Here is a 121,896-nt window from a genome sequence, read left to right as displayed (position 1 = left end):
CCAGTGCACTAAAACATCTGCTGCAGCCCTGTGTGTGCACCCTGCTGGTCTCGGCTCCGCACTCCGGAGAGATAGACTGTAGCTCAGTAGATTAGCGCACTTGCTGCATAAATGTGTTGGTATTAGGGGAGTAATACTCTCGGTGTATCCGGTGGCGCAGCTTACTTTGCAATATATGGTGAGTGTTATTGTGAGATTTCCCAGCAAGCAATGGAGCGTATACTCAACTGAAAAGGATAGAGGGATAACCTGACACAGGGCAGCTTGAAGACCGGCAGAGTGAAGACTAAATTCCAACCAGGCTTTTAGGAATGCTGAATGGTCCCGTGTAAATGCCACAGAGGAGTGGATTTCTGCAGACAACACTTTGCATTCTGGGACTTGTAGTTTTGCATGTCCAGCAAGGTTGCTGGACATGCAAAACTACAAGTCCCAGCCGTGGCTTTTCAGTAGACAGCACTTTGCTTTCTGGGGCTTGTAGTTTTGCTTTTCCCATAAGGTTGGACCCACACATCTCCAACTGCAAAGTGCTACTGGTTGAAAGACAAAGAATGCCACTTGGCAGCTACTTCTCTACCATTGCCCAGTCCAGGCTGTCAGCAGAGGGGGCAGGGCTGGAAGTCCTGTAGCCACAGCATATGGCCACCTGAGATTTCAGAAACAGGCCTTCGGCTTTGTGTTGCTCATGTGGTGAAAAAAGCGTGCAGTTGCACACAGCATCTGCTTTTAACTTAGGGGCGTGTGAGATGCTGCAGTTATTAACTTTACTTTCCTTCTACAAATTAATCGGTGCTAGGAATTGTGTTTTGAATGTGAGCTGGCATATCACACAGGGAAAGGCACACTGTTGGGGACCTCTTAGACGCTGGCATTTCCCAATAAGCCAACAAACAAAAGAGCACAGCAAGGGACATGAACATGGAAGCCATGGCTATAGGCGACTGAGGCGAGCCATTGAGGCGCTCACACACTCGTGTGTAACAAGCCGGTGTCAGATACAGATCCTACTAGGGTAGATCGGTGGGTCAATGCACCTGCGGCGGAATGGGCGTAGAAGCTGCGACTCACACGTTGGTTTGAATCGCTTTTTATAAAGCATTAGGCGGGGAGCGGGGGGGGGGGTGGGGGTAGGTCAACTAGCGCAGTGTGTTACCCGCTTATCGCCGCAGGGCGGCCAGGAGCGGCAGTCTGGTGTCCAGGTTCCCGCTCCTTGTCGTTTCGCCCGGGCTGCCCCTGCTCCGCTGCCAGCGGGATACATACCTGCATACGAATGCCTCCATCTGGCACCAGCTCGGAGGTGGGGCGGGGGCACCCCGCCCACCCCATTAAAAGTCTGAAGTGGGCTATGTATTTCCTGCCGGCCTATCTGAGGCGCCCTCCCCCAGTGCAGGGCAGTCTGGCCCTTCCTCCTCCCTATTCCAGTGGGTGGCTCCCCCTGTGCCAGGTTGTGGCTCCCTCCCTCCTCCCCTGACCCCTCCTCCTTCCCTCCCTGTCCCTCTGGTGGCGACCCATGGGATGCTGGCTCAGTTGCTCTGGAGGCAGGCTGCGGGCTGCAGCGCACAGCAGGTCCCGGATCCCTCCTTCTCCCCGCTCCAGGCTGCGGCGCACAGCACAGGTCCCGGATCCCTCCTGCCCCCCGCTCCAGGCTGCCATCATGGTGCAATGGTGAGTGAACGGGACCCAGGTCTGTGCCAGGTGGTTTGGGTTGGGTGGCACAGCAGTGACAAGCTGAGTGGAAGACTCTCACCCAGGAGGTCAGGTCACGAGTAGGGGTCTTGGATCTGAGGTTGCCCCCACCCGCCCCCTTCTATAATTACAAATGTGTTCTGGAGCATTCCCTCGCTTAATAACCGGGGGTGCATCGCTGGGTCCCCCACTTGTAAAATTCCTTACTCGCCCCTTCGCTACCTTTCTCATCCCATATCCTTCCTTCCTTCCTTCCTTCCTTCCTTCCTTCCTTCCTTCCCTCCCTCCCTCCCTCCCTCCCTCCCTCCCTCCCTCCCTCCCTCCCTCCCTCCCTCCCTTCCTTCCTTCCTTCCTTCCTTCCTTCCTTCCTTCCTTCCTTCCTTCCTTCCTTCCTTCCTTCCTTCCTTCCTTCCTTCCTTCCTTCCTTCCTTCCTTCCTTCCTTCCTTCCTTCCTTCCTTCCTTCCTTCCTTCCTTCCTTCCTTCCTTCCTTCCTTCCTTCCTTCCTTCCTTCCTTCCTTCCTTCCTTCCTTCCTTCCTCCCTTCCTTCCTTCCTTCTCCGATTTGTCTTTTCCTACTCTGCCCCCTCCCCAGCCCTGTTTCTCTTCCTCTTAAACTGCCTCGCCTTTTCATTTTATTTTCTAATTTTCTCTTGTGGCATCTTAACCAACCCCCCTCCCCATCACTCCAAGTTTCCCTTCATTTTCTTACCCCGTTGCTGCCCTGCCACCCCCTCCCACCCCCCCTTGGCCCACACGTGTGCGTTTGATCTCGTAGTGAGACATTCACACATCACATCTAGAGAGGAGGGCGGGGGAGGGGTGCGCAGGTTCAACCCCGTTTTTATCAGTATAATTCTTCACCGATCGACGCCTTTCTGTATTGCGTTATCATGTATGTCGTTTGTGTGTGAAGCACGCGTGGCTGCCGCGGAAGCACCCCTAGAAGTCCAGCGGGGTGCGGTTGGCACCAGAAAGGCAGTTTTTGGGGGTGGGAGCACCACTTGAGACACGGTCAATGTATACCATCAGACATGAACCTAGGCGATTGCACAGACAATTCAATTTTATGATTTGTACATTTACCTGCCAGAGCACAGACACTTTGCACGGGGGCAAGTGGGCATTTTCACGGCATCAGCACTATTCTTTCACTGTGTTATTGCGCCAGCCAGGGAAAACTTTGCCCCATTGCTGGCACCAAGCCCACTTGGACGTGCACCTGATGCTCACTATTAAAATAAACTGTTCTTATATGGCGATTTTACACTAAGTTTGCTGTGCGAGGGGGTGGGAAACACATCCCAAATCCTTATTTGACAGTATTATTCCTTGTTACCGCGCTTGTCCGGGTCGTTTTGCGCAGTCCGGCGTGTACCGCTTGTTCTGTGTGTTGCGAGCACTTTGCGCCCTGCGCCTAGAGGAGCCCGTGCAACTGGCAAGGCAGAGATGCGCGTCCGGCGCAAGCGGAGAGATCTGCAAATACGGGAATTCAGGAAGGACTGGCCTGGGAGGCCGTGTTAACCCGCCCTAGGAATGAAAGCACCGCATTGCTTTGCAGGGCCTGGGCGGGCGGCAGACCGGAAGCTTTTGCCCGGCAGGGCTGGCACAGGCAGGCTCCCTCTGCCACCATCCTGCCGCCGCAACACTGCCGTGCTTTTACCTGCCACAGCCCTCTCCTACCCTGCTTCCTCCTCAGTTTTTTTATTTAAGACTATTGGGCAAGTCTATGCAAAAAGGAGGAGCATACTCCTCCTTGGGGTTAATATATTGTACCGCATTACAACACCACAAAAACCTTTAACATTATACAGGAACTCATCCAACTTAAAACAAATAAGTTTAAAAAAAAACATTTTAAATCCACCCAAAGTGATCACAGTTTAACCCTTTCAAAGCCGGAGGCAGAGTTATCAATCCCTTTTAGATAGTCACCCAGTTTCATCACTCGCAAAACCAGTCGTTCTCTCACCCAGAAGCACCCACTCCCACCACTCCTCAGCAGATAGGCTGAGTGTAGGGTAGCCCGCTCCATTTAGCCATCTTGATCTTATGGGGGTCAACACTTGACAAGAAGATAGTAAGTGGGGTGAGGTTTCGAGCTTCCCTTCTCCCCCACAGAACCTGCACTGCGAGTCCATTCATGTTCTTGCTAGGTCCACTTCTCTAGTTGTCATGATGTGTAATCTGCATCTAAGCAGAAGACCTCTGCATTCCGGAGAGGCAAACCTTTCTAGATGTGCCGGAGAGGGAACCTTTCTAGATGTGCCGGAGAGGGAACCTTTCTAGATGTGCCGGGGAGGCAAACCTTTCTAGATGTGCCTGAGAGGGAAGGAGAGGGGAAACCTTTCTAGATGTGCCTGAGAGGGAAGGAGAGGGAAATCTTTCTAGATGTGGCTGAGAGGGAAGGAGAGGGAAACCTTTCTAGATGTGCTGGAGAGGCAAACCTTTCTAGATGTGCCTAAGAGGGAAACCTTTCTAGATGTGCCTGAGAGGGAAGCAGAGGGAAACCTTTCTAGATGTGGCTGAGAGGGAAGGAGAGGGAAACCTTTCTAGATGTGCTGGAGAGGCAAACCTTTCTAGATGTGCCTAAGAGGGAAACCTTTCTAGATGTGCCTGAGAGGGAAGCAGAGGGAAACCTTTCTAGATGTGCCTGAGAGGGAAGGAGAGGGAAACCTTTCTAGATGTGCCGGAGAGGGAACCTTTCTAGATGTGCCGGAGAGGGAACCTTTCTAGATGTGCCGGAGAGGCAAACCTTTCTAGATGTGCCTGAGAGGGAAGGAGAGGGGAAACCTTTCTAGATGTGCCTGAGAGGGAAGGAGAGGGAAATCTTTCTAGATGTGGCTGAGAGGGAAGGAGAGGGAAACCTTTCTAGATGTGCTGGAGAGGCAAACCTTTCTAGATGTGCCTAAGAGGGAAACCTTTCTAGATGTGCCTGAGAGGGAAGCAGAGGGAAACCTTTCTAGATGTGGCTGAGAGGGAAGGAGAGGGAAACCTTTCTAGATGTGCTGGAGAGGCAAACCTTTCTAGATGTGCCTAAGAGGGAAACCTTTCTAGATGTGCCTGAGAGGGAAGCAGAGGGAAACCTTTCTAGATGTGCCTGAGAGGGAAGGAGAGGGAAACCTTTCTAGATGTGCCGGAGAGGCAAACCTTTCTAGATGTGCCGGAGAGGCAAACCTTTCTAGATGTGCCTGAGAGGGAAACCTTTCTAGATGTGCTGGAGAGGCAAACCTTTCTAGATGTGCCGGAGAGGCAAACCTTTCTAGATGTGCCGGAGAGGCAAACCTTTCTAGATGTGCCTGAGAGGGAAGGAGAGGAGAAACCTTTCTAGATGTGCCTGAGAGGGAAGGAGAGGGAAACCTTTCTAGATGTGCCTCAGAGGGAAACCTTTCTAGATGTGCCTGAGAGGGAAGGAGAGGGGTAACCTTTCTAGATGTGCCTGCGAGGGAAGGAGAGGGAAACCTTTCTAGATGTGTTGGAGAGGCAAACCTTTCTAGATGTGCCTGAGAGGTAAACCTTTCTAGATGTGCCTGAGAGGGGAAACCTTTCTAGATGTGCCTGAGAGGGAAACAGAGGGAAACCTTTCTAGATGTGCCTGAGAGGGAAGGAGAGGGAAACCTTTCTAGATGTGCTGGAGAGGCAAACCTTTCTAGATGTGCCTGAGAGGGAAACTTTTCTAGATGTGCCTGAGAGGGAAGGAGAGTGGAAACCTTTCTAGATGTGCCAGAGAGGGAACCCTTTCTAGATGTGCCAGAGAGGGAAGGAGAGGGAAACCTTTCTAGATGTGCCTGAGAGGGAAGGAGAGGGAAACCTTTCTAGATGTGCCAGAGAGGGAAACTTTTCTAGATGTCCCGGAGCCGGAAACCTTTCTCAATGTCCTGGAGAGGGAAACCTTTCTAGATGTGCCGGAGAGGGAAGGAGAGAGAGAAACCTTTTTAGATGTGCCAGAAAGGGAAACTTTTCTAGATGTACCAGAGAGGGAAGGGGAGGGAACCCTTTCTAGATGTGCCAGAGAGGGAAGGAGAGGGAAACCTTTCTAGATGTGCCTGAGAGGGAAGGAGAGAGAAACCTTTCTAGATGTAGCGGAGTGGGAAACCTTTCTAGATGTGCCGGAAAGGGAAACCTTTCCAGATGTGCTAGAGAGGAAATCTTTTCTAGATGTCCCGGAGCGGGAAACCTTTCTCGATGTCCTGGAGAGGGAAACCTTTCTAGATGTGCCGGAGAGGGAAGGAGAGAAAGAAACCTTTTTAGATGTGCCAGAGAGGGAAACTTTTCTAGATGTGCCTGAGAGGGAAGGAGAGAGAAACCTTTCTAGATGTAGCGGAGCGGGAAACCTTTGTAGATGTGCCGGAGAGGGGAAACCTTTCTAAATGCGCCTGAGAGGGAAATCTTTCTAGATATGCCGGTACCTGATTCGGGCCCCTTTGCTCCGAGATCAGCATTGACCTGTATCCAGCCCTCTCTGCTCCGCAGTTTCAATCCAGTCTATATTGTGGAGCTTTTTGGGGGGATCTCATAGGGTTTGCAATCAATTTGTCTACTTCTACATTCCCCGGCTTTCCGGCGAGATAGACGTGCTTCAGCAGCACGTGCACAAGCCTCACTTTGAGGGATTGTCATTGGAGCTACCAAGTCGCCAAGAGACATTTTCTGAACAAAGAAAGTGATTGACTTCCATAAAACTATCGAGGCCGAGGTCTGCAGTCTCAACTCATATCTTGTCTCGGGAGGATAGCTGAGGGGCAACGTGCTCGCCTTGGAAGCAAGACGACACAGAGGAACACAGGTTCTCCCGGGGTCCTGCTTAGAAACTTCTGGGTATTAAGAGCGTTATGTATAACCAACCATATCATGTCTGATGGTGGTCACTGGGAGAGAGTTCAGCAGTTTTAAAACTTTACGCCAGAAAATTCCCTCCAAAAGCTGCCAAATTTCCCACGACGGATGTATCGTGGCTTCCGCACCTATGGCAAGATTTGTGCTACTGTTTGCAGATAAAAAGTAATAACCAGGACTTGTGTATAGGCGCGCTATAAATGCCATATCATATCATATCACGGAGACGCCCCCTTCTGTGTGAGGCTGCTCCCGGCACGGATCATTTTTCCACCTCCTCCTCCTCCTCCTCAATGTCATGTCGGGGCTTTTGTCATTTAGATTGTTGTTGATGACCACTCCCAAATAAACCATCCTGTCAACCACCTCCAACAGCTCCTGCCCCACCGCCCCACGAGGATCTCGGTTTTTGTTTCCTGCATGCTGATGTCATGGGCATTATTCGGATGTCCCTCCATCCTCACTAGAGGCGCCCCCCCCCGTATCGGGGTCCCGGGAGGCCAGTCCGCTTCTTCCAGCAAAAAGCACCAGGAGACCCAGAGAATTTGCACCACGAGGGATCGAGGAATGACCTCGTGGGGAGACGCTGAAATTTACTTTGAGGAGGACCCTCGAATGTCCCACGAAAGAAGCAGCTTTGGGGGTGGTCTGCACTGACCCAAGAAATGAACACCCCTGGAACGGGGACCCTTCTAAGCATCCACACTGCCCAACTCTTTCAACTCTTTCAAAGAGACCCCACAACGCCTGCCGCTTCCGAGTTTACGTACCACTTCAAGCTCGAAAAGCGCCTTGAGGTCTCTTAATTCTTCCTTCTTTTATGGTAGCTCCGGAGTGCGAGCGCCCGCCCGGGGGTCTGCCAGTCTGGATCCCGGCGCCACTGATGCCTTTCATCCTCCAGAGGGCCGCAAAGGGCATACCGCTGAGTTAGGTAAATAGCACCTGTTACTTAAGCGCCGAGACACAATCCAGGTTGTACTGGGCGCTATATGCCGACTAAATATTTGTATTCTCTTAGAAACTTGCCTTGCCATCCTTCAGCTCTGAAAAATAGAAGTTCACTGTTTTTCGGGGGGTCTGAAAGGGGGGGGGTGGCAAAAAGGAACATTTCTGAAGTGGAAGGGCCCGTTTCAGAGGGGGTGCCTCTGACCCATGCGTGTGGGACCGCAGGGCTATGGACCAAAACATGGCGCCTGAGACACCATCAACACCTTCTGGGGGCCATGCGTGTTGGCAGCGAGTGACCCTCGTTCCAGAGTGAGTGCCAGTCAGTGAGGCTTCAGCTGCCTACCTTATCAGAGCACACCTCTTCTCTGTTCGTGCACGCCGTGACTCGTGATTCCAGCGTGATCTTGGTTATAGAGTAGTCTTTACACGAGAGTGCTTAGACGCGAGGGTTGCTTTATATGCAAACAGGCAGTCATACCTGGCGGCGTTCTTCTACACAACGGTCTCAAAACAAGAGCCCTTTCATTGGAACACTAGCAGTAGAGGCTAACTGGAGCGGGCTGTACCCCAATATTAGCCAGAGAAGCGGCGTGTGTAGGATCTGGTGCAGAACTGGCACCAGGGAGTCCTAAACACTAACTGTGGCTTCGAAGCTGTCAGAATTGTGTGATCCTGGGCAGATCGCATTGAGCCTTACGTTCTCGGCATTGCAGTGTGGGTAGCTGTGTGTACTCTGTCCCGGCAACACTCAGGTCGGTGGGCTACACTGTCCATTTGTTGCCAGGGGTTTCATTTAAGTGTCTTCCCCTGGCGTCGTAGTATCTTGTTTTCCCTGCCGAACTGGTCTGGGGGAAAAGGCGGATGGGTCTGTCCTGCAGTTAATGCAGGATTGCCACATCAAGCGAGGCACACAAAAGCTTCCCCAAGCGACGTTGTGCCCGCTCGCCCTTTGCAGACCGCAACGGGAAGCAGTTGGACCGGAGCTACTGCATAAAGACCAATAGAACAGGTTTCCTTCGAGCGAGCCTCGCTAGTTTCCAACCTCTCCCGTGTTAGCAGATAAGGAAACGCAGGCTAATGGCGCCATGCACAAGATCACACGGGTTGATTTCACGCTGGAATTAGACTCCGGGGAATCGGGTGCCTCCCCCCACAAACTGTTGTGCCTTCACTTCTTCAAAGCCATGGCCTTTCTTATACCCATATGAAAAGAGCCGTCAGTTCTGCTTCATTTGAAGGGGTCGTGAATCTAGGGGTGAAAGGACTCCCTGCTGCGTGAGGGGGGTCCTTAACATGGAGGTCTGCTGAATCGCTCTTGCCCGGGGGATATCGATATGGGTTCGAACAGGAGGGCGTTCACCTTCCAAAAGTGCATTACCTAAATAAGTGCCAATTCCCCTCAAAACCCTCAAAGACAGAGGCCCCCACACTATTTTCTGTGCTCTGTGTTGTGGAATCAAAGCCCCTGGCTGTCCGTGAAGGGTTAACAGCACGCTATTTGAATTGAATTGATTGTTTATTTGTATATTTGTATAGCGCCTATACACAATGTGTTTCAAAGCGCTTCAAGGAGGGAGGGAACATGGGAGAATACAGTTACATAGTTACATTCTTACAAGTCCTTGAAACAATTCAGCAATGTGTTGTGGAGGCTGGGGGGTCATGGCAATGGGTGTAATTTTGGGGGGCGGGCCAAGGGTGTTTATCACCTCCAACTTTCGTGGTAAAATTTTGGGTACAATGTTGGGGGTGGGGCAAAGGGGCAACTGTCCAGTTACGGGCATGATCATAATTGGACAGGGTGCCCCTTTACCCCACCCCCAACATTTTCAGCAAAGTTCTTCCACTGCTCATGGCTTGCGCCTGTTACCCCGTTATTGGAAAAGTGGATGTTTGTATTTTTGGTGACGTGGGGTTCACGAAGACATTGTTGTGCGGTTGCTGGTTCTCCGACGTCCTCTTTGCAATCTGTTGAGTTGAAGCTCTGGTGGAATCGTGCCTCTATCCTGTGCTGGGGGTCGGGGAGGGAGGGGGGGGCGGTACAGGCCTAGCCTCGGTTTTGGGGGCCAGAAGACCTATATTTTCAATGTGCTCACCCCATGAGTGCCCATTCCTTGGCCGGATATCCCCCGCACATGGCTGTCATAGATCGGCGAGTTGAGCGCCTGCCGCAGAGATATATGTGATAAAAAAAATCTCGTGCTTCACCCTCTTTAGAGCTCTCCCGCGTGAAGTAAATAACATGCTTAAAGGTCACGAGACCTCGGTGTTAGCTACTCAAATAGCGAGACGCTTCTCTCGGATTGAGCAGTAAACCAGAGCCAGCCGCTCGGGATGTTTACTTGTGTTTCACTCAGCATTTCATTACGACCATTTCTATGCAGAGTGCTTGCGGGCGGCTTCATAGCGCTCCAAGGGCCTAATTCATGGAATTTTTAGCGCAGTGCAAAGTGTCTTTGCACACGCTGAATGGGCGGTGCAAAAGAGTACTTTTGCAGTGCAAAGTGATTTTGGGCCGTAAAAATATGCTTTGCACCGCGCTGTGAATCAAAGTGTTTTTTGGCAGTGCAAAGTCACTTTGTACCGCGCAAAAAATTCCATGAATCAGGCCCTGCCACTATTATCCAAAAGTAAGGGAAATAAACATATAGGGCACTGGGTTTCTATCCGAGCTGTCCCGTCTCCAACCCCCACTGAAGGTGAAATATACATATCACGTTTGGTACAAAATCCGCCGAGCTGTCTTACTGGCTCCTCTTCGATGCTGCTTGGTGTGTTTCATGATAATTGCTCTTTTGGTCATTTGCGTGCGTGCGCACACGCTCGCACTCTGATTCATGGAAACGTGCGCATAGTTCCTGCAAAGGCCGCGCGCCAAGAACTACTCTGCACAAGCCTGCCATACGTTTTTCTGCACACCCCACATATTCGTGGAATTGTTCACGCAAAGTAAGCCTATACGCAAGTCATGGCCAGACCGTTGCGACATGCCTCCCCTCCCCTGCAAAGCACAGCCACTAATACCAACCTGTGCGTGGTTCTCAGGCACAAACTCATGCACCCCTGTAATCCTGCATGGGGTCCCCGCAACCAAGCCGGCACCACAGCAACACTGCATAGGGTCCCTCGTAACTATACCCAGCACCCCCACATCATGCGTACCATATAACGTAAAAGTGATAATTTCCTAGTAAATTTGCGTGCGAACCGTGCCTGCACCCCGCTACAGTGCTTACGCTCACCCCAAACTACTGTCATAACCCCGACCGTGCACGTCCTTCTAAATCCAACAAGCAATCTTACCTCTGCGCAGTGATTCCTGTGCGCAAGTGTCTGTACCCCTGCCTTCGGGTGGCGGTTCCATCGAGAGCTTTGAGTGGTCATTTCCCCGATGTGAGGTTACGTGGTCAGGTCCCTGAATACGATTTTATCTTTTTCTGGTTCTTCCTCATTCTGCATGTTCCGCCCCCCACTCTGGTCTATGAGCTGACGACCCCCAAGCTCTGCGAGGTGTCTCTCCCTACTGCGCTCGGAGACGTGCCAAGCCTGCGCGAAGTCCCCGCAAAGTACGAAAAAGTCCTGCACAGTCGATTCCATGAATCGACACACGGGATTTCACGCGCGGTTTGGCGCGCTAAGTCACTATTTACTGCACTGAAACTATTTTCTGGTCGAGTGTCGCTGTCCTGTTTGCATTGGCGCTGCTCGTGCCTCTGCCTGGAACCTGGCGTGACATCTCCTGAAAAAGGAGTGTGGGGGGAGGTGGGTGCAGATGGCTGAGACAGTAGTGCGGGTGGGGGCAGTGCTGGCCCCAGGTCTACTAGCGCCCTGTGCGGCACCGCCAGCTCACACAATGTGATGACACGACACTGTGTGAGCTGGAGGCGCCCTTTGTCAGTCAGTGACTTTGTGTTAGTGAGTGACAGAGGCGCGGGCGCGGGGGGGGGGGGGGGGCAGCCCCTATTCCAGAATCACGTCGTGCCTCTTTCACTCACTAATATAAGGTAATTGACTGACAGTGTCATGTAAAGGGCGCAGCCATCTCACACAATGTAGCGTCATGAGCTGTGGGGCACCTCCGTATGACCAGCACCACTGGATCACCCCTTGAGCCCGTTCTGTGTGGGGGTGGAGGGGTAAGATTGGGTTAATGGCCTACCGACTACCTGCTTCCGGGAGACCTGGGTTGAAATCTTGGTTTTCACCCCTTTGAATAAATCGTGTGATTTGTGGCAAGTCACTTTATGGACAAAGGGCTTAGTTTCCCTCGTTGTCAAATTGGGAGTACCAAAGGGCAATTTGTTCCGACCACAACCCACATATCCAGTGTTCTTCTGGCAGTCGAGGTGCTTACTTGCACATGGAATCACTCTCTGTTGTTGGCTTGTAGTGCTTTGATCTTTGATTCCCACAACCGTTTAGGAACCGGAAATATTTTTATTTTTCCAAACTCCTGCTAAGAGGATCCTTATGTCTGCTGCATCTTCTGGTGAGAAAAGCAATAACAGTACAGGGTCTTGCAACGAACCCCCCCAACCCCTGTTTGCATGCATGAATCCAGGGGGGGGTCCCTTCCTGATTGGGATATAGTGCAACTGAAAGGAGGTGCGTTGTGTGTACGGAAGAGCCCTGTGGGCACATGCGAAGCAGTGTGAGGAGCACACGTGTTAGCTGAAGGTAGGAAAGGAGGAAACGAGCCTGCATTTTATGGTGTGTGAACAGGATATGCGACTCCAATCCGATCCTGATTGACCCATTCATTTCAAGAGCATTACACGGAGTGTGAAGGGAAGGGCGACTTCCCAGAAGGCAGCTGAGTCCTGAGTGCAACACTCCTGTCTGTAGCAAGCCGCCTCCTTCCCCCACTCAGCTGCCTTGGGAAGGGACCAATGTGCCCTTCAACATTAGCCCGATAAGAGTAGCTTTTCTCTAGCATTTATTTTAGGTTATTTAAATAACAGGCTGACTCTCTGGGCCTCATTATGAGTTGGGCGGTGCAGTGAAAATGTGGCTGTAATACCGCTACCGCCGCATCACGTCACCGCCCAAATATGAGTTTGGCGATAAGTTGGAGGCTTCACCCAGGGGTGTTGCTAGGTCTGGAAAAGATCCGGGGCTACACTAATGTCGGGATTGGCGGGACTCTGGGCTGGCTAGCCTTTTGGCTGGAGACCCTGAGATTCTATACAGGTCTGCAACCAAAAGACCTGGGGCTATAGCCCTCTGAGCCCCCCCTAGCAACGCCTCTGGCTTCACCTCTAGCTATGAGCTGGAGGTAAAACCACCACCTTTCTGCCACATTTCTGCAGAATTACTGCTGCAGTTATTCTGCCAAAATCCCCCATGGAGTCTTTTGGACTCCAATTTAATGGGTACTAACACCGCCACCACAACTTGTAATCCGGCGCTACCGCTGGATCAAGTGGCAGTAACGGTATTACAGTCGGTGGTATCTCGGCAGATTTACCGCCGAGGTACCACTGAACTCGTAATGATCCGTTGTGTCTGGCTAACACGGTACTCCAGCTATTTTTTTCCAGCTGGTATTCAGCCACCATAAATTTAATTTTCAGAGTCAGCTGACAATCAGTGACCACCAAATTGGTTTCTTATAATCAAGCTGGCATTGAGCATCAGGGAAACAACTTCAAACTTCGCCTGGCATTCAATGCCTGCAGAATTCAATTTAAAATACTACTGTCCTATCCAGGGGCGCCGAGTACGGGGGCTCCGGCAAAATCAAGTCGGGGTTGAGCTCCCCCCACCCCCCCGACCGGAGAGAAGTGATGCAGCATGGAAGGCCCTTTCCACCGATACTGCAGCACTTCTCTGCGGCCGGGTATAATCGCGAAAATGTGCGATTAAGCCCTCCCCTCTAGGACTCATATTGGTGTATGGTCCTGGAGGGGAGGGTTTAGGCGCAGCGGTATTCAAACTGTGGCGTGCACCCCTCTGGTGGGCCGCATCCTCATGCCCGGGGGGGGGGGGGAAGGGCGCATCCACAGTTGGAAAAAAAAAAGAGGTTAAATGACCAAAGGGTCGGGTTGTTGCTTCATTAACGAGCAGCCGCCCGATCCACGGCCCCTGCCACACATGCTCAGTGCGACAGGGGCCGGGCCTTTGTGAGGTCTCGGGCTCCATTAGGAGCCTATTTATAAAGACAAAAGAAAAAGTACACACCTTTTGCCGCGATGATGGTCAACCTGGCAAAAGAATGTGTGCGCTTTTTTTTGTCTTCATGAATAGACACCTAATGGAGCCTGAGACCTCACAAAGTCCTGGACTCTGTCGCACTATGGGTGGTGGCAGAAGGGTCGGATTGGCCCCTGGCCGGGCCGAAATCGTCCCTGGGGAGTAAGGGCCGGTTTCAGGCCATGCTTGGGCAGGTTTGAAATTTATTGGGGGGGAAAAATCATTTTTTTTCACATTTATTTTTTCATTTTTTATTCTTCAAAAACCTTTCATCCTTCTTGGGTCGATAGGAGTACCAACACAGGCTGGGTGATATTGTATGCATATTTGTTCTATAAAAAAGAGCTTAAGGGTAAGTGCTATATAATACCATATTATCATGTGGCCTTGGACGTCTGCTTGGAGTCACAGTATTTTGACAATATGGATCTATACACAAAGATATTAATGATACGTATGGTGATCCATTCTCGTGTGAAATGTATATTACCTTAGTGAAATCATAACCATATTTTTCGTAGTTTAGTTTACTTAGGAACAATGCTATTTGATGCCACTTCCTATTTTGTCAAGTGTTTCATTGCTTCCCGGGATGTCACTTTGGTGTGGGGTCAAATGACATCACTTCCGGTGATATCATCAGAGGTCAAGTGTCGTGAGGCGAGGGGTGGGCCACTTGTTTGTGTGTGACCGGGCCTATTTCTTGTCCCAGTCCGACCCTGGGTGGCAGCAGTGGTGTGGAACTGCCCAAGTGTCACAGAAGTGCTAGAGCATATTTGGGCACAGACACCTACTGTTTTACAAATTAAGCACTTGGTATACACATGCAGTTGCAATTAAATGTTCATTAAAAAAGTATGCCCTCAAGAGTATGCTATCACAGAGAAACGGGGACCCCAAAGCCAGTTCAACTCCCCACTCCCAGGTGTGCTACTGAACAGGTAGATGTAAGTCGAGAGCCAACCATCCTCTTTCTCCTATCTGTGCTACTGTACCATACAAATGAGGGGGAATCACTCTCCTGCAGCCTCTCTCCCAGTCATCGATTCTTGATAATTTACTGGTGCAGTCACAAAAAAAAGATTTTTTGGGGGTTCATTTTGTTTACAAAAGTAGCGCATTGCTAAAACCCCCTGGCTGCCAGTTCATTGTCCTTGGTGCGTCCCAGGCTTCCTACCCCCTGAGAGCCACCAACCTTGGGTGCTGTTTTATAACAAATGAAAGACGCAGACAGAATAATATCTGTGTGAGTCAACTGAGAGATGAATGCACTCATGCTCCATTCAGAGAGAGGCTTTGAAAATGTAGCTCTGACAAATCAGAGAATCAGGGGGGCAAAGAAGCACTGCACATCTCCGCTCCCTCTTCATGGGTTTACGGTTGCCACCTGAAAGGTTGCCAGCAGCTAACCTGCCATCCTGTCCCTCCTGTGCTATTCCCTGGTCAACCAAACCCTGTGAACTCACAGGATGCATAAGACCCACAGAAGTCTTTTTACTGCCCGTCCTTAACGCTTCTTGCACTAGTACTATTAACGCATGCAGCTCCAAGGTATAATATTAACAACCAGTGTTTGTGGGTAAAGGGCCGGCATAAAGTCTCTATTTCAGAGCCAGAGCCAAATGATAAGGTGCTTGTGGCAGTATGGAGTTCCAGGCCTCTGCTTGGACGCCAGGTTCTGCAACCTTTAGCTCTGCAGATGTGTTGGACTACAATGCTCATCAGCCCCAGCCAGCATAGTCAATGGTGATGGATCATAGGAGTCGTAGTCCAAAACATCTGGAGAGCCACATGTTTAAGACCCCTGGCTTTAAGGAACAGAAAGTAAAATAATCCATGAAAGTAACAGGAGTATGACGTTCCTGGATCTACATGGGTAGAATAAAAGTAGACTAGAAGAACAGCCTGGGGGCATCCAGTTTATGTAGGATGGAATGGTGGGAGTCTGAGTCACCTGAGGAGACAGGGGTATTTTACAGGTCTGAAACCTGGTAATCCACTTTACAATAAAAGACAACATGGAGAGGGGTGCTGTCTCTGTGTGGCCTGTAAATCTGCCGAGATACCACCAAACTGTACTACCATTACTGCCACTTGGTCTGGCGGTATTACTGCCGGATTACAAGTGGTGGTAGGCAGTGTTAGTCCCCATTAATTGGAGTCCATAGGACTCCATGGTGGATTTCAGCGGTATTACTGCTGGTAGTAATTTTGCTGGTGGTAATATCCCAAACTGTTCTATTTTGGGCGGTATGGTGGAGGAAATACCTCCAGCTTCTTGCTGGAGGATTTTCCTCCACCTTTGCCCTCAAACTCATAGTTGGGCGGTGCAATAATGTGGCTCTATACGGTATTACCAGTGTTGTCAGTCAGAACTCATTTACCTCAGCAATGTATTCAGTTCTTTGTTTTTTGTCCTGACTCTTAAAATGTGCGATTTGCATTACAAGCTGTGTGCCGCAGACTGCTTCCACTCTAAGCGGGGGAGAAGTTAGGACTGTGGGGACTGAGACGGCAGGACTTTTCAACCTTTTGACACAAGGGGCCTTCACAGAGTCTTGGGGGGCATCACCTCCCACAGGATATGGTACAGTATAATTACCTCATTGCTTTCTATCACTGGTTCCTCAACATCAGCCTCTTGCTGACATAGAAGGGTTTACAGCTGTTCAGTGGGCATTCAGTGGTTAAGATCTATGCTGGCCTGCCATCTTGTGATAAACGGCAGCTATTAACCTTAAATTTGTCGCCATTGCAAGTCTCACTTCTCCCACAGCAACAGCAGAGCCCACTTGCCAGTGCCTGATAATCCCAAAATTCTCTGTAATTTTATGCAAAGCTGCATTTTATTTTTGTAAGGTTATTTTACTCACTGAATGCTGATCAAGTGTTTTAAGTCTGGTCTTTATTAACTGGGTGCTTGTAATTGCAGCACAAGCACTCTTTACAATCTAAACTAGAGGTGTGTTTACAATGTTGATTGTTCCAAAATACATCTCCTAGTGTGCTGCTTTGGGTCAGGTGGCCCCCTTTAAGCTGTACACAATGATGCATTGTCTGGTTGACATACTATGTGATTTGTGTATTTTATAAAGGAAACTAAGACCACTAGAACTCACCACCCCAGAAACTCCCAATCCCACCTTTGGGGGCATGGGAACACAGAGGAAAGAATGAATAAAAAGTATTTGCCTTCAAGAGGAAGCTAGACCTTTGCAAAAGAACAGTTGGAGCTGGGCAAGCCACCTAGCAACATTAAGGTCCAGCTTTGATGAATACTTCCCTGAAGTAAATGCTGGCATTAATGACTGGGTGATGAAGGCTTTTCTGCCAGAGGAGGTGGTACATCTTCCATTTGATGCCCAGGAAGAGCTGATTGAGGTTCAGTCGGACACTACTCTGCAATCTGAATTTAGGAACATTGCAGTGGGTGAATTTTGACTGAAGGTAATCCTGGAGTATCCTACATTGGCATGGTCTGCTATACAGTCGCTCTTACCCTTTGGGTCTTACTACTTGTGCGAAATATGCTTTTCGGCATTTGGCTTTTTTACTGACTCCTTCATTTTTTGAATAAGGGGTGTTTCAAATGAATGTTGAAAACCCAGAAAGTGGGAGTTTTTAAAACATGGAGACAACCATGGCTACAACATTTAGACGCAAGTGCTTCCATCAGTCCCAAACATCACCTGGGTGCAGGGTGAGCCTGGGTTAACTGCTTTTTTAACATTGTACACTACTTTACCAGAATTTCTGGTAAACTACAATGTTAAAAGCAGCTAACACTCTCTCTCTCCCTCACCCCCCCAAGTCTGAAACCACACTTGATTGCATTATACTTCAGCCAGGATTGCATTATACTTCAGCAGCACATCTGATGTGTCCACTGAAAGGTTTAAGATTAAGCTACATCCCTAACTCTATCTGGCTACCGAGAGGTAACATCTTAGCAAATTTCACTTGTGGCTGGCCAATCTACAGCAGCACTATTTTAAGTTTGAATTGTTGATGTTTTACTGAACTATGGCACCACACACGTCTTGCTTGGTAGTTTTTAATCAGGAAACGTCTTTACTTCTCGTTTCCCTTGAATTGGGAACTTTATTTTGGGTGGTGGTGGTGGTACTCCACCTTGCAGCTGTGCATTCTGTTTAGCAAGCATTTCATTCCCCCATCCTAGTTGTGTTGCTGGACGATTATAGAGCAGTGGAGTAGGGGCAGTGATGTCTTACTGGAATGCAACTCGAAGGCTTAAATCTCCTTCTTTCTTGACTTTAGTATATGCAGTGCATGCTAGCCAATGTTTCCACTGTTCTGCGCGTGCCAACACCCGCCCCCCCGCGCGCCGTTGCACCAAGTTGGCGATTACATGTAAATTTGCGGTCATATAACTGCCAGTGATGTCACTTCCTGTATTTGGGCCCCCACCCCCCGGGAAATTCATAAGTCGGCTCCCCTGCTCCTATCGATCATTGCTACATACATTTTGGGTTTTGAAGATGGTGGGACAGGACCATGTCCCCAAAACCCCTCCCCTCCATCCCCGCCTGTGTGGTCGGACTGAAGCACGCTGTGTAAATATGTTAATGTTAAAGGTCATTTGTACCGCGCACTATCAACACTGGAGTGGTCCCCTGGCGGGTCTGAAAGAGGGAGGGAGGGGTGGGTTAGTGGGTGGAGGCTGGAAAAGTGCAAGATTGCAGTGATGTGCTGTTGGCAGCTTCAGCCCGGTGGTTCCGTCGGCTGGGCCTGGGGTGTATGCGGCCGGTAGTCGTCGTGTGCTGATGTGCGGGTCTATGTGTGTTTTGTTTTGTTGTTGCAGTGTAGTGAAGTTCTTGCGGTTTGCTACGCTAGAGGTTTGTGGTTGTGTTTGATATGGAGTTTGAGAGGTGTATGCAGAGAAGGAAATTGTTAGTGGTATTGGTTAGTTGGTATCTCTATCCTGGATTGAGCCAGTTGGGCTCGTGTAATCTTACACGGCGGGATGCTTGTACGCCCTGTGCCTCAGGAGGTATGTGCCAGTTTTTGCTTTCGAGGCCGTTTGAGGATTTAGCTGTCCCCTCCGCCCGCTCCCTTAATAACTTTGCATGCTCCTCACCCCCCCCCCCTTACATGATTAGCGCAGCTGCTAGTGTCCATACTTCCGATTGTGGGGTGATTGGTGGTATCTCGTCCGTTCCACAGACCTGTGGTACCTAGTTGTGGCTGTACAGGCGGTGGGGGATGGTAAGGGTTGGCTGGAGTTGTTGCCTCCGTCTCCCTGGGTCTCGCGGGTGGACCCCTGTGTCCAGCGTCAGCCCTACTGGTGCTCGGAGTACTTCTGTCGTTCTAGGGGTTTGTCAATGTCCTTTTTTTGAGTCGTTTGTCTTATTGTTGTTTCGGTTTTAGTCTCTGGTGTTGGAAGAGGTAGGTTTTTAGTAATTTTCTGAATTTAAGGTGATCTTTGGTGTTCCTTATTACTTTTGGGATGTTGTTCCAGGTTTTCGCGGCTAAGTGGTAGAAAGCGGTGCCTCCGAGTTTCTTCTTGATGTAAGGTTTTTGTTCCAATCGGATTTCGTTGGTTGATCTGAGCGGTCTCGTTGGCTTGTAGATTGTTATTTTTTTTTGTAGGAATTCTGCTCCTTGTCCGCTGATTGCCCTGTGCGTTATGCACATTGTTTTGAAGATGATACGCTGTTTTACTGGGAGCCAGTGTAGTGTTTTTAGGGCCGGGGTGATGTGGTCTCTTCTGGATAGTTTGAGGAGTAGTCTGGCTGCTGTGTTTTGGATCCGTTGTAACTTCTTCAGTAGGTATTCCGGTATACCGAGGTATACAATATGGATTTGTCGGTCAGGCTAATTATAATAACTGGGCGATGGGTACAATACTATATTTTGCACCGTTTTAGCTGTACTTCAGAAATGGTGCAATGCGTTTAAAAAAAGGCACATTTTCCACATTGTGGGCAGCCTGCTCAATGGAAATTATTTCCTTCATAGTTTTCTATTAGACCCGTATCACTCAGGTGCAGTCAATCTAGTCCTGTGCTTTTATTTGCATTCTGGGAGTTGAAGTCCTGCATGTATAGTAGTAAACCAAGACCACAATGAATATTATGCAGAGAAAATAACAAGATGGGCTCCTCTGCAGCACCCCGGCATGGGTCTGTTTCAGGGGTCTGTTTCCATCATTAATACCAGGCATATTCAACCAATCGGTGCACACAGGAAAGCAAAGGCTAGACCGCGCGTGCACTTCCATAAGGATTAAACATGCATGTTTTTCAAAGATATTTTGTTTGGTCTAATTTCGTTGAGTGTAGCTCCCCCAGGGCAAAGAGATTTGGGGAATTTCAGTGCTAGAGACCCCCAGCCCAGCAAAGAAGGCAAACGTGCAGAAGAGGGGCCTGTGCCTGGCTGTTCTCCAGATGTTTGGTGCAGTGACTCCCATGATCCGCCATCATTTACTAATCAGGTCTGGGCTGATGGGACCTGTAGTCCAAAACATTTGGTGAACCAAAGGTTGCAGAGCCCTTTATGAGGAAGAACAGGAAGTCCTAGTGCCTGGGTACAGCCGAGGAGGGGGGCTGAGGCGAAACTCCTGGACATTATTCCTTTGATTTGTATTTCTTTGCATTTATGTAGCGCCCAAACCCAGGGGTATCATGGCGCTGGTACAGAATACGTAGGTAAATACGGACAATACAGTGAGCAGATTATGCATAGATGTTAAATAGGTAGGTTTTCTGAAGGCAAGGTGCGATGTTCCGTTTCTGATGTGGCCGGGGAGGGCGTTCCGCAGGGTGGGCGCAGTGACGCAGAAGCTAGATCCCCCCGCGTGCGCTTAAGATTGTACCTGGGCTTAAGCAGCTCAAGGCTGGAAGAGGAATGAAGGGGGCGCACCAATGATTTATAGGAAAGGAGGATAGCACAGGGGCAATGTGTTGGTCTTTGAAGCAAGACCACGCAGAGCAACAGAGGTTCGAAACCCGGATCGCGCTTCAAGTTAGGAGGCGACATTCTGGTATAAGCGTCGTGTGTAGACAAACTTTTAAATTCGAGTCTTGCTTTGAAAGCTAGCCAGCGGACCTCTCTTCTCGTGGCAGAAATGGGGGGAGACACATGGCTCGGCTTCAAAAGTGGAGGGCCTCTCCACTTCTGCAAACTGCACAGGCTCTGTCTGACCCTCTGTGGAACTCTGCAGATGGCAGTGGGCGTTCCTGAAGAGTGGGGGCTTTCAGATGCGATTTACAGGTGTTGAGTGAGGGGACCTGGCGGGGCCGGGCATTCCAGGGATGGGGGAGGGTGCAGCAAGGGAGGATGGAGTTGGGCAGGAGGTTCCAGGAGAGAACACACAGGTAAGTCAATGGAAGCTGGACAAAGACACTGGCTACAAGTGACCTGTCCCCTAGGCAGGGGCGTAGACAGGGTAGGGTCAGAGCGGGCAAGGCCCACCCAAAACCTGTAAATGCCCAGTCAGCAGCGTCGTGTGTGCATTTATAGATGTTAATGTCACTGGAGTGGGTACAACTACATTAGCTTCAGGCCCCACTTGTTAGACAATCCTGGAAACGTCTCTAGCACCTGCGCAGCCCCTATTCTGCCCACTTTCCCACACCATCCCTCAGAGGCTCTTAAGGGATTTTGGGGCCCGGGGCAGACACACACATTTGGGGCCCCCACCGAAATCAAAGTAATTGGTTTGTCCATGACTTTCTGTGTGTCCCCCTGCTTTCGTCCAACTCACAACCCATAGCTTGATATCGTGCCCCCGTGGTGATCGAAATAAGCATGTGGCCCCCCTCCGACCCCTTTCCTCCTTGCTGGAATCAGAGCAATAAACAAGCGGCCTTTGAAACAGCCCACGGGAAGGGTGCGTGTGTTGTAGAGTAGATGCAGGATATATATTAACAATGAAAACCGATGATGGAGGCATAGCGGCGACGGGCTGTAGCAGAACTGCAGGACACAGGTCAATAGCCGGGTGAATAAGGCGTACTTTCCCCTATCACACACGCAGAACTCTGATGAGCAGCCTCACAGAACGTTCAGGTGCTCAAACATAGATGCAGAGCAAGATTGGAATCAACAAGGAGGGGGTACACACAGCACAGCCTAGATCAGTGGCCTACAAACTGGGGAGATGGCCCCCCTAGGGGGCCTGAGGGTGGGCCCCAGACTCTTTGAAAAGGGTTTAAGATGACTGTTTTTATTATAAAAAAAGAATTAAGTTGGCTGCTTTAAATAGAAAATATAAGCAATAGAACATCTGCTTATATTTTAAAGAGCCCGAAGCTCTCCTGGACATCCTTTGGGCCCTGTGTGTTGGGGGTTGGTGGGGGGGCAGAAACAATATTTGTACTCAAGGAAGCACGGGGGTTGGGAGGGGGGGGAGGGCTGTATGAAAAAGTTGGAATACCACTGGCGTAGATAGATGGCATGGATTAGAAGTTGCCCAGAAGGAGCACTTATCCCAACACAGACTCTGATTAGAAGAGAGCCGTGGTTTTCAAGGTGTGCTCTCTTGAGCGAACAACGAAACATACGACTTTGTGATGTGCAATATACCAATGGTCACTGTTATTATGCCCAAAGCAATGCCCCAGCTAGTTAAACCATGAGCAAGGCTTCTTTGCAGGGTACTCTGAGAACTAAATCCCTCTTAGGGGGTGACAATTCTGAAATATTTAAGCACAGGCTGTTTGGACAGGTTTGGCTCTATGAGATGAAGCCATTTGATAGGAATCACACGCTTTGATTAAATGGTGAAGCTGGGGTTTGAGTCCAGTGTGCAGTTTCAGCACTTGAACCCACTGTTTCCCGGTTCTTGCCCGCAAGATATTTCTGGATATTTGACATTTTCTGTACTAAAATAATACCATGTTATTGGACTCGACCTGAAAATTACACAGATCACACGATAAAATAACATGACAATATTTGTAGACACATGTTTCGCAAAAGCAGAATGAATCGCCAGTAATTCTGTTTCCTCCTTCATCAGCGCAAATACAAGTGCCAGGATACAACTTGATTAGGACCTGAAAAATATAACACAGATTTAAATAAATTCACACTATGAAATAAATTGTGTGATAAGGTCAGCTGAGTTTAGTCTGAATGTTTGATACAGAGTTGCAGATAGTCATTCGTGTTGTGTACGAAAAGCAAACCTTTTGTGTCAAGTGAGCATGAGTGTTCACCAGAGGCCTACGGCATGTCTTAATCGCTCTCTTCTCTAGAACCTGTTCCAATCAAATGTCTGACATGAAAAGAATGAGCCAGAAAAGGGATAGGCAATGCCACTGGCATGTGTGCAGGCTCTCTTTTTCATAGAAGACAGCACAGTGCTGTGTACGGCACGATAAAATGACGTGCCCAAGATCACAGCATCGCTCGCCTCGACACTTTGCTTCCAAAGTATTCCTTGTAGCCGCCTATTCAGCCCTTCTGAGTAATGCATTATACTCTTTATTGGGGTTGGTTGCTCGGTTTTTACCACCTTTGAAGAAACCAAGCTCTAGACCTGGACTTTACTGATGCTACAAAGTTCTTATAACCAGGGGAGTTGCTAGGTCTGGAAAAGACCCGGGGCTACGCTGATGTCGGAACTGTTGGGACTGGGGGCTAGCTAGTCTTTTGGCTGTAGCTCCTGAGATTCTATCCGGGGCTACAACCAAAAGATCAGGGGCTATAGCCCACTTAGCCCCCCCTAGCAACGCCCCTGCTTATAACTAGGGTTTCCAGTGCATGTTCGATGTGTTCTAGCAGAGGAGATGATCACAACGTTTTTTTTAATGATCCGCAGAAAGAGGAAAGGCTGAGTCTTCCTTGTTGAGATTTGATTCTGTGATCTGACATATGAACACTGATTGCTGTAGCGAGTGCTCAACACATTGAGCTATCCTCTGAACCATCACGTTATTTCAACTTTGGTTATTGCGCATGACCGATATATTCCCCAAAGAAAGGTGCAGGTGGTACACTAGTTGTGCTAATGTGACCGCACAAACTGTATGTACTACAGTGAACACAGAACGCGTTACAGGACTAGTTGATCAGCGCAGGCATTAGTGGTAAACAAGATCTAAGCAGCAGGTTCAGAACCTCAAAAGTGCACTGGCCAATATCCTGTCATTTGTTATTCACAGTTTGTAAAAAATCAGCAGTGACTTATTTCCATGGCACGTGCCCCTTTTGTCCTCCTAGAAAGATGTCTCCGACCATCCCAACTGGCCTGATTCACAAGGATGTATTCTTATTTATTTTTTCATTGTTCATTCATAATGGGCTTAATACCAGCATTGTGGTTTCTAAGCGCGGGATCGGGATTCAAACCTCTGTGGCCCTGCGCTGTCTTGCTTCCAAGGCAAAGGTGTTGCCCCTGAGCTGTCCTTCCTCCAATTTCCAGTAAATGACCCCGAGCCTCTAAAATCAGTTATATGGCCCTCATTATGAGTCTGGCGGTAGCTGTGCTGGTAAGTCAGGCAGGCTTCCCCCGGACTATTAAACAGTTACCAGCACCTGACTTTCCGGTAACACCAGGGTATTATAAACCTGGCTGCAGGCATAGGTGTTGCTGGGGGGGGGGGAGCTGAAGGGGCTATAGCCCCATTTCTTTTGGTTGTGGCCCCGGATAGAAGCTCAGGGGCTACAACCAGAAGGCTGACTAGCCCCGAGTTCCGACAGCCTCAACATTAGCGTAGCCCCAGAGCTTTTACAGACCTAGCAACACCCCTGGCTGCCGGTAAGTCAGGCGCCGGCAACTATATTGTTCTCATTCCCATAGGAATCTATGGGAGTGGGGGCCACTGAAACACCAGCACTGTCAATGACGAGTCAACGGGCAGAAAGGCAACCCGCACGCAGACTGGTAGTTTGCTGGTCCAGAAACAACGTCGCTAGTAAACCTACCGACACCGTTGTTTCCGGACCGGCAAGCTTGTAATGAGCCCCTATGTCTTTTTCCCTCCCAATGGAGGCTGCTCCTTCAAAAGACTGCCCTTTTTGCCCGTCCTTGAGTGGCCTCTAATAGGGTGCATTAGTATGCAGTTGGGGGCTTCACTCCCACCTGAACCCTATCAGCGCTGATCTCATGCCCTGCTGTCCCCTCCTGCCCTGCCTGAAGCAAAAACGCCCTCGTCCCCCAAACCCATACACTTAACAGCTCCTGCGAAATTCTTTCCATCAGTGGGTTACCACCCCAGCTCTTCCTCCAAACCCCACCGCAATAATGTACTCTGCCCGCCCCCCAAGGGATGCGTGCACATGCACACACCCTAAAATTCCCCCCCTCACTTCCTTCTCCTGGACTGCCTCCAATATTCGGTCATTTAGGTGGTATTTCCTGGCGTTCTTTTGAAAGACGAACCACGAAACGCTGCTTAAAGACCAGATACCTTCAAATCTGCACCTGCTACCTGGAAACTGATTCACAAAGCCTGAGGCCCTGATTCGTGGAATGATTTGTGTGTAACACGCAGATTGGAGCACCATTCTGCCCGCAAATCCCCGTTTGACGAATGGCATTAAATCCCCGTTTTACACGCAAATAACTCCATGAATCAGGGCCTAAACCTGGAGCACAGCTAGAGATGCCTGCGGCAGCTGGGAGATGGTGATGTGCAAGTGCGTGGAATTGCCTGATTTGCTCCAGTGCTGCCCCTTGTAAATCATCATCTGTTAGGCATTCGGAGCACATCTAAGAATCTCATAGGGATATCCAGATTTGCTCCAGTGCTGCCCCTTGTGAATCATCATCTGTTAGGCATTCGGAGCACATCTAAGAATCTCGCGGGGATATCTAGATTTGCTCCAATGCTGCCACTTGTGAATCATCATCTGTTAGGCAGCAGGAGCACATCTAAGAATCTCACGGGGATATCTAGATTTGCTCCAATGCTGCCACTTGTGAATCATCATCTGTTAGGCAGTAGGAGCACATCTAAGAATCTTGCGGGGATATCTAGATTTGCTCCAGTGCTGCCCCTTGTGAATCATCATCTGTTAGGCAGTCAGAGCACATCTAAGAATCTCATAGGGATATCCAGATTTGCTCCAGTGCTGCCCCTTGTGAATCATCATCTGTTAGGCAGTAGGAGCACATCTAAGAATCTCGCTGGGATATCTAGATTTTCTCCAGTGCTGCCCCTTGTGAATCATCACCTGTTAGGCAGTCGGAGCACATCTAAGAATCTCGCGGGGATATCTAGATTTGCTCCAGTGCTGCCCCTTGTTAATCATCACCTGTTAGGCAGTAGGAGCACATCTAAGAATCTCGCGGGGATATCTAGATTGTCTCCAGTGCTGCCCCTTGTGAATCATCACCTGTTAGGCAGTCGGAGCACATCTAAGAATCTCGCGGGGATATCTAGATTGTCTCCAGTGCTGCCCCTTGTTAATCATCACCTGTTAGGCAGTCGGAGCACATCTAAGAATCTCACAGGGATCTCCAGATTTGCTCCAGTGCAAATCTCTACATTATTTGGGCACTTTTCCCTTTAACAGCTCCAGTTTTTTTGTTTTGTGTATTATGCACCACCTATAAGCCTACATGATTGCATTGATGTACAGCTGGGAGGGAGAAGGGATGCAAGTAGGAACACAGTTTGATTTTTATCCCTATGGCTATTCCCAGCCACTTCCTGCCCCTCACCACCCAAAATACATCCACCTGGGATTTGATTGAGCCAATTGCAGCTGTAAATGTACTACGGGTATAATAAAAATGTCTTAACCATGTGTGCATTCAGCCACTTGATTTATTTTGGTTCCTTGCACTGAAGTCCTATTAAAAACAAGCACTGGTGAAGCCAACATTTTTGGCTTGAATATATATATTAGATAGGCATTTGCCAGGCACTGATATTTTATACCCAAGAAATTACACCAGTTTCCAGCTGTGGCTATTTTATAGTCAAGTAGTGCCACTATGGCAGTGCCCGGCAAATGCCTGTCCCATACCTACAAAAGAGACAAACTGTTGGCTTTGCCAAAGCTCGTTTTACTTGTCACTTGCTACATGTACATTCCTGTGAAACCGCCCCCAAAGGAAGCAGAACAACGAGGCAAACTCCCCCAGCACATGGCATAGGAGCTACAACATTAGGTTCATGTTACCTTTGTAAATCACCAGTTATATATATTTATCATGCCTTTGCGCAGGCGCAAGACATAGTTAAGGTTAAAACAAAGTCTCTATGGTGTCTCAGGAAAAGTATATATATATGTGTATAAGAGTGGTACTTAGAAAATCAAAGAAGCCCCGGCACTCGTTCTATATAAAGTGCATAACTTTATTTACATCTCATAAATATATTTGAATAAATATGACATGGTCTTAAAAAGAGCCATCGTTCCTCTGGCGGAACATTACTTTCCTCGTGCTCCATCCTTCTGCAGGGACTTTGGCTGTTTACATTTTCATTAATAGCTCTCCTCAATGAAAGCAAACGCTGTTCAAAGATACATGTCATGTGACCAGGGCCATAGCAGCTTCAATATTGTAGGTCATTTTTGGCAGACATCTTGTCAAGGGTTCCATCCCTTCCCATAACATAGTTAAAATGTAGACCTGTGTCTAGACTTCGTAATTCTTAGTGTTCTGTTTATTGGTATGTGGTCTTGTTTTCATAGACTCTCATCAACTGGCTCACCACTTGTTCTCATCTTTGGGCTATTGTACAGGCATCCGGCCTCCAGGGTCTGCAAATGCATTGTTGTAAGTAATTTCGGATCGAAATTGACATGGCTGTTCACCCCCCCAGAGCAGTGGTCGAAGTGTACAAAAATGAACAAGTGGAACTGTGTTCCCTGCTGCCCTGCCCCCGCTCTCCACAAACCCCATTGCCACACCCCCTCACAAGCACAATCCAAACCCCTAAACAAACTGAAGTGCAAGTTTCAACTTCTTCCTACACTTTTATTTTAAAAAGAAACCATTCCGGAACGGTTTCTTTTTTAAATAAAAGTATACAACAGTAAAACTTAAAAAATAAAAGTACAGGAACACCGCTCCCAACCACTCCCGCCCACTTCGACCACTGTCCCAGAGGAACTCTGGGTCCGAGCTCTGTCAATGAAGCATTCCACACTCTGTACGCCAACTCTAAGTTTGTGGGTGACCCCAGCCCCCCGCAAATATAGCATACAGAGTAGAGAGCACTGTTTCATACTTGCCAACCCTACCGATTTAGGCAGTAGGATACTGCTTTTTAAGCAGTCCTACCACCTACCGATTTATTGGCAACAAATACTGATTTTACGTTTTTTTTTTGTTTGGTTTTTGTGGCCACGCCAGCTCGGGGGCATGGGTGGACTGCCCCATAAGTAACTCTGGAGATTTCCCGGTGGGCCTCTGCACCCTGGGCCTCTTTTGTGTGGAATTTTCAAATTTTCCCATAGGAAAAGAGTTGGGCTTGCTGAAAATGTGTAACATGGGGCCACTTTGAAAATTATTTCCAGGGCCTCTTTTGCTTCCCAGTCCACCCCAGCTCGGGGGATTCTTTCAAGGGCTCTCCCAAGCTGGGATAGCGGGAGAAGGCGCAGCATCCAGGCTTTTGATATAAAAGGCGCACGCGGCGGTGGGCTAAATGCGCCCCTACGCCGCGGGTGCCTTTGACAAAAGGGTCCATTAGCCCCCCACCAGGCCAGCTCGGGGGAGTCTTTCAAGGGCTCCCCCAAGCTGGCGTGGTGGCAGAAGGCGTGGCAGGCACCTCATTGTCATTGAATGCACCTGTGGCGGCGGCACGCGCCCTGTTCCTATCATTAATTCCTCGCCTCACTATTTATGAAAATTTAAGATTCCTACATATTTTTGGTCACAGAATGTTGACATGTATGCTGTTTTTGTGCATTGACCAACATTTACTGCCACACCAAGAGTTATAAACCATGTCAATTCGCTATGGTGTCTTGGGAGACCGTGTCACAAGTGGGTGAGCATTAATATCATAGTGCACCAATATTTGGGTGCCAATCTGTGAATTTTTTAATGGTGGTTTGGCCCCCGTTTTATCAACATGTGTTCGGGTGCTGTTATTTCTTAATTTATTTTGAGCGCTTTGTACAGCGGCACATGAAAAAGCAACCGCTTCAGGGAACTTGACATGCTTAAAAAACAGGGCCATAAAGAATGGGTATGGCATGTTATGTTACTCTGAATTTATACTGCACCAAATCACCACCGCAGCATTTTCAGAGCGCCTGATCGTTGTCCGTGGTGTATGCTGAAAATTCCTGAATAGTTCATTGAAATCATTCCAGAGGCACTACACCTAGACACCAGGGGTTTGTATAAACGTTTAACACACATCTGGCTGTTCTTTTGCACTTTTTGGGCATTTCCTACAGGGTTAAGGCAGTTTACTGAAGTCTTATCTGGCTCAGCGGATGGCTTGCACTGCACCACACAGGCCTTCCCATGCATAGAGCGATGCAACACGCCACAACACGAGTAACAACTCCATGAGAATCTAGGCTTCAGTGTTTGTGGTACACAACTTGTTCCTGACACTATGGCATGAGACCTCGGCAAGTCCTCAGGGGGCCTCTGTCTGATTTTGCCCACATGTGTCAGAGTAAAGAATTATAGTTTGTCTAGTAGCCTGAGCCCATTCATGTCCCAAATTGCTTATTTGGCCTCTCCATTGGTGGAGTCGGCGGCCAATCTCTGAGGGATCTCAGAGGACCTGGCTGGAGTCAGTGGCCTATCTCTCAGGGATCACAGAGGACTGGGGCGGAGTCATCAGCCAATCTCGAACAGATCTCAGAGGACAAATTAAAAGGGCGTTCCAGGTGATTACATAAAGCCCCTTAGGAGGAATCTCCACAAACACTAGCTTAAAGTTTTCATTCATTAATGTCGAACATACCTGCTACAATCACATATGCCTGGCCCTCCTTAACATGCCCTTCCCCATATGCCCGGCCCTCCTTAACATGCCCTTCCAGATATGCCTGTATCTCCTCAACGTGCCCTTCCACATATGCCTGGCCCTCCTCAACATGCCCTTCCAGATATGCCTGTATCTCCTCAACGTGCCCTTCCACATATGCCTGGCCCTCCTCAACATGCCCTTCCAGATATGCCTGTATCTCCTCAACATGCCCTTCCACATATGCCCGGCCCTCCTCAACATGCCCTTCCAGATATGCCTGTATCTCCTCAACGTGCCCTTCCACATATGCCTGGCCCTCCTCAACATGCCCTTCCAGATATGCCTGTATCTCCTCAACGTGCCCTTCCACATATGCCTGGCCCTCCTCAACATGCCCTTCCAGATATGCCTGTATCTCCTCAACATGCCCTTCCACATATGCCCGGCCCTCCTCAACATGCCCTTCCAGATATGCCTGTATCTCCTCAACGTGCCCTTCCACATATGCCCGGCCCTCCTCAACATGCCCTTCCAGATATGCCTGTATCTCCTCAACATGCCCTTCCACATATGCCTGGCCCTCCTCAACGTGCCCTTCCACATATGCCCGGCCCTCCTCAACGTGCCCTTCCACATATGCCCGGCCCTCCTCAACGTGCCCTTCCACATATTCCTGTATCTCCTCAACGTGCCCTTCCACATATGCCTGGCCCTCCTCAACGTGCCCTTCCACATATGCCCGGCCCTCCTCAACGTGCCCTTCCACATATGCCTGGCCCTCCTCAACGTGCCCTTCCACATATGCCTGGCCCTCCTCAACGTGCCCTTCCACATATGCCCGGCCCTCCTCAACGTGACCTTCCACATATGCCCGGCCCTCCTCAACATGCCCTTCCACATATGCCCGGCCCTCCTCGACATGCCCTTCCACATATGCCTGGCCCTCCTCGACATGCCCTTCCACATATGCCCGGCCCTCCTCAACGTGCCCTTCCACATATGCCCGGCCCTCCTCAACGTGCCCTTCCACATATGCCTGGCCCTCCTCAATGTGCCCTTCCAGATATGCCCGTATCTCCTCAACGTGCCCTTCCACATATGCCTGGCCCTCCTCAACATGCCCTTCCAGATATGCCTGTATCTCCTCAACATGCCCTTCCACATATGCCCGGCCCTCCTCAACATGCCCTTCCAGATATGCCTGTATCTCCTCAACGTGCCCTTCCACATATGCCCGGCCCTCCTCAACATGCCCTTCCAGATATGCCTGCATCTCCTCAACATGCCCTTCCACATATGCCTGGCCCTCCTCAACGTGCCCTTCCACATATGCCCGGCCCTCCTCAACGTGCCCTTCCACATATGCCCGGCCCTCCTCAACGTGCCCTTCCACATATTCCTGTATCTCCTCAACGTGCCCTTCCACATATGCCTGGCCCTCCTCAACGTGCCCTTCCACATATGCCCGGCCCTCCTCAACATGCCCTTCCACATATGCCCGGCCCTCCTCAACGTGCCCTTCCACATATGCCTGGCCCTCCTCAACGTGCCCTTCCACATATGTCTGGCCCTCCTTAAGGTGCCCTTCCACATATGCCTGGCCCTCCTTAAGGTGCCCTTCCACATATGCCTGGCCCTCCTCAACGTGCCCTTCCACATATGCCCGGCCCTCCTTAACATGCCCTTCCAGATATGCCTGTATCTCCTCAACGTGCCCTTCCACATATGCCTGGCCCTCCTCAACGTGCCCTTCCAGATATGCCTGTATCTCCTCAACATGCCCTTCCAGATATGCCTGTATCTCCTCAACATGCCCTTCCACATATGCCCGGCCCTCCTCAACATGCCCTTCCAGATATGCCTGTATCTCCTCAACATGCCCTTCCACATATGCCTGGCCCTCCTCAACGTGCCCTTCCACATATGCCCGGCCCTCCTCAACGTGCCCTTCCACATATGCCTGGCCCTCCTCAACGTGCCCTTCCACATATGCCTGGCCCTCCTCAACGTGCCCTTCCACATATGCCCGGCCCTCCTCAACGTGCCCTTCTACATATGCCTGGCCCTCCTCAACGTGCCCTTCCAGATATGCCCGTATCTCCTCAACGTGCCCTTCCTTATATGCCCGGGCCTCCTCAACGTGCCCTTCCACATATGCCTGGCCCTCCTTAAAATGCCCTTCCACATATGCCTGTATCTCCTCAACGTGCCCTTCCACATATGCCTGGCCCTTCTCAACGTGCCCCTCCACATATGCCTGGCCCTCCTCAACGTGCCCTTCCACATATGCCTGGCCCTCCTCAACGTGCCCTTCCACATATGCCCGGCCCTCCTCAACATGCCCCTCCACATATGCCTGTATCTCCTCAACGTGCCCTTCCACATATGCCCGGCCCTCCTCAACATGCCCCTCCACATATGCCTGGCCCTCCTCAACGTGCCCTTCCACATGCCCGGCCCTCCTCAACGTGCCCTTCCACATATGCCCGGCCCTCCTCAACAAGCCCTTCCACATATGTCTGTATCTCCTCAACGTGCCCTTCCACATATGCCCGGCCCTCCTCTACATGCCCTTCCAGATATGCCTGTATCTCCTCAACGTGCCCTTCCACATATGCCTGGCCCTCCTCAACATGCCCTTCCCCATATGCCCGGCCCTCCTCAACGTGCCCTTCCACATATGCCCGGCCCTCCTCAACGTGCCCTTCCACATATGCCTGGCCCTCCTCAACGTGCCCTTCCACATATGCCCGGCCCTCCTCAACATGCCCTTCCACATATGCCCGGCCCTCCTTAAGGTGCCCTTCCACATATGCCTGGCCCTCCTTAAGGTGCCCTTCCACATATGCCCGGCCCTTCTCAACATGCCCTTCCTCAACATGTCTGTCTTTGGCTGCAGTCGTCAACCTGTGAAGAAGCTTAGCATTGCTGCTGAGTATAGAAGCAGATGGTGACGGAGCAGCTGGCAGCACACCGTGCCAGCTGTAGACTGCACTCCTATCTTCTTTCAGCACATGCCAACGTTCATTCTTGTGCAGTATCTGTAGTTTCCCCCATTATACATGCAGGACTACGAATACCAGAATGCACTAGGAAATTAGGCAAAAAAACGAACAATGGCTGATTATTTCACATCTGATACGGGACAACTTGAAATCACTGTAAACTGCCCTGTGAGCTATTCCATGTTTAAGTAAAACAGACACAGCCCAGAAGAACCTGTGTGATACAGTCACCTGCATTTACAAAGTGTTGGACACAGAACTTCTTCTGATGCATGATGTAAAAAAAAAAAAAATGTACAGTGCGCACACATAGGGAACCCGTGTTCTGCCTTTAACAAGCAAATACTATGGTCTAGTCATCACTTCGAACTTTAAAATACGGCGTTATGATAGATTCAGTTTACTTTGCAGGAAACAGAATGAAAACCTGGGATTTGAAATACATATGTCGATATCCCTACAAAATTCTGGGGGGGAAACGGAGTATAGGCTTACAGCGCATTTTGCGGTAAGCGAGGAGGTCGAGTCCCTGTTATACCGCACAAAGGGATCAGGGGTTGCGAGGGGGTGTCCCCTGCTCCCCTTTCCCCGGTAAGGGGTTCAGGGCTTGCAGGGGCGCTCCCCACAGTCGCTTGCACTCCTGCACTTTTGAATGCGGAATTTGCGTCGGCAGTATTTGCGGCCGCGCAGTGATGCTGTGGTCCCCATGTGTCTGGATCATAGTGCTACTTACCACTCGGTAGCACTTAAAAGAAGATATCAGGAAAATAGGGTCTCGTCGGCGCACTGATGGAGGTGTCTGTGCCACTCCCTGCGAGGGGTGCTGACGGAGGCTGTAGATCTTGGATCATGGCAAGCTGGTTCTGGCTGGTGCCAGTTCGAGGTTTCTTTGGAGGGATTACGCCCCTCTTAAGTCAGGGGCTGGTGCCAGCCCTGCTTTCATCATTTGTGCCTCCTTTGATTAATCTCTGTGCTCCAGTTAACCACACAAGATGGCGCTAGGGCGGTTGGTAGGAACACTCAGGGCCTGATTCATGGAACTGTGCAAGGCGTATTGTTGCAGCGCAAAGTCAGCACAAAGTCATTTCTGCAGTACACAATGACTTGGCACTGCAAAAAGAATCAGAGCTTGTGCCAGCAGTGCAAAGTCACTTTTCAGCAGTGCAAAGTCACTTCGAACCGTGCAAAACATTCCACGAATTGGGCCCTCAGACTTTATGGATGTCCGTTGTAATATCGTATCCCAAAAGACTGAATAAAAAAAAATCACGGAGCGCATTAGCCCGCATTTTGTAGTTCGGTCTTTTGTGATTTTGGTCGTTTGTCCCCCGCACTGCCTAGAATGTATGCAGGGGGCACCCCTGCAGCCCCCGCAGCCCATAATACCGAACTGAACCCCTGTTCGGTATTATGGGCTTGGATCTTATCTACTATGAGTGCACTCGGCATTTTAGATACGATCTTTTCGTACAATCCCGGCTTTATTACTGCAATGGAATCTGCGTGCGATTGCGGCCCAAATGCCTGACTCATTTACAGACAACACAAAAGCGGCTGGTGAAGCAGCCCAGCGAGATGGGCGCTCACCCCACATACCTGCTTGCGACATGCCAGTCCCAGTTTGGAATCCCACCCGGGCCAGCTCAGTCCTTGGTCCTCCTGAGTGCCATACACTGAGTTCTTGTATAACCACAGCAGGGAGAGGCATCTAGCGTGATGTACGGAATGAAAACTTGACGTTGAGCCCGGCCGCCTCATTTTTGGGACCCCAGTAATGGGGAACGGAAGATGGCATCAACTTCAAGACGCTTTCCCAAAAAGCCCACCCTGCAGCACCGCTGGTTATCTCACCACGGTTCTCGAACAATACCAGCCAGAAAGATGTCCGGTCAGAATTGGTGGTAGAAGTGGCCAGGAGCTGTTAGGATCGGCGCTCCTCTAGTTTTTTTTAAAATTTTTATTAACCTTCACCATTCCTATACTTTAATTTTAAAAAGAAGAAACAGTCCCGAATGGTTTTAAAATAAAAGTGTAAAAAGAAGTTAAAACTTGCACTTCAGTGCACTGCATCTGGGTGGGGGGGGGGTAGATGGGAGAAGTGGCTTTAATCTTTAGCCCCTTAAGAGGTGTGAATGGTGGGTGATTAGAAAGAGGAGAGTGTGTGAAGTTGCATGCCCTGGGGGACAAAGAACAAAGTTAATGTGGGTCGTTTAAAAGGCGTTCAGCATTTTCTTTTAGCCTTGACACAGTGGTGGGGGTGGAATTGAGGAAAGGCGAGACCCTGGTATGAGGTTTGCATTGTGCACGGGGAGGGGGCGATGGGGTTTGTTGGGAGAGGGGGCAGGCCAGCAGGGAACATAGTACACTTCAACCGCTGGTCCAACAGAACCTGCTTGGTAACTGGAAAATCTGGCAGCCGGAAACCAAACATTTAACTGCACAATCTTTTGGTATTTATTTATTTATTGAAAATGACAAGGGCTTTGACAAGAAGTCTTACAGAAAGGGCATGTTGATTGCTGGGTGATTTAAAAGACCTTTACAGAGTCATGATACAGTAGTTAATACATTAAACCAGCCTATTTTAATAATGACATTTGCTATTTTATAAAGGGCATAGCGGAAATTCCAATTTCAGAGCGCTTGGTAACAGATGTTACTAGCTACTAGCTTCATTAACCATATATTAGGTACTCAATTAATGACCACAGAAGGATGAAGGCCTGAGCTGCCCTGGAGGAGTATTGAACCCCGGTCTGAGGGGCAGTGTACGCTATGTGTAGAGCTGTGTGTCCCCCAAAAGCACCTCTTTAATCTCTTTAACACTGTGAGTGGGGAAGTAAACAATAATTCAGGTAAGAACAGGATACGTGATTCCATGCGCAGTAATGCTGCCTCCTCACCAACGTATGGAAGCAGACCTCTGGCTGTCACCTTCCAAGGGCCTGTGACTGTCCCCTTCCATGGGCCTCCGGCTGTCCCCTTCCATGGGCCTCTGGCTGTCCCCTTCCATGGGCCTGTGACTGGCCCCTTCCATGGGCCTGTGACTGTCCCCTTCCATGGGCCTCTGGCTGTCCCCTTCCATGGGCCTCTGGCTGTCCCCTTCCATGGGCCTCTGGCTGTCCCCTTCCATGGGCCTGTGGCTGTCCCCTTCCAAGGGCCTGTGACTGTCCCCTTCCAAGGGCCTCTGGCTGTCCCTTTCCACGGGCCTGTGACTGGCCCCTTCCACGGGCCTCTGGCTGTCCCCTTCCATGGGCCTCTGGCTGTCCCCTTCCATGGGCCTCTGGCTGTCCCCTTCCAAGGGCCTGTGACTGTCCCCTTCCAAGGGCCTCCGGCTGTCCCCTTCCATGGGCCTGTGACTGGCCCCTTCCATGGGCCTGTGACTGTTCCCTTCCAAGGGCCTCTGGCTTTCCCCTTCCATGGGCCTCTGGCTGTCCCCTTCCATGGGCCTCTGGCTGTCCCCTTCCATGGGCCTCTGGCTGTCCCCTTCCATGATTTTCCAGCTGTCGCCTTACATGGGCATGTGAGCGTCCCCTTCCAAGGGCCTGTGACTGTCCCTTTCCTTTTCAATGTTATGTTAACTAAGCAAACAGTACTTCAAAAGTTGTATGTAATAAGTATTACTCTGATTTGAGTGTTGAAACTCAAAGGCCTTGAAATAAATGTATTTGTATTTTTAATATATCTACACCTGACTGGGAGTGATTTCTAAGTGTTCTTTACCCTGTGTGCTCATTGAAGTCTTTCAGTCACCCTCACCCCTCCCGAGAACAAGTCTTGACTCCTGCCAAGCTACCTTGATTGGTCTGGCTTGTCCAGAAGGTTACCCTGTTCCAAGAAACTAGGCTGGCCCCCTGAACCTGTGCCCAACGGGTCAGAACTCAAAAATCCATCTAAACAAATTGAAATAAAAATATCAAAAAATATCAATATCAATATGTTAAGAATGAACCCTTAATTGTTTGAGGACCTGACCTATTAGTTAGTGCCTTGAGAAAGCCCACGGAAGGGTGAAACACACGCACGTGCCTCCTAGCGGAGTTATGTTGGCACCACTTTAAAATTAGACACAACCATGAAAACATTAAGTTAAGGCACCATCTTTTTAATCGGGCACAAACTTGGAAGTACCGAGTTAAATTGCAAAACAACAACATACATTTGTAACGCAATATGTCTAAGGAACTGAATAAACGACAAACGTATTATTAAGTAATATGTTTGAATGGACTCATTGGCAAGACAAACCGGTACGGAGTGTAATACAAGCGCACAGGCAGACATAGAACCCTCAATTTGTACTTTAAAACAGAGGTATGTTGGTGCTTAAATGTCCCTTTATACCACTATCAAGCAATGCCCGGGCACTGAGAATGAGACGGGCATTGGCAAGGCAGAGGGAGATGCCGCAAGCCGTAAAGCGGACCTAGGTCAGGATCAACACAGTGCTGTACAGGTCAAAGAGCAAAACATTGGTAGCGGGCATTCAATGTACTGGCATACGTTATACCTAAAGCAGCTCTGACTTTCACTGCATTGTTTGTAAAGCACCCAGTGGCAAACTGCGCTCTTTCCCAGGAGCACTTCATGCTTGCTTTAGTGTACAAATCAAACTCTTGCTTTGCAAACCCAACCATTTCCGTTGCAGGGCTCTTAATTTGCGGGAATAGAACATCTTAATTACAAAGGGGCCAATTCAAAAAGAGGCTACTCTGACTTACCCTTGACTTTAACCAGGAGAGGGGCATTCGATTCACAGAGAAGATACTCTAAGTAACTCTGACTTACTCCTGACTTACTACATGTAGCATTCGCAAAGAAGTTTCTCTGATTTACCTGTGACTGTAACCAAGAGAGGGCCATTCGATTCACAGGGAAGTTACTCGGAGTAACTCTGACTTACTCCTGACTTACTACATGTAGCATTCACAAAGAAGTTACTCTGACTTACCCGCGACTTTAACCAGGAGTGGGCCATTTGATTCACAGAGAAGTTACTCTGACTCACTACATGAAGCATTCACAAAGAAGTTACTCTGACTTACCCGTGACTTTAACCAGGAGAGGGCCATTTGATTCACAGAGAAGTTACTCTGACTCACTACATGAAGCATTCACAAAGAAGTTACTCTGACTTACCCGTGACTTTAACCAGGAGAGGGCTATTCGATTCACAGGGAAATTACTTGGAGTAACTCTGACTTACTCCTGACTTACTACATGTAGCATTCACAAAGAAGTTACTCTGACTTACCCGCGACTTTAACCAGGAGAGGGCCGTTTGATTCACAGAGAAGTTACTCTGAGTAACTCTGACTCACTACATGAAGCATTCACAAAGAAGTTACTCTGACTTACCCGTGACTTTAACCAGGAGAGGGCTATTCGATTCACAGGGAAATTACTTGGAGTAACTCTGACTTACTCCTGACTTACTACATGTAGCATTCACAAAGAAGTTACACTGACTTGCCGTTGACTGGGATATTCGATTCACTGAGAAGTTACTCTAACTCTGACTAACATGGAGTAAGGCAGAGTTACTCAGAGTAACGTCTGTAAGTCGGGAGTTAGTGTTATTCAGAGTAACTTCTCGGGGAACAGGCCCCCAAAGACTATCTGCAATATCAATTCACAAAGGTCTCTGCAGCACTTGCTCAACCAGCCGAGCAATGTTCTGTGCATCCAGGGAATCTCGTTCAGGGGTGGTGGTAGGGGGAGGAAGAAGCCGATGGAAAAGAGGTTTCTTTTGCAGGCAGCTGCTGTGGTTTCCAGGTCCCTGGATAAGGCGACGCGCGCCGGCTGGTTGCTGCACAAGCCGGGCTGTGTTCTCGCGGGGCGCCCGCTTACTAGGTTCTGTGAGAGGCCAGGCTCAGCTCTCCTCGCCGAAGCAGGCACGAAAACAAGACATTCAGTACACTCCTTATTCCATCGGGCACGGGGGCGATAAAAAAAGCACAGCTCAGTTTGGTTTCTAAGGAAAAAAAGGTGCTGCTGGTGATCGGTGCCAGCATTCATGTGAAAATATAGATTGGTTTCCATGGGAACGTCTTTGGAAGCATTCCAGCCATGGGACATTAGCCGGGTCAGATGCATGTGTAGGCCAGGGTCTAAGGCGGTGGCAGTAAGTATGAGACACTACCCCCTACCTTACTTTCCATGAGGGCTGCCTCGTATATATTGCACCTGGCTTGCTGCCTCATGTCTATTGCGCTTGGCTTGCTGCCTCATGTACGTTGCACCTTCGGGGTCTCCTCATGTCTATTGCGTCTTGGTTGCTGCCTCATACACGTTGCACCTTGAGGGTCGCCTCATGTCTACTGCAGCTGGCTTGCTGCCTCATGTACGTTGCGCCTTGAGGGTCTCCTCATGTCTAATGCGCATTGCTTGCTGCCTCATACACGTTGCACCTTGAGGGTCGCCTCATGTCTACTGCAGCTGGCTTCGCGCCTCATGTACGTTGCAACTTGGGGGTCGCCTCATGTATATTGCACCCTGCCAGCTGCCTCATGTATGTTGCACCTCGCTAGCTGCCTCATGCATGTTGCACCTTGAGGTTCGCCTCATGTCTATCGCTCCGAAGCAGAAGAACATTTCGAAAATAAAATACAGAATGCGTCACGTGTTTTCTACACATTCGGCATTGGAAAAAATGACGAATTTCCATAATGTCGAAGCAGGGGAGCAGGGGTTTCAGGGGGTGGCCCCCGCTCCCCTTGTTCGACAATATGGGAATTCTTGAGTTGCAAGGGTCTCCCCCACTTCCATACCTGCCTGGTCTCCGGTTTACCCCAGAGACTCCAGGTTTTTACGCTCTTCTCCGGGTCTCTGGGGAAGAGCGTGGAGATTCTGGGGTTTCCCGCAATCTAAAGAAATCCGCTCACTCTTCCATGTGATTGTATACACACACACACACACCGTCTGTGGCCAATCAGATCGAGATGTGGCGGAAACTAAGGATCTGCGACAGATCTGAAGAGAGGCGCCCAGGTAGCAGCGTCTCCTGCGCTGATGTGAGGAGTGAGACCCGCGCACACACGCAAACAAACAAGAAAGAGAGACTGCTCTTTTTCTTTTGTTTGCATGTCTCTCAGTCGTTTTCTTTTTAAAGTGGTTGAGTCAGGTGGGAGGGGTCGTGGGGAAGGGGCGGGGCATTGGTGACGTTATTCCCCAGGTTTTTCTTTTGGAAATGTAGTCAAGTGTGAAAGCGAGGGAAACCGAAAGTAAAAAAAAAAAGTACAAAAACAGCTGCAGATATGCAAAGTTTTACACTTGGCGCTTTTCGGCCCCACCTATTTCAGGCAGATCCCATTGCACTTTCCTTGCAGCCTCAAGTACATTGCACCTTGAGCGCTCCCTCTTATGTATTGCACCTTGCTTGCTGTGGTATGCTCATTGCACCTTGACGGCTGTCTCATGTACATTGCACCTTGAGCGCTCCCTCTTATATATTGGACCTTGCTTGCTGTGGTATGCTCATTGCACCTTGATGGCTGTCTCATGTACATTGCACCTTCAGCGCTCCCTCTTATATATTGCACCTTGCTTGCTGTGGTATGCTCATTGCACCTTGATGGCTGTCTCATGTACACTGCACCTTGAGCGCTCCCTCTTATATATTGCACATTGCTTGCTGTCATATGCTCATTGCACCTTGATGGCTGTGTCATGTAAGTTGCACCCTGAGAGAGGCGTTGGATAAATTGCACTTGATGGCTGTCTCATGTATACTGCACCTTGAGCGCTCCCTCTTATATATTGCACATTGCTTGCTGTCATATGCTCATTGCACCTTGATGGCTGTGTCATGTAAGTTGCACCCTGAGAGAGGCGTTGGATATATTGCACTTGATGGCTGTCTCATGTACACTGCACCTTGAGCGCTCCCTCTTATATATTGCACATTGCTTGCTGTCATATGCTCATTGCACCTTGATGGCTGTGTCATGTAAGTTGCACCCTGAGAGAGGCGTTGGATATATTGCACTTGATTGCTGTCTCATGTACATTGCATCTTGAGGGCTGCTGCCTATATATTGCACCTTGCTAGCTCTCTTACGTACATCGCACCTTGCTTGCTCTCTTACGTACATTGCACCTTGATTGCTGTCTCATGTACATTGCATCTTGAGGGCTGCTGCCTATATATTGCACCTTGCTAGCTCTCTTACGTACATCGCACCTTGCTTGCTCTCTTACGTACATTGCACCTTGATTGCTGTCTCATGTACATTGCATCTTGAGGGCTGCTTCCTATATATTGCACCTTGCTAGCTCTCTTACGTACATCGCACCTTGCTTGCTGTCTCATGTACATTGTATGTTGAGGGCTGCTGCCTATATATTGCACCTTGTTAGCTCTCTTACGTACATTGCACCTTGATTGCTGTCTCATGTACATTGTATGTTGAGGGCTGCTGCCTATATATTGCACCTTGCTAGCTCTCTTACGTACATCGCACCTTGCTTGCTCTCTTACGTACATTGCACCTTGATTGCTGTCTCATGTACATTGTATGTTGAGGGCTGCTGCCTATATATTGCACCTTGCTAGCTCTCTTACGTACATTGCACCTTGATTGCTGTCTCATGTACATTGTATGTTGAGGGCTGCTGCCTATATATTGCACCTTGCTTGCTCTCTTACGTACATCGCACCTTGCTTGCTCTCTTACGTACATTGCACCTTGATTGCTGTCTCGTGTACATTGCACTTTCAGGGCTGCTGCCAATATAGTGCACCTTGCTTGCTGTCTTATGTACATCGCACCTTGAGGGCTGCTTCATTGTTTCTTAGTTGCCTGCTGTCTCTTCCTGCAAATGGCTGCTTCACAGTAGTCTCATATTAAGTGTCTCTGGGTCAGCTGCAGCTTTATACACACACCAGGCTCCTTGGTTGGCTGTTCCTTCATGTAGGTGACTGACTGACTGACTGACTGACTGATTGCCTGCTCACTCACCCGCTCACCATTCTACTCTTCACCTCGAAGTGTACGAAAAGAAGTAATGGAACTATGTTCCCTGCTGGCCTGCCCCTGCTCCCCACAAACCCCATCGCCACAACCCCTCCCACACACAATACGTCACCACCCAAAAACACTTTCAGCGTTTAGGAGAAAGTTAAGTGCAGTGCACTGACGGGCATGTTTCAACTTCTTCCTACACTTTTATTTGAAAAGGAAACCATTCTGGAACGGTTCCTTTTTAAAATAAAAGTATAGGAACAGTAAAACAATTAAAAAAAGTAGAGGAGCACCACTCCCAACTGATCCCGCCCACTTTGAGCACTGCTTACACTGCACACATTGACTAGCCACTCACACACTGCAGGTGAACACCAGCTAGTGCCCCTCTACTTTACCACATTAGGGCCATGCGTTTAACAGACTAGGCCACCACACAAACTCACTCCTGATACCGAACACATGACGAGTTTGTCGGTATTCTGGTGGTAAATCCGCCAGAAAACCGGCATACGGAATGAATGATACCGCCACTTGGTCAGGCGGTAATACCACTGGCGGTAAGGGGCTCAGGAACCAGGAAAGGATGGTCCTGGGAGTCGGATGATGATACATACCGGTCCAAACATCCCGCCAGGCCCACTTGCACCGGGCCCACTTGTGGAAAAGCTCCTCTCTGTCCTGCAAACCCCCTGAGCAGGCTAACTGTGTGAATCTTAGACAATAGTGTGGGGCGGGGGGTTTGGAGGGTGGGGGGTTGCAGATTTGGCGTTCTTTAGCATCACCCAATTTATGGTCCTCAGAAGGATGATGGGGTGCGTCAGCCGAGCCGGGATTGCACATTTCTAAGTGTGGTGTTGTCCCCTGTAAGAGGGGAGCACTTAACCCCTGAACCATCCACCTAGAGTTGGGAAAGAACGGATCTACGGACTACATCGGGATTGGATCATGGATGGACACAGAGACAAGAGAGAGCGAGAGTGTGCATGTCTGCATGCCATGAGATGAGGAGAGCAGAAAAGGTGTGCTGTGTGTACAATGAGACCAGGGAGCATAGAAAGGCCTGGTGTGTGTATGTTGACATCAGGGGAGCAAAGATATGATATGACGTGGCATGTATAATGCGCCTGTACACAAGTGTTTCTAGGTGCCAAAGACAAGAAGGATGTGCGCTGATAAGATCATGGGAGCAGAGAGCTGTCTGTTGCTTGTATGATGAGATCAGGAGAGCAGATACATGACTGATGTGTGTATGATGAGATCAGGAGAGCAGGGACATGGCTGATGTGCGTATCATGAGATCAGGAGAACAGATACATGACTGATGTGCGCATGATGAGATCAGGAGAGCAGGGACATGGCTGATGTGCGTATCATGAGATCAGGAGAACAGATACATGACTGATGTGTGTATGATGTGATCAGGGGAGCAGAGAGCTGTCTGTTGCTTGTATGATGAGATCAGGAGAGCAGATACATGACTGATGTGTGTATGATGAGATCAGGAGAACAGATACATGACTGATGTGCGCATGATGAGATCAGGAAAGTAGAGACATGGCTGGTGTGTGGATGATGAGATCAGGAGAGCAGGGACATGGCTGATGTGCGTATCATGAGATCAGGAGAGCAGAGACACGACTGTTGTGCGTATGTTGACATCAGGGCTGCAGAGACATGGCTGGTGTGTGTATGATGTGATCAGGAGAGCAGATACACGACTGATGTGTGTATGATGTGATCAGGAGAGCAGAGACATGACTGTTGTGCGTATGTTCACATCAGGGGTGCAGAGACATGGCTGATGTGTGTATGATGTGATCAGGAGAGCAGAGACACGACTGTTTTGCGTATGTTGACATCAGGGCTGCAGAGACATGGCTGATGTGTGTATGATGTGATCAGGAGAGCAGATACACGACTGATGTGTGTATGATGTGATCAGGAGAGCAGAGACATGACTGTTGTGCGTATGTTCACATCAGGGGTGCAGAGACATGGCTGATGTGTGTATGATGTGATCAGGAGAGCAGAGACACGACTGTTTTGCGTATGTTGACATCAGGGGTGCAAAGACATGGCTGAAGTGTGTATGATGCGATGAGGGGAGCAGAGGAATAACTGATGTGTGCATTGGGAGATCAGGAGAGCAGAGAAAGGCTAATGGCTGTGTGATAGAAACAGCCAGGCGGGCAGACCGAGGCCTGTTGTTGACCTGTTGAGGGCATGGAGCGCAGATGACGGTCAGGGTGATGTTATGGGAACAGGATGACGCCTGGACATTAAACCACTTTATTTAACTAAAACAAAAGCCGGAAATTGTATTCAGGGGACATGAAAAAGAAAGGAAGTTGAGTGTCGGGGATTACAGCTTCGCGGCGCTGCTATGAGACCTGTATCGATGGGGCAGGCGCCAAGTCACGCCCACCCCATTACTAGGCGCACAGTCAATATTAAGAGCTGCCGCGCATTGTGATTGTTCGTGAACGGAACGGAGGACGTTTGCCTTTCAGCGCAGGGGCGTTCGTGATCGTGCTGGCGGCACTGGGTACAGCGCACGCCCTGCTGCCCAACGGTGGACCTGTCTCTTCCATAGTTCCGGAAGGAAGCCACGGGAGGGGAGGGGAGGGGACGGGACCCGGAGGGCACTGATTTCCCCTCTGCCCGGGTATCACGGCATGCAGCTCATACCGGTAGCATGTCTGCCCATCTCAGGTCCCTCCCATGTATCTGAAACTCATATTGCCCTGTGTGGCAGTAATGCCTAACCCCTCCCACCCCCCAGATCCAGCTACAATTCCTCCACACCAGTTCACTGGCAACTTTGTCCACCCGAATTCCCACTGTAGTGTTATTTCCCTTTTTTATATATTAATAAAGAAATAATAATGTGTTATTTATATAGCGCTTTTATCCTGCAAAGAACAGTTTTATATACAATTATTATAACTCTCAACATTTTCTGTCGCCAAGGCGGGTGAAAACACCCCTTATTGTTTTTGGCGGGTGAGAGCTCATTGGCGGGTGAACTGAATGGGTGATCTGGGGGCTTGGCAGGTGAGTCAGCTGTTTATAAGGCAGGTGATCATGTGAATTGAGAGATTTGAATTATTATTACCCAATTGAAATTGGTACTTTTTTTTTTAAATCGATCTTGGATGGATGAATCGACCTTGCTGGGATTTGAATCTGCGGCCTGCAGATCACAGCAGTGAGCGCTTAACCCACTCAGCTGTCTTAACACCATAAATATGGCTCTAGAAATGACAGAATGGCAAAGTGGTGTGATCTTAAAAGCCAGCACAAGCTGATCAGATTACACCTCACAAGGAACAACGAGACCTTCTGTGATAAAGTTAATTGTTCTTAGTCATTTTTTCAAATACATGCTACTATGCATGATGACATTACATCGGCAGTACAACATAACACATATGGTTTACGGGTCAAACATGCAGACATAATGGAAATGGAATAAAGGATTTTGACTAGCTCATCATTTTGATTGTGCTTTTGTTTTTTGTATATGCAGGCAAATGTTGAGCAGCAAACTGGGGCTGTGAGGGTTTAAACATTTGACCCTCACATTTGCAGATATCAAACGCGGATCAAAATAAATAATGGCATTCAGCTAAGCAATTGCCACCTTCTATCGAATCCTGCTGAGGAACACAGCTCCACAGGTTTGCACTTAAATGGGACGCTGCACCGCCCTCCCTCTAAGGGGGGCAGAGTCCGCTCTCTAAAACTAGCAGGGGGGACACTGTCCTCTCGTGTGTAATGTAGCATCGACTTGTACCCTGAATCTGCCCTACATTCTTCACAATACTTCTACCAACCTACCTGCAAGAATTCCTCCCAACATCTTGCACTCCTCCCCATCTGCTCTCCAGACGTGCCCCTTACCTTATTGGCTGTTCTCAGTCCCCTCACCTATGCACGTATGAGCACTCCATTAGCAGCTTTCATAGTATATTCGGACAATCCTATGCCTCTCACTGCCAACCTCCCTATTCCCCCCACAATGCAGACATTCTCATTCCGCCATTGCTGGACTTCCAAGCTCTCGCATTGCTGATATTCCTATCCCCCTCATTGCAGACGACCCTACCCCTCTCTTTGCTGACCTTCATATACCCCTCATTGCTGACCTTGCTATCCTCCCATTGCCGACCTTCCTATCCCCCTCGTTGCTGACCACCCTACCCCTCTGATTGCTGACTTTCATATCTCCTCAATGCTGGTTTTCCTGGCTGCCTCATTGCTAGCTTTCCTAGCTTCCTCATTGTTGACTTTCTTATCCCCCTCATTACTGGCCTTCCTACCTACTCTTAAATGACCTTCCTATCCCCCTCATTGCTGACCAGCCTACCCCTCTCATTGCTGACCTTCATATGTCCTCAATGCTGGTTTTCCTGGTCGGCTCATTGCTGACTTTCGTAGCCACCTCACTGTTGACTCACCCTCATTACTAGCCTTCCGACCTACTCTTTGATGACCTTCCTATCGCCCTCATTGTTGACTTTCCTATCTGTCTCATTGCTAACTTTCCAGACCTAGCCCATAGCTGGCCTTCCTACCCCACTCATTGCTGGCATTCCTACCCTACCCATCAATGACCTTCCTACCCCATCCATTGATGACCTCCATAACGCACTCATTGCTCACCTTCCTACCCCACTCGTTGCTGGCATGCCTATCATACCCATCGATGATCTTCCTACTCCATCTATTGATGGCCTTCCTAACCCATCCTAACCCCCTAATTGCTCACCTTCTTACCCCACCCATCTCTGGCCTTCCTACTTCACTCATTGCTGGCATTCCTACCCCATCCATTGATGACCTTCTTTCCCCATCCATTGATGACCTTCCTACCCCATCCATTGATGAACTTCCTAAACCACTAATTGCTCACCTTCCTACCCCACTCATTCCTGGCATTCCTACCCTACCCATCAATGACCTTCCTACCCCATCCATTGATGACCTCCCTAAACCACTAATTGCTCACCTTCTTACCCCACCCATTGCAGGCCTTCCTACCCCACTCATTGCTGGCATGCCTACCCTACCCATCAATGACCTTCCTACTCCATCTATTGATGGCCATCCTAACCCATCCTAACAGCCTAATTGCTCACCGTCTTACCCCACCCATTTCTGACCTTCCTACCCCACTCATTGGTGGCATTCCTACCCTACCCATTGATGACCTTCCTACCCCATCAATTGATGAACTTCCTAAACCACTAATTGCTCACCTTCCTACCCCATTCATTCCTGGCATTCCTACCTTACCCATCGATGACCGTCCTACCCCATCCATTGATGACCTCCCTAACCCACTCATTGCTCACCTTCTGTCCCCACCCATTGCTGGTCTTCTCACCCCACTCATTGCTGGCATTCCTACCCTACCCATCGATGACCTTCCTACCCCGCCCATTGATTTCCTTTCTACCCCACTAATTGCTGACCTACCCATCCCCCTCCTTGCTCACCTTCTAGCCCTCTTCATTGGTATCTCCCTCACATTCTCCCCAGCACCGACTGATTAGAAAATAGATGCATTCTGAACTCTGGTGACCCTTTGATTCTGCGTTTTGCAGAAATGTCCCTAGTTTTTCCTTCCCTGGGGCCGGCTTGAAGCTTTCACATGTTTGCCAGGCATCTGAATGCAGCCTGTGAAACGTAGATTAGACTTGTGCTATATCTGTTCCTTATCCAGTATGTGTTGCGCACCAACACTTGCCACCCTGTGCAAGGTGCTATGCCTTGGTCCTTCGACTCCATCTTATGCAATCTCATAACAGGCTTAGAGCAGTCTGTTACACGTGTGGCCTGTCATTGGGGTAAATTAGCTCCTTCCACCTAATCTCCCAGCCAAGAGGACACACTTTTCTGTCTGTATTATTGACACTACTGTACAGCCAACACCCCATGGGGTGTATATGTAGAGCACACCTGCCATAGACAGATGTTTGTTGTCACCCAACTCCATGGTACTCATTTTTATCAACTTTCAACCCACAACTGTGAAGTCAAACACAGCTCCTTGTAGTGGAGGCATTAATCCACTGATCCACAGACCCAGGCAAATCGTGTGTATCAATAGGTCAACATATGTCGTGGCCTGCAGTTAGACCATGGCCAATAAAGAATACACTGCAGTCCCACCTTAGCCCACAGAGAGCACTCAGATGTATGGCCTTTCCATGCTCTATGCAGTTGGATATAAAAGATTGCTCTGCCGCAGGGCTTTGGACAAAAACAGTACTCGCTGCTGTATGGCATTGGCCAGACCCTCACCAAAGAAAAAAGGCGCGTCCAAAAAAGAACACTTTGTTGTACAGCGTTGGACACAAAAGAATGCTCTGATATGCAGGCCTTAAAAACAAGCTTTGGCAATGCCAACAGTTTGGGCTTTTGGTTAGCCACAGGAAAGGCACTTGCCAGGCATTGCCACAGTTGTATTTACTGGCCATTGATAGTAGCAGATGCAAAATGGTGCGAGTAACTGGGCCTCTAATAGCAATGCCTGCAAATGCCTAATACCTTTATACACAAGCCAAAACGCTTTGCCAATGCTTGTTTTTAACAGGACTTCAGCGAAGGACACGGATACTGTTCATACATTGAGTGGTTGAAGGCAGACCTGGTGAAGACATTTTATTACACCAGTGACATGTTTACAGCTCCAATTAATTCATGAACTCTCAGAAGACCTGTTTGAAAAATCACTGGCAGTCACTCCGAATGGAAATTTTGATGGTAAGGCTTAATAAAGCTAGATCAAAGAGATTCTAGGAGGATGTGTTTTCGGTGGGGAGACGCAGGAAATTAGTGGGAATGGCCATAGGGATTAGCATGGAAATGGGCAGTCATTGGGTGGTCAAATAACAAAGAAAGCACATACGAGCTGTGTCACACCCCTATTTGTACTCTAATGCAATAGTTGTGTGCCATCTAACAGCCCAGACTAAAAAGGACAGTCTTCTGTATGGAAATGGCCAACAAAGAATACACTGATGCATGCACCGAATAGGATTGCTCTGTTGTGTATGGCTGTGGCCAAAATAAAGACTGGTCTGCAGCACAGACTAGACCAAAAACCGAATGCTGTCTGGTACGGCTTTTGTCAAGATTGAACACTCTGCTGTATACTGCTGGCTATCACGGAGCACTCTGCTGAATGTGTGGTCCAAAAAAAGACTGTCCTGCTCTAAGGCACTGGCTAAAAAAGAATGCTCTGCAGTTTGGAGTTGGCCACAAAAACATAACACAAAGCTATATTTGTAGTTGAAAAAAAGAACACTAAACCTCACAAGCTCCACTTGCGCTCAGACAGATCAGCAACTCCCAAGGTCCTCCACCTTCGATTTTGGCTATAATTTGTGGCCACCCTGCACAAATCATGTGACCCATTTATGAAGGTGCGATAGCCTTGCCTTCTGATCTTAGTGATCAATCGAGGGGTGTAAAGGTTTTATGGTCTGTGGTCTGGCTTTGGATGGTCCTGTGGCATGCAGGGGTCTCAAGATAAAAGTATTGCAAATCTGTATTTCTTGTGGGGGAACATTGGGGGCAGGTGGGCCTTGCTATCTGTTCCGTGGGATGGTACTGCAAGAGGTGCTCTGCTCCCTTCTCATGACCTTGCAGGGTGCATTCTTCCCAGGGCGCGAGGGCCTGTACCTTCAAGGACAATGGAGGATTTCTTAGACTCTGCGAGACCTGGCTGGGGTAGGGTTAGTGTTCGGGCTCATGCATAAGATCTAATACTTACACACAAAAGACTGTTTGCTGCGCTTGGGCCTAGCTTCTAAGATGGCTGCCATTCGCCAAGATGGTGTTCACACCTAGATCTACCATATAGCTTGTAATGCATGCACTAAGGTGATCGCACACCCTCCTCTATACGCACTCCCCTCCCCCCAGCTCCCTGGAGGTACTCTAGTAGCATTTGGTTCTCATTCGGTATCGCCTAGGAGCTTGGGAAGACCCTGGGGGTCATTACATGGTGAGCGGTAAGGGATGCCGGGCACCGGTAAGGAGACCGGTGCTGGTAATTCCCTACCGCCCTATTCCAAGGTCCCTTAGCGGGAACCGTAAAGGACGTGTGCTCTGACCAACCGTCCCTTACAGGTCCCGCTAAGGGACCAGGGCGCTAATAACAGGATTGCAAGTCACAAGCCTGTTATTAGCGCCTTCCCCATTCCCACTGAGCCCTATGGGGGCTCAAATGGGAATGGGGAATGGCATGTTCAATGGGGATTTACCGGTCCCGCCAGGGTCGGACTACACCGGTAAGTCCCCATTGAACTACACCGGTGCCGGAACCATTATTGGTGGTAGTCATGGCGCAAATAGCGCCATGACTACCACCAATCTCGGAATGAGGCCCCCTGTCTCCCTGCCAGCACTGGCTAAAAAAGAATTTTCTGTTTTATGATGTTGGCAAAAAATTAACGTTCTGTTGTACGGCTTTGGCTGATAAAAGAACTGCCTGCTGTATGATCTTGGCCAAAAAACAACACTCAGCTGTATGGAATCAAAAACAAAGAATGTTCTACTGGATGGCATTAAACAAAAGGTTTCCACTGCACCCTGCTGTATGGTGTAGGCTGAAAAACGATGACTTGCTGTACGCCTTGGTAAAAAAAACCAATGCTGTACATCATTTGCACACAAAAACACCAAACCATTCAGCAATTCAACATTGGCCAAAATCTCTTCATTTAGGCCCAAAAAAAGGATGCTTTGAAATTCAACCTTGACCAAAGAAAGCCCTGGAGTTCGACCGTGGGCAACAAAGAGAGAACTCTCAACTCACCCACTTTTGGTTAATGTCACCCACCATGAAATGTGTTCACTCCCCTGCCCAGCCCCTTCCTCACCCATTTAATTCAAGGGGTCATCCCCCGCCAAAATAGATATTTTCTGTTTCACCTGCCCTCAGCACAGAAAAGGTTGAGTTTACCCAAAGTACCTTCTGCGGTTTGATTTTTGATTTTATTTTATTTATAAAGCGCAAAAAACCAGGCCCAGGGGCAACCGGGCGCATACTCTTAAACATGTTACAAAAAGCAGTAGTTACAGAAGTTACAAAAATATACAGCATATATACATGTACATTAATAATTATTTAAAAAAATGACCCTTCCAGAGTTGATATTTGTAAGGGGGTGGGGAGCGGGCAGTCCGGCTTCCACCGTGATGTAGGTGCCGTGGGAGGCAAGGTGGGATGCTTGGTACCTTGTGGCAGTGCGGTGCAGAGACGTAATGATGAGACCTCCGAGATGGAGTTGGGATGCAACTGACGAACAGGAGCACGCTTGTCGCTTTTATTCATTGTGTCACATGGTCCTGCACCATGTGACACTGCACAAGTCTTGTGGCACGGGGCTTACGTTACAGCATCCAATGCCAAGGGTATGAAACAAAACAACGACTGCAAAAATGAACATTATATCAATAGTTGGTTCATTTGGGAACCGTGGGGCAAAGCAATAACCACAGACTGGGGCAATTACAGACATTAAAGAATACACCGGCCACTCCTAGTAGTATGCCGGATCACCCCTCCCACATACATTTTTACTGATTCCACTTTAAGCCTACTAGGCAGGCGGGAATGCAGCTTTCCATGTACATCAGTCCATTGACAATATTGGGAAACTGCGCATTTGGGGCACACTTTATTAGTGCATTGTCACAGGTGAATGACACACCACCCGCTGGCAGGCAAAGCCGCACACGGGTACACCAGCGGGGCCCACAGCTGCTGCCTAGGTGTCCTTGAGATAAATGTCCAAACGGTGGGCCGGGCCGAGCCACACATAGACTCCCCCAAGGCGGGAGGTAATCCACTTGATTTGTCATGGACGCCGCACCCTCTCTCCCCCAGGCAGGAGGTGAACACACTGACCCGGCGACGGAGGCCCCGCCGCGTTCTCTCGCTCTCCCAGGCGGGAGGTAATTCAACTTGATGCAACGGCAGCAAAAGCCGCGCCACGTGCCTTTCTATTTGTCCCCCTGGGGAAAGGTACTTGTGACAATGCGACAACGGAGGCCGCATTCTTTCTCTCCTCTGGGCGAGGGGGTGACTTTGGTGGAGGGGGTTTCAGGCAGCGTCCCACAGCTCCCCCAGTCAAGAGTGTGGGCTCTCGCAGTGCGGAGCAATCATTGTGTGGCAGATGGAGCAGACTGCAGGCCACGGTCAGGGGCCACGCCAACTTCAGCAGTGCCGGATTAAACCCTGTGGAGGCTCTTAGGCAGTCGTAATGTTGCCCTCCCCCGGATGATCTCCTAATATGTTTTTAATTTTCTGCACCGCTTTATTTTAATTCATTGTCGCAGGCCCCTAAAAGGAGTGGGGCCCATAGGCCGGTGCCTACTTGGCCTAATGGATAATCCAGCACTGCACTTCTGGCTCCCTGCGCTGGGATTCGTCAATGTCCTCTACGGTCGATACCAATGCCGCCATCCGGCTCCTGCCCATGAAGCACAGGTCCTCGTCGAGGGGGTGGGGGTGACGGTTGCCGGCACACCGGGGAAAGGCCAAATGCTGTGAGAGCTCTGCAGCTCGTGCCTGTGAGGCACAGGGCCTCGTCGGGGAGGGCTCTGGGTGCCGCTCCGGCAGGAGCGGGCTTCTCCAGGTGCCAGGGAGGCCAGTATCATGGCAGGGGGCAAGGATGCATCCCATTTGGCCGCATGCCGGCTGCATGACAAGGGCAGGCAAAGCCCCTTAATGCGTGGGACCGGCGGGGACTGATCCCATTCACGTTGCCAGTGGTTAGGGGGGGCTGACCAGTCCGATCCCCACTGTTATGAGGGTGCCCTGGGAGGCAGGGTGGCATGCCTGGAACATTGCATGTGCTGCGGTGCACAGTCGCAATGAGATCTCGCACATGGAGTTGGGAGGCAACTGACGAGCAGGTGACTGCGTGTCGCTTTTATTCATTCTGACACATGGTTCTGCACTGTGTGCCACTGCACGGGGCTTACGTTACAACAACCTTTGGCCAGAATACACCCATTGGCACCTCAATTTTGGGCAAAACAGAGCCCAGCTTTATTAATCTTGACTAAAGTAGTTCTCTAGGCACTTTGGCTACGATATGATATGAAGGGTTATTTATAACGCACTTAATACCCAGAGGTTTCTAAGCACGGACCTGGGAATCGAACCTGTGTTGCTACGTGTCATCTTGCTTCCAAGGCGAGCGCGTTGTCCCTGAGCTATCCTCCCGAGACTAGTGTCATCATAGACCCCTAGTTCAATTGTGGCCAAAAGTGACCCTCTGCAATTCAATTTTTGCAGAAAACAGACCCCACAATGCTGCAACTAGGAAGTTCAAGTAGGCCTAGATGTTCAACTAGGGCCACGAGCCCACGACTGTCCCCAATGCAGTTTAACTGTGGCGAAAACAGAGCCCCTCAGCAACTCAACTTTAAGGACACATCCCTGCCCATTCATGGACTGCACACAAGATAACCATACCTTTAAAATCTTAAAACGAGAAGTGTCCCGCAGGAAAAGAAATGCTGTCCCTAATGTTCCGCCCAGCTCACCCTTACATCTCTATTTAGCTTGGCTGGGAGTTAATAACCCGCGGGTGACCTCCTGTGGCGGCTCTATCTCCTAGGGCTGGCTTGTTAAACAGGCTTCAGTCAACAACCCTCGCGGGGCAGATTGGGGGTTTTTGCTCATTCTCTGATCGGCAACACTGATCTGGAAGCCGCCCTTTCTGTGTGTGCATCACAAACAGCAGGCCATGGTCTGTTTTCGTCCGTGTGCGCCCCGCCCCCATTCCTCAAACTGGCTACGGTCAGTCGCGCCGACTTCTACCCACACGTGACCACCTAGCGTCTGTCGGAACTGGAATTCGGCTCCAAGGGTCACTTCCGGGATCAAGATGGCCGACCGTGGCGCTCATTTTACACACTTTCTGAATAGGATGACCAGCCTAAGCAGCATACCAGCCACTAGAACTCTCTAAAATAGGCAAATATTCTCAGCAACAACAAATTTAAATGCTCCTAACAAGAACTAACAAATAATTGATATATGATATGACATTTATAACACCCCTATAGACAAGTGTTTCAAGGCACCACACAACACGATCGATTGACACACAGGAGACGCACCCTGTGGCCAACCAGCACAGGGCTACTCAGATATGGGTCAGTGGCACCATTAGAGTAGGGATACAGCAAGAACCGCTAGTATTGTTACTGCCTATTCTGAATTTAAAAAGATATAAAGGTTTCTTAACATTTTCATGAATTATAGCTGCAAAGTATTGTCAAAAGAAATCTATGTTTACTGTCAAAATGGATTTTTGCTTGCATGAAAAGCACCCTTATTGAAACGTAGGGAGTATGTTACTTCCAAACCGAGCTCAGAAGATGATAAAGGTGCTGTTTTCATGTCTGCACCGCCATGGCACTCGGGCAGGGTGAGAAGGGGAGGAGTGGCGCTCTTCTGGTGTATTTGGGGTAGATTGAGTGGGTGGGCAGTGTCTGGAAGAGCTTGTGCACCGTGTTTGGTTTATTTTACAGTGCCACAGAAGAAACTCTGGCATCTTCTGAGCTGTTTATGAATAATCACACCCTCCATCACCTACTGTTGGTGAAAAATCCGGCCTGGCAGTATTTCCCAAGTGTTACTTCTCTAGCAGCGCCTGTCGGTCCATTGGTTGGCATACTGCTGTGTAGGTGTAAATGGGTGCTGGGTAGTAATAACAATAATTGGATGGATTATATAATGCTTAATGTGGATCCGTCCCTAAGCATACATGCCAACCCTCCCGATTTAGGCAGAAGGCTCACCATTTTTCAGTCAAAAATATTGCCATTTTGCAGACTCTCCCCCCTAAAATAATTCTTTCAATGTATTCCTAGTGGAAAATGTTATCTCACGATTTATCTGGTGAACTCTCCCTCCCAGGTGCATCCAGTGGTCGAAGTGTACGAAAAGAAGTAGTGGAACTATGTTCCCAGCATGCCTGCCCCCGCTCCCCACAAACCCCATCGCCACAACCCCTCCCACACACAATCCAAACCCCCAAACAAACAAACCTGCTACTTAAGGGAGTGTTCAGTGCAGTGCACAGAAGTGCAAGCTTCAACTTCTTCCTACACTTATTTTAAAACAAAACCATTCAGGAACGGTTTCTTAAAGTATAGGAACAGTGGAACGTAAAAGTACCGCTCCCACCTACTTCGACCTCTGAGTGCATCGGAATGTTGGCCTATATGCCTAAGCACTGTAAAAATCGGTGCAGTATTATCACCCACTCGTGGAACTTAATTTATCGACCAAGGAAAGATGGAGGGCTACGTTGGCTCAACCTTGGTTTCAAACTTTCGCACTTGTGTCACGCAGCGTCATCGCACCCCTGTGGAGAGCATGAGAGTTATCCTTCCAACGGATTGGCGACTTCAGCAGGAAATCACATATAAATGCGAGCGCTCTTAAGTTGTGCTTCTTCTCTGTGAGAATCCACTGCTGTGCTGCATTAGCCGTTGGCCACATCGTTTAAGGCAATCAACGCGACGAGGGACTAAAGGGTTTCTCATCATCAAAGCCACAGCAATGAATACATATGTAATACAACTCCTCAGCTACTTTCATGAAAAAAAGCAGGCCAGTTAGAATGAAAGCCTCGAACAGCTGCACTGAGAGGGAATCCACAAATCCAATTGTCACTTCAAAAATGTCAAAGCCTTAGTACCCTGTCGTGTGTGTAGCCAGGTATGTGCACGACTTCAAAGCCCATCCAAGACGTAGATCCTGGGAGCTAGTGCAATGATACGTCACATACAGTCCGTCATGTTGTGCTTCAAAAAGCATGCTGGTGAAGGAAAGAATATTGCTCACTGGGAAAGTAATGTATTAGCATTTATAGAGCGCTCACTAAGGCCCGATGGCATCCAGGCGCTAGGCATACCAGCGAGGAAACCCTTGTGAAGACAGAAAGGGAACAAAGAAACTCAGAAAAAGTACGGTTTTAAAGCGTTGCTGAAGCTAAAATGATCCGCCATTTACCAAGCTGAATGGGAGAGAATTCCGCATAGCACAAGTTTTCAGCAAGCGGCGGAAGGTAAGATGATCAACTGTCCCGCGCAGGGCGAGAGGTAAGTCATTCCAAGCTTTAGCGGCAGCCACTGAGAAAGCACGCCCACCTGTCCGCGAGAGTCGGAACCGGGGAACCGCCGCCAAGAGAGCGGATCGAGAGCGCGAGGCGCATGTGGGAGCATACGGCACACATTTCTCCTGCAGATCTTCTGCCCCCAGGCCATAAAAGGCACGGTGCACAGTGAGCAATGCAAAGATTCTTAAATTTAATGCGACTGCTCCCCGGGAGCCATCGAAGCTGCTGTAAAAGACTATGGGAATGGGAAAGTCGGGCGGCTCCAAGAGCAGGACGGCTGCAGCCTTTCAGAATAGCTGCCTGCAGCTGCCAGATCAGAAAATCGGGCTGACCCAAGTCGATTCCGCTGCAATAGTCCAAGGATCCCAAGATGGATGCAGTCACCACCTTAGCTCGGGACTCGGCCAGAAGAAGAGGTGCAGATTTATTGAATGAGTTAGGCGATTACAACGCCTACACCTGCTCTGGGAAGGTTCTTTTGCGAAACCCTGAACAGTGCAACCCCGACAACAGCAGACATTTACATTTCCCTTGCTGTATTAACCCAATGCAAATAAACAGTATTTTTTTTTTTAGTGTGGGAACATTTTGAGGGTCTCCCTTTTTGTTCAAATTAATTTGTAGATGCTGAATGGTTGCAGCAGTGAAACGCCCCAGTGGACCATCCAACCAAAAACCTTGTTTGTTGAACAGCTAAGATGCGACTTAAATGCTAAGCACGTGACGTAAATGTAAAAATGATCACACAGCTGGAGGGCAAATTAAATGCTGCATTCGCATGCCACAAGCCCACAGGTTCCTTTTCATTCTCCATACTGTGTTTTACCGTTACTGCAAATCAGCCATGTGCTTTGAGTTGAATTGCCTATTTCCAGTAATTTTTATGATTTAGCGCCCATTAAACCGTTCACATGATTTTGCTTCTGAACAAAGAGTTGCACTTTAAGATGTCCAGTCCGTTGACAGGCGTGTCCAAGTGACTTTGCCGTTTGTAGGTCAGCGTCACTTTAATCAGTCACGTGATCACAGGACACACTAGCAGTCATGTTGTATTTAATATCAGCCAATTAAAGATGTCGTTATTCACTTGAAATGTCTTCCTCTCTGCCGCTCGTGTACCAACTCCTGTATTCTGCATCTTCAAAATACTGGATCATTGTATGCGTTATCTGATGGCTAGTGTGTAATTATCAAATGTATTTTATTTATTTATTTATTCATTCACATTTGTAGAGCGCGCAACAGCCCAGGGGCATTGTGGCGCTTGTTACAGAAGTATTATTTTAAGAATGATGGAATATTGTATTCAATCATAAAGCTATTTTAATATATATATATATATATATATATATATATATATATATATATATATATATATACACACACACATATATATATATTTATATATATATATATTCCTAACGTGACCAAGCAGTGTGTGAACCGCGAAACGCGTCGTTTTCTTGTTGCTTTCTTTGTTCCATGGCACATTTAAAATAAAGGAAAACTTTGTTGCCGGGAATTCTTCTGGTGTTTCTGTCTCGTTGCTGGAAGACTAGTACGTTTCCCACGCTGCTTTTAAGAGTGCATTCCTACATTTGTATTCGGTACGATATTTCTGCAAATATATATATATATATCCAGTAAAAAACTGTTGAAGAGACGTTAAGGTGAGGGTTTAAGAGACACCAATTGTTTTTATTACTATTTATTAAAACCTAAGCGCTGGCATACGCCTTGTGGCATCTTGACGCTATAGAGCCCACTGAATATGGCAAAGTAATAAGTAAGCAAAAACAGAACCTTATAAAAGATCATTGTAATTGGTTATTTATAACGCGCGTAATACCCAGAGGTTTCTAAGCGCGAATCCGGGGTCGAACCTGTGTTGCTCCGCGTCGTCTTGCTTCCAAGGTGAGTATGTTGCCCCTGAGCTATCCTCCCTGAAATAAAGCCAGGTTTTTAACAGCTTACGCAATTTGGTGTTTCACAATTTAAAACACCAAATTTTATAACCGTCAGAACCAAGCGAAACGCGGGCATATTAAGAGTTTGTCTGTAAAGGGAGATTCCATGGGTGGGAATAGCCCAAATCATCTTGTCTTCCAAAAATGTTGGAGAAGCACTGATTAAGGCCTTGCATAGAAGTAGTGCAGGTTTGAACCCCGTGAAGGCTCCTGGGCACTCGATATTTCGGGGCCCCCTTTGCAAATTATCACCTAATACGTTTAAATTTGACCAACCAACAATTTGAATACACCAATTGTATTACAATTGTATTAGGCAAAGATAAACATTAACAATTGATTATGTAATTAAAAAATAAACAATAAACCAACAAAACTTTACATTTGGAATTTTCTCAATTTGTTTGTGGTGAGGGCCAGTTTTTTGGCCAATGTGGACCAGTTTGATGGGCTACTTCACTATGCGGCTAATCGTTTTGACCAGGTTGCTGAATAAATATCATCATGTTGAAAGTGGCCCCTACACATTTCAGCCAGGCGCGGTTGTGAGTGGTGATGCTCATGGCATGCAAGAGTGCATTTCCTGCTCGCAGTGAGGTTGCAGATGGGAGTGATGTGCATCGTGGTGTTCGAGCCGACACCACATACTGTTAATTGATTTGTGCATTCTGTGAGCGGTGTTTCCGAACGAGCCTGCTTGAGCGGCGCTCGTGGCGGCTCAGCCCTTCGGGGTAACCACACACGTGGATGCGATCTGCAGAAGTGCTGCCCTCGTTGGCCATCATCACTCATGAGCAATGGTGCAAGAACTCACTCCGGTTATAATTTAACAGGCACTGCATGATTAATCCGGAACAATGCAATATCCTCCTTGCCTGGTCCTCGATAAACAATGCGCCCCGGGCCTGTGCTGGGAAGCAGATGTCGCGGAGGACACCTTGACTCTGTGTCAAGGCTCTCTGATGAGGGAGGAGTTCCAGCCCCTACACCCCATGCCTGTGGTGTGTGGCCGTTTAAGTGTGGGTCCGTTGCCCCTTTAAGAAAGAGCGTAATGACAAAATCATGACGCTCCTCAATAAAAGGGGCTCTACTGGCACGTGAGAGGCAGTGCAGCAGAGCCCCAGGAAGTGGCAACTCGTATCTCTGTCCTTTGTTGATCTTTGTTTGCCGTGTGACCACGGCCTGGTGCTGCAGCCCCAGCCTGGGTGCCCCCAGAGCCGAGGCTGCTACCTGCTGGGTGCCCCCAGCCACTGGAAAACGTCGGGTGATCCGGGCGTGGCAGGGTGTCCCCTGCAGTCCATTGGCTGTGTCTCTGCAGCCTGGTTGGTGAGTCGGGTGATCGCGACATCTGGTGCGGACCGCCCTGGTGACCTGTGGCGGGCTGCCAACAATCCCTGGCCTGGAGCTGTTGGAATGAAGGGGGAGGGAAGCAAAGGGGCTCAGGTAAAGGTGCGGCCCTGGGATTTTTTAGTTGCATTATTGTATATGGTTATCAACAGAAAACCTTTACAAAAATGGAGAAAATAGAAAATGATTCAACTAAACATAATAAATATTCTTTAAAATGCACAATTCATATCACGTTTTATCAAAAAGCTCCCTATACAAACAGTGTCACAAAAGGAATGAATAGCCATTTGCAACTGTGGTCCACTTTTTCATTCGTGCCCGAGACAATTTGATGGCCCAGTTTGACCATGTTTGAGTGGCGACAACACCGACACGCGTTCTCATAGGCCTAGAAATGTTATGTTCCTGCACTCACCTGGCATTCTCAGATAAGCAAGAGATGAAATTAAAATCTGCACTCACCTACGATGTGTGGACTGGAGAACCGAACCGTGCAGAGCAGCAGTCCGCGTCAATCCTCCCAGCAGCAGCAGGCCATCTTCAACAACCAAGCGTCCTTCAGGTCCGGTCAGTCATTAAGACCCCATGAGCGAGCCACAGAAATGAATTTGCCTACCTGCGTGCTGCTATCCAGCCCTGCCCGTGCACGCCACCAGCCAGGGTGTTAGACTCGGTGGTCAAAGTGAGCGGGAGCGGTCGGGAGCGCTGCTCCTCTACTTTTTTAAATTACGTTTTACAGCTCCTATACTTTTCTTTTAAAAAGAAACCGTTCCGGAACGGTTTCGTTTTAAAATGAAAGTGTAGGAAGAAGTTGAAACTTGCACTTTCAGTGCTATGCACTGAACGTTCCCTTAAACAACAGGTGCAAGTGTTTGGGGGTTTGCATTGTGTGTGGAGGGGAAGTGGGGATAGGATTTGTGGGGATTGGGGGCAGGCCAGCAGGGAACATAGTTCCACTACTTCTTTTCGTACACTTCGACCACTGGTTAGACTCACTGTGTCTGCGCTTGGGCCCTGCCCTGGCTGGCACGCAAGTGACGGCGGGATGGCGGTCAGGGAACGCAACCGGGATGGCGGTCGGGGCACGCAACAAAAGTAATGAACCTGTCAAACTGAGAAAAAATGCTGCAGAAGTGAAAGTCCGACTCAGCGGACTGTACGCGGCGCCTGAGACAGCCAGTCACACAATCAGACTGGTTTATGATTTTTAAAAACAATGCACTTAAAGCAGGCATGCAGACTGCCGGACTGATGTGGCACACATACATACATTTTGAATACAAGTAAAAATCGGATCCTTATTGCAATGGCGGGCGGGGGGGCAGTGGGGCCCCTAAAAACTGTGGGGCCCATAAGCCGGTGTCTAGTTGGCCTAATGGTTAATCCGGCACTATGGTAGGGTTTGGTAATGTTTATTTATATAGCACCTATACACAGTGTTTCAAAGCGCTCAAGGAGGGAAGGAACACGGGAAAAAACATCAGTCGCTCCAAGCCCTTGAATTTCTGGGACACTGTGTGCAAGTCTTGGGGTTTTGAACTGTACTCTTAAATTCAATGAAAGTCAGTGGAGTTGGCCAACAGCAGATTCATGTAAACGCCTGTATAATGCGGGAAACAAAGGTGTCGTTTTCACGGGACCAGCGCCAAGCAATCAATGGAGGTAGAAAGAGGCCTTCTAAAGTGGGCGTTTCTGGCCGCTTTACAAGTCGTGCTTCTTGGGAAGTACCCGGAAACTGAATGAAGAACCACAATCTCTAATCATTAACCCTTAAAGTCTGTACCTAGATGAGAACATCCGTGAGGGAAGACAAAGGTTCACTTTCAATTATGAGGCCTGCACACTTACCTAGAAGGAGGAAGTGGTGGAAAAGACCCAAGCTGTTTAGCATGTTGCCAATACAAAAATGAAGTACAGGGTGGGCTGTGGGTTGCGTTATGTGTTCCTCGTCAACACAACTTTGGGCTGGGTCACCGTGTGCCTAGCAAATGACAGAGTCGGACACTATGGTATTGACTGGTGAAGTCCTCTGCATGGGTCGGTCTGACATCCTCCTTATTAGTGGCGCGTTGTGCCACAACGCACTCCCTTCATCTAAAAGGGGGCCATGTTAAAATAGAATATCCCATCCATATTAGAAGTAAGAGCTGTGACGACAACAATGTAAAGTTTGCAGCGTAGGGATAGTCTAGTACTTGGTGCGGCAGGGTGATATCTTTATACAGCCAGCGGTATACAATATACTCCTACAGATGTTTGGGTCTCGACTTGACCGTTGCAGACCTCTAGGTTCGGGTTGCATTGCATCTGTATGCGACTAGGGTTAAGTTGGCTATCTTTCAGCCTATTTGGTTCTTCTGCCGCACTTAGGCAGTGATCGTGGTCTTTTGTGAGTGAGGTCTGGCTCTCGGCTGTCTATTGGATGAGGAGATGGCTCGGAGAGTGCCGAGTGGTGCTGGTAGTTAGTAATTGTGATTTTCTTGAAGAAGCTGGCGTTACGAGTGATTTGTTGTTTCCCATCTGTTGCAGTGAGAATTGATACTTCTATATGGACTACTCTCCATGGCTTTAGGGACATCTTGTTCTTGTGTTTCCTGGTTTGTATGAACACGGTGTTATACCAAACGGATGTGTCCCCCCTTCGTTGTGGACATGGGGAAGCAAATAAACCAATGAACAAAAGGGGGCGGGGGGAGATTGTGTCACAGAAAAGCAAAGGGAATATAATGTATAGACAATAGACTCGTACCGCTAGAGGAGAGAGTAAGCTCGGTCAAGAAATGTAGCCATCTTTATATATTCTACTTTTATTAGTATACTTCACAAAATACCATAAAAATAGGCCAAATATTCTTCCTATAGTTATTACAAACATTTGGTAATTCTAAAAACATTCCAATTTCATATTACACAAAATACAGAATGTAATCACACAAAAAGAAAACCATTATTTTTAGTTTTTTTGAATTTCCATGTGCAAAATAACTTCATAGTTGATACTATGATTCTGCATTAGAAGCTGAGAAAACTTCCCATGTATATCTAATGTGCATATGGGTCATGCATGCAGTCCTCTCTGGTGACTACTAAGGTGCTAAGCAAATGCATAAGTGCCAACAAAGAAAGTGATGCAGTGTCACCTAATGCAGTGTTGCACTGACACATTCTTCTTCGTGAGCATTCTCTCCCATTGATGCGCTTTCTCTTTTCACTCAAAGTGGGGTGGTCAGTGGTGGGCCTTTGTCTTGTGGGGTGAATAGGGATCTTGTTTCATAAACATCTTCTCATGAGGGCTTTGGATGGACCGGTACGCAGTCAGGAATTGACAGAGGTTTATTTGATGTTAAATTCTTAGATTATCGCAATCCTGATCACCTTGTTGAGGGTGCGCATGAGCCTTTCGCTGTCGCCTTTTGGTGCGGGGCCAAACTGGACTGATTTGTTGATGATTATTGCCAGTGTTGCACAGGAATTGTTGAAATTTACAACCGTGCAATGGCAGGCCGTTGCCTGCTCTGATGATATGGGGGAGTCCATGATTAGTGAACATTTTCTCCATAACTGGTATCACTTCGTTGGTTGTTGTAGCGGTGACAAACTCTACTTCAGGGTAATATGGCCGTTGGTTGACCATGCTACCTGCACGCAACAGAATACAGCAACGACTATGAGAAATTCAGTGTGTGCTGGTCACATAATTTTCCGCCTACGTACACCAGGCTACGCCTCACCACCTCTGACATCAGTATGCAGCGAAGACCTATGAAAAATTCAGGCACGCTGAACACATAACGAGTCTCTAGCACTCCCGCCATCTCCTGACCCCTCTGAGCACCCATCCACATGCCAGACCTCGTGAGTGATCTCTACCGGAGACTGGCCAGCCCTGCTACGCCTTATTTGGCCAAATGCACACACACATTCTAATCTTACTCCATGACCGCCAACACCCTGGATGTGGGACCCCGAGAGCCTTCCCACCACCAGCGCATTGAGACTATAATAATGGTAAAAGGCGCTATGTACATGACAACTACAATAACGAGGAAGTGGTTATCTGTTCCTGTGGAGACACAATCTATGCTTACGTGTACCCACGGTTTACAGCTTCTTTTAGGAGGTATAATAGTTGGCTGTGCTTTTACGGGTAGAGTTTCTTGGCACCAAACACACTTTTTCACATGCTCATTAACCTTATCCTCAAGACGGGGGAACCAGACTTTCTGGTGTAGCCATTCTTTCGTCTTTGCAACCCCTTGGTGACCCTGGTGTGCCAATTTAATCACTTTATGTATCAGATTTTCGGTAATTACTATGCGGGTATGCATCGCTTAGAAGAAATACTTTCTGTGATGCAGACAGCTCATGCCCGATTGTCCACATTGTTTGTATTGCTGCTTTGGCATGCTGAGTGCGGCACTATAGTACCTTGAGTAGTTTGTTCCACTCCCCCATTCCGACAGCTGATAAGATAAGTTTTATGCACTCGTCTTTGCTTGACTGATTCGCAATCTGCTCCATGGACATAGCAGCTTCCGTTATGTTTACGTGAGCTTCAACATCTTGCTTGTCTTGCCTTTGTCCTTGATGGCTGAGTTTCTAGACAGGAAATTGTCTGAGTTGTTGGTGCCCAGTTTGTGGGACAGAGATAGGTTTTATTCTTGTAGCTGGAACATTCATTCCTCGATGCGCGCTGTTAGATGCAGTGCCTCGCCGGACCCTGGGGAACTAGGGTTTGTGGTCTGTTATCACGGATATTGGTTTTCTGTAGATGCAGATGTGGTAGTGCTTACACCCCCATAGGACCACTAATGCCTCTTTCCCGATTTGAGAGTAAATTTGCTCAGTGGGTGACTGGGCATTGCTGGCATAAGCAACAGGTCTGATTTCTCCCTTTGCACTGCTCTGGATCAGTACTTGCCCTGGGTAAACTCGCCTGGCGTTGATGACTATTTCTGTGTTTTTAGCTATGTCAAGAAAAGCCAATGAAATTTCAGTCATCAGGGGAGTCTTGATGTCCTTTAAAGCTGTTTATGTGGGTTCAACCCATTGCCACAGATGGTACTTTTTCGTTAAGTGTCACAGCCCGTCAGGCAAAGTAGCCAGGTTCATTATGAATCACCCACAGTACGTTACCATGTCAAGGAAGCTTCTCACATCCGACAGATGTATTGGCGGTGGTGCAAGCGATCTTCCTCCCAGCTCCCAATATCTCGCCCCTTAGCCCCTCCCGGTCTCCTTTTTACCTGTCCTATCGTAACCTACTGCCCAGCGCTTGCAATGAGAGGGTTGTCTTTGACAGTGGCATCAAACTCCAGCAGTTCAGCCTCCCCATGGCAACAGCAGCCTGGCTTAACCTACTCGCCATCTGAGAAGCCTTCCCCGCCTCGCCTTTATACTCTGCGAGAAACCCGATTTCCTGTCTGGTCCTCAGCGGGCTTCATTATTGCTCCAGCCTGCTCATGGGACCTCCACTCCACTCCATTTCCCCACGCATGCTCCCCAGCCTCCCAGTATCCGCCCCCATTGCCTCAGTATTGGCTGGCTATGCAGCACCTTTCACCCTTTCAGTGCCTTCTTCTTGTTTTAGATCTAGCAATGGGATGTGCCCCCCCCCCACCTAGCTAATTCTTTATGCCGCTTACCCGCTACCCTGTGATCGCAAGCCTTCCTCACCCTCTCTGCTCCCAACCTATCCTCGGCGGCCTCCCCCTTTCATACCTTCACCCTCCTTGACTCCTATTATTGGAATACAGTCCTCTCTGAAATTAAACACATTAATACTAGTCAAGGCTTTAAGATTTCCCTAATAAAGCTGTTCCTAGCTCTTGATGGAGCACCTGTGTCCGGCAGACATATTGGAATGCAACTCCCACAAGCCTTAACCAGGGCACCACTCAAAGTAAAGGATCATGGGGGTTGTAGGCCACATTATCTGGAAAGCCACATAATGAGCAACAACAGAGGCAGCACTCTCTGTGTGTTGCACATTGTGAGTTGTACTCCAGGTGAGGGCTGAGCAAAAACGGAGAAGTCCAATGACCCAACAAAAAGCATGGTCATAGAAATAAGTTAAAGGGCACTCCCCAGCACTGTGCACCGCGGACTAGGCCTCCCTACAATAAATACCTGGAGCTTCTTTGGTGCAAATTTGTCCTCGAGTAACTTACGACCGTGTTTACACCGGGTTAAGCAAGAATGAAAACTGATGGAGAAGGTTTGAATAAATCATAACTACTGGCAATTGCCCAGAACAACCTACCTTTCCAAAGTCGTTTGCCATCTTGAACCTTATGAGAGTTACTCAAGTTCTACAACAGCAGGTCACATGGCCATTGACGCAGCATTGCGCTTCCTGGCCGCCCGTTTCACCACCAACACCTAGAACCGTAGGTAGCGTGAAAAACAGGCCCATTTCCGGTGCTCTTAAAATGGCACCTCTCACTGGCACCAAATCTGAACCTTACATTAAAAAAACACCAAAAGGCGATTTAGTTTGCAGTGTGAGCTACTCAAGAAAACTCCCCTAGTAACTCCCGCCCATCACATCCGGTTTGCTTTATCAGTAGTGATGCAATGTTTTAAAGACAAACGAATGCACACCATGGGAAAATGGTCACCTTGGAAAGCCAACACTAGGACAATTTGTGCCCAGGTCGGGCAAGGCTGCTCTATTGCTTTAGGGCCTGGGGGTGGCAGAGGTGCCAAAACTGCCATGGGAACGCAGGCCTCGTGCCAGCAACTGTTATTGTTCGCCCGTGTACGGGCACTGCCCACCGATTGTTCTGCCGTGCTCAAAGAGCCTGCACCCACAATGGAGGTGGCATGTGAAGGATGGATTAGAGGGAGAACCTGACGCCGGGGTTGGCAGAGGCCATGAGAAGCATTGACACATGTGGACGAAGCAGGACACCAGGTGCCACATTAGGGCAAAGGCTGCCTTAATGAAATGGGGGGGGGGGCATAGATGTGTGCAGTGCAGATCTCCGGGTGGTCTGGTGGAGACGGTGGTGTGTGTGCTCACTGGAGGAATGCACGTGGTGTGGCGGTGGAGATAAGGTGCGCTGGTGTTCATTCACTGTGGTGTGTATTTGGACTCGGAATACAATGTATGGCAGGTGGGGGTGTGGGTAGAAAGGGTATTATAGATTTAGCGGGTGCGATTCTGATGCATACGTGTGTAGGTATATGTGTATGGTCATGTGTGGCGGATTACGCTGCTGGGGGGTATTACAGTTCTGTTTGTGTTTGAGAGAGAGATTGGATGAGGTCGGTGTGAAGGAGAAGTGTTGGTGCTAGGAATTAGGATCTGATGTGTGCATAAAAGGCGTGTTGGTGTGGTGAGAGTGCTTTTGGGTATTCGGTGACTCTGGGGGGGGGGCTGTACGGATCTGATGTGTGCATAAAAGGCGTGTTAGTGTGGTGAGAGTGCTTTTGGGTATTCGGTGACTCTGGGGGGGGCTGTACGGATCTGATGTGTGCATAAAAGGCGTGTTAGTGTGGTGAAAGTGCTTTTGGGTATTCGGTGACTCTGGGGGGGGCTGTACGGATCTGATGTGTGCATAAAAGGCGTGTTGGTGTGGTGAGAGTGCTTTTGGGTATTCGGTGACTCTGGGGGGGGCTGTACGGATCTGATGTGTGCATAAAAGGCGTGTTAGTGTGGTGAGAGTGCTTTTGGGTATTCGGTGACTCTGGGGGGGGGGCTGTACGGATCTGATGTGTGCATAAAAGGCGTGTTAGTGTGGTGAGAGTGCTTTTGGGTATTCGGTGACTCTGGGGGGGGCTGTACGGATCTGATGTGTGCATAAAAGGCGTGTTGGTGTGGTGAGAGTGCTTTTGGGTATTCGGTGACTCTGAGGGGGGGCTGAACGGATCTGATGTGTGCATAAAAGGCGTGTTAGTGGGGTGAGAGTGCTTTTGGGTATTCGGTGACTCTGGGGGGCTGTACGGATCTGATGTGTGCATAAAAGGCGTGTTGGTGTGGTGAGAGTGCTCTCCGGGAAGTCTGTGACTCTGGGGGGGGGGCTGTACTTGGGTGGTGTCTGAGTGTGGCCTATTTGGGTTTTTGATGTGTCTGTATGGGAGGTGTGCGCCTGGTGTGCATGATTTGTGGTGTTTTTATTTGGGAAGTGTTTATATATGGAAGGTTGCGAGTGTTGCGAGCCGTGTGTGTCTGGACGTATGTGTACGGGGGGAGCAGGAGGAATGTGAGCATGTTGTTGCGAGTGCAGCATTTTTGTGAGGCGTGTACACATGTTATGGCGTCTGATGTGTTTGGCGTTGTGTGTACATGGTGCAGTAGGCATAAAGTGTTGGAGTGTGCTGTATATGAATTATGTGAGAGTGTGGTATTTCTCTTTGTTTGCATTTGAGGTGTATGTATATGTGTGTGCACACAAGCATGCGTGTGTGTTAGTGGGCTGGAGAATCCCTGTAACTGACACTTGGAAATAGCATCACAAAGTAAACTGTGTAAGGCACACCTGATTCTTGAAAAGAGCACCCTACACCCACATTTGGTGATTAGGCATGGAGCACATTGCTCTGGTGTAACTCCACATCAGACACGAAAAAATGAAATTGTACAAAGCTCTAAAATAGTGTTCCATCACTATTCCCTTTTTAATCGACACATCCTTCACATTTAAGTACATTCTAATTTGCTTGCACACCTCACATCAGGCACTTCAGGTGTATTATAAGTGTATTTACAAAGATAAGTAAGAGAACTTTCAATGTTTGTGAATTGCCGTAAAGGGGCACTTTTGTGGACATGTACCTTTGCCCCAATCAGATAGCCTAAACACACACCCAAAGCTCCCCAGCATTCCCCAGGGCAATGCATAATGTGCAGGGCTTGCATTACCTTAAGCAAAGTGCTGCAATGCCTTAAGCGAAAGCGTAAATCAATGGAAAAGTCTTGCAATACCTTAAACCAAAGCGTAAACCAATGGAAAAGTCTTGCAATAGCTTAAGCCAAAGCGTAAACCAATGGAAAAGTCTTGCAATACCTTAAGCCAAAGCGTAAACCAATGGAAAAGTCTTGCAATAGCTTAAGCCAAAGCGTAAACCAATGGAAAAGTCTTGCAATACCTTAAGCCAAAGCGTAAACCAATGGAAAAGTCTTGCAATACCTTAAGCCAAAGCGTAAACCAGTGGAAAACTCTTGCAATTCCTTAAGCCAAAGCAAAAACCAATGGAAAAGTTGTGCAGTAACTTAAGCCAAACCGTAAACCAATGGAAAAGTCTTGCAATAGCTTAAGCCAAAGCGTAAACCAATGGAAAAGTCTTGCAATGCCTTAAGCAGAAGCGTAAACCAATGGAAAAGTCTTGCAATGCCTTAAGCCAAAGCATAAACCAGTGGAAAAGTGCTGCAATGCCTTAAGCCAAAGCGTAAACCAGTGGAAAAGTGCTGCAATGCCTTAAGCCAAAGCGTAAACCAGTGGAAAAGTGCTGCAATGCCTTAAGCCAAAGCGTAAACCAGTGGAAAAGTCTTGCAATTCCTTAAACCAAAGCGTAAACCAATGGAAAAGTCTTGCAATACCTTAAGCCAAAGCGTAAACCAATGGAAAAGTCTTGCAGTAACTTACGCCAAAGCGTAAACCAATGGAAAAGTCTTGCAATACCTTAAGCCAAAGCGTAAACCAATGGAAAAGTCTTGCAATGCCTTAAGCCAAAGCGTAAACCAGTGGAAAAGTCTTGCAATGCATTAAGCCGAAGCGTAAACCAAAAGTCTTGCAATGCCTTAAGCCAAAGCGTAAACCAGTGGAAAAGTCTTGCAATACCTTAAGCCAAAGCGTAAACCAATGGAAAAGTCTTGCAATAACTTAAGTCAAAGCGTAAACTAATGGAAAAGTCTTGCAATACCTTCAGCCAAAGCGTAAACCAATGGAAACATCTTGCAATACCTTAAGCCAAAGCGTAAACCAATGGAAAAGTCTTGCAGTAACTTAAGTCAAAGCGTAAACTAATGGAAAAGTCTTGCAATACCTTCAGCCAAAGCGTAAACCAATGGAAACATCTTGCAATACCTTAAGCCAAAGCGTAAACCAATGGAAACATCTTGCAATACCTTAAGCCAAAGGGTAAACCAGTCTTCTGCTTCTTCTGAAGGATTCACCAAGTGCATGCCCTTAGATTTGACAGGGCACACAATAAAAAAGTCATAAATGCATATGAATCACTCATGAGTGCTTTCCTGAATTTGCATTAATGTACTCATGAGTAAGTGATCTGGACCATGGTCATCTGATCGCCCGAGTAATTTTCTAATGGCGTTAATTGGTTCAGGCCGCATGTACGCCCTTTCCCAAGCCAGTCCCAATACAAAACGTACCCCAACCTGTCCCCAGCCCTGAAAAGGCCGCGACCAAGGTGGCAGATCCCAAGTGACATGTCCTCCTAGGTAGAGCTGTGTAAATCGGCCACACTATGTTCACAGGGAGAGCAGCGCGAGAGGCCAGTCTTGCTGCAATCGATTGAGGTCTGCCTGGCAGATCAGGCATGCTTCATGCATCTTGCTTTTATTCGGCTCAGCGGTGGCAGCGTATCTGCGTATCGTTTTGCTGTGGTCAAGCCCCAGTGTCAGGCTCTAGTTTGCATTTGAAGGGCTGCCAATTGGCCCTGTGCCCTACGCATTCGGGAACATCTAGGGAACTCTTAATTCCAACATACTAAATGCTGCTGACAAAGGACTCGATTCATGGAATTTTAGCACGGTTCAAAATGACTTTGCACGGACCTTGCACTGCAAAAATACACTTTGCACAGTACCATGAATCAGGATTTGTGTCGGCAGTGCAAAGTCACTTTGAAGCGTGCAAAAAATTCCATGACTTGGGCCAAATGGGCAAAAATGACTTTGCACTGCAAAAATACACTTTGCACCGTTCCATGAATCGGGGTTTATGTCGGCAGTGCACAGTCACTTTTCAGCAGTGCAAAGTCACTTTGAAACGTGCAAAGATTCCATGACTCGGGCCCTTTTGTCAGCAGCACTTAGTATGACGGAATTACGAGTTCCCTTATCACATTATGAATATAGGGCACGTCCCAGGATGCAAAGCACTGTTGGCTAAAAAGCCAGTGCTGGATGAAAGTGCTTTTGAAACCCGGGGCCATTTGCCAACTCTGCTTTGCGTGAGTCTAGCTAAACACTCAAAGGAGGATTTTATTGTACAAAAATGGTCTCTTGGCGCAGACAAAGGGCCACATTACTGAAAGTTTGCACTGGTGCAAGTGCACTTTTGCATGGAATCTGCCCTAGTGCAAAACACACATTTTTTTCATTAATTTTTGCAGCAGGGCAAACCTATTCTTTGAATGAAGTGTTTGCTCCAGGACAATGTTTGACGTATTGCTTATACCGTTTCGGACTGGTACTAGGGCAAACGTCACCCCGGTGGAAAAATACATTGCAAGAATGTATATTTTGCGCCAATGCACATTTTTGCCATAGTGCTAATACAGTGCAAAATAGCGCTTTTGCTGGTGCAAAGTTGATACAGACCCAGGTTACCAAAAATAGGGTTAATATTTTAGTGACTGAAAATAACATTTAATCTCTGATGGGAGCCAGACCTGTTGTCTGCAATGAAGCACACATCTCTACAGTAGGTGCTGGACCCAACCAGTTATCTTACCAGTGAATGGGATTTTAGAAGGGACGTACACATGGAAGAACTTGGGCACTGGCCAATGGGGAGGTCCTCATCATGGGGTTCTGACCACTGTGCAATTTTCACCATCAGGCAGCAGCGTTACTGGCGGGGGGCTGAGGGGGCTATAGCCCCGGGTCTTTTGGTTGTAACCACGGATAGAAGCTCAGGTGCTACACCCAAAATGCTAGCTAGCCCCGAGTCCCGCCAGTTCCGACATTAGCGTAGGCCCTGATCTTTTCCAGACCTAGCAACACCCCTGCAGGTCAAGGCGAATTATAATCCCACAATCCGTTATCTCATGTAACAGAGGGGCCAGATTTCCTTTGCTTTAAAGGGCTAGTGCAGCCTGTTTATCCAAGGGTGTGCAATGCTTTATTGGGAGAAAACCTACAGAAAGTGGAGTATAATGTAGCACGCTAAAAAGAGCAGGAAAGAGAAACCCTGAAAAGGTTGCATATTACATTTACAAAGACGCTAGTCTGATACAAAGGACAGCTTAATTGGTTAATGCAACTTCTATGTCACAGATTTACGTCCCAGCATGACTATTCTGCAGGACCATCGCTCCACACTCCAGATGGGAGGCAATGAATATCACTGAGCTGAGTATTTTGAACCATCTGATTCTGCTGGGTCTGACCTGACACTGGCCTGCACGACTCAATCCTCTGGAGCGACTTTATTTTATTTATTGGTCATTTGTTAGGCGCTTATACAACCAGCAAAACTGTTTCAAAGTGCCCACAGGGCAACAGGGTGGGGACAGGGGAAGGCAGACAATGAATTAATGCAACAAACAAATAATGAAAATAAAAGGGACGGGAGACTAACCTACTGTGCCTTGTGAGTGTTCAGAACGTGCAAGTGCAGAGGTGCATTTTCATGGATTTGTTAGTCTTATCAACAGTCCTGCTGATTTCAGACACGTTTGCCTCTGCTCCATATTGTGGCAGGGTCTTTGATTTTGCCAAGTCCACAATGGTAAGTTTACAAGCGGAAGCAGGTAAATACAGAGACGTTGCCCTATGAAAGGTCTTAAAGACCGGGCAGTGGCCATCTCTGAGTGGTGCGAGATTCCCCAGCCTAGTCCATAAACATTTCTCAGTTGCCTGAAATACTTAACATAGGCCTGAGAAGGAGAAGCCCCAAGTTTGCTCAGTAGATCTCTTTGCCTTTGCAAAGTCCCACTCAGCCCAATTTTTTTCTCCCCCTCTGTGTCTCGCTTTCCTCTGGAAATGTTCCAGGCGTGACCATCTCCTTCTGTGCTCTTCTTCTTTTGGCGACACTCTCATCACACCAGGTTGGGTTAATAGTGTTGTAGTGTGAGTTAAGATGTCATTGGTAGTACGAGGGTGTATGTTTGTGAAGTAGTGGTGCAGTGTGAGTTAAAGCTTTGTTACTATTAGAAAAATAGTTAATTTGGCATTTGACTTTTTGTTTAACCTTGATGTGGGCTTTGCTAATGTTTGTATACTTTGCCTTTTTATCAAAAATAATCGTAACTCTATTTTACTAATCTTTTTTGCACTAATTTTCTCTTTTTTATGTTTGTGTTTCATTATGTTTGTGTGTGTGATCCATGCCTCGTTTGTGTGCGTGTCTCTTACACTGTGTAGAGGGGTGCGGTGTGTGATTGTGTGTGTTGTAGTAGTGGGGTGTCCAAATGAGTGTGTTTATGCACTGTCAATTTGAGCAATAGTTATGACATTTCTACTGCTTGTGTGTGTTGTCTGTGTTCACTGTCTGCGCCTTTTCTGCTCGCTTGCCATTCAGCAGATATTGATCCATGCATGTTGTCTATGTGTATTGTTTATGCATGTTGTCCTTGCATATTATTCATGTGTGCTCTCTGTACCCACTGCGTATTGCGCGTGCTTGCATTTATTCAGCGCGTGCCGCCACAAGAATGCACACTTGTTATTTCTGACCTACTGCACAGGTTTGGCTGTCAGATATATATATTTTTATATTTTAAAAAGTGAATATCTCGAGATTGGTCGATTAGATTTTTTAAAACATTTTTTTGTGGCATGCACCAGTGTGCTAAGAATCTTAAAAATCAAAGCAGACAGTCTTGAGATATGTACGTAAAAAGAGTGTTTTTGTTCTATGTAAAATCCAATGAAAAAAATATCCTATATAAAACATTATTTTTCTACATCAAATCATCCATTAAACCTTCCCAAATTGGAAAAAACATAAACAAGTGGTCAGGGCCCACAGTTCAGACAGACCTGGGTACTATAATTAAATTATGTAAGACCCACACAACGACTTCTCTTATATAAATGATATTATTATTATAATATTAGTATTATATCATTATTATTTAACTATAGTACCCAGTTCTATCACTTATTTATATTTCGCATGATTTGGTGCCTGGAAGATTGGGCTCTCAACCTGGTACCCTACATGGGTCCACCGTCACAAATTGGACATTAGTGGTCACATGTGGCCAGAACAGTTACTTGCCTAATTGGGTGAACTTTCATAGCAGAGGTCAAACGTCACCAAGGAAGCGTCGTTTCGTTTCCCGGGTCACAGTGTTATGCAGCATTCATGCATGTTAGTGCGAGCAGGTGTTATCATGGCAGTAGAATATCGTGCATGGATTCTTCAGAGAAGGCTTAGCATTATATGATGATAAAGCAGCATTGATGGCTTGGCTTGCTTTAGGGGAGCGATAGCGGTCTTGTCTGAATGTAATGAAGCCTGGTCAGGTCATGCACATAGAGGGAAATGCTGAAGCTGTTTATTAATTCATTCATGAGATGTTGGAACTGTGTGACAAGGGAGATGACAAAGTAGGTTCTTGACAAGTGGCTTCAGACCTTGTCTCGCTTGGGTATGTTGAAGCTATCTAGGAATGGGTACGGTTAGGTTCTTTACTACACCTGCCCTCTACTGTTTGATATTTTGCGGACACCTGAATGAAAAGAGTTACTAAATGTTGTTTCTTACCTCGCAGGAAGAAGACCGTCTTCAAGAGTGCCCTCATTTCCTTTGTGCTGGTGGTGGTCACCATTACGGTTCTGCAGTTGGGCACGTCTCCCAGCGAAGAGATGAAGTCCCGCTTCGGTGACGATGCGGTGGAAGCCCGGAAGAGGAATGCTCTCCCCCCCCAAAACAAGTTCTGGGAGAGTCAAACGGAAGTGGCCGACACCTTAACACCGGCAGTGACCGAGCAGCAGGTCCAAGCCTGGGATGTGACAACTATCAACTGCACGGCCAACTCCAACCTCACCACATTGGACTGGTTCAAAGCACTTGAGCCAAATTTTCAGCAATTCGTCCTTTATCGACATTGTCGCTATTTCCCAATCCTTATTAACCACCCAGAGAAATGCAGCGGAAAAATTGATATGCTGATAGTGGTCAAGTCCATCATCACACAACACGACCGGCGAGAGGCAATCCGGAAAACATGGGGGAAGAACGAGGTCATAAATGGAAAGTCAGTGCGGACCCTATTTCTCCTTGGGAAGGCTTCCAAACAAGAGGAGCAGGCCAATTACCAAAAGCTCTTATATTACGAGAATTTAATATATGGGGACATCCTTCAGTGGGACTTCCTTGACACCTTCTTCAATTTGACCTTAAAGGAAGTTCACTTCCTGAAGTGGCTATCCATCTACTGCCAAGACGTGCGCCACATCTTCAAGGGAGATGATGACGTTTTTGTCAGTCCCAATAATCTCCTCGACTACTTAGAGGACAGCTTAGTCCCCAACCTCTTTGTTGGAGATGTTCTCTACAAAGCCCGGCCCATTCGGAAAAAGGACAACAAGTACTACATCCCACAGACCCTCTACAGCGACAACATCTACCCTCCCTACGCTGGGGGTGGTGGATTTTTGATGGACGGCCCTTTGGCCAGGAGATTGTACAAGGCCTCCGAGACCTTGGAGCTCTACCCGATTGACGATGTGTTTTTAGGAATGTGCCTCAAAATCCTCAATGTTAATCCCATCTTCCACGATGGCTTCAAGACGTTTGGCATTGTGCGAAACAAGAACAGCAAGATGAACAAGGATCCATGCTTCTTCCGGGCCATGCTTGTGGTCCATAAACTGCTGCCGGAAGAGCTCCTGCAGATGTGGGACCTGGTGCACAGTAACTTGACCTGTTCGAGGAAAATAGCTATTCAGTAGCCATTGAGGTCCCAACGGGGGCGTACAGCTTTGCCAATGCATGTTTGATGGAAGGGTCTTTATTCCTGGGAATTAACACTATTTATGGAGGAGACTTTGCTGTTATCAACTTGGCTTTTAATTTATGGGCCATGTTGCTAAACCCTTCCTTCTGAATTGTTGTAGGCTCCTGGGAAATTTGTTAACCAACAGTGCGATCAGCTGGACCTTAAACAGGGTTCAACTCAAGGAACTCACGAAATGGAACTATGAAGGTAACTCAATCTGGAAGCTAGTTTGAGTATTTTATATATATTTTTGTACTTTGAAAGAAGACCCCTGACTGGTTTGGGGGCACCAAAAAAGAAACAATTACTAACATATGAGGAAGTACCAGAGTACATAAACAGTTATTACCCATGGAGGTGGAAGCACCACTGCGTATCAACACTCCTCTACTCTTTAAGGAAAGCAAAAACAATTGTTTGCTTTTTTAAAACACTATTTTTATAAAAAGAATTATCCATTTTCCATATTTAATTTTATTTAAAAGGAAAAGTAATGCAAAGTGGTGGTGGAAAAAAACCCACACCGTTCTAAATATTTTCTGTGACTCGTCATGTTTACATGGACTTTGCGTGCATTCAAAGATAGGAACAGAAGCTGTCTGATTGGTTCCTGCGGGCACAAGGGCGGTATGATGCGTTTGGGATAGCGCCGATTTCAGACTCAACGCTTGCTACTGAATGTCTAAGTATACAATAGGCATTTTGATTTTTGTTTGTGAATTGAATTACCTCATGTGGGACTGATCTCTAATGTGGAAGACCTGAAGGCCTGCATGAGCAGAGCAGGTGAAATGAAGGCGGGGGATCTACTGTATCCACCGGAGCTGGTCCACAGTAAACTTCCATCATAGCCAAACCCCCAAAATCGGCTCTCATACCAGTTACGAACTTTGAAGTTGGTGAGACCTTCAATTATCTTTGGTGGCTCACCATATGTGTGATATCAGACCAGATAAAAATCATGTTGCATTGACCCTCACCCCCTAAACGCAGTCCAGATCTTCCCTACTGGACATGACTTTTGGTTTCAACTGCCCTCCTCCCCCCATTCTGATTGGTCGACAGAAAAAACGACATTGACCCACCATTCTCTGGCAGGTAAAAGAGAGGATTGGGGTCACTATTCCTTAACCCCATTTTCTGCTCCCGTTCCTCCATTCCACTTTACCGTCTGGTAGGGGTGGTTTATCGCCTCTCGATCCATTGCACAGGGGACAAACCCGTGACCGAATAGTTTTTTTTACTTCGGGATGCAAAATCCTTTCTGCATAAAAACATTTTTAGGGTAAAGTGACCCGCTCCCATCAGAGATTTCAAGTTGTGCTCTATCACTTGTTGGTAGTTGTGCGCATTGAGTTACTTAACAATGCCTTTTTACCAGGGGTGCAATCGGGACCATGGAAAACACAAGGCAAGAGCTAACCACTTGATACAGACAGGTTGAGATCCCAGGTGTGTTTTGGGAAAATCACTCCTTATTAAGTCCCTTCCCAGGGAATGCCAGACTGAGAATAGGGCGGGGAAGGTGGAAAGCAGATGGGAGTTTCCCTGAAAGGATGCTGCCTACACACTGCGGGATATAATCCCCACCACTCATTTCATTCCTCCTTTTTTCCTGTTGCTCCATTTAATGTGCCAGGCCCATAGATGGCCAACAGATGCGCGTGTGAGCGTGTTGACTGTGTGTGTATGTGTGTCAGCGCCTGCATGTGACCACCAATGCTGCATAAATGGCAACAATGTCTGCAGACTGGCCCGCCCTGTTCCCTCGCTCTTTCACCGATGGATACATTTACCTAGGACCACAGAGCTATAGTGAGTCAAGGAGAAGCTTGTGGGGGGAGGGGCACCAAGTGAAAGCCGCTTAATTTCTCTGTGGCAGAGAGGGCTTCTGGGAGGATGTGAAAATCAATAGTTCGAAGGAGGTTCCAGATCCAGGCTATGCCACTCTCAGTTCTAAGGGGGCGGCGTGGAATCCTGGAGGGATTCTGCTTGTCCGCTCTGACAATGGTTCATTTCATGCACCCTCACTTTGTCTCTCTTTTTCTCGCTCCCTCTCTATCTCATGCTTTCTTTATTTCCTTTTTTCTGGAATTCCAAATTAAAGCAATGTGGAAACCCAGATTTCAATGAGAAATCCCAAATGTTGTTTAATGACCAGGGGCCTGGCCCATAGGAACGTATAATGTTGAAGTGGCACAGTCTCCGCTGATGTCCTCAGCAGCTTCAGAAACCTCTTCACAGGTCCGACTGCATAACAAGGGTTCCTGTGCACGTGCCGGTTGCAAGCTAACCAGTGCCTACTTCCTTTTGAATCCTTCTACCACATCCATACGGACGTATCTGTGATGCTTAACAGGACAGTTGCTTTGATAAGAATTGCTGTGTAGGCAGGCTAATGATGGCATAGTGCCCCGTCTTGGGGAGCCATCCCTCCCAAGTATAGTGGGTGAGGGTCCTGACCCCACTAGGGTTGTGTTTAGAAAAAGGTGGAACTAACCGTTGGCTATTGTGTATACTGTGCGGCATAGCATTTAATTTGGTTCCATCCAAGATGGCTGCCCCTGGGAATGGCATCTAGATGACGGAGTAAGGAGACGAGGAGAAATGTCGATTAACCAAGCAAGAAGAGTGTTGGAACTGCCGGAGTTTAATATTCTGCTAATAATCAGAATACTTAGAACAGTGGATAAAAGCCAGAGTTCTTCCTCCTCTGGATCGTTACCCGCTACTAATGAACATTCTTACTGCCACTGTACTTTCGACCAGCGTATACCATCAGTAGTCTTCGTTGAAAGCCCTAGCTGCGCTTAAGTCGATGAACTCATCGTTAAAAGCCCTTGCTGCGCTCAAGTCGCTTAACTCATCGTTAAAAGCCCTCGCTGCGCTCAAGTCGATTAACTCATTATTAAAAGCCCTTGCTGCTCAAGTAAATTAACTCATCATTATAAAAGCCCTTGCTGGGCTCAAGTTGATTAACTCATCGTTAAAAGCCCTTGCTGCGCTCAAGTCGATGAACTCATCGTTAAAAGCCCTTGCTGCGCTCAAGTCGATTAACTCATCGTTAAAAACCCTTGCTGCGCAAGTCGATTAACTCATTGTTAAAAGCCCTCACTGCGCTTAAGTCGATTAACGCATCATTAAAAACCCTTGCTGCGCTCAAGTCGATTAACTCATTGTTAAAAGCCCTGGCTGCGCTCAAGTCTATTAAGTCGAGTTGGGCATAATGGTAGGACACCCAGTGATTATCTCTTTATTAAGGCATTCTGCATTTCAGGTTAAATTCATAAAAAACTCAATAGGAAGAACGTTTAGTGTTAGAGGCAAAATAGGAAAATCAACATGCCCCTGTAGAAACGTCACTTCCTACAGATATGCTCGGGTGACATTTGTTTATCTTTGAGATTCTGCAAAAAGAAGCCTTAAAGGGACCGTGTGCTTGCACTTCTTGGGAAACACCTGAAGATGACCCGCTATGTGCACATTGATCCTGCTTCTTTAATTGCCTTTGACAATTGGATTCAAAGATTTCTATTGACCTCAAGCAACCATGGAAATAAATATCAACTGGAAAGAATGACATCACACGATTATTATTTATTTCTTAAAATGCAAAAAATCGAGGTGAGATGGTGTTTTTACACTTGTGAATAAATGAATCAATTAATTTCCAAGCAGAAAAACAGGCAAAAAGTAACCAGGAAATTTGGATTTTGAAAAAAAAAAAACATTAAAAAAGCAGGAAAGCTATATTTGCAGTAAATGTTTTATAGGTGGCCCTTTGACTGTAACATTGCCTTTCCATTAGTTAAGCTTACAGCGCTACCATAGCAAAGGGAAAGCACGTCTTGGGTGCCTCTGCCTTGCCACCCAGAATCAGGGACAGCGTCCGGGCCTATCAAGTTTATCAGTTGAAATGGGCCCGTGCCTCAGAGGGGGCCCCAAGCAACTACCCGTATGTTTGAGCCCTATGACAGCAACATACTCCTTTAATTCAGGACATTACATGTGTGTTTTGCAGCGTGCACGTTACAGGCTGCCTTTGCTTCCGCCCTCGGGGCTCTTGCGGTTTCCGGCAACGCTATGATCGTCTTCATATCCCGACGTTGTCTTCATTAGAACATTGCTGTCAAACAGTGGTATAGTAGCTTTCCAGGGGAACATTAGTCTTTCAGTTCCCCTTTGTCGCCTGTTCCGTGATGATCTGCAGCTATCCTCCTTGCTGCATTTATTTTGACTCCGTTATAATGTCAGCACCCTTCTGGTACCTCAACTGTTTTTCTTGGATGTGGGCAAGGGGGCTGTGCGTGCGTGCGTGCGTGCGCTCCTTCAAACAATAGCGTCATGTAAAATGTACTTGCACAGCTCCATTTCCCTCACTCGCCTTCACTAGGACAAGCTGAAAGTGAGAGAAATAAAGAGAAATGCATAGGAAGTCTAGTTGGGAAAGGAGGGACAGGAAGTGGCGGAGTGTCTCTGCTAAACTGGTCCGGCCAGCCCCAGCGCCTACCTAGCTCCTTACCTCCCTGGCAGTTAAGGGGAGCCCGGATATGACGTGTACACAAGTTTCCATGGTCACCCCTTGGTCGCCCATCGCAATAAATGTGAGAAGAATAATTGTTGTGTGGATTATGGAAAAAATAATCCCTGTTTTTTTTCTGCGATTGTATGTTTTTTTATTTTAGGGTTTTTGGTTCAATCGAGATGTGATGTTGTGTATGTATTGATTAACTGTGAACTGTTATTTATCATATGTGTAGATTTCTGAATAACAAGGCGCCTGGTATACAGACAGGGGCTTTTATGGGCACCTCTGCAATGCACTGCCCCTTCCCTAAACACATTCCTTCCGTACTGCCAGGTGTGACATCCTGAACCAGTCCTGGCGTTTCACTTTGCATGATGGGAGTTGTAGTTTCTTTTTAATCTTTATAATTATGGGCCTACAAGTGCCAGCATGCAGAGTGAAACGCCAGGACTGGCAGGAGGTGTCATGCATGACATAGTGCTAAGTGGGATACCCTCCAAATGGCTCTCTTTAGGGGGGCACACACTACCCACGAGCACGCACATAAAAGGCCATCGCGTTTGATCTGTAGTGGGCCGCCAGGGGGCGATGTCTTCACTACACACCCGTTGTCAGGCTGCCTTTTGTTAGGTTGCTGAAAGTGGCATTTTGGGCCTGACGCAGCACCATTTCAATTCATGGCCTCTCTGCTGTGCTTTATTAGTCTCGCTCTGTTTTCATGATGGCATAGATTTTTAGTCTAGAACCACCATCTCATCTCATTCCATACGACTTTGGTCACTCCGATGATTCCCGGTGCCACAAGGCCCTGCAATTGGCAGAAGAGCACTTTATGAAGCCCCTGTATCATGGCAAGAGGGTGGTAACGCTGCCTCTCTGGGCGTTTGTCAATCAGATGGTCCGTGCAGACCCCGCTCCTCAAGCCCCCCCCCCCCACCCCACCCGCGCTTAGATATCTGTGGGCAGACTGTAACTGAAAGAGGCCAGGGGCCGACAGTTCACATGCAGGCCTCTTCACTGAACTGTGCCTTTCTAATGGCAGAAGGGCTGGAGCAGAGTCACTCTCATGACTGACTCAGTCCCAGCGCAATTTCAAAGGGACAGACCTAGTGCTGAATCTGCCTTTTCCCTCTGCAGGCCACGCTGCCTCTAGCAATGGGTACAGCTGGCCTACCTGTCCTGGGGGTGATGTCACAGAGACTCTGGTGTGATCAGGAAGACTCGATGTGGACTACCATTCCCAGGCAGTCTCTTCTTGGAGTTGTTCAACATCGCTGCCTCTATTGTGCTTGATGTTGTTTCAGAGAAGTTGATACAAGTGCATTCTGGGATCCGTAGTTCTGAAGGTCGCAAAAGTGGAAAGGGAATTATACATGAAAGGCCCAACACGGTGCTATTTCGTGTGCAAGAGACACTACTGCCGCTTTTAGAATTGCAACCTTTGAGAAGGGGAAACTAGGTCACGGTTACACTGTCCACTGTGGAGTCGCACACTCGACCTCGAATCCCGGCTTAACCAATTAACAGCACTGTGTGATCACGTGAAAATGATTTGTGCTACTTGTGCTTCAACTTCCCGTCGAAGCCAATGATGTGCGCGCTTACAGGCTGGACCTCACCCTCGCCCCGCCATCCAGCACACATGGAAATAGGGGATTTGCAAGAAAAACCCGGGAATTTTAGTTTTATGTCCGATCACATAGGATGGGTTCTGGTTTAAGTAGCGATAGTACAATGGGACTGCGGGCAGCTCAAACCTCCCACTTAGAAAAACATCCACACTCGTCTCTTCCAAGCTGAACGTTCCCGTAGATTGTATTGGGGTCTCAGACCAAGAAATAGTACCTTTTTCTGTCAACAGGCCACGTATTAGTTGCTACACCCTCAAATCCCACCCCGAAAGGACACTTGGGAATGGTCAGTAGCTGGGAGTAGGCCTAAGAATGCTAGCTTGGTGCGCGCCTTGCAAAGATCCCTGCTTGCCTCCGAGCTCTCAAGTGATCTTGGGCAAATCCTGAGCCTGCCCTCTCCCTCTGCATTTAGACCGCCATGCTGGCTTGGCGGGGCGTTTTACGGATTTTAAGTTGTGCTATTTCTTTCCAAAATGACATCTTCCACGTCTACGCAAATATCTCACCAGTGTGTCGACGCCGTGCAACAGCAGGCAGTGTGATAGTTCATGTGTGCTCACTCTCGCGACTGAGCAATGTTTACACGAGGCGACCGTGCAAGAAGCCTCACCAGCGACCCGCCGACCCAATAGGTGCACATATGCAAATGTCAGCCCGCTGCGCTTACTGTGATTGGTCGGCTTTCTACTGCTTCCATGCATCTCATTTTTACGGTACACCGGGCACCCGCCAGCAGGGCATTAGACACACACGTGTGAATGTAAACTCCCAATTGCCAAATTGTATCGTCAACGCAGTGCCTTGCGCCCACACGTGCAACGTTGCCCGCCGCGCGGCGTGGCATATTGACTGGTCAATATTGCACGAGTGACATCGAGGGAGAGGTGCACTCCGCTGCCGGGCTGGCACAATCGGGGCAAATGGGTTCTTCGTTAGGAAGGAAGATATAAATACGAGTAGGTATGCAGTGGCGGTCTGTGTGTTTATTGTTTCCACTGCAAGTGTGTAAATACTGTACATAGATAGATAAATAAATATATATATATGTTGTAACATGTACAACGAAATGTTTGGAATGTCTAAATAAAAGCTGTAGAATCTTGAATATTCTAGTTTCGAAATAAAAAAAAAGTTTTTTAAATCACAAGTCGGCTCTTCTTTCCTGAGTCCCTATGGATCAATAGGGACTGGTTCCACTCTACGTGTAATGCCACATTTAGGCAGAATGCACTGCCACCACCGGTGGTCTTTCGATGCACCTGTTGGCAATGGAGGTAAGACAGGTCAGTGCCTTTGTGCTTTTGTGGCATGCTTTTTGCACGTGAGCAGGTTCACAAACCTGAAACTGCATGCACACATGTTCATTTTCAGACCACATGTAATAGCCATGTGTTGGGGACTTTTCGAGGAGGAACAAGCAGTGGTGGAAATGGAAAAAATGTGGTGGCGGATCCCACAACACAAGGGCCGGGGTGTGGCAGGATTTTGGGGGGGGCAGTGCCCGGGTGGGCGTGGTCTAGAGGGGCGGAGCTTGTAGTGGACATCCAGCAATGCTGGAATACTTAAAAAGAAGAAGAAAAAACAACAAAAAAAGCGCCCGCGACGGTAGCATTGCCTTGTACATGTAGCGAGCATTGTGCATTACACGCCAGTGCCAAAGCTGTGGTAAAAGGCAATGCTGCCGTCGCAGGCGCATTTTTTTTTTGTTTAAGTATTCCAGAGCATTTCATGGGCTTGGGTCGGCTGACCCTGACCGTATCCTGAGATCCGGCTCCATATCTGGTGCCGGATCTCGGATCCGCCGAGAGCCGGCCCAATGACCAGCACTGGGAACAAGTGGACCCGGGTGTGCATCCCACAACCTTCCCATTACGGGGTTGCAGAGTGCCAATGCTTATCTAGATATCTGGGAGTACATGTGCAAAAGGTCAAGGGTGCAAGTGCTCTGACATATGCAAGGGGTCGGGCTGCAAGTGTACTTAGATATGCAAGGTGGAAGGGCTGCAAGTAAACTTGGATATGCAAGAGAGTGGGCTGCAAGTGTACTTGGATATGCAAGGGGTCGGGCTGCAAGCGAACTTGGATATGCAATGGGTTGGGCTGCAAGTATACTTAGATGTACAAGGTGCAAAGGCTGCAAGTAGACTTAGATATGCAAGATGCAAGGGCTGCAAGTAAACTTAGATATGCAAGAGGGCGGGCTGCAAGTGTACCTGGATATGCAAGGGTCGAGCTGCAAGTGAACTTGGATATGCAAGAGGTTGGGCTGCAAGTATACTTAGATGTACAAGGTGCAAAGGCTGCAAGTAGACTTAGATATGCAAGATGCAAGGGCTGCAAGTAAACTTAGATATGCAAGAGGGCGGGCTGCAAGTGTACCTGGATATGCAAGGGTCGAGCTGCAAGTGAACTTGGATATGCAAGAGGTTGGGCTGCAAGTATACTTAGATATGCAAGGTGGAAAGGCTGCAAGTAAGCTTAGATATGCAAGGTGACAGGGCTGCAAGTAACCTTAGATATGCAAGGTGGAAGGCTATGCAAGAGGGCGGACTGCAAGTGTACTTGGATATGCAAGAGGGCAGGCTGTAGGTGTACTGATATATGCAAAGGGCCTGGCTGCAAGATTTCAAATTGGATTCGGACATTGCATCCATTAACAAAGTTAAAATCACAATTACACATACAATATAATCACCCAAATTTAGTATTAGAAACATCATATAAACAAAATTCCATCTCACACTTAGGCGAACTGTGTTCTAGACCTATTTGATTTTGGATCAACTGTGTTGGCTAGCCTTATCTCGCACTTAGGCGAATTGTGCTCCTGCCATATTTTAACTTAGACCAGCTGTGTTGATCAGCCATATCTCACATGTGGGCGAATTGTGCCAATTAGCCATGTCTCACACCTGAGCGGACTGTGTGAGTTAGTCATATCTCACACGTTGACGAATTGGGTTTTTAGCCCTACTTGCATCTAGAGTTGTATCTTTTGAATGGGATTAAGCTTCTTTCATTACCACAGAAGTAATGAATGTGTATTACAGGGATAAGCTGCCATATGTATTGGGCACACTGCACATGCTCAGGCAGCATCACTCATTAACACAGAAGTAATGAATGTGTATTACAGAGATAAGCTGCCATATGAACTGGGCATACTGCACAGGCAGCATCACTCATTAACACAGAAGTAATGAATGTGTATTACAGCGATAAGCTGCCATATGAACTGGGCATACTGCACAGGCAGCATCACTCATTAACACAGAAGTAATGAATGTATATTACAGCGATAAGCTTCCATATGAACTGGGCACACTGCACAGGCAGCATCAATCATTAACACAGAAGTAATGAATGTGTATTAGAGAGATAAGCTGCCATATGTTTTGGGCACACTGCACATGCTCAGGCAGCATCAATCATGCTTTGTACAGGACAATGCTGGCCTAAATTGGGAACAACCAGCATAGACATGTTGCTACAGAGGCATATTTTGGGCACAACCAGCATGCCAATGTGTTACATCAGTGACAGTGCTGCCTTACACTGTGGACACATTGATCATTAAAATGTGTTGTGTTCTACAGTGTTCTTGTCTGCTGTTGGTGACATGGAATATACATGTTCCCCTTTAGAACCGATTGTAAACTTATAGCTTTTAGGCCACTTTTCCTGCTGTAAAATGCACCATTTCAGCCCCATGTTTAGAAAAAAATCTTGGGGGCGGGGGACCCCTAAGGGACACCCCCCCCCAAACCCTCCCTAGATCGTTATAGCTCCCTCGCCACGCTCGGTCGCCCCCACTGTTTCAGAAAAATATCACACACTGGTGGAAGAAATCACAACAAACTAACCTTTCATCACTGTCCCTGACACATCTTTGGGACTGCATGGCTATCACTGCCTGTGATGCTATTGTGTCAAAGGTCACACACCATCGATTTTGAATGTACTGCTTTTGGCTCACCGGCCCACCGGGTGACAAAAAGGTCATGCTTCGGCCCCACATTCAAAAGGTTGGACAAGCCTGATCTAGACCAACTGCGTTAGCCATATTTCACACCCAGGCGAAAGGCAGGAAGCAAACTTTCAACAATTATAGAAATGTAGGATATCCCGCCAGGAACCTGAACAACGGTAAGTAAAACAGAAACCATGATCAGATTAGCTGGTAAAACAACTCTAAGGGGAGAAACTAGGACCCCCTAACGAGTCCTGCCCATCATCTACTATCCCTTGCAAGGTCGGAGAGCACCGTGCAGAAGCATTATCTCACAGTCTACACTGTCGATTCGTGGAGATTCCTGAGGCAAGGCTAGCATAAAATAGAAACAGGGTATGTACCAAGCTGATCTGAGTTGAGACAGGTATTCACAGGAACTGCAGGGGCATGAGTTGGCAGGAAGTAAAGATACAGAAACAAAGCAAAGACAAGCAAATATACTGTGCAACACGGATTGATCAGAATAAAGACTGTATTGGAATATTAAGGGGTCTCCAAGGATTAGGGAAATCCCTTGGGATCGGTACCATCAGATTACTCTCAACAACAGTCATACAGCAGCGTCATGAGTTAGGCATGCCGAAGATACTGTTTTGCTCAGTGCAAGGGTAAAACTGGAGACCATATACTGCAGCAGGTAAGACTTAAATGGACTATGCGAAGGCAACAGAAGTCTTGCCCTTATCTGAATGGAGACCAACCCAGGGGTCACACTGTAAACAGATTTAAAGCAGAGGCACAACAGTGGACCAAGATGTAATACAGGTAGAAAGCAGTGTTGAAAGAAGTAACCAGGTACAGGACAGGATAGAGAAACAAAGTACAAAGCGGAGACTGGAATATCAGAATACACAAGACAAAGCACTCAGGCAAGATAGGTCGCTGCCAACACAGCAAATACGAGGGGTTCAGGAAACTCAGAGTACTTAAAACAGACACTAGAACTATGGACTGAAGTCGGGTAATATTGCAGGCAAGGAACAAACAGGAACACTTCAAAAGGCTGGGCTTGCAGAGAGAAAGAGAAAAGCTAGACAGAAACAGGACACGCCTGTGAAAAGCAGAAATGCTTACAGAAAACCGGGTGTTTACAGAAAGCCAGAGAGGCAGAAAAGATATCAGTAAAGAACTGAATGTCTTTAACAGCAAAACAGGACAATGATTCAGAAGTCAACAGCAGGAAATAAAGGAAAGGTTCAATAACAGGCAGACTGCAACAGCAGACTGGAAAGGGGGCTGCAAAGCAGCAACAGCAAACAGGATTCAAAAGCCAAAATCAACATATTCAGGAAAGGTTCAAAAACTGGTCACAGGGGCACAAGCACAAACTCCCAGTGGAAGCAGTTGACTGACAACTGCTTCTGTTCAAAGTGAGTTTATAAAGGCCCTCCCAGCCAACAAGCCAACAGGGTGGAGCTGATTGCTGTCTCAGGCAGCTGTGCTCAATGAAGGTCAGCCCTGGCTTCAGTAGCCTGCAGCATTGGTTTGTAATGAAGGGTTCTCCAGCTCTCTGCAGCCTACCCTGCAGTAGCTTGGAACAGTTGAATGCAATCAGGGCCTCTCCAGCTCTTAGTAGCTTGCTGCAAACCAATCTACTTAGCATGCCTCCTCCAGAACCTATGCCTTTTGGACAGCATACGTTTACCAGAATGCATCTGCTGGTTTAACCCAAAACCTGGAATGGAACATGAAATTGGATTGGCCCAAAACTGCAGCGGTAAAACAAGTAAATGAATGCAGAGGCAGTTTGTAGGTTTTAACTTTGCAGGTATACCATAAACAGAGCCTCTGAATGTGCTGTGTGGCAGGTGGGTATGATCTTTACATCCCTCCACACAACTACCTGAGCCAACTCATCAATGCTGCACACAGTGTGAGACCACCGACCCGACTCAGCCACTCTCAACACTCCCTACTTTACCCATGCAAAGAAAACTCACTAGGAAACCCCCATGGAAAGGAACCCAACCCAAAAACGAACAAGGTGGACCACCACAAGGCAGACAGAAAACACAGAATAATGAACACAGGAGGACTTACGCCGCTGTAGCTTCAAATAACCCAGATCAGTGGAAACCACTTGCAACCGTGAGGCAACCAAAAAAATACCAGAAGACCAGACCATGCCATGTCAGAGAATCAGTCAATGGGAGAGAAAGCAACAAGAAAGAATATCCAAAAAGGAATCACAACAGACCCCTACCTCGACAAACTCCATGACATCATCAGAATGCACAGAAATGACCATCAAAGGCATAGAGCCTTCCCGAAAACAAGACTAAAATCACTCTACCTTACACCGTACCTCACAACAACCAGATCAACAGAACAGATACCCATACATGACAGCATGATACTAGGACTCCATAGGAAAAAGGCAGAAACAACTGGAAAAATGAGAAGCTGCACCCTCACTCCATACATCACCAAACCCAAGAGAACCACCAACACCATCCTGAATCGGAAGAGGAGCCTAAAACGACCATGACCCTAATTAGAAACCTAACCGACCTATTCAGCAACGAAACAAGAATCCCTAAACACTCTCAACAACCCAAAGATGATAAGGAGAACAACCAACATAACCACCTAAAGATGCATACCAGAACAAATCAATTTACTACAAGGAGAAAAGTACACTGCAACCTAATCAACACAGATCTATGTCCAAACACACAGCTCAGATCTACAGCCTAATCTGCAACAGTGGAATTGACATCCTATTCATTCCAGAAACCTGGCTGACTGTAAACTACAAAGTCAAACTACACTGCTGCCTACCTGATAACTTCAAATGCAAACAGGCGAACAGAAAAGGAAAAGGAGGAGGAGGACTTGCAGTAGCCTACAAAGAACACCTAAAAATGAAAACAACAGAGCCTTTAAACATCCAGAACTGTGAATCCCTCATTCTCCACCTTACCACGAAACCACAATCAAACCTTGCATTCATACTCGTCCACAGGCCCCCAACCTATGACGCCACCCTCACAGATACCTTCATAGAAGCAGTCACTAATCTAGCCATCAAAACGTGATCATATCATTCTTAGGGACATCAACATATGTTTTGTAGAAGAGAACCCCAACACGCAGAAAACCTTAATCAAGCAACTGGAGAGCATGAATCTTCGACAGATGGTGAAAGGAGCAACACACGCAGCAGGACACACCCTAGACCCAATCTTTGCTAAAAAAACAGATCACAACAGCACGGCCCATCCAAATACTATGGAGCGACCACCTCATCAACCCTTTTGTGATCCAAATGCTATCAAACCCATCCAAAAATCTGCAGAAATACCCAGCAATTTGGAAAAGAAACCGGAAAACCATCAGGAACAGTAACTTAGAAGAACAACTAGAAACCACAAAGCCAACAGCCATATCATTGGATGGACATAGACGGAAAAGCAAACCTGATCCAGAAATGGATTGCAGAAAAAATAGATGCAATCTGCATGGGAAAAATGCATCCCATCAAGAAAGAAAGCAGTGGCTAGATGGTTCACACCCACCTAAAAGCAATGAAAAGATGTAACCATAAACTAGAACATGATTGCAGGAAGAATTACGACCAAGACAAAAGAGTAAAATGCCGACTACAAATTCGATCATACAAATCTGAAATTCTCAAAGCATAAAAGAAGCACTACGACGCCGGATCAGAAAAGCCACCAACACCCAAAGGGAGTTATTCAACAACGCAAACGAGATGAGAAACCCACCTGGATGGAACAACTCACGAGTACCCTCCCAAAAGCTATTCAATGATCTTGCAGATCACTTCCAGAACAAAATCACCAACATACACTGAGTCATAAAAAACAGACCAAACGACCGAACAATGTACCAGCTACCACCGGCCCCTCTCTCCACAAAACAAAAGTTGATGCTTCCAACATATGTCAAGAGAAAAACTACTAAGCCTGGTTAAGAAGAGTAAGAAGGCAGTTTCCCCAATGGACCCTTGCACTCCAGACATTTATGAATCCATCCTCGCACAGGACACCCCATCAGAATACTACCTTAACCTCTTCAATCAATCACTTACAACAGGGAGAGTACCAAGAGCATTCAAAACATCCTACATCAAACCTCTGCTCAAGGACACAGTGAGCGATGTGGAAGACCCCTCAAACTATAGACCGATCTTAAACATTCCATAACTGGCAAAACTACTAGAAACCTCAGTCTATGAACAACTACTGGAGCACGTTCAAAATAACCATCTACTGGACCAGGCACAAGTAGGCTTCAGAGAAACGGAGACAGCTCTAGTCTCAATATAGGATGATCTAAAGATGAACACAAACTGCAAAACCAAATTACCACCGATATTACTGGATCTCTCAGCTGCCTTTGACAAAGTCAACTACAACATCCTAATAAAAAGACTGGAATATATAGGGCTCACTGACAGCACTGCTCTTGATCAAATCTTTCCTCTCGGAAAGAACAGAAACCTTTCAAATCGCACCACGGGACACCACCTGCGGAGTACCCCAAGGCTCATCACTTTCAGCACTACTGAGTCTGCTAATCAACCACATATCAAAAAACACAGATTAACATGCTACCAGTACGCAGACGATACACAAATCATCTTCCAATACAGTGAAATGCAAGAAGAGAACGCACCCCTAATAGAGTGCTTCAAGGAGCTCTACCAATGGATGAACATCAACAAACACAAAAATCCTGTTTACACCTGAAGACAGAGGAAACAACCAGTGGCTCCCATGGCCTGTAGAACTTGGAAACCCACCAACACCATCTTCAGCTGTAAAAAACCTTGGAATCATCATGGACAAAGAGTTAACACTAGAACCCCAAGTTAATATGATAATCCAGAAGTGTTTCTTCCACCATCAAACAATTAAAACAATTGTACCATTCCTCTCATTCATGCCCAAAACATTGGCCGTCATATCCCTCACCATGTCGGGATAGATTATGCCGACACCTTATACTTTGGAATGCCAGACTACCTACTCGGAAACGGCAAAGAATACAAAATGCGGCAGCCAGACTTCTCCTTAAACTCAACAGAAGAGATCACATCACACCAGCTCTTAGGAGGTTACATTGGCTCCCGGTCCAAAAAAGAATCACTTTCAAAACAATGGTAGAATGCACAAACCAATGCACGGCCAGGGAGCGGAATTTATTCTAAAGAAACTTTCCATCTACAAACCAACCAGAACCCTGCGATCTTGCAACGACATCTGCCTAGAACCCAAACAAAACGCAAAGAAAAAACTGTGTAATCAGCATTCTCCTGCCTAGCGATGAAAATATGGAAGTCCCTTCCCAAGGAAATAAGAAAAATGGAGGACCATACAAAATTCAGAATATGTCTTAAAACCTGGCTCTTCAGCTTCGAACACAATGAAACGGACTAAATAGCGGCCACACACCTCGTAACCGGCCAAATACTGAAAAAGGAAGAGTAGCCCGAAAACAATAGAGGAAGAAGTGCTAGGACTTTGAAGAGAGACCTTAAACATAGACACCCCCTTCCCCCACCCCTTAAAGAGGGACTATGAAGTCACAGGTGAAGCTGGTAGGCCTGATACGATTAGGTCAGTGAAGGAGCCTCAAGGGAAACAGGGGGAGGGAAAATAAAGGAAGGGAGACTCACAGATTAGGCGTACCCTCACTGAGGAACAACAAGGAACCAGCAGTAATGCACCAGACCCTCCCCAATAAAGGACAACCTCTATTTTAAAATCATGTAATGCTGTATTGATTATTCTTATTGTATGTATATACCTCTCAAATAACCTACTGACTTTATCCTTTATGCATACGTTTGTCTCTCCTTTTATATAACTGTGTAACCCTAAGCTGAAAGTATTCATGTATCCTCTGCGCCCTGATACCCCTGAGTCTGGCACGCATTACAAATAAATAAAACAAACAAACAAACAATGCCCGTAGGATATCGAAGAAAATGACTAACCGTTCCCAGCAGATTTCCTTTAGGCCAGTGAGCACATCACCTTGATAGAAATATGGCCTGTGCTAAGAACTCAGACAGTTTAACGAATCCTGGAGAAATTTAGGAACCATGATCCCTAAGGTGACAATCAAGGTAAAACCCAGAAAAGTCAACTAGGGGGAGACAAAGATCAAGACTGCCACAGGTGATGCAGTCAGATGAATTTCATGGGTAGGAAGTGTGACGTACTTAGACATATTTCAGGGGTGGGAATTGTGATGCACTTGGATGGATGTCAGGGTTAGGGAGTCAGACGCACTTAGGTAGCTTTCAGGGGTAGGAAATGTCATGCACTTAGATGGATTTTCAGGGGGTGTGGTGGAGTGTGACACACTCAGATGGATTACTGGGTGGGAGGTGTGACGCACCTGGATGGATTTCTGGGATAGGAGATGTTGCACAGTTGGGTGAATTTCAGGGGTGGGAGATGTGATGCACTTGGATGGATTTTCAGTAGGGGGAGGTGGGACACACTGGGATTGGTTGCTGGGATAGGGGAGTGCTGCACTTGGGTCGATTTCCAAGGAGATGGGGGTTGCACTTAGATGGATTCATAGGGTGGGTGATGTGGTGCACTTGGGTGGATTTCGGCGGGGGTGGGATGTGTGGAGCACTTGGTTGGATTTCCTGTACTTTAAACAACAATCCGTACTAAGAAACCCACTCCTCTGCGTACACCTCTGAAACTCTGGACTTAACGCAACCAGACCTCTACAGCACCACAGTCCGTGCATACTTCACAACATCACAACAACAAAATAAACCACACCCAATCTCGCACAAAAGCACATGGCCAACTTCCAAAATTCACATTTAGGCTCAGTGAACTGTGTTTCGGAACTGAAGCTGCCAACATCACATCACAGCTGTCTTGCTCTTTTCCTGTTCAACCCTACTAACCATCCACCCTTCTTCCTTACATTACAGATAAGCCTGGAGACCACACAAGTGGAATCGGCGCGGTATAAAAACCTTTAACATTAACATTAACATGAGTCACTTTAGAGGCTTCCTTGATGAAATTATCTACATCAGATACATATTGTTTCATCATTACTGTTCATAAAAAAGTGCATTGTCCCTGCAAGTGTACTTAGTTCTGCATGGTGGCAAGGCTGCAAGTAAACTTAGATATGCAAGTGGGCGGGCTGCAAGTGTACTTAGATATGCACGGTGGCTGGGCTGTAGATATACTTAGATATGCAAAGGGACTGGCTGCAAGTGTACTTATTTATGCACGGTGGCAGGGCTGCAAGTAAACTTACATATGCTACGAGGATGGGCTGCAAGTGTACTTAGGTATGCAAGAGGCGGGTTGCAGATGTATTTAGATGTGCTAGGGGGCTGGGCTGCAGGAATTCATAGATGTGCAAAGGGCCTGGCTCAAAGTGTACTTAGAAATGCAAGGTAGCATCACTGCAATTATACTTAGAAATGCCAGGGGCATGACTGCAAGTGTTCTTAAATATGCAAGGGGGCAGGCTGCACATGTACTTAGATATGTCAGGCGCCAGTGCTGCAGGAATACCTAGATATGCAAGGTGGCAGGGCTGCAAGTGTACTTAGATATGCCAGGGGTTAGGCTGCAGGTATACTTAGATATGCAAGGGGCTTTTCTGCAATTATACCTAGATATGCCAGGATCTGGGCTGCAAGTGTACTTAGATATGCAAGGTGGCAGGGCTGCAGGTATACTTAGATATGCAAGGTGGCAGGGCTGCAAGTGTACTTAGATATGCCAGGGGTCAGGCTGCAAGTGTACTTAGATATGCAAGGTGGCAGGGCTGCAAGTATAGATATGATAGATATGCAAGGGGCCGGGTTGCAAGTGCACTTAGATAGGCAAGGTGGCACAGGTGTAAGTGTACTTAGATATTCAAGGTGGCAGGGCTGCAAGTATAGATATGCAAGGGGCTGGGCTGCAATTATACTTAGAAATGCCAGGGGCATGACTGCAAGTGTACTTAAATATGCAAGGGGGCAGGCTGCACATGTACTTAGATATGTCAGGCGCCAGTGCTGCAGGAATACCTAGATATGCAAGGTGGCAGGGCTGCAAGTGTACTTAGATATGCCAGGGGTTGGGCTGCAGGTATACTTAGATATGCAAGGGGCTTTTCTGCAATTATACCTAGATATGCCAGGATCCGGGCTGCAAGTGTACTTAGATATGCAAGGTGGCAGGGCTGCAGGTATACTTAGATATGCAAGGTGGCAGGGCTGCAAGTGTACTTAGATATGCCAGGGGCCAGGCTGCAAGTGTACGTAGATATGCAAGGTGGCAGGGCTGCAAGTATAGATATGCAAGGGGCCGGGTTGCAAGTGCACTTAGATAGGCAAGGTGGCACAGGTGTAAGTGTACTTAGATATTCAAGGTGGCAGGGCTGCAAGTATAGATATGCAAGGGGCTGGGCTGCAATTATACTTAGAAATGCCAGGGGCATGACTGCAAGTGTACTTAAATATGCAAGGGGGCAGGCTGCACATGTACTTAGATATGTCAGCTGGCAGAGCTGCAGGAATACATAGATATACAAGGTGCCAGGGCTGCAAGTGCACTTAGATATGCAAAGTGTCAGGGCTGCAAGTATACCTAGATAGGCAAAGGGCCTGGCTGCAGGTATACTTAAATATGCAAGGGGCATGTCTGCAATTATACCTAGATATGCCAGGGGCTGGACTGCAAGTGTACTGAGATATGCATGGGGCCGGGCTGCAAGTGTACTCAGGCAAGGGAGCCGGGTTGCAAGTGCACTTAAATATGCAAGGTGACAGGGCTGCAAGTATACATTCCCTCTATCCTCATCCTACTCGATCTCTCCTCTGCTTTCGACACGGTCAACCATGCCATACTGCTCAATCGTCTCTGTGACAACCTGGGTATCACTGATCAGGCTGTGGCCTGGCTGACCACTTTCCTTTCTGATCGACCTTCCCTGGTACAACTTGCGTCCTTCCTTTCCTCTATTTGCCGCTCTACTTGTGGTGTTCCACAGGGGTCCAACCTTTCACCCTGGCTTTTCAACCAATACCTAGCTACTCTCGCCTATTGCATTTCCATTTTCTGCTCAAACTGCCAGTGCTATGCTGATGGCACCCAACTCATGTTCATGCTTCCCTCAGACACCTCTTCTCCTTCCCTCATCTGTGATTGCCTAATCGCCATTCAAAATTGTTGTGGCGCCAACGATCTTTGTCTAAATGCCAACAAGACTGAGATCCTCCTCATCGGTATGCCTGCACCATCCTTTCCCCTCACTATCTGGCCGGCCTCTCTTGGCCCTTCTCCTACTCCTTCCTGCAAGGATGACCTTGGGGTCATCTTTGACTCCACACTTTCCTTCTCCGCACACATCTCTGACATCTCTTAAAAGTCAAACTTCCTACTCCACCTCTTTAGAGGTACTCTGCCTTTCCTCTCCTTCCCACAGAAGGTCACTGTCTTCCAAGCTCTGGTTCGCTCCAGGTTGGGCTACTATAACAGCCTCTTTCTAAATCTACCTGCCTCCCCTCTCCGCCCTTTACAACTAATCCAGAACAGGACTGCGAGACTTGTCCTTGGCCTCAAGCCCTGGGATCGTATCTTTCCAGTTCTGAAATCCCACTGTTGGCTCCCAGTGGACGCAAGGATTCAATTTAAAACCCTCTGAATTGTCCACAAGGCTTTCTTGGGCCTGGGTCCAAAATACCTTCAACAATCCCTCCATAAATACCTCCCCTCTCAAGCCCTTCGCTCCTCTACTTCTAACTCCCTCAGGGTCAGTAGTTTTTCAAAGAAATGAGCTGGGGGCAGATCCCTGTCTTCGGCGGGGGCCTCCCTCTGGAACAGCCTTACGGCCACTTTGAAACTTGAGGAGAACCATCTCTGGTCCCGGAAGCACCTCAAGACCTTCCTCTTCGCTTCTGCCTTTGCCCCTCTTCTCCCCAGTTGATCCGTTTTCTCTCTTGGCTCCATTCTCCCAGCCTCCCTCAGGCCCAGGTATTTGCTCTCCTTCCTGCAATGTCTCCGAGCCACCCCTTGCACTTGGATCTGTATCTTTACCCATACAGTCCCTCATTTAAAAAAACATTTTTTTTCTGCACTTATCAGATATACCTTATCTGACAAATCACGCACTTGCCTCTGCCTTTATTTATTTATTTATTGTGTTTATTATTTATTCTGTTCTCTCCTTTGTGATGCACTTTTCCACTTCTCCCCCTTCCTCGCACTTTCCCCCTTTTCCATGCACTTGCGTGTTCTTAATGTCGCTGGGCCTAGTAAGACCATTGTTTTTATTCTCCCTTGCTCCCCTCCCTTTGCTTGGTCGCGCTCTGAGACACTTGTGTATAAGCGCGATAAAAATAACATATCATACCTAGATATGCAAAGGGCCTGACTGCAGGTATACTTAAATATGCAAGGGGCGTGTCTGCAATTATACCTAGATATGGCAAGGGTTGGGCTGCAAGTGTACTTAGATATGCAAGGGGCCAGGCTGCAAGTGTACTTAGATACGTAAGGTGACATGGCTGCAAGTATACTTAGATATGCCATGTGGCAGGGATGCAAGTATAAATATGCAAGGGGTCAGGCTGCAAGTGCACTTGAATATCCTTGGGGGCTGTGCTTCAGGTATACTTAGATGTGCAAAGGGCCTGGCTGCAAGTGTACTTCGATATACAAGGGAGCCGGGCTGCAAATATACTTAAATATGCCAGAGGTCCGGGCTGCAATTGTACTTAGATATGCAAGGGAGCTGTGCTGCAAGTATACTTAGATGTGCAAAGGGCCTGACTGCAAGTGTATTTCAATACACAAGGGAGCCGGGCTGCAAATATACGTAAATATGCCAGGGGTCAGACTGCACGTGTACTTAGATATGCAAGATGGCAGGACTGCAAGTATACTTAGATATGCTGGGGCTGGGCTGGAGGTATACTTAGATGTGCAAAGGGCCTGGCTGCAATTATACCTAGATATGCTAGGGTCCGGGATGCAAGTGTACTAGATGTGCAAAAGATATGGCTGCAAGTGTACTTAGACATGCAAGGTGGCAGGGCTGCAAGTAGAATTAGATATGCAGGGGTGGGCTGCAAGTGATTACAATAATTTTGGGAAAGAGAGAGGGTCTTCAGACCGCGCTAGCCGATAATGAACAAGAATTAGATGCTAATAGAACAAATCCAGGGAGCAGGAGGGTGGGGTGGGAGAGTGCACATACAGGGCGGGGCACAATCACCTTAGTGCATTTATTATAAACTATATGGTAGATGTGGGTGTGAATGCCATCTGGGCAAGCTCCAGCCATCTTAGAAGTTAGTCCCAAGTGAGGCAAACAGAACTTTGTGTATTAGTATTAGGCCCCTTGCATGAGCAGAAACACCACCTCCATCCTGGCCAGGTCTCAGAAATCCACAACCTACTCCATTGGTCGGAGAATTACAGGCCCTCGTGCCGTGGGAAAAATTCACCCTGCACGGTTATGAGAAGGGAGCAGAGCACCTCTTGGCAGTACTATCCCACGAAGCAGATAGCAAGGCCCTCCTGCCCCCAACGATCCCCACATGAGAAATACATCGGTGCCATGCTTTCATCCCATGACCCTGCATGCCACAGTATAATCCAAACCCAGACCACCGACCATAAAACATTTACACCATTCGATCAATCACTAAGATCAGAAGGCAAGGCTATCACGCCTTCAGCAATGGGACACGTGATTTGTGCAGCGAGGTGCAGGGTGGCAACAAATTATAGCTCAAACCTAAGGTGGAGGACCTTGTGAGTTGCTGATCTGTCTTGGAACGAGCGAAGTGGGTGTGTGTTAGTGTGACCTCGGTTCTCCCACAAGCCTTTCCCTGTATCTGCCAGGTCCATTGTTACGATTGTAAGAATAACATTGGGCCTCATTACGAGTCAGGCGGTCCGGAAACAACAGTGGTGGCAAATCCGCCGCCACCGTTGTTTGCGGACCGGCTGATTCCGAGTCCTGCAGGCCGGAGGTGTCACTCCCGCCAGGTCTGACCTGCAGGCGGACATGGAAGCACCGGCTCTGTCATAGACAGAACCAGTGTTTCCATGGTCCCCATCCCCATGGAGTCCTATATAGGACTCCATGGGAATGGGGATTTACAGAATTCCGCCTCCAGAATTACCGGGTAACCAGGGTTGTAATGCCCTGGTGATTCCTGCAATCACGGAGGCGGAATGGTATTACGGGTCCAGCGGCAGCCTGCCGGTTCTTCCGGCACGGCTACCGCCGGACTCGTAATGAGGCCCATTGTGTGTTAGAGTAGCTAATAAATCGTTAGGTCAGCTCACCGTGGATGACGAGCCCAGCAGCACCCACGTGATCAGAGATGAACAGATGAAGATGGACCAATGCCCTAGCATCCCACATGGAGCAGGCCCTACATCTATAGGCCTCCACCAATCCATGTCATAGAATTGTACTGTATAGTATGATGTCTTTTGTGCTTATACCCTACTGCACATGCCATGGGACTTCAGAAAGTTCCGTGGCAGCAGAGTTCTTTGCTGATGCATTCCTATTTTCGCAGAATTAAATACTTGTTGTCCTTGCAATAGTGTCTTGGGCCTTTTTCCCTAGCGGGCTGTATATTTTGTGGCATGCACATGCAGGGGTGTGCCTTCATTTGGTTAACCCAGGGCCATCTTCAGCACTTTTGAGGTCCTGCGCACGGACATCTTTGGAGCCCCCCTCCACCAAACCAAAGCAATTAAGGGATCAAGAAAACTGGTCGCACCCCCCGCGCCCCACCCATCATGCTCACAACCTATAGGTTGATATGCTGTCTCGCAGCATAATAAGCATGTTTACTCCCTTTAAGTCCCCTTGCCATCTTCATTCTTGCTCTAATCAGAATGAAAAACAGGTAGTATTTGAAGACCAACATTAGCGGTTTACGAAGAGGTTACTGTTCTAGTACATACAGGATACTTTTTATCAATAACATCCAGGAAGGTAGATGTAGTATTAATGCAGGACCGTGTGTAAAAGGTGCATGTAACCCATAATAGACAGAGAACTCACATGAGCTGTCTCACAGATTGCATGGATAGAGACCACCAATTGGAAGAAAGGAGAACACTACACATACCATAGCATGGATAGTGGAGGCAGATTAGAAGCTACTAGGAAGGTGTCTCTATCCAGACAGACTGAGATTAGAAGTGGGATAGGGTTTTCAAATAGTGTTGCCGTTAGATATCAAAGGAACACATGCCTGTGGTGTGCGATATGAATATGCTCACTATTAACTCAGTGAAACCAAGAATAAGGCTTTTATGAAGATCATACCATGAGAAGGAATTCACTTGGAAGGGCTAACCATTTTGAAAGGTTTATGGACTGGCAATATTGAGAGGTTCTGCAATACAGGATTAAATGAGATGCCCAGGATCACATATTGGTTAAGGGGTGAAGGGATGAAGCTGGGATTTGTGCCAACTCTGCAATTTCTGCATTTGAACACTTTCTTTTCCAGTTCTTACCATGAACTAAAACAATCTAATTTTTAAAAAAATCGGACTTGGAAAGTACACAAATCACATTACCAAACATTATCATTTTTAAACAAAATATTATAGAAGGGTGTAATGCAAAATGGGAATGATTCTAGCTTAATTCTCTCCATCATCAAGGCAAGCATATAAGAAGCAGCATACCAATTGATGTGATTTAACAAATTTAATCTTGGTTTGTCTTTTGTATTTTAAAGCTTTAAATACTTCCAAAACAATGCATACAAATCTTTGACTTTTAACAAAAAGCAAACCGTTTTTTGTGTCGAACAAGCAGACCTTAAAATATGCTTTCCTGAGGCCTGCAACATATGGTCCGCTCTCTTCTGACTACCAACCCTTCCACCCAAATGGCCTACATAAGAAGAAATATCAAGCAAGTGGCTAAATGATACCAGCAGCATACAAGAAAGCGCATCTCACAGAAGACAGCACAGTAATGTAAAATATATTAGATGATTTGACCAGGATCAATGTATCGTCTGCTGGCAAATCCAGGATACAAACATGAACACTGTCGCTCCATAGTCTTGAATTTGGATACTTATTCACCTCTTAGACTAACAGTTTATACCATCGTTGGAGGCGATTGCTTAGGTTTTACAACACCCCATCTGAACAAACCAATTTCAAGACCTTCACCATACGGATGATATTTTAGTTTTTAGAGCAACCCCTGTCTGGTGCAGGTGCATTGCTGATAATAGCAGATGTTGTTCGTCAAAACCAAGTACATATACAGGCAGGTTTATAAACTTCAGACATAGGAAAGGCTCAGCCAGCCTGGCTGGGGTGTGATATTCTAATGTTGCATATGACCACATATCTCTGCAATGGGTGCTTCACACACTGAGCTAACTTCTGAACCATTGTGGCATTCAATTTATCAAAATGCATTTCACCATTGCCTATTGCACATGATCAACATAATTCCCACAGGAAGGAAATAATGCTACTGAGTTGTGCCATAAGGAACACACAAACTATGTATACCATAGTGAACACAGAAAGCAATACATGATGAATTGATCAAGGCAGAATGCACTTGCCAAAACAGAAAGGTAATGGGTTATAGCCTCAGCAGCACCCCGTAAAATACCCTGACGTGTGCTTTTTAAGACTTGTAAACAATGGAATCTTACTTCAGATCAGCTAGCCTTGTGGGGCCCCCTCCAAGGTCGGGGCCCTGGGTAAGGGCCCCTTTTGCCCTTCCATAAAAATGTCTCTGGGTTACCCCGATGTGATCCCAGCGACCCCTGCAATGATGGAGGCTTCCTGGCCACTTCTCCTGAGGGACCAGTCCCAAATAAAGCATGCTCTTTGAAGTGGTGTGCAGCTCCGGAGAGAGTGCTAGCCGGTGTTGGAACCCCATGATGGAGGCGTTCGGTTGAACACGCTTATGTGAGTGTACACTTTCAAGGGATAACAAGTAGGGGAAGAATATTTGTAAAAGAGGGTGGGCTAAGTGTAGAGAGCCTCCCCGAGCGAGGGGAGATGGTGATACCACTTTTATTGTGTAACAGAAGAAGAGGAAATAAATAGGATCCCTGCATAATTAGTGGGCTCGGGAAGAGTAGTGCGTGTTATTTTAGCTTGTTATTTTAGCTTATTGTTAACCTGTTTTTTTATTTTGCAAGGTGGAGACACGAGGAGGGGCATTGTGCACATAGCAGTGTGTTTTGGGTGTGTGGAGTATGAGAGGTGGTGTGAGTCAGGGGAATGGGGAAGTAACGAGGGCAGACAGGGAGGTAGAACGACATTGATTGGGATTTTTGCAGCGTTTACAGAGCGCGACTAAGAGCATAGGGGCACCTTATAGCGCATACATCACTGCAGTGGCAGGGGAGATTCCTTTAGAGTATATGTACAAGGCCCTGCCCTTGTACCAGGAGAAGATTGAGAAGTATCACAAACAGTGGATTACAGAAGCAAGAGGGGGATGCCACATTCCTGGCCCGAGCAAGGCACCCACAACAAGGGAATACTGGAGCACACGACTATGGTTTTGGTGGCGAAATACAAAGGAAAACATTTGCAGAACTGAAAGAAAATCTAGATTTGTGGAAGATGATTTAGGACATAGAAGACTGTAATGACGGAGGGGCACGGGACACCCGTGAAGGGGGCAAGCAAGCAGAAGCGGGTGGGACACGACCAGAATACAAAGGGTATATCCGTTGGCAGCGCTCCCAGCGACGGGGTATGATAACCCAACCTATGTGTCCACACAGGCCATGGTTCAACTGCCCTCATATACCCCCAGTTTAGCGACAGCTCTACCTCCAGAGTGCGCAGGACAGAAATAGTTAAAAGAGGTGCTAGAGTCAGCACGGGCAGAGCTAGAGAGACTGCGAAGAGCACATAATGAGGCAAAAGGGAGCAGCCTAGCTGAATGGAGAGTGGGGGGCATCTTGTTCAGATTAGACAGCACAGCAATAAAAGATGTTCATATAGAGAAGAAAGAAGACGAACATGCACGTAGCACAGGGTACAAAAATGACAGAGGCCTAGGTGGCAATGAGGGTGAGGATGGTTGGAGTGCAGTGGATGAGTTTGAGATGACAGAGAAGAGGAAGTGCAACAGGCCCTGCAAATAACACCTTGAGTGGAGAGGTTGTGGGATGAGAGGGTGCAGAGGTTTGGTCGGATGGCAGTAGCTAGGAAAAAGGGAAGTTCAGGGAGAAAAGAAGGGAGGAAGGTGGGCTTCCAAATGCCTTTGTTTCACAAGGCCGTAGGTAGTGCACAGTATGTGCCCTGTGCACAGATGGACAAGAACAATTTGATCAAGGCATCCCGCCATTAACAGCGTGGGTAGGGAAGTGGATCGGCACATTTGAGAAGCAGACTGCAAGTGTGCCCCTTGCTGTGGGTAACATGAAACGTTTATTGGTGGCAGTGGTGGGGGAGCAGGCTGGGGACATATGGATTAAAGCAGAGTACCCTGGAGTCAGGTTGGACAATGATGCACATGATGGCACACTGTTAAACAACATCAGAGTGCAGGTGTGGGGCGCACTTCAGTGCACTTACCCTGACACCCCCGCCTATAGTCGGTTAGGCAAAACACTATGGGCGATGACAAAGATCCCACGCAATTCATTATTAAGGTTCAAGAGATGTGGAGAGCAGAGACTGGGGACAATTTGGACCAATCGATTCCCCTTTTCTATTTTGTCATCAAAAAGGGATTACGAAAAAGAGGAAAGAGGTGCAGAAGGTACTATACAAGATAGTGGGCATTGAGGCAAAAGGGTGGCCAGAAATACAGAGTATAATAATACACCAATGCAAACGAATAAGGGAACAAGAAAAAGAAACCACACAGCAGTTACAGGCAAATTAAGTGAAACTGGTACAGAGGAAGCTGGAAAAGAAACTCGTCTTCCTGTTTTCTCTCCTCTTCTTCTTTTTCTTGTGCTGTCTTTCTTCAGCTTCCCTTTCTCTGTCTTTCGCATAATCTGTGTTCCTTCCATCCAATTTAAGCAATATCTGTCCTCCCACCTACTCTTTCGGAGTGATCACTGTCTCTTCTTTATTGCTCTGCCTGTTTTTCTGCATTTGCATCTCTTCCTAATCTCTGTTAGCTTTGCCTGTAGCTCGCATCACTTGTTATAATCATCACGCATGGATGCTGGCATTTATATATTTAACTTGGCTCCAATGATAGCATCATCTCTACTGTAAGTGGGGCTGCATATACACGGTTAGTATACCCTGCTGCTTTTTTCTATTTTTTCAATGGGTAAAATCCCTGCCCTTCATTTGATGGATTGGTGCTTTGGGGAGGAGGAGCCAAGGGTGCTGTGCCCTCCCCTTCATGCTGATTAAGCATTCACTACTTCACGGGCGGATCCTCTATATTGCCCCCAAACATCTTCCATAACTCTAGAATAGCTAGTCTTTTTGGCATTTGTTCCCCTTTGTACGCAGTGTGTAAATATGTCGTCATGCGTTGCCGCACTGATTTAGAAAGAGTCCCCTCCTGGCGCCATGGCATACAAATATTGCCTGCTGTGCCATGAACTCACTTGGAGTGGTACTTGTACATTTTATTTTTGTACCGTGGCAATGAATTACATAAATATATAAGTAGAATGAGTCCCATGATCGCACGTCATGCTCTTGACTGCTGATACTTACTGGACCTCAACAAACCTTCAAACTTACTATCTCTTCACTCCTCCTTCACAATCACCTGTCAACAATACTTTCTACTGTTTCCAACACTTTTCTCCCTCTTTCCAAGGCTCTCGGCTTTGACAAATGGTTGGGCAAGTACCACAAACGCCACCCACGCCCAGGAGCACATCCTTTGGGTCCAAACCACAACTCCATGTGCTCTACGAAGTAGACCAATATCCACAAAGCCTCATTTCTCACAACTTAAACCACATCTCAACCGCTCGCTACTGGGGCCGACGATCACTACACATATAGGTGCACATTTGAAACAACACAACAAAACCCCAAGCCTACGGCCGTCTTCTTGCCCTTTCTGACAAGGTGTCCTTATCACTCAATGTTTACCCCGGAAGAGGGCATGACGCACTCTCCCTTGACCTCATTGCAGGAAATCTCTTTTCTCTTTTAATAGCTTAATACCACGTTCGAGGTTTAGTGCGCCACTTTCCATAACCTTGTTATAGGTATCCTCTCATATATAAACACTATCACATCACAATTCTCCAATATATAAAGACCAATCTAAACCCCCCACCTTTGTTTGCCACTTCGATGCTATACTTCCTTCCATGGATCGGCCGAGGTCTTCGGTATCGATCCCCCTCCCTCAACCAACCATTCGCCCTTGCCCTGCGGGGCACCGGCTGGGACCGGGCAGGATTTTCTCCAAGGGGGCTCCTGTCGCCTGTCCCAGTTCACACGTGATTCACCGTTCTCCACAGGTCACCCGTGCAGTCCTCAGGCTTGCAGCGGGGGGATTCGCCAATACGAGGGACTGGACTTTAGGCATCCAAACCACTACCATATGTAAAGGCGGACTGGCAAACACCAGTCCTTAGCGGAACAGACAGGCCCGGAAGTCCCGAGCTGAATTGCGGAAATAGTCAAGGTAAATGGAAAAGGCCCAACAGGGACAACATACAAGCAATAGGGACGCAACTCTTAAAGTCCTCATCTGAAACAACAGTTTATAAATCAAAAATACATCACAATTGACATCACATCATAAGCTTGGTTTCAAAAACGTACAGGGATTTGGGATTGGTTAGGGGAATTGTCTATGTGTGGCATGCATACTTGTTAGTTTCTTCATTGGCTACGAATATCAGATGGCTGCACCTCAGACCATCCCTAAATTGATGAAGGTAAAAAAGACATCATCATAATAAACTCATAATTAGCTACTGCAACAGTTAAATATGGCATCATTTTGAGAGCTGTGATTGGCTGTATTGGTCTCACCAACCTTGGAACTTTGGCAGGTCATCAGCGCATGGGCAACAATAGTGGTAAGGGGAGATACTACAGGGAGCTGCTTCTTCCAATTAAGTAAGTTACCATTTCTGATTTCCTAGGCCACACGCCAGGGTATCTAGCTTTGAACTTGGCCTTGTTTGGTGTTACTTGTTCTGGGAAACTGTAGGGAGTTGAGTCAGGTGTCTATCTGTCTGCAGCTTAATAAATGGACACTGTTCTCCAATTATAGGTCACATGTGAAGAGACCACGTTTTGAATTATTCTACTTGGCCTTTATTAGGATTTAGCTCATATTAATACAGGTGTCTTTACCCTTGTTGTCCACTGGAGACTTGTTTGAGCTACTTCTTCAATATTATGCTCTGAATAATAGGCACTTGGCACTGGGTGGCTGTTTATTCTATTACATAATTTAAGAAGAATATGCTTGACGCTTGGGGATTATCTTCTGTTCTCTTCAGAGCTATGCAAACCCCTCTGTTCGCAATAACCTTGGAGGGGGCTGTGCAGCTACTGTTTGGCCTGCACTGGTCTGTATCTTCAGCAAATTCGGCAAACCAAATCTATCAGCATCCTCAGAGCTTCTTCGATTCTTTGCATTTACTCTAACATGGCTGCGCCATCCATTTTATCCAAAATGGCCACTCATTACTGTTAAACTTCTGCGTGTAGCAAGATATATATGTATTCTTGTGCATCTTGTGTTTCAGCGTATACATTGATTATGATATGTTTCTAGTGTCTATTGGTGCAGGTAACAGTCTTCATATCTAAATGCAAGTTTGACCTAGTGTCGGTGTACCTTCATGGTGAGTGCCTATTTGGTTCATCTTTAGTGTTTCTACGTGTGTCAGTTTAGCAGTGATGTCACTTGCTCTCGTCTTCTTCAGTTATGGCATGTTCATATCGTCTTGAGCCTACAGATTAATCTCTTCTTCGATTGATCCAGAATAAGGTTGGTAGGGTTGTCTTAGTACATAGTTTCTCTTGCACCTGCGGTATAGTGTCAGGGAAGGGGCAGACGCATAAATGACGTTCTCCTCTTGTTTGTATGATATGGAGGTGGGGGAGGGGCCAACGCTATGAATGACGCATTAATTTGCCTATCAACAGCTTCAAGTGTACTTACATATGCAAGTTGGCAGCGATGCAAGTATACTTAGCTATGAAAGCGGGAGGGCTGCAAGTGTACTTAGATATGTTACGGGGTTGTCTGCAATGGTACCTAGATATGTACAGTGGCAGAGCTGCAAGTGTACTTAGATATGCAAGGTGATAGGGCTGCAAGTGTACTTAGATATGCAAGGGATCAGGCTACAAGTGTACTTAAATATGCCAGTGGGCTGGGCTGCAAGTGTACTTAGACATGCAAGGGGGCCAGGCCTCAAGTACACTTAGATGTGCAAAGGGCCTGCCTGCAATTATACATAGATATGCAATGGGGCAGACTGCAAGAATAGTGAGATAGGCAGAGTGGCAGGGCTGCAAATGTACTTAGATATACAAGGGGTTCCAGGTGCAGGCACGTTCACTGACATATGCTAGGGGGCCAGTCCGCGATTACACCTAGAATTGCAAGGCGGTGGCTGCAGGTATACTAAGATATTCCAGAGGATGGGCTGCAAGTGTATTTAGATATGCAAGGTGGTCAGACCTGAAGTACACTTAGATATGTAAGGTGGCATTGCTGCACGCGTACTTAGATATGCAAGCTGGCAGGGTGCAAGTATGCTTAGATATGCAAAGTGGTCAGACCTGAAGTACACTTAGATATGCAAGCTGGCAGGGAGGCAAGTATTCTTAAAAATTCAAGGGGGTGGGCTGCAAGTATGTTATGTTATTGGCATTTACACGATACACTGCTGTGATTTGCATGGTCTCCAGGCTCTCTGGTAGACCTGACAGAGAAGGGGGTGTTAGGTTAGTGGTGAGAGAGAGAAAATATAAGATATCTTTGCTGTCACATTGATGTGTGCATACCAGAAGTACCCTGAGCTCTGCACAATGGTCAGTTCTTATGTGGTTTGGGTCTAGTGGGGAGGCTTGTGTTGCCTATGGTGCTAGGATGTATTGGTCTGAGCTGTAGTCTATGTGTTGGTTGGGAATGAATAGTGTTCTTGTGTCAGATGTGTGTTGGGAGGGATGTTCAATTGCGGTGTGGGGCTTAGTTGGTATGCATATTGTGTGTTAGAACATAGAATTTGAGCATGTTATTGCAGGGATGGGTTAGTGAAGTCCTCTATAGCAGGTTCGTTAGGGGTGCATAACATCTTGAAGCCACATATACGTGGCATAGCAAGCAAGAGATAGGCATACAAGACATAACAAAACATTCATTAGAAGTCATAGCAAAACACCGAAGAATGCATGATGAGGTAAAAAAGACTTCTTCCCTCCCCCCACTCGTACCCCTGGCCTTTGCTGAAAACTCACATTTTACTGGGGTTGGTGCCAAGGGACAAACGATGCTGGTAAAGAATTACTGGCATCGATTACCGCTATGGGCTATTCTGACCAGCCTGACTGCTATTAGCGGCATCGTAATTTACGACGTCTCTAATAGCGGCATGTGCGCGGGCACACAGGCCACCATGCCGGCATTAGTGGCATGCCGTAAACTGGAGGAGATCACAAGTTATGCAGACATGCAAATAACGGCTTCATGAAGGCGTTAAAAGTGGTTACCGGCGGCGGTGGCTAGGCGCCGAGGCAAGATGGCTGCATAAAGGATCGGCTCCGCCTCACATAAAAATAAAATAGCATTAGGCTACATAATATATTATAAAAACTTACCTTATTCTTCATTCCGAGCGTTATAAACATCCCGCTCGCACTCGGTGGAACTTCTCCGCGGCTCCGGCGTCAGGAAGGGCTTCATACGCTGCAGGCTTCTATCAAGGACTTCCGCATCGGAAGGATGTCGGAACGCGAACCGCCCCTCGTGAGGAGAGGTGCGGCGTTCTTCATCAGCTGACACCGCAGGCTGGGCCTTGACTTCGAGCACGTTTCCATGAGAACGCCACCTGCTGGAAGATAAAGTAACAACCATACAGTAAGAAACAGCCTTTAAGCGTACGCACTAACATTTTATATAAAAACATACTGAATGGAAAAGGCTTAGGAGGGAAAAGAAAAAAAAAAAAAAAAAAAAAAAAACACTTTTAAAATTAACATGAAAGACTGAAAAGTTTGTTTTATAATAGAGGCAACACGGATCTCCAACCTTAATAAGGAAGCTAAAACTAATTAAAGGGGCGAACAGGCTACTCTACAAAGTTACACAGAAAATCACAAAACTGAGCACGTCAGTCAATCTCCCTTCTACATAAACCCATTTCTCCTTTGGACTTTACTTCACTACCATACCTTCTTGCTGCAAATTACCGATATTGTACTGTTAAACAGGATTATAACCACACAGCCGGTTTATTCCTACAGCTCCACTAGTCCAAACCTCTATCTATGGACAACAGCTCTAAACAACAAATCCATTGCAACCTCCGGTAGTATATTCCTTATTATTCTGGGCTTTTCCACGTTTTGGTCTCTCCAGGTCAGAGGTAAGCTTTGCGAATAATATGGATATAATAATTATATACTACTCGTCAGCATAATTATCTTCTACAAAGAATTACAAGCCATAACTACTTGTACAAGTTATCATCTTCTCAGATATGGCAACCAGCAAAGCAACCCAAAAAAATGGTACCTCTACCAAAGACGCCACCGCCTCCTCAACTACTCTAAAAAGACCCAAAAGTGACTCACCACCTCCAATTAGAACCTCAGACTCCGCTATTGAAACCATTCTTGCTGAAATAAGGGCACTCAAACCCTTTATGGAAACCACTAACATTAAGTTACAGCAACTGGATGAAAGGTGGATGGGAGTTATCAACAGAGTAGATGAGGCAGAGAAAAGAATTGGCGTGCTTGAAGATTTATCACCTAAGGTAGCACAAATGGAGAAATCCATCAAAGAACTTCAAAAGCATAACGAAGATTTGGAAAATCGAAGTAGGCGTAATAACCTACGCATATCTGGCCTTCCTGAAGGAGCTGAGGGCACGGACCCCATTGCCTTCCTACAAAAATTCCTACCGGCCATACTACATTTGCCTTTGGAAACTACTTTTAATATACAACGAGCCCATAGGATAGGTCAACCCTCAATCTCTCCCTCAGCTCGTCACCCACCAAGAACCCTCATATTTTACCTTTTGGAATATTCTCAACTGCAACTTATCATCTCCACAGTTAAAGAACGTAAATCTCTAATCTGGCATGGCAGCAAGTTATTTATCTCACAGGATGTTGCCAGAAGTACAGCACAAAGAAGAAAGGTCTTTTTGGCGTTCCGGCCTGCTCTTAAACAACTTAATGTCCGATATGGCCTGTTCCACCCTTGCTCCTTTAAAGTTACATACGAAGGACGCTCTGCAGTCTATGATGATCCCGCTGACTTAAGGCTCTTCATACAATCCATCAAAAATGAGAGCATGGACACCTCTTCTCCAGCGGCGGCCTCTAATTCATCTACTACTTGAAACTGGATCTCCATCACTTGACTTTTACATACATAAGTATCTAATTACCTAATGCTTTGAATTTACATTGATATTAACTATGTGGGGTGGGCGCTCTTTTGGGTCCATCTTCCACAGGTAGTCGCTTTTTCCTAGTTAGCGACTCGGTAGGCGTTTCCTATCCCCCATATATATATCCCCTCAACTCCTTATCCCATGTCCTGTTTGATCCCCAAATTCATTCATTCGTCATGGTATACTACCGGTCAAGATGTGATCAAACCCCTATCTCCCTTCCCTGACCCTCAATGTTCCTTCCTTCAGCACAAATATTGGTGTATACATTATTTCAATCGAATGACAATGGTATATGTGTATTTTTGTACGATAGCTATAAGATGTATGAATATCAAATTTCCGCCAGCTAGATGATATTAAAATGCATAACATGGAATATTAAGGGTTGCAAGAATCCAATGAAAAGATGTAAAGTACTATCTCACTTAAATAAATTTAAACCAACGATAGCTTGTCTACAAGAGACACACTTATCCCTCAAAGAATCAATGAAACTCAAGTCTCTTTGGGTGAAGGAAGTTGTTGCTAGCCCAGCTTTATCCAAGAAAAATGGTGTCGCGATACTTATTAGCAAAAAACAACCCTACAAAATCCTTGCCCAAGATGCAGATACAAATGGTAGATGGGTTTGGGTGAAACTGCAAATTGACACGACACAATTATCAATTCTCAACATTTACGGACCTACACTACCAGATCCCTCCTTTTGGATTAATATCAAACAAATGATTTTGAAAAATGATTTCGTCAACCTGATAATGTGTGGCGATGTCAATCAGGTTCTTGACCCCTTTTTGGATCGAAAATCCAGTTGCATATTCAAACCCAACAAAACTCACAAATCCTTTATAAATTGTCTAGGAGAGACAGGACTAATTGATTCATGGAGGATATCTCATCCTTCACATTTGGATTATACCTACCATTCTCCCCCACACAACACATTGTCACGTATTGATTATATTTTTGCTACAAAAACTCTTTCGGGATCCATTATAGACTCAAAGATTGCCAATATCATTATTTCAGACCACGCTCCTGTCATTACTTCCTTCTCCCTTACAGATATGAAAAAGGGTTCTCCCAGATGGAAACTTAACAATTTTCTTTTAAATGATCCTAAATCTATTCAATCCATCAACGCTTTCATTCAACAATACTTTAACGAAAACCAAGATCAAGATACCTCCACTGTCAATAATTGGGATGCTTTCAAAGCGGCCCTTCGTGGTCACATAATGGCCCTATCAGGCAAGAATAAAAAAATTAGGAAAAAATATCTCGATGATCTTTACTCTAAACTCACTATTGCAGAACAACATTATTATACTGACACTAACTCAGCCAATCTACGACAAGTCATTAAGATACGCTTTGAAATCAATAAAGAAATTACTGAGTTGGCGGCAGGAACCATTCTTAAGTATAAAACTAAGATCTATCAAACTTCTAATAAAGCAGGTCAAATGTTAGCCTCTTATCTAAAAACCAAAAAAGAAAAAGTTCAAGTCTCTCACATTCAAGATAAGCTGGGCAAGATGCATCATAGGCCTGATGAAATATTGGAATGCTTTAGAAGATTTTATACGGAACTATATACTCCAGAATGCGCTATTCCCAGAGAAAACATTGATTCCTTTTTGAACAACATCAGTAGAACCACCTACCCTGACATTGATCTATCACATCTAGAAAAAGACATCACGTCTATTGAGATTACCAAAGCCATCCATGGCCTCGGAAAAGGAAAAGCACCAGGCCCTGATGGACTATCTACTGAATTCTATAACACATTCTCTCAATCCTTAACACCTAAGCTCAAAAACCTTTTTTCATATTTTATCTCACAAAATTGTTCCTCGGGATCATTTTCTGAAGCTTTGCTTATCATTTTTCCAAAACCTAACAAGGACCCTACTCTTCCTAGTAACTATCGACCCATTTCCCTTATCAATATTGAAAGCAAAATTTTTGCCAAAATACTTGCCAATAGAATCGAATCCTCACTCCCAAGTCTAGTTAAACCAGACCAAACAGGATATATAAAAGGACGTAATATATCCTCTAATGCAAGACTCCTATTAAACGCCATCAACCTTGCTGCCAATGACAAAAAAGACACACAAGGCTATGCGGCCATTGCATTAGATGCGGAAAAAGCTTTCGATCGTGTCGACTGGAATTTTATGTTTCAAACTCTACGGTGGCATGGTTGTGGTGAAAAATTTATTTCACTGGTCAAACTGCTTTACTCTGCCCCCAATTCGGCTATTTACTTAAATGGTCAAACTTCCTCCTCCTTTCACTTACTAAGAGGAACGCGTCAAGGTTGCCCCTTCTCACCATTACTATATATCCTCTCTCTTGAACCACTTCTAGAATCAATAAGATCTACCACAAACATCCCAGGAATTCAAGTCGGTGCTTCAATAAATAAAATAGCTGCATATGCGGATGATATTCTTATATTAATTAAAAACCCCAAACTTCACATTCCCAACCTCTTGAGTATTTTATCACAATTCGGTCAAGTATCAGGATATAAATTAAATACACAGAAATCAGAAATTATGCCCTTAAATCCATACTGCCTTAAACATGATATCGTCACTTTTGGCCTCAAATGGTGCAATAGCTCAGTCAAATACTTAGGTCTTCGTTTTGCCCCAACTATCCCAAATACGATCAAACTCAACACTGAAACACTACTGGGCACCCTCAAGGATCTAACATCCAAATGGTCTCCATTATACCTCTCCTGGTGGGGTCGCTTAGATACTATCAAGATGATGCTTACTCCCATAATACTATACTATCTGCAACTTCTCTCCGTCCCATTATCCCTTTCCTTTTTCAAATCCATTTACTCTATACTACTTAATTTTCTATGGGGAAAAGGAAAAAGTAAGAGAATTGCCCTGACGAAACTGAAAGCCCCCTATGATATGGGGGGAGTAAGATTCCCTGACTTTAAATCATATCATCATGCATTTCTTATAAAACAATCTCGTCAATGGTTCATTGATCCTATATCCGCTGATATCCCAACCTGGTGTACATTAGAAAAACAAGTAGTTTTACCACACGAAATCACGGACTACATATACATTTTCAAACATTCAACTAAAAAGATTTCAGACCCTATTAAAGCTTCAATATCTGCTCTACAAACCTTTCTTTTTCCTCACACTATAACTCCTAGTAAGCATCTTTCCCCACTATTATGGCATAATAAGAACATAGTAATTAATAACAAGATCCTTAACCGCAAAACATGGATTCAAAAGGGTATCAGATTCGTCCAACAGATTATAGATGACACGTATGTCCTTTCCTTTCAGCAATTCTCCACCATTTTTAACATTACTAAGAAAGACTTTCAATTTTACAACAACTTAATTAATTCCTGCCTTGATGCACTTGCCCAATTTTCCAATGAAATTCTTACTCCTGATGCCCTTAGACTAATGCACCTTACCACAGGTGGTGAAGTTCGAGCCTCTAAAATTTACAATATGCTCACCTCAAATTTTAAGATTTGCCCTATACGTCTGAAATGGGAACTTGATTTGGGCTTCATGTTTGAAGATGAAATATGGCATCGTCTGTTTGCTAAAATCAAACAAATATCGGTATCAGCAAATATATCACAACACTATTATTTCTTCATACACAGAGCATTTATTACTCCAGCCAAATTGGCTAAGTCTAATCCGAATTATAATGCTAAATGTTGGTCATGTGGCATATCTCCCGCCACGTATATGCATATGTTTTTTGAATGTTCATTTACTGTTAAATTTTGGCAGGAAATCTGGAAGCTTCTTAAATGTATCTTCTGTGTTGATGTGCCCTTTTCCTTTGTTAACATATTTTTAGGAAGTATAGCCATTACAACTTATTTCCCATCTGACTCTGCAAGACTTTATGACTTATTCATCTGTATAGCTTTAAAATGTATTACGGCTAACTGGAAAGACTCTAGTTTACTTTCCACCAAAATCTGGTGGAACACTATTTGTAACACTCATAAACTAGAGATGTGCATGGCCAATAATCACAACACAATTCCTAAATATAATGCTAAATGGTATTTTTTCACCAGGTATCTTAACTGTTTTAATGCAACTGCTCATGGTACATAAATCTACACCCTTATATTAGCATCATTATTCATATTTCCATACATATTCAAAAATGCTAGAACTTGATAATGTTTGAAATGATTATATTATTTTGATGAAATAATCCAATATACCCATTCCCCCCCTATCCTCTTCCCTCCTTATCCTTATATGTCTCTAGTCTGTCTCCCTGTACGTCTCCCCCCAAATCTCTATTCTCACTACATATAAATCACTCGTTGCAGACCTGTGATATAATCAATTCTAAACTACATGTTATATTAATGCGGTTTATATCTATTATAGTTCATATTATATTCGCAAGTGAATTTAACAAATTACTTAGCCTTATAGAAATAATATTACAAAGGATCAAAATCACCTACTATGTCATTTCTCTGTGGTTCTTGTTTTATTCAAAGTCTGTAACCTGTTGATATCTGTATCAAAATCAATATTTTAACAATAAAAATCATTAAAATAAAAAAGTGGTTACCGGCATGCCATGAATACCGGCATCGCAGACCAACCGTAAAATGCCATGTGCAGGGATCCCAACTGCCACAGGTGCACACAATCAGCACAGGTGGAGGCAATGGAGTCTGGGCCTCTACAAAAGGAGCACACCCACACACCACACACCCTGCCACACCAAGATGATTCCAATAGTAGTAGCATTACTGGAGCTGGAGAACATTCTTGCATTGCCACTACAGCAGCAACAACAACAACAACAGCCGGCACCACAGAGGAGACACAGGAGGAGAAGGAGGGTGAGACAGGCCCAGCATGCCCCACCAGTGCAGCCACCGTTACCACGCAGGCAGCCCCCAATCCCTCGCATCAGAGCCAGTCCTTTCAACCTAACCGCTGAGCAGATCCACACCCTGCACTGTCTGGACCGGGACACCATCACCACCATTGTTGACCTGATACACGACGACATTGTCAGCCTCATTGAAATATGCACCGCCATCCCCCTTCTACTGAAGGTAGTGTCTGTGCTCCACTTCCTTGCCACAGGCACCTACCAGCACAGAGTGGAGCACATGCATGGCATATCACAACCCTTATTTTATCGGATTCTGAACCAAGTGCTGGATGCCCTCCTCAAGCACACAAGGGACTACATATCCCTACCACGGACTCCCCAGGAGATATTTGATACAAAAGTTGGCTTTCATGCACTGGCAGGCATGCCAAATTGTGTAGGTGCCCTCGACTGCACCCACGTGGAGTTGGTGGTCACACATGCCATGGAGGTGGTGTACCGCAACCGCAAGCAATACCACTCCATCAATGTGCAGATGGTATGCAACGCCAGCAAGATCATCACACATTGTTGTGCCCGATATCCCGGATCAACTCATAACTCTATGGTCCTGCGGAACTCCACGCTGCAACACTTCATGGAGCGACATGCTGGACGATGTGCCTGGCTGCTTGGTACGTTGCATGACTGGCACATGGCATTGAAATTGGGGGAGAGATGCACACACCACCATGCTGCCAATGTTGATGTGACTGCACGATGTGCACATCACCGAACACTGTGCCCCAAAGCATCACAAACGGTACATGACACCCAAATCCCATAGGAATGAAGTAAGGTCGACACCTATCACCACATGACTAACAGGAAACCACCCCACATCCCACAACACGTGCACCACTCATCAGTGGCCCTCACCATCCATAACGCCATCCTGCACCATGCAGTGCATATGCACTATGGTGCTGTCTCCAGCATATCACCACACAGGACCAGCATCCCTGGGAGTGCATTAAACTGAACCAACTAGGGAATCCACAGTCTGTCACAGGTCCGCCACACCCACAGGAGTGCTGCATGTCACCATGGGAATGATCAGTGCTGATTGCACAATATTGCACAGACTACTGCCAACGCTCCCTCTAAGTAAATCTCACAGAACACAACACATCACCAATTTGACACAAACACAGCTGTAAGCGTACACGATGCATGTGCAACAAGATGTCAGTGCACACCATGTATTATCTTGAAGCTGCAATCCACACCATTAGTCCATGGCACAGGACACATTGAGGGACTGAAGATGGCGTAAATACATCCAGGAACATGTGCATGTGGGCAACGATAAGCTGCAGGCATGTGTGACTAGTACAGCTGTCCATCATGAATCGACTAACATTTACCTTTTATTGCCTCTCATGCAGGTGATAGTGGCTATCCCTTGAAGCCGCGGCTCCTCACCCCTGTCTGCAACCCACAGAACAGGCACGAGGAGGACTACAATCGTTCCCATACCCGTAACCGTGTGGTCATCGAGCAGACCTTTGGCCTGTTGAAGGCACGATTTCGCTGCCTCAGCCAGTCGGGTGGGGCACTCCTCTACAGGCATAAGAAGTTGGCCAAGATCATCATGGCATGTGTCATGCTGCACAATATGTGTATCTGCCGGAATGTGCCCCTGCCTCCTGACATTGAACCTCTACCACCTGGTGATGATGAAGCCAGGGGTGCTGTGGGTGCCACCTCCCCAGCCAAACTGGACTCCTCTGAATGTGGTGCCTCCCCTGATTCCTCAGGGTGGCCAATGGGTGGTGGTGGTGCTTCGCCCTCTACGGGCCTTGGCGGCACTGGTGTAATGGCTACCTGGGGTGTCTTGCCTGTTGGTGCACGGCGGCCCCTGGGTTGTCCCCTCGAGGTTGAAGGGCGGTTGGTGTCATCTCGGTACCTCTTCCGGGGTGTGGTCTGTGCAGGGGTTGCGTCCTGCCCATCGCTGTCATGGTCAGAGCCTGTGGGGGTCGAAGAGAGGGACGGCATGAGTGATGTTTTGATAGGCATCATACATACATTAGGACAATTGATAATCCACACATTGGGGGTAATAGGCATTTGTGTTTGGATGAGCACGTTGTTTGAAACATGGGAGGGATATGCAGGCATACGTCGGTGTCACTTATGTTGGCCAAGAGCAATGCTATCTGACATGCATAGTATTTTGGGCCTGCACGCTGTGTGACTCATTGCATTTACATCTTTGTGTGGTATGTGTCAGGTACGGCATTGCCTTGCATCAGGCATTTGCATGTGTCTGTGATGCGTCCGCCTGCTTTGCTGGGAGTGTGTGTGTGTTGGACCATGGCTTGACTCTTTAGACTGACATATTGGTTGACTTTCATCAGACTTGGCATTACAATGTTTTCTTAGGACACTCACCTCCATCGCCCGATGTTGTGGCGCCACACTCCATCTCGCCAACACCTTCTATCCCCTCCATTCCTATCATGCTGGCGCAGATGTCCTCCCAAGGGCTGAGCTTGATTGGTGAGCTGAGACCTCCTCCTGTTCCCATTGCCTGGCTCCGGTTCACTGAGAGAATATTTCGGACTCTAGGTTGTCCCAGCGCTTACGTCAGTCTTTGATGGTGCGTGGGGTGTTCCCAACAGCACTGTCCTTCTGAGCAACAAGTCCCCAGATCTCCTTTTTCTTCAGTATTGCCTCCCTCTTCATGTTATTGGAGAATACTATCCCAGCATGCTCCTACGGTGTGTCAACCAGCATCTGCAGCTCATCCTCATTAAATCTTTCTTTCCGCTGGCGGGCAGCTCCCTTCTTCAGGGCCTTGGGCATAGTGGTGTATTAGGAGGATGTTTTCACGACAACAGCAGAGTCCAAAGGGTCCTGTGTGGTGAGGATAGCAATGGATTGTGTTTTTAAAGATGGCCACCGTGCTCCTTCCCGTTTCTATGCGATGACGCTACTTCTGGTTCCGCTTACTAGCGGTGACCGTTATTAGCAGTCATCGCTAATAACGGTCACCGCTAATGCCGCATTGGACCTTGTCGGTAGTGCTATCTGCACTATTCTTGATGCCGCTAAGGGAATTTTAGGTGCCTTTAAGGCATGGCGCTAATGACCTTACCGGCATGGCGTAAAGCTCATGCCCGAGAAGTCGTAATAGTCCTCTATTAGCGGACTGATGACTGCCCGGACACGCTATTTACGCCATGCCCGTAAGGACCGTTACTTACCTCCAAACTCGGAATGAGGGCCACTGTCTCACTCTGCCACTGTTAAAATCTGTTTTTCTTTCTCAGATCGATACATTTCACCCCATGTGCAAAAAGGATCTGGGAATTGGCAGTAATGGTGCTCAAACCTCCCAAAATATGCCCCACGGGAAAGTCAAGCTTTTCTGGACAGATCTAATCCGCTCTGCGGGATTACTGTGGGATTTCTTAAGTGTCAAACTCTGCTGTAGGTCTCCAAGGAGGGGTTCTACGCCTGCTGCCCAATTGCAAAGCCCACACGTTGAGAGGGGAGGTTGACCAGCCTACCAGAGTCCCTGAGCCATTCTAAAAACGGATTTAAGGGACTTTAAACGGCCAAGTTTACTTCCTGCTTCCTTTGTGGTGTTTGTTTGGCTGTCAAGTTATGAGTGTGCAGGACAGGTTCACAAATGGATGGTTTTGTATGACCTCAGGTTCTTTTGGCTACTTTAGGAGAGTTTACATTTATTTTTGGAGGAGTTTGTTAATTGTTTATGGTGTTTCTGGTTTTGCTGGGTCCCTGTTTGATGCAGTTTTGTCTGTCTCTTTGTCCTCTTTAGGCTCCCACTCTAATCTTCCCTTTTTACCCATAATCCAGTTTAACACATTTTTAAAAAAGTGCCTCTTGTACTTTCACTTAATCCCTCTTCCCCACCCCAAATAAATTTTAAAACAAAAAGTTTCCTAACATCTTCCCTTTCCTATGCCTGTAGGGAAACATTTGTGTGTGAACCCGAGATGTCTTCACGTACTGTGCTCAGTCAATTTCCCTCCTGTTTGTGTTACAAGAACCCTTTCCCATTGTATGAATCATGCTAGAATCCCCAGGGCCGGTCTTACAACAGATTGCACCCCAGGCTGGAAGCATCGTTGGAGCTCTCCTCACCCGACCTGTGATCTCTTGCATCTGATGAGTGTTCCTTGGTTTTCAATGGCCATTTTGACTCGTTTCCTGCCCTAAACAGCGTTCATTTTAAAAATATCCCTGCCCCAGGCCCTAGTTCCCTTGCTCCCTTCGCCGCTTCGTTGCTCTCCACCTCCCGCCCCCCGACCCGCCCACCGCGCCCCGATTGGCCCGTAGGCTTTGTTTGAAGAAACAAACAGCCTGCATCATTCCCGAGTGCCAAGTCCACCTTTCCACCATGGCCCTCAGGTAAGCACTGCGCCCCGGCTGCCCATGCATTTGAATTTGCCCACAATTTCACCCAGTGTGGCCTGTGATTCTGCAAGGCTCCTTTCACAACTTTCCCCTCGAGTACTGCCTCCCGTGCCCACCCCCCCACTCCCATTGGCTAACCCCTCCTTATACTGGACTTGACCTGGGCAGCCCTCTGCCCAGAAGCCCCTGCGGCTAAGGGCCTGAGGCAAAGGGCGACTCCTACATTGGCGGCTCCAATATGTGTCTGCAGGTGTCAGCAGGGGAAGCCAATGAAGCCACGGACACCGACAAAACTGTAAGTGCTGGCATGGGTGGGGGGTAGAGCAATTACTCTACTCCAGAAAGCTCCTGCCACTCTAACTCACCTTTCAATGGCCCAGACTGCTACAGACCTACACCATGCATTATTAGAGAGATATGTGACCACCAGCCTAAACCTATTCATGTCCAGACAGCAAACACTGCCTGCAGTATAATGATAACTAAGTACCATACCCCGAGAGACCCACAAAGACAGAGGTGTGATTGTTGGCATGTGCCACACTTGGATGGAATTTCAGAAATGTGATTATTAGCATATGCCACATCTAGATGAATTCTCAAGTTTAGTCTGCGCCAAACCTAGACAGAAATGTGATTGTTAGCATATGTGATCCTTAGCATGCACCACACTTAGAATTCTGAACCTAGCTTGCGTCGCATCGAGAAAGAAATGTGACTGTTAGCATATGCCACATTTAGATGGAATTCTCAAGTTTAATATGCGTTGCATCTAGACAGAAATGTGATTGTTAGCATATGCCACACCTAGATGAATTCTCAAGTTTAGTCTGAGCCAAATCTAGACAAAAGTGATTGTTAGCATATGCCACACTTAGATGGAATTTCTCAAGATTAGACTGCACCAAATCTAGAAGGAAATTTGATTGTTAGCATATGCCACACTTAGATGGAATTCTCAAGCTTAGCCAGCGTCGCATCTAGATAAAAATATCATTGTTAGCATATGCCACACTTAGATGGAATTTCAGAAATGTGATTATTAGCATATGCCACACTTAGATGGAATTTCTCAAGATTAGACTGCACCAAATCTAGAAGGAAATTTGATTGTTAGCATATGCCACACTTAGATGGAATTCTCTAGCTTAGCCAGCGTCGCATCTAGATAAAAATATGATTGTTAGCATATGCCACACTTAGATGGAATTTCAGAAATGTGATTATTAGCATATGCCACACTTAGATGGAATTTCTCAAGATTAGACTGCACCAAATCTAGAAGGAAATTTGATTGTTAGCATATGCCACACTTAGATGGAATTCTCAAGCTTAGCCAGCGTTGCATCTAGATAAAAATATGATTGTTAGCATATGCCACACTTAGATGGAATTTCAGAAATGTGATTATTAGCATATGCCACACTTAGATGGAATTTCAGAAATGTGATTATTAGCATATGCCACACTTAGATGGAATTTCAGAAATGTGATTATTAGCATATGCCACACTTAGATGGAATTTCTCAAGATTAGACTGCACCAAATCTAGAAGGAAATTTGATTGTTAGCATATGCCACACTTAGATGGAATTCTCAAGATTAGACTGCACCAAATCTAGAAGGAAATTTGATTGTTAGCATATGCCACACTTAGATGGAATTCTCAAGCTTAGCCAGCGTCGCATCTAGATAAAAATATGATTGTTAGCATATGCCACACTTAGATGGAATTTCAGAAATGTGATTATTAGCATATGCCACACTTAGATGGAATTTCTCAAGATTAGACTGCACCAAATCTAGAAGGAAATTTGATTATTAGCATATGCCACACTCGCATGGAATTTCTCAAGTTTAGTCTGCGTCAAATCTAGACGGAGATGTGACTGTTTGCATGTGCCACACCTAGATGGAATTCTCAAGTTTAGCCCGTGTTGCATCTAGATAGAAATATGATTGTTAGCATATGCCACACTTAGATGGAATTTCAGAAATGTGACTGTTAGCATACGTGATTCTTAGCATGCACCACACTTAGAATTCTGAACCTAGCTTGCGTCGCATCTAGATAGTAATGTGACTGTTAGCTTGTGCCACACTAGTATGGAAATCTGAACTTTAGCTCACGTCGCATCTGGATAGAAATGTGATTCTTACCATGCATCACACTTAGAATTATGAACCTAACTTGCGTCGCATCTAGACAGAAACGTGACTGTTAGCATGTGCCACACTAGTATGGAATTCTGAACTTTAGCTTGCGCGGCATCTAGATAGAAATGTGACTGTTAGCATGTATCGCACCTAGATGGAATCCAACAATTGCAAGGACAGCAATGCCAACTAACCAACCAACTAACAATTCCATCCCTCTGCATACACCTCTCAAACTATAACCATACACAACCACAAGCCTAAAACGCAGCAATCCACACAAACTTCACAACAATGCAGCAACAAAACAAACCCCACATAGACTTGTACAACAGCACACAACGACTACGGACCACAAAACACCCCAAGCCCAGCCAACAGACCCACCGGGCTGAGGCTGCCAACAGCACATCCCTGCTCTCTTGCACTTTTCCAGCTTATTCCCACTAAGCCACCCCATCTCCTCCCCTTTTTCAGAGCCACCAGAGCGCCAGGGGACCACTTCGGTGGTGATAGTGCGCGGTACAAATGTCCTTTAACATTAACATTAACATGTGTCATGGGCTGAGCAGCGGGAGTGGGGACTATGAGTTAACATAATTGTCAATGCTGGCATCTGCTGAATTTCATGAACCTCAGAAAACAGCAATAAGAGGGTCAAACCTGAACAGGCCTGGTTATGTTAGTCTGCTTTTGCTCTTCATTTTTAGTAACAATGACCAGTTTGCTGCTGTGACTCAGGTCAGAGAATCGACAATTTCAGATCTACACTAATGTCATTCGTATGACCTCAAACATTTAGCCACTCTTAAAAGGTGATGAACTGGTCTTGAACAGTGTTACTCGAACCTCCAAGAACAAGCACCAGCAACACACCCACCCATAGCTGTACAAGCCCGTCTATCTCAGCATTAAAATACATGCATTTATGCAATATGTATTGCATCAAATATTTCACGGCAAGTTAAATATATTTAGGAGGGACACACATAAACAATATCACTACTCCATGTGAGTGGTAAAGTCTACTTTAAACATATGCAGAGAGTTAACATGCAGGAACAATTCAACATAGCTCCCAATGTTAATGTTGGAGAGGTAGCGTTCTAAAATTATTACATTACAATGTGGACTTTACATTGAAACACACTGCAGTGCATTACCCCGGCAGAGAAATGGCAGTTCCAGTATTGGGGTTTGTTTCACTCATGCTTGTGACCTCTCAAAATTCTTAAATGTTTACTTCGTGATCACTCATTTTAGCTTCCGACAGCACCATGAAACTGTAAGATAGCAAAGAAAAACAATGTCTACCATCCCAACATAAAAACAAAAACAATCAAATTCTTAAAGGGTGGAAGATGACCTTTTCTTGGGACTCATTAAGTTTACTTTTTGCAAATTACTAGCCGCGTGCTGCTTGAATTAACAGCGGCCCTTGCACATTGTGCATTGTATAGACAAATTTAATTTCAAGGGACTTGGAGTACTGTGGGTATCAGGGGAAGCATCTCCAGTCTACCCCAAGCAGAGTGCGCTTTGCCCTCCACCCTCAACCCCCAGCCTTACAGCCCTGCACATTTTCACATTCTCCATTATGGTAAAGAACATTGTCCTGAGCTTGGGAGAGAAATGGACTATGCAGAAGGAGCTGCCTCCCCAGGGTGTGCTTAGCTGCTGGTGTATCAAATGCAGAAATGGGTGGCATCAAGAGCCCCACACTCTGAAACATCTTTTGCGCACTGGTTGGTCACACGACAGAAAGTGTGAGCAGGTGATTCCCCAACACTTGAACCATTCTTTAGAGACCTGGATTTGATTAATGTGGCGTTAGCTAGTCATGGCCAT

The 121,896-nt window shown here is 47.1% G+C and overlaps 1 protein-coding gene across 2 annotated transcripts; it reads left to right on the top strand.

Annotated features, from left to right (window-relative positions):
* Positions 1–1,397: 1,397 nt before the first annotated feature.
* Positions 1,398–82,130, top strand: B3GNT7 (UDP-GlcNAc:betaGal beta-1,3-N-acetylglucosaminyltransferase 7). 2 transcript variants are annotated; one of them, XR_011275977.1, is made up of 3 exons: positions 1,398–1,665; positions 73,595–79,685; positions 79,801–82,130. XR_011275977.1 is itself a non-coding variant. In XM_069617559.1 (2 exons), exons 1-2 carry the CDS (start codon positions 1,511–1,513, stop codon positions 74,775–74,777), a joined length of 1,338 nt encoding a protein of 445 aa, XP_069473660.1. In that variant the 5' UTR covers positions 1,398–1,510; the 3' UTR covers positions 74,778–82,130. The 2 variants fall into 2 exon arrangements, 1 of the variants encoding a protein (XP_069473660.1); XM_069617559.1 differs by having other exon boundaries at positions 73,595–82,130.
* Positions 82,131–121,896: the final 39,766 nt, after the last annotated feature.

This window comes from Ambystoma mexicanum, chromosome 10 (genome assembly GCF_040938575.1).
Source record: "Ambystoma mexicanum isolate Mex_15411 chromosome 10, UKY_AmexF1_1, whole genome shotgun sequence".
Lineage (NCBI taxonomy): Eukaryota > Metazoa > Chordata > Amphibia > Caudata > Ambystomatidae > Ambystoma > Ambystoma mexicanum.
Note: the sequence above shows the minus strand (reverse complement) of the source record. Positions and strands in the feature narration are given on the sequence as shown.

What these genes read in the sequence shown, in the direction of transcription:
- B3GNT7 (XM_069617559.1), top strand. Translation starts at nt 1,511, where the DNA reads ATGGGATGCTGGCTCAGTTGCTCTGGAGGCAGGCTGCGGGCTGCAGCG. An exon ending in GCTGCCATCATGGTGCAATG is followed by an intron (nt 1,666 to 73,594) that starts GTGAGTGAACGG and finishes CTTACCTCGCAG; the next exon opens with GAAGAAGACCGTCTTCAAGA.